Source organism: Puma concolor, chromosome B1 (genome assembly GCF_028749965.1).
Source record: "Puma concolor isolate L17-30 chromosome B1, mPumCon1.1.hap2, whole genome shotgun sequence".
NCBI classification, from domain to species: domain Eukaryota; kingdom Metazoa; phylum Chordata; class Mammalia; order Carnivora; family Felidae; genus Puma; species Puma concolor.
In genome coordinates, this window is record NC_141670.1 from 34,008,872 (window position 1) to 34,116,466 (window position 107,595).

Consider the following 107,595-nt stretch of genomic DNA (forward strand, 5'->3'; position numbering starts at 1 on the left):
CAGTTAACTACCACCCTATAAATTCAAACTGTGAACACAACAGTGAAGAGATTGTTTATTTGCTGCATCTGGAGGCAATGAGGAATGACATATATGTGTACCCTTATGAGTACAATATCCAAGGAATGACTAAACATAGGACTTACTCTATCATGATAAAACGAAGAAATCAGATCCACTTCCTGACCACAGAGAATTTTGTTCCCATAAAACTTACAACTCACAATCTGGAATTTTTCATAATAAAGCATATTTGATAATGGGAGGTGCGTGTTTAAACACTGTCTAACTAGAAATGAAAATAGAACAGTATCACGGATAAAAATTGCAAGAATCCCTTAAAAAGTCAGGATTTTCATACATATTACCTTATTTGGTCATCATAATAGATCTAAGTGGTCAGTTCAAAGATTTCAGATCCCATTTTACAGACGAGTCAAAGAGATTACGTGACTTACTTCAAATGATTTACAGAGTCTGCAATATATTTCCCAAGTCACGGAGGTAGAAGAGGGTTTGGTATGAGAACTGAAGTCATTCAAATATTTATTTTATTGTAGGAGAGATCTATGATGGTTTCAATGCCTCAGGAAGCCTATTGTGAAAATATGAGAGGGTAGGAATTAGTGGGCTGGGTAAAAATTTTGAGATGAGAAGAGAGAACTCAGAATAATTGCTGAGAACAATGGAAAGAGAGCCAAGGACGGGTGAAAAGATTGGTTAGTATTGATAAAATAACTAAGGTTACAAATCACAGGAAGGATTAGATGTATAGGAGCTTCACATTAGCGAATGTGTTAGGTTCTCTAGTTTTCAGAAATGGAAATAAAGTTTGTTACCGTTAGAGTGAAAGTTTTCCCAGGGTAAGGTCCAAGAACTATAATGCTCGTGTGCTTTTTGGTCTTAAAATCCTAAAAAGTTCTAGAATTATAGCAGAATTTATCAATATGGAGAAGTAGCGTGGTACATAACCAAAGGTAATTCTAAGGGTAGGGACACGTAAATTTCAAATCCCAGTGATTATACAGATTATAGTTTATTGAAAATCCAACCAGCAGCAAGGGGCTCTGCTCCACACAGTCGTTCAGAGACACAAGATGATGGGGGGAAGGGGGTGCCATTTCCCACATGTAACTTGCAATGTTACTATGGAAATAAATACCCAGCTGGAAGACGGGGAAAGAGAAAGAATAGAGCATTTACGAGGCTCCGCTGAAAATGATGACATCACATCCGTGGAACACCACTGGCCAGACTCAGTCGCATGCATGGTCCCACAGAGCAGTTAGAGAGGCTGGGACAACAGTCTAGCTATATGACTCAGAGGAAAAGAAAATGGTTTTTTGTTTTTTTTTTTTAATTTTTTTTTTTTTCCAACATTTATTTATTTTTGGGACAGAGAGAGACAGAGCATGAACGGGCGAGGGGCAGAGAGAGAGGGAGACACAGAATCGGAAACAGGCTCCAGGCTCTGAGCCATCAGCCCAGAGCCCGACGCGGGGCTCGAACTCACGGACCGCGAGATCGTGACCTGGCTGAAGTCGGACGCTTAACCGACTACGCCACCCAGGCGCCCCAAGAAAATGGGTTTGATGAAGAAATATGCCACACAGCTCTAATGTGTGTTTGTTAAATAAAAAGTTGTTAGGTACCACAGATGAGGAAGAACAGAAGGTGATACAGCTGAGCAATGTGAAACTCAAGAGAAATAGAAGTGAAAAAGCAAGTTTTAAAACCATCTGTAGCGAACTTGTAGTTTTCCCGCTTATGTGGGAAATAAGCAGAGTATGAGAAAAATATCCCTGAAAGGTAACAAGGTCTTTGCATGGAGAGTGAGATTTCAGGTCTTATGGATGGTAAAGGAATTGAAGATGAGGGGTAAGTTTGCAGTGAAGAAAGATCTCTAGATATTTCAGTAAAAGGAGTGAGAGAGGGTTCCGTAGGGTTTGCCCATTTAGTCAACAAGTGTGTAGAACTATTTATACTCCAGGTTTTGTGCAAGTGTTTTGGGGGACGTGAGATTGAAGAGTAGAATTTGGAGAAAATTACTCTGAACAGTAAGTGGAACAATGCAAAAGGGGAGAATATAAAGTTGGGGAAGAGGAGGTATTGTGGGTATCAATGAAGGAATGCTTCCAGCTCTGGTGGATGAACTTGAATCAGACCAGTCCCCCACAAGTGATATATATATATATGTATATGTATATATCATATATATACATATACATATATATCATATATACATATGTATATATGTATATATGATATATAATATATCATATATGCATATATATCATACATATATATCATATATATATATCATATATGATATACATTTATATATAAACTATTTTATAGATATACTATATATACTATACTATATATATTATATATACGACCATATATAAAATATATTATATACGATCGTATATAATATATAGTACATACGATCGTATATAATATATATTATATACGATCGTATACAATATATATTATATATACTATTTTATAGTTTATATATATAAACTATATATATATATAAACTATATATATAAACTATATATATAAACTATAGTATATTGTTTATAGCCAGGCACTTGGCAATTCATAGGTTTCAGCTAAGACATTAAGAAGCTGAGCAGAGTTCTCAGTGGTCTTATAAGTACTAAAAAAAGCAAAAATTGGAATTAGGTGTCCCCCAAGAAGGAGAGGAGTCTAATTAACTTCCCAGGATTAGTTGGGATCTCTGAAAGACTTCACCATGTTAGTAAAGGCAAACAAAAAATACTCCAGTCTTTACAAAGGTTGAAAACTAGCTTCTGGTCAATTTAGTTCCACGTTGTACTAAGAGTGATCTACATTGATACTAACCGCCTGCGAGAAGGAAAGGTACAGTTTGATATATCCACACAGTGAAATACCAGACAGCAATGAAAGTCTACCAAGTGCCACATGCAGAATCATGGATAAATATCACATACATGTTTTGAAAAAAAAGTCAGGCTCTATGATTCTACTGTAATGCATTCCCAACCTAGAAAAATCAGTTTTTAGATATCATATAATGGTTTCCTTTGGGAGAGAAGAACTATAGTGACTGCAAAGATATATGACTGAGTCTTCCAGGGCAATGTTAATGTTACATTTCTTTTTTCCATTTTCTTTTTAGAGAGAGAGAGACAGAGACAGAGACAGAGCGCACATGACTGGGGGAGAGGGACAGAGGGAGACAGAGAGAGAGAATCCTAGGCAAGCTCCATACTAAGTGCAGAACCCAATGCACTGCTTGATCCCAAGACAATGGGATCACGACCTGAGCCAAAATCAAGAGTCAGAGGTTCAGCTGACTATGCCACTGAGGCAGCTCTAATGTTACATTTCTTAAGGGAGGTGTTATTACAGGGGATATATGCCTTGTAAAAATTCATTGAGCTGCACCATTAGAAATTTTGTGTATTTTTCTAAATATTCATATGCATATCACCTCTATAAAATTTTTAACATTTGTATTTATGTATATATATTTGTCTTGAGTAGGATAGCAACAATTTAAAACAGTTGGTTTATTGGGTACTTTATTAAAATTTTTTTAAACTGTTATTGCTACAGGCTTATTTATGCAATAAAGAATGCATTTTAAAGAGGCTGTTATGAAATCTTCGTTCTTTAAAAAGAAAACATTTCTGTGAGCCTCTACACACTTTAGGCTGTTAGTATTAGGGCTTTCACTAAAGGAAATTACTATATCTTTTCAAATGTGTATACTTCATCCAGATTTATTCCTGGAAGGAACATAATGATTTAACCTATCCCTAAGATTAGCATGTCTGATAAAACAAATATTAATATCAAGAAAGAGTTATATTAAAATCTGCCAACATTCTCCATCTGTTGAAATTCCTATAATCATTCTGCAATTTCAGTCTAAGGAAGTTAAGTGTGCATTTTATTTTCCTTGGGAAAGCACTGTTAACTAATAAAAAGACCCTGAAAAAAGGTACTACAAGACAAAAAGAGTAAGAAAAAAAAAGACTCGAAATTCTACTAGGACCTAATAACATTCGACACTTGAAATTTTATACAACCTAATAAACTATTGTCATAGATAGTGATCAGTTTTTTTTAATTGGATATCATGGGATGAAAGTTGGATTAATTGCAACATTTGGTTTATAACACATTCTTATCAGTCTACACATAGCTCACTTAAAATAAAGATTAAGATTTCGTTTGTCAGTTATTCATTTTTAGTAATGTGTCAGTACTTGCAAAACCACCACCCAAAACCGAATCTACAACCTTTGACGATAACGTACCTCTCACCCCATCCATCAGGTTGACACATCTATTTGCCTGCTGCCCGATCTAAATTTAAGCGTTGTCTCGAATTCTGTGTTCATCACTCCTTTCCTTTCCTTTTTGCAATAATCTTACTGAATCTTCATATGGTTCTTCTTACCTATTGCTGTATAACAAACTATCTTAAAGCCTTCATGGCTTAAAACAAGAATTTATTATTATTGTTATTATTATTATTAATCATTAATTATTTCCCACTACTCTCTAGGTCAGGAATTTAGACAGGGTACAATTTGCCTCCATGCCATGATATCCCTGGGGTTTCTGCTGAACTAACCCAAATGGTTAGGGGCTGGCCAGAAGTAATCAGGTGATTACTGTCTGTCTCTGGTTAGTTTTGCCTTCTTCAGAGTATATGGGAGACTTAGAGTACACAGACTTCTGTCATGGTGGCTTAGAACTTCAGGAGGACCAAGCCAAAAGCTGTGAGTTCCCTTAAAGGCTAAGCCTACAAATGGCTTAACATCACTCGATTGGCCGGGCCACCAAAACACCGTGTAAGAAAACGGGAAATAGGCTCTGATTCTTGACGACAAGAGTGTAAAAAGTTATGCATCGTGTTTCCTCTGCCACACCTTTGCACACGCGTTTTAAAATCATTTTGAAATTAAAAAAAAAAAATTCTGGGAATTTTATTGAAATTTTACTGATCAATTTTTGGATAGTTGGTATATTTAAAATATTGTTTTCCTACCCCAGATCATGATCGATCTATTAATTTGTTTAGTAATGATTTTATCATATCTAAAAAAAACCATAGTTTTTTTTCTTGTAAACATTCTTCACGGCTTTCAGATTTATTGCTAGTTGTTTCGCACTATTGTAAAGTACCCTGTTTTATTTACTGTAGTTACTTTTCTCGATATTTCTTGCTTTGTGTTTACATGTATTTATGCAGTTGTCCTAGCAGCATTAAACGTATTTTTAAATATGTTTGGCTTTTGGATAGTAGTTACCTCTTTATTCATTACTTTTTCAGTGCTGCCCTCTCCTTACTTTCTGGGACTCAAATGGAATGGATGTTATTTTTTTGTTGTTGTTATAGCCTCACAGGGGTCTGAGGTTCTGTTTGTTAGTCTATTTTCTCAGTATTATTTTGTCTAAATAATTTCTATAGTTCTATCTTCAAATACACGGGCTCTTTCCTCTGTTTTCTTCATTCTCCTCTTCAATTCATCTTTTGAGGTTTTTGTTTAATTTAGGTGACCATATTTTTCAGTTCTAAAATTTCCATTTGACTCTTCTCTATGTCTTTTATTTCTTTACTGGGACTTTTTTTCTTGCCCTTGAGAAAGAGAGAGAGAGGCGGAGAACCTGGGTGGCTGAGTCAGTTAAGCATCCAACTTTGGCTCAAGTCGGGATCTCACAGTTCATGGGTTCAAGCCCCGCATTGAGCTCTGTGCTGATGGCTCAGAGCCTGGAGCCTGCTTCGGATTCTGTGTGTCTCTCTCTGTCTGCCCTTCCCCTACTCATGCTCTGTCTCTCAAAAATAAATAAATGTTAAAAAATAAAAGAGAGGGAGAGAGAGAGAGAGGGAGAGCATGTACTAATCAGGGAGGGGCAGAGGAGCAGGAGAGAGAGAGAGACTCTTAAGCACACTCCATGCTCAGCACAGAGCTGGATGTGGGACTTGATCCCACAACCCTGGGATCATAACCTGAGCCAAAATCAAGAGACTCTTAACTGACTGAGCCATCCAAGCACCTCAGCGGGGACGTTCTTTTAATCCTAAGAATCTCTATTATTTTCTTTTGCTTCAAGCATGTTAACAATTGCTTCTTTATGCATCTTTATAATGACTACTTTAAAACCTCCATCAGATCATTCTATAATCTCTGTCATCTCAATGTTGTCATAAATAACGTGGGTTTTATTTGGGGGGGGGGGATTTTTCGTTTTGTTTTGTTTTGTCTTAATTCAGCTTGAGATATCTAGGTGCTTCTTATTAAACTTGCACCCTGGGGATATTATGTTTTGAAACTCGATAGTACTTAGGCTTTGTTTTACTGGCTTGTTCTGACACCACCCTGACAGGAGAAGGGGGAAACTGCCACATTACCTCCTAGTACAGTTAGAAATCCACATTCTCTACTTGGGCTTCACGGACACCTAAGAGTGGGCGTGTTTCTCATTACTGTTGGGTAGGAATGGGGGTTCTAGCCTTCCACGAGGTCTCCACTGATACTTCCCTCTCTGGAGGGGTAGGATCACCTTGTTACTGGCCTCTGTCTGGCCTCCATGGACACCTTGATTCAAGAAGGTGGCCTTGTTACTCCTGGGAGGTGTTGAAATCCTTGACTGTCCACTGAGAGTCCTCTGACAACACCCCTGTGGTGAGTAGGGCGGGACCACCGCCTTCTTGCCACGTAGTAGAATCTAGGCTCTCTACTTCATTCCCACGGAGACCAAGGAGAGGCGGGGCCATCATGCTTATCACTGTCCGGTGAGAATGAAAGGCCCAGGCTTCCACTAAGCCCTGTCTCACCGCCGCCCCCCTCCCCCCTCCCCAGGATGGTGTTGGGAGGGCTGGAGGCAGCCTCGCAGGTGTTGTTCCTGGTCCTTTGGCTAAAGTAAAAAGACTTTCGTTGGGACTTTTCTTTTCTGTGTCCGTGGACACTTTCATTTTAATGGCTTCTACAGATCCAATCTGGGCGTAAAAGAAAACCCAGCGAACCCACTGCTATATCTTTTCTTGCATCCTGAGATCCTAGAAGTTCTGTTTCCTTTCCACCTTTTAGACCTTTATTATATTTATTATCTACACTCCATATAGGGTTTTTAGTTGTATTTAATAAGGGAAATGAGGAAAAAGTGCATCTACTCCGCTTTCCTGATTCAATGGCTTTTAAAGGATTTTTTCTCTTTAAAAAAATTTTTTTTTTCTGAACGTTTATTCATTATTGAGAGACAGAGAGACACAGAGCGTGAGCAGGGAAGGAGGAGAGAGAGAGACACACACACAGAATCTGAAGCAAGGATCCAGGCTCTGAGCTGTCAGCACAGAGCCCGACGCGGGGCTCGAACTCACGAACGTTGAGATCATGGCCTGAGCCGAAGTCGGTTGCCCAACCGACCGAGTCACCCAGGTACCCCTGGATTTTTTCTCTTTTATCTTAGCTGCTGAATTTTTTACAATAAAGTGTTCATGCCGCTTCACTGGTATCCTTTTAATAGCTAAAGGATCTAATTGTGATGTCATCTCCTTCATGCCTAATATTGGCAATTCCTACTTGCTCTTTATACTTGATGTGTTTTGGTAAACTTTTACCAATTTAGTTTTTCTTTTCAAATAATCAGATTACGGCTTTGTTAATTCCTTGATTGGCTTTCTGTGTGTCACTTCATTTTTCCTTATTTTTTACAACTTTACATTTAGTTTACTTTAATTTTTATTTAAATCATTAACTTTTGGGACACCTGGGTGGCTCAGTCGGTTAAGCATCTGACTTCGGCTCAGGTCACGATCTCACGGTTCATGGGTTTGAGCCCCACGTCGGGCTCTGTGCTGACAGTTCAGAGTCTGGAGCCTGCTTCGGATTCTGTGTCTCCCTCTCTCTCTCTCTCTGCCCCTCCCCACCCCCCCTCGTGCTCTGTCTCTCTCTCTCTCTCTCTCTCAAAAATAAACAGCAAAAATGTAAATCATTAATTTTTAATTATCCAGATAAATTATTGATTTCAAACTTCTAACATAAGCATTGGGAAGCATAAGCATCTATTCCCCAGCATTGTCCAATACATTTCTGTATCATATATTTATGTTTTCCAGTTAAAAATATCTCCAAATTTCAGGGTTTTTATTATTCATTCACGAGATTTCGAGGTGTGCTACTTAATTTCCAAATATTTGGAGCTTTCCAAGATATCACATTTTAATGGAATTCTAACATATTTCTGTGGTGTGCTGGGCAATACTTTGTAATATTTCAACCTCTTGAAATATACGAGACACATTGACCACATATTTTCTGTGGTCATGAACGTAGTATTCTTTATTGATTAGGCCCGACTAGCTGCCTTGTCAAGAGTGTTGTTCAAATCTTCTGTAACTGTACTGTTAACACTTTTTCCTGGTTATTCCATCAATGATTGTGGATTTACCTATGTCTCCTTTAATGTTTATTAGTCTTTGTTTCATGTATTTTGAAGTTTTATTACTAGGTGCACAACATTTGAGATGATTATGTCTTTGTGATGAAAATCCCTCTTTATTGGGCGCCTGGATGGCTTGGTCAGTTAAGTGTCCGACTTCGGCTCAGGTCATGATCTCACGGTTCGCGAGTTCGAGCCCCGCGTCGGCCTCTGTGCTGACAGCTCAGAGCCTGGAGCCTGTTTCAGATTCTGTGTCTCCCTCTCTGTCTGACCCTCCCCCGTTCATGCTCTGTCTCTCTCTGTCTCAAAAATAAATAAATGTTAAAAAAAAAATTGAAAATCCCTGTTTATGCCAGCTGTATTTCTTGTAAAAAAAAAATCTACTTTTCTCTAATATTTACACAGCCATACTAGCTTTTTTATGACTTTTCAGAAACTTTCTGGAAAAATGTCTACATTTTATCTTTGCAATTTACCAATTTATTTTTCTATTCGTTCTATTTTATTCTGCATGTGAACTTTCACATTTTTTACACCTAATATATATTTTTTTAATTTTTCCTGGTTCTGGTTTCATATTTGGAGTGTCTTCCCTTATACCTATTAATATGTTTATACCTATTAATAGTATGATGTTTGGCTCCTGTCTTCTAGCATTTCTGCTGAGGTTGGAATCTGTAATCCAATATATTGGCTTTGTTTGGAAATGTTTGTATTCTCTAATGTGCTGTTTTGGGGTTTCATTTTTACATGACGCCATTGCTGATTCTAATAAACAATGCATGTGGAGAGGGCAGCCTATATTGTCAGCTAGAAAAGGTTAGGGGGTGGGGAGTTGATGAATCTTCTACCGGGTTTCCGGGGAAACCTAAGGTATTAGAAAACCAGTCAATTACTCACCCACAGAGAGCTCTCGGGTCAGATCATCACATTTTGTCCCCAGAGAAGCTGCATGAGAAAAACTCCTTAGATGCTACTTCCCTTGTGGGTTTCAAGGGGATGGGGTGAGACAGCCACTGCCAGGGGCTGGTCTCATTTCCCCTGGCTTTCCACGGCACAGGGCTTCTCTCTTGCCCTGATTTCATTCCTGAGCCACCAGGCCTAGTCCCCCCACCCCGCTGCAAGATACAGACAACGCAGTGGGTTCAAGACAACGCTGGAAAGCAGCCGGAGAAGTAAAATAACGCTTTCTCCTCCACTTTCACCCTCTCAGAGCCTTACCAAACTGCCTCCTATCTTCCAAACTGCCTACAGTCCCACACAGAAGTGTGGGAACGAACCCACCCCCACTCCCACGTTCTCCGGAGGATCCTGCCAGTTCTCCAAAGTTCTTTCTGTGAAAAAGGGCGGCTGTGTCACATTAGTGAGTTGGCTTGAAGTGGCTGGATGTTGTTTTTATGCAAACAAGATATACAGGTAGTCTTTCCTTATTAAATTTACTTAGATCATTCCGTTGAGTGGATCTTTCAACACCTCTTTTTAATATAAGGCCTCTTTGTATCAGCCTAGCTTCCTTCCCTCCTCTTTGCTTTTCCATTTTGTGCTTTAAGAGGAAAGCGGAAGTCTAAACCCAAACCCCTCACGTGCTGTCAGCTGTGGGATACTGTTGCACGAAGCTGCTGGGGTTATCTGAGATCATTTGAGTTAGTAGGTGGGAAATTCACCACTTGAGATGAAAGGATTCAAGTGTAAGTTCTCTTGTGGCATTATCTCCAGTCGCAACAAAATAAAAGGGGGCTGGGTTGGGTTCAAAAGGCTGTGTCGGGCAAATAAGCACATAAAAAGTACTCATTAAGAATGAAGAGAATCAAGAATATCATTAAGAATTGCAAATTAAAACAGTGAGAAACTGTTACTACACCCCTATTAGAAGAGCCAGAACGCTGACAATACCAAATGTTGGCAAGGATGGGAAACTACGGGAACTCTCATTCATTACTGGTGGGAGGGCACAATGGCGAACTTTGGAAGAAGGTTTGACATAACACGCTCTTACCATACGAAGCACAAGCTGCATTCCTTAATATTTACCCAAAGGAATGAAACCTTACGTTGACACAAAAACATGAACGTGGATGTTTGTACCAGTGTTATTCACAATTACTAAAATTCAAACCAAGCTTTAGGGAGTGGATGGATAAATAAACTGTGGTACACCCAGAAAATGGAATTTTATTTAGTGCTAAAAAAGAGCTATCAAGTATGAAAAGACGAGGAAGAAACTTGAATGCATATTCCTAGGTGAAAAAAGCCTATTTGAGAAAGGTTACATGCTATAAGATTCCAACTATATGAATTCTGGAAAGGGAAAAACTTTGGACACAGTAAAAGATCAGTGATTGCCAAGGATTGGGGAGGAGGGTACTGAATCCACGGCGCAAAGAGGATTTTCAGGGCAGTGAAAATACACCATAGGGTACTATACTGGTGGATACATTCCATTATACATTTGTCCAACCTAGAGAATGTACAATACTACATTTGAACCCTAAGACAAACGATGGACTTTGAGTGATAATGATGTAAAATGTTAGGTTCATCAACTCTACAGATGCACCACTCTGGAGGGAGATGTCGATGGAGGGGGAGAGACCGTACATGTGAGGAGCAGGGAATCTATGGGAAATCTCTGTATCTTCCACTCAGTTTCTCTGTGAACCAAGAACTGCTATAGATATTAAATTATTAAAAAAGTTGTGTCTCCTCTGTTTGAACATGGGCACAAACCACAAAGGAACAAGGGAATGATGAGTGTGCATTACAGCTGACCAGATTACCCCAAAGTGCTTTGGCCTCCCCTACAATTGCATGCATATTCTTGTGTATGCTTGATATCCTTATACATTTTTTTTGTTTGCTAATCAACCACTAAGAGAGAAAAAGATAGCCTCAAGTCTAAATGTTGCTTATTCTTGATTATTTACAAGCTTATTTTTCAATATGGTCTGTAGCTTTAGTTTCTAATACTTAACCTTGTTTTCCTTCTATTCCAATTAAAGCCCTGGGGTTTTATCAAGAGAACCAATGAAATAGCCTATGTTTAGAATTGAATTACAATGCTTGGGATAAGAAGTCGAGATTACTGGAAAACAAATATTTTTAAGTGTTTTTAATCCAATTACTTTTGTCCCTCCTGCATTAACTTACCTGAATAATAAAGATCAACAATGGGGGGCGCCTGGGTGGCGCAGTCGGTTAAGCGTCCGACTTCAGCCAGGTCACGATCTCGCGGTCCGTGAGTTCGAGCCCCGCATCGGGCTCTGGGCTGATGGCTCAGAGTCTGGAGCCTGTTTCCGATTCTGTGTCTCCCTCTCTCTCTGCCCCTCCCCCGTTCATGCTCTGTCTCTCTCTGTCCCAAAAATAAATAAACGTTGAAAAAAAAAATTTAAAAAAAAAAAAAAAAAGATCAACAATGGGAATAAGATACAGGTAGCAAAGGATGGCTGAAATATTCCCATTAAGCCTTTGATTTTTAACCAGGAGTACCCAGGGGTATTTTTTAAAGTAAGATAGATGATTTCATTGCTCACTTTTGGTCAAGAATCATTATTACATGGAGTTGAGAAAACTGGACAGGTACATGCAAAAAAATGAAACTTGACCGCTTTGTTACAGCATACACATATGCATACACACACATACACAAACATGCACACTCAAATATATTAAAAATTTAAATGTAAGAGGTGAAACCATCAAAGTCCTGGAAAAAAAAGTAGGCAGTAAGCTCCTTGACATTGAACTTCTAACATTTTTTTGGATCTATCTCCTTGCAAAGTCCAAGAGTAGCAAAAATAAATCAATGGGAATATATTAAGCTAAAAAGCTTTTGCACAGTGAGGGAAACCATCAACACAATGAAAAGGCAGCCTCCTGAATAGGAGAAGATATTTGTCAACGATACAATGAAAGGGAGTAAATATCCAAAATATGTAAAGAATGTATACAATTCAACAAAAAACAAACAGCCCCATTAAAACATGGACAGAAGACATGTACAACATGTATTCAACGAAGACATCCACATGGCCAGCAGACACATGAAGAGATGCTCAACATCGCTAATCTTCAGGAAACTGCACATCAACATGCCAATGAGATAAAACCTCACAATTGTCAGAATGGCTATTATCCAAAAGACAAGAAATAACAAGTGTCTGTGAGGACGTAGAGAAGAGTAAACTATGGGTGGGAATGTAAATTGGTGCAGCCACTGTGGAGGCCAGGAGGAAGGTTCCTCAAAAACTTAAAAACAGAACTACCCTATGATCCAGCCATTCCCCTTTGGGCTTTTTATCTGACGAAAATGAAAACGCTGATTTGAAAAGATATGTATATCCCTCTGTTCTTGACAGCATTCTTTACCATAGCCAAGAAATGGAAGCAACATAAATGTCTACCCACTGAAGAATGGATAAAGAAGATATGGCATATATAAATATTATTCAGCCATTAAAAAAAAAAAAAAGAATGAAAACTTGCCATTTGTGACAACGTGGACGACCTAAACGGTATATGCTAAGTGAAATAAGTCAGACAAAGACAACGTGGACGACCTAAAGGGTATATGCTAAGTGAAATAAGTCAAAGACAATGTGGACGACCTAAAGGGTATATGCTAAGTGAAAGAAGTCAAAGACAATGTGGACGACCTAAAGGGTATATGCTAAGTGAAAGAAGTCAGACAAAGACAAATACTGTATGCTTTCACTTGCACGTGGAATCTAAAAAAACACAGCAGAAGGACACACAAAAGGAAACAGAAATGGACTCATAGATTCAGAGGACAAAGGGGCAGTTGCCACAGGGGAGAGTAAATTGGGGTTCAGGTGAAATAGGTGAAGGGGATTAAGAGGTACATACTCCTACTTATAAAATAAATAAGTCAAGGGATTTATGGACAGCATAGGGAATGATGTCAGTAATAATGACTTCGTATTGTGACAGATGGTAACTAGATCTATCAAGGTGATCATATCATAAAGTATAAACATTTGGAATCACTATGTTGGACACCTGAAACTAATATTTCATGTCAATTGTAATTCAATAAAAAATCATTATACATGAAAACCCCTCTCATTATTGATTTTTAGAAAATGAAAAATGTTATATATAACTTTGTTGTTATTTATTTTACTCCAAGCAGAATTCATGACAGATGCAATCATTACGGGGTAAGAGAGAAAATATTGTGATACTCTCTGTATATATTAGTGAACGTAAAAGATCAATTCAATGAGCCTAGGAGTGGTTCTGTAGAAAGTAAAATAGATTAAGGCTCTCACATAATTAAGATAGAAACATTTATAACTAATGTTTGTGCAGTGATAGAAAATATAAGCAATGTCACTTAGTGTAAAGCCATTGTTTTTTCAGGTATTAAATTCCCTCCGTGGAAAATTTACATATGTTATGATGTACACCTGAAAAAGATTCCTGGGGTGCCCGGTTAAGCGTCTGACTCTTGATTTTGGCTAAGGTCATGATCTCATGGTTCGTGAGTTTGAGCCCGGCATCCAGCTCTGCACTCACTGCGTGGAGCCTGCTTAGGATTCTTTGTCTCCCTCTCTCTCCCCAGCTTGCTATCTCTCCCTCTCAAAGTAATGAGATAAACATTAAAAAAAATTCCTTTAGGGGTGTCTGGCTGGCTCATTTGGAAGAGCATGCAACCGTTAATCTCAGGGTTGTGATTTTGAGCCCCACGTGGGGTATAGGAATTATTTAAATTAAACTTACAAAAATTCCCTTTAATACCTTAAAACAGATGAAAATGCCTATTTTATTTGCTCAAGGTTGATATGAGATCATAGCTTGAGAAGGCGCTATTACTGGGTTTCTCAATTCATGGTGTGCAGCTCAGTTAAAAATAATTACTCCATGGGGCGCCTGGGTGGCTCAGTCAGTTAAGCGTCACACTTCCACTCAGGTCATGATCTCATGGATCATGGGTTCGAGCCCCGCATGGGGCTCTGTGCTGACAGCTCAGACCCTGGACCCTGCTCGGATTCTGTGTCTCCCTCTCTCTGTGCCACTTCCCGACTCTCTCTCTCTCTCTCTCTCTCTCTCAAAATAAATAATAAAAATGATAAATAAGGGGCGCCTGGGTGGCTCAGTCGGTGGAGCGTCCGACTTCGGCTCAGGTCACGATCTCGCGGTCCGTGAGTTCGAGCCCCGCGTCGGGCTCTGGGCTGATGGCTCAGAGCCTGGAGCCTGCTTCCAATTCTGTGTCTCCCTCTCTCTCTGCCCCTCCCCCGTTCATGCTGTGTCTCTCTCTGTCTCAAAAATAAATAAACGTTAAAAAAAAAATTTTTTTTAAATGATACATAAAACCAAAAATAATTACTCCATTACCTTGACAAGTGGTAAAAGTCACTGACAAAAAGGTTGGGCCATGACCTAACTTGAGTGTATGCATTGTTCCCTGCTGGGGTACCTTTCTTACTGGGTGTGAACAGAAGGGGGCTTGGGGCAGGGAGCCAGGAGTCTGTATATACGAAATACCTAGGGCCTACATCAGTGTGAGAGCCCAGGGAAGAGACGTTCCCAGATTTGGTCACGAAAACTTCTTTCAGACTTCAGAGGCAGAAGAGCTGTACTCCTGAGCCACTGACTTTTATTTATTTGGTTGGTTGCTTTGGCTCTGTTTATGTGATTTTTCTTATGCTTCGTGAGTTCGACAATGTATGAAGTCATGATTCATCAGGTTTACTGAGGCTAGGCTGAAGAAAAATCGTTTTATTTATATTGAATGAGCCCCTTTTGTATGTTTTTTTTTTCCTTTTACAGTCTTGATAAACCACCTATGATTTCAGATTTAAATGGTACCTCCTTGGGGCGCCTGGGTGGCGCAGTCGGTTAAGCGTCCGACTTCAGCCAGGTCACGATCTCGCGGTCCGTGAGTTCAAGCCCCGCGTCGGGCTCTGGGCTGATGGCTCAGAGCCTGGAGCCTGTTTCCGATTCTGTGTCTCCCTCTCTCTCTGCCCCTCCCCCGTTCATGCTCTGTCTCTCTCTGTCCCAAAAATAAATAAACGTTGAAAAAAAATTAAAAAAAAAAAAAAAAAAAATAAATGGTACCTCCTTGAGAAACTTCTTGTGCCCTCTGTTGATGAACAGTTCCTCTGTGCTCCCTAGTGCTGGTGTTTTAACAACTTGCCTCTATTTTAGCAATTATTTTATTTATGCGTTTATTTATGTCAGTCTTTAAAAGCAGGCTTAGGGGGCGCCTGGGTGGCTCAGTCAGTTAGGTGTCCAACCCTTGGTTTTGGCTCAGGTCATGATCTTGAACTGCTTGGGATTCTCTCTCTCTCTCTCTCTCTCTCTCCTTCTCTCTCTGCCCCTCCCCTGCTCGTGCTCTCTCTCTCAAAATAAATAAATAACCTTAAAACAAAAAACAATAACAAAAGAGGTTGTGAATCCCTGGAAAGCAGGGAAAGAGTTTATTCTTCCCATTCCCAGTGGCAACATAGTGAATGAGGGTTTTGTAAATGTCTGAATTAAAGAACGACAAGAAAAAAACCCATCCAGGTAAGTGCATAACTGCACAATGCATAAATCCAGGATCCTGACGGAAGACCTTTGTAAAACAAAGACTTTTTTGAATACGTCCATTTTCTTAATTTTTTTTAAACGTTTATTCATGTTTTGAGAGACACAGCATGAGTGGGGGAGGGGCAGAGAGAGAGGGAGACACAGAATCTGAAGCAGGCGCCAGGCTCTGAACTGAAAGCACAGAGCAGGGCCTGGGGCTCCAACTCACGGACCATGAGACCATGAGATCATGACCTGACCCAAAATCAGACGCTTAACCAACTGGGCCACCCTGGCGCCCCTGATTACTTGCATTTTCATGGCTCTATGGTGATCACTAGTCAGGAGAATGGGGACAAAAATCAGAAGTGATTTTCAGAAGGAGTGGGCAGTCAGGGGGCCTAAGATTTGACTGCAACAAGAAATTGACAGCCATACTCAAATTAACAAACATAAAATGAAATTGTAATTGGAAATAAAGTGGAATTTCTATACTTAGTACAGTAATACTAAAGTGCCTTTTTGTGCAAAATAGTTTTGCTGCAAGCAGTGTGGTTGCGTAGAGGGAACTAAACACTTGGATTCAGAACAGTTGGGTTTGAATCCCTATTCCAACACTTACTAGCTGTGTGGAGTAGAGAAAAGTCACCTATCTTATCTTGGATTCTCATCTGTTAAATGACGACACATCAGTTTTCACACCAATTTGTTAAGAGGATGAAACACATACTGGTAGAAATCCTATCGCTTGCTACAAATGTAAACTTTTATGGTTACCCTATGATCGTCTCATTTAACAAATCATCACTGCTGTAATTTCATTGTTTCTAATGGCTTTGTGGACTCAGGTACATGTTGATGGCCCTGAATCATTAATTCGGGATCACTGCCCAGGCCAGCCTCAGATCTAGGACGTTAGAATCGTCAGAATCAAGGATCATTGCACAGGACAGCCTCAGATCTAGGACAGTGTTTGATCTACCCCAGAAGTTCTGCCTGAGATTTAGATTTAATGTAAGAAGGTGGAGACCGGCTGAGGGAAGGCCACCCCAACATGGGCCCCTGTGACATGAAGATTATTGTGCCGCAGGCAACTGAGACTCTATAAAGCTCATGAGAAACTTGTGCCCCTCTCTTAACTACCTAGGAAAATCTAAATTGGGGGTCTTTCCCAGAATAAGGATTGTTAGCAGAGATCAGTTTAATCTGAGTGACCCATCTGTGTGACAGTGCAAACATCTAGTTACCCAACATCTGCCCTTTTTCTTAATGCCCCGTGAAGTGCATTCCTGTCCTCTGAAGCCCCAGAACCCCTTCTCTTTATTTCAGAGTGGCATTTATACCTCATTTTGCTTGTCTTTGAAATTCCCGTCTGGGTGGATTCCCCGTAGTCACACTCTTAAATCTGATTTTCTCGTGTTAATCTGTCTCGTGTCAATTCGATTCTTAGTCCAGCTAGAAGGACCCTTGAAGGAATTCTTACTCCCTGACACACTTCAGAGGAAGAATAAAACATCAAGAGAAGTACAGGCTCACCAATGAACTATGTACAAGTAATAACTCATTTTGGCTGGGTTCCTGCTCAAAGCTGTTTGAAACAGTAGCCCACGCAGAGAGGGGCCTCATCTCTGACAAATCCAAGGACAGAGGCATACTTTTAGAATCTCTCTTCCTTTTTTAGTTTATATTAAAAAAAATTGTTTATAATGTTTATTTTTTTAAAGAGACAGAGACGGAGCACAAGCAGCGGTGGGGGGGGGGGGTGCAGAGAGAGAGGGAGACACAGAATCCGAAACAGTCTCCAGGCTCTGAGCCATCAGCACAGAGCCTGATGCGGGGCTCGAACTCGAACCGCGAGATCAGGACCTGAGCCGAAGTCGGACGCTTCACCGACTGAGCCACCCAGGCGCCCCATTTATCCATTTTATATTTTCATATGCCTTAACGTGTTTCTTAGAAAACCTTCTTTGGAAATTGGGAAGTCGTGAATTGTTCATTCCGTTTCATGGGTGAGGAAATTTAAAGATGCCCAAAGAGTTTAAATTATTGACTAGGTCTAAAAAAAGCCAGTTATTAGAAGAGCAAGGGGTCTGTCTCTGCTTTTAGCCCTGTTTTCAGCGGGAAAAAATTCTTATTTTCGCCTGTCCATTTCTACTGAATTTTCTCTTGACCTTCCTGGTTCCCCGTCTGATGCTTCAGCTCCCACGGGATCTGGTCGGCTCTGCCATTGGCAAAGACAACAAAAGAAGTCTCTGCCTGGAACTGACTCCTGTAGACTCCATTCCATTGATAGCTACAGCATGTCCCAAAAGACCCACACATCTCTGTGAGCTCTTTCACAGTAGTTAAAGAGTTTCGAAACCCGAATTGGTGGCACACATGGACTTACGGGGAAACGTGCTAGGCGCGAAGCCACAACAGTTGGCCTGTGAATCCGGGGTCTCCCTGTGAGAAATACAAGGATTTCTGCAGTTCCGAGGCTGAGACCATTTCTCCTCAGAAGTTACTCAGGAGGAGCCCACTATCTCTATCCATAGTGTCACCGCCCTGTTTTCTACCTAAGATAGATTTTCGAACTTCCTCGCTCCTTCTCCCATCAGGGTTGTACACGGTGCATTTCAACACTGAAATGATACAGATGGTTAATAAGACAGTTGAGGCAGATAAGTCTAAGAAAGCAATCTCAGACATGTTTTTGTTTGTTTGTTTGTTTGTTGCTAAGAAGAAGATAGAACTGATCCTGACTTATGGGGCGCCTGGGTGGCTCAGTGGGGTGAGCATCCGAATTCAGCTCAGGTCATGATCTCGCAGTTGGTGAGTTCAAGGCCCACTTCGGATCCTCTGTCCCGCTCTCTCTCTGCCCCTCCCCTGCTCAGAAGTCCAGATTAAAACAAAGTCGTAAAAGTCATTATTTGGCTAGAAAATAAGCAAGGATAAAGAGCAATCTTAATATGAATGCATATGTGGAGACCCAGAAATTATCCCCAGCTGCTTCAAACAGAAAAGGAGATATATTAAAATCATATTAGGCTCTTCAACCTTAAAAAGAATGAAATTCTGATACATTCTACAACACGGAGGAACCTTGAAAACAGTATGGTAAGTGAAACAAGCCAAAATATCGTATATTATCACTTCCGTCAAATGTGTAGAGTAGGCACATCTATATGGACAGAGGTAGAATAGAGGTTATCAGGGACTGGGGGAAAGAGTAAAGGGAAGATATTTACCGGGTAGGAAGATAAATAAGCTCTGAAAATGGATAGTAATGATAGTTATATAGCATTGTGAATGTATTTAATGCACTGAACTTTAAATTTGAAATGGTTAAGACAGTAGCTTTTTTGTTGTGTAGATGTTCAAAAAAATACCCCCCCAAATAACCAGATGTTAGCCTTAATTTCCATCATCTGATGAATGGATAAAGAAATTGTGGTTTATGTACACAATGGAATACTACGTGGCAGTGAGAAAGAATGAAATATGGCCTTTTGTAGCAACACGGAGGGAACTGGAGAGTGTGATGCTAAGTGAAATAAGTCATACAGAGAAGGACAGATACCATATGTTTTCACTCTTATGTGGATCCTGAGAAACTTAACAGAAGACCATGGGGGAGGGGAAGGAAAAGAGAAAAATAAAGGTTAGAGAGGGAGGGAGCCAAACCATAAGAGACTCCTAAAAACTGAGAACAAACTGAGGGTCTATGGGGGGTGGGACTGAGGGGTGGGTGGGTGATGGGTATTAAGGAGGGCACCTGTTGGGATGAGCACTGGGTGTTGTATGGAAACCAATTTGACAATAAATTTCATATTAAAAAATAAAATAAAATAAAATAAAATAAAATAAAATAAAATAAAATAAAAATAAAATAAAATAAAATAAAAATAAAAATAGGCAAAGGCGGGGCACCTGGGTGGCTCAGTCAGTTAAGTACCTGACTTTGGCTCAGGTCATGATGTCACAGTTTATGAGTTCGAGCCCCGCATCAGGCTCTGGGCTGACAGCACAGAGCCCACTTCAGATCCTCTGTCTCCCTCTCTCCCCATCCCTCCCCCTTGTCTCTCAAAAATAAATAAACTTAAAAAAAAAATAGGCAAAGGACCCGAACAGACATATTTTCCAAAGATGATATACAAATGACTAACAAGTATATGAAAAAGTGCTCAACTTCGCTAATCAGGGAAACACAAATCAAAACCACAATGAAATATCACTTTACACCTACTGGGTTGGTTATTATCAGAAGAGACCAGAGACAGCAATGGTTTGGGGAGGGTGTTGAGAAGGGAAACCCTTTTACACTGTTGGGTGGGATGTAAATTGGTGCAGCCCCCGTGGAAAACAGTACGGAAAATCCTCAAAAATTTAAAAATAGGACTTCCACATGACGCAGCAATTCCACTTCCGGATATTTATCCAAAATAATCGAAATCAGAATCTGGAAGAATTATCTGTAATCCCCATGTACATTGCAGCACTCTGTACAATACCAAAAATGTAGAAACAATGTAAACGTCCATCAATGGATGAATGGGTTTTTCAAAATGTGACGTATACGTATAATGGAGTACTATTCAACCTTAAAGAAGAGAGAAAATCCTGATATATGCAACAACGTGGGTGAACCTGAAAGACATTATGCTAAATGAAATCAGCCGGTCACAGCAGGATAAATATTACCTGAATTGATTTACATGAAGTATCTAATACACGCAAACTCATAGAAGCAAAGCAGCTAATCGACGGACATACAATTTCAATTGTGTAAGAAAAAGATGCTCTAGAGATTTGCTGCACAACATTGTGCTTATAGATAATAATGTTGTATTTATTGTACACTTAAAAATCTGTTAGAGGGTACATTTCATGTCAAGTGCTCTCACCATAATAATTTTTTTTAAATGGATTTAAAAAAAAGAGTTTGGACTTCAACACGAGGTGTGAGAGAGAGAAGAGTTAAATATCAACAAGGAGATGCCTTCATGTAAATTACATACCAAAATTTCCTTCTGCCTAAGGATTTAGCTTCTATAACAATTTTCCTGACTTAGCGTGATAATAATAGTGATAGTGTATTAGTGATGTCAGCATAGCAGACTGCCCGGGGCTAGTTGCTAAGCAATGTCTAAAGTTGTCACTGGCAAGGGAAGGTCTTTTTCTGGAAGCAACAGAAAAAACTGGGCAAATTCAAGAGCAGATACGCCAAGAAGGTTGCAGATTTTGTCGATGGAGGCATTCCCCTAATGAAGCAGGAAAGCCTGATGAGGTAGGTTTCAGTATCACCGACAAGGTCAGCCACTCCTGGTCTGGCCCTAGTAGATGGTTTTAGCTAAAAAGCAAAGAGAATCTGGGCCGAAGAGAATAAGGAAGATTTACTCATGGCCCAACCTATTTGCAGATTACACTCAGGATGTTAGCGTACTGAAGTTCTTTAGCTGAAGCGATTGATTCTTTTGACAAGGATATAAACTGCGAGAATATTACAGGTCAGGACAGAACTTTCGGGACATGAAGGGGAGCCAACTGGAAAGTGGCAGTGCCACATCTGTGAAAACAATCGTGTGTGTGGCATCCCGGCAGCGTAGTACTCAAGCGGCTGAAGAAGGACACACTCTTGAAAAATACTTTGAGAAGCACCAACAAGGTCTAAACAGAAGTTGCTTTGTCAACTGAATTTTAAAAGTAAAATTCTGGAAACCAAAGGCAAAACTAGGTCATTAGCAGGCTTTTACACGACTAACATAAGATGAGAAAGAAGAGACTGTTGTGGAGCAAATTTGAGAAACAACGATAAAATGCCGTAGAATTAGTAAAAAGGAGCACGGACAGTATAAACATAAAACCGGAAATTCGAAAGATCAACTTAAGGAATTCTTCAAAAATGCCAAGGAAACAGGCGAACAAATCTGAGAGAGAACATGATATATGAGAGGACTGGATAGCAGAGATCTCAAGCAGATCACCAATACTTTTTATTAAAAAAAAATGTAATGTTTATTATTTGAGGGAGAGAGAGAGAGAGAGAGTGCAAGCAGGGGAGGGGGCAAGAGAGAGGGAGACACAGAATTGGAAGCAGGCTTCAGGCTCTGAGCTGTCAGTACACAGCCCAGTGTGGGGCTCGAACTCACCAACCGTGAGATCATGACCTGAGCTGAAGTTGGGGGCTTAAGTGACTGAGCCACCCAGGCGCCCCAGATCATTGATACTCTTAAAAAAGAGAGAGAGAGAAGAATAAGTAAAAGAGAATATATAGAGAGAAAAAAATTGAGATTATGGAATTCCTATTAAAGATAGTGGTTAATTCTATCTAAACCTGTCTGGAATATTCAAAACATTTGATCTCTACACCTTTGCAGTAGTTAATCTATTGCTGAATAACAAATTTCCCCAAACCTGAGCACCCGGGTGGCTCAGTTGATTGGGTGTCCGACTCTTGATTTCAGCTCAGGTCGTGGTCTCACGGTTCGTGAGATCGAGCCCTGTGTCGGGCTCCGCGCTGACATTGCGGAGCCCGCTTGGGATTCTTTCTTTTCCTCTCTCTCTGCCTCTCTCTCTCTCTCTCTCTCTCTCTCAAAATAAATAAATAAACACAAAAAACTTTCCCCAAACCACAGCAGCTGAAAAGAACATGTATTTATTCTCTCAAAGTTTCTATTTTTGTAGAATCTGGGCAAACCGGAGCTGAGTCTTCTGCTTCTGTTTTTCTCATCAGATAGCAGCTGAGGTCTACCTGGGATGGGGGCTGTTCCTGAGCTCATCCCATGTTCATTGGCAGAATTAGCCCCTTCTGTGTTGTTGGCCTGACACGTGCAGCTCACGCTGTCTGTCGCTCAGAGGCCACCCTCAAGTCGTTACCGTATAAGTGGCATTATTACTCACTTAAGTAATAATACAGTTTCACCCTGTCCACAATTTCTGATTGCAGCTAAAAGGTGCGCTCTTTGTCACCTGTACCTCACACAACTTGGTCATTTCATGCGAAGTTAAAAACATTTTCAAAACTCATAAAAAGCAGTAACTTGGTGAGGTGCTAAGGAGTATTTAAAGAAACCACATGCTACACCAGCCATACAGTACCTGAAAAAGACCATAGTTTAATCTATCATCTTAAAGCAGAGAAAGTAAAAACAACCGATTATACAAGCAGGTTTGGTAGCATACTCGAGGTGGTTAAACGTCACATCGAGGGGCGCCTGGGTGGCTCAGTCGGATGAGCGGCCGACTTCGGCTCAGGTCACGATCTCGCGGTCTGTGAGTTCGAGCCCCGCGTCGGGCTCTGTGCTGACAGCTCAGAGCCTGGAGCCTGTTTCCGATTCTGTGTCTCCCTCTCTCTGACCCTCCCCCGTTCATGCTCTGTCTCTCTCTGTCTCAAAAATAAATAAACGTTAAAAATTTTTTAAACGTCACATCGAGGAATTCTCTTAAGGTTGGTTAAGTGGCAGATCTAATTTGGAAAACAGGACCGTGAAATCAAAGTCTTTGCTTTGAACTGTCTAAATTGTCCCACAGTTTAGCTCGGTAGGAAACTCGGCACGGCTTGGGTTCAAAGTCTTAGGATAAGAGAAGCATCTTACCATCATTGTCCTCGAGGTATCTGTCTTCATAAGGAGCTGTGAGGTCTCAGCATTAGACACCTACGGCCACCATTTCAGAATTTACAGAGAAGTTCAGATGCCTCCTCTTGAGAGTGGATGTTTGATTTTTAGCTTGGGTCATGCGGTAGCTAGTTGGGGATTCTTAAGTGAAGGATTTCTATTTTATCAGTATTAAAAAGAGTGAGATAGGGACAGGAATGAAAACAAAAACCGAAGAACAAACAAAGAAATAAAATAAACAATACAGGAAAGATCCATAGGCTTGTCGTAAGACTATGGCCTTATGGGAAATAGGGATTTCTTTCTGGGTTAGGGCAAGGTCTTCTGAAATTTCATCCTACAGATAAAGCTATACTTTTTAATGTGTTCTTTAGTATACTCCCACATGGAAGGAAAGGGTGCTATAATAGGAGTGATTTGACAGATGGATTCTGGGTTTGCTGGGGACTGAGTTTCACTTTTGAGGCCAGAATGAGCTTATATAGAAACTCACACTGCGAGAGGACACAAATTTCTGGTGGGTAAAGTCCCCCATGGAAAGGAAGGTGTATGGGACCAGATCCATGGTGGAAGTTGGTAAATGGGCCAAGTGTAACAAACAAACAAACAAAACGGTGAAGATTAAGTGGCCCTAATTTCCCACATGGAAAGCATGTGCCCTGATAATGGTAGCGGCTACTTTATTAGATAGGATGACTTCTGCAGCAATTAAGAAAATCTGTGGGGGGGGGGGGGGGGCACCTGGGCAGCTCAGTTAGTTAAGCCATCCAATTTTTTATTTCAGCTCAGGTCATGATTTCACGGTTCACGGGCTCAAGCCCCACATTGGGGGTCTGCACTGGGCATGGAGACTGCCTAAGATTCTCTCTCCACCTCTCCCTCTGCCCCTCCCCTGCTCACGTGCACATGCTCTGTCTCTTGAAGAGAAGAGAAGAGAAGAGAAGAGAAGAGAAGAGAAGAGAAGAGAAGAAAAGAAAAGAAAAAGAAAACCCAACTTGAAATGGCTTAAACAGCAAGCAAATTTTATTGATCACATAACAGGAAATCCCAATAAAGTACAGGGTAAATTTAGCAGTTATTAATCTACCAGTTCAATGACATCATCAAGAGACCAGGTTTTATTCTTTTTACCTTTCTGCTCTATCTTACTGAGTATATCAGCCTTGCCCTCATAATCGCAACATGGTTGCAACAATACCGGATAGGCTATCCAGATGCCCACAGCCAAGAGAATATATTTGGTAGAAATTTCCTAAGGTATCTTCTCTCTTGTCTCATCGGCAAAACAAAACAAAACAAAAAAGAGCGAAGTCATACACTTACCAAATCAAGCACTAGTAAAGGAAATACAATTATTATGACTGCTTTACAGTAATAGCAATTTATTCTGGAGATGATGTCTGGAGTGCCTTTTCTAAAACATGGGCAGCTGAATAAAACTGGTGTTCTGAAAGCAAGGAAGGCAACCAATAATGTTTATGCCAACACCAGTCAACTAGACTAATGGTTGCTGTGGGCAATGTGATTCCAGGGCTGCCAAATCATTTGATTACTTTTAAAAAGCTGGAACTCTGGATGTTTATGCAAGATCTCCCAATTTTTAAATATTGGCAATGCATTCAAAACATCTTAAAATACATTATGACCAAAATCATCCCATCCAAATAAAACAACTCTGTAGTCCAGATATGTCCTGCAAACTACCAGTTTAAAACCTCTGGTTTGTTATGAATTTATGTAACTAAAACTTTCTCCACTTAGAAAGCAAAGTTCACTTTAACCTTGCCAGTAACTGAATTATACAAATTTCTGGGAAAAAAAATTTAACTAATAAAGTTTTATTCACTTATAGTAAACTTCAAATGACATAGCTAATAAGGATTGCAATAAATGGTGTAGGAAAAAAGATGTTATATGAATCAGAGAATGTTTATATGATTTTGTTGTCAGCGTTCTAATTTGACAGGTTAATTGTCAAAACAATCAAGATGTTGCTAGTTATCTAATGATGAATATACAATGTTCTTCCATCCCTCTCAGTTTCCTGTAATTTACTCAGGGTTTTTATTTGTTTGCTGGCTTTAAGTAGAGGGTAAATTACTTCTTACTAAATGAGAAAATCAAGATACTCAAAATATTTGAGGAACTAGTAATCAATACAACAGTAAGAAGAGGGGGGTGTCTAGGAAAGTCATCTAATTAGACACGTCAGATTCATAGCTCTTTGTTTAGAATCATCTTCTTTCCCGTGAATATGGAGAATAGAAATCTTAAATTCATAAAAGATTCGCAAGAGTATGTCTCTCTAGAAAATTTTTGTTTCATCTCCTCAAAGTAGAACATGAATCAAGAAATGTTAACATACTCCCAGTCCCTCTCCCATCCAGAAACAAAAAGAAAGAAAGAAAGAAAGAAAGAAAGAAAGAAAGAAAGAAAGAAGAAAGAAAGAAAGAAAGAAAGAGAGAAAGAAGAAAGAAAGAAAGAAAGAAAGAAAGAAAGAAAGAAAGAAGAAAGAAAGAAAGAAAGAAAGGTTAACATCCTTGGGTATCAAGAGCAAATAATAAGGGGAAAGTAAGTACATTTCTCTTCCGTCCAGACTGTCCAGTCTTCTAAGTTGATTATTACCCACCACCTGCTTAGTTGCTGCTTCAGACCTTTGGGTTGGAACCCTGAAAAAGACAAGTTCTTAAATGATCAACTTATTCCAAAAAATTAGATATTATATAACTCTTGAACTCTTAAGAAATTAAAATAAATTCTGTGTAGTCACACATCCTATTTTATAGATTATTTGATATATCACAGTGAAGGGGTGGAAACATGGGAAGGTAGGGAAAGAAAGTGAGAAAAACCTCACACTGGGATCCAAATATCCATCTGACTAATTAGTATAATATGAAGAAGGTGAGGGATCAACAGAAAACTTATGAGACATCGGATGATTATTCTATGAGAAATGTCCTCTATCTCACTTCCCTGGGATATATTTCTGAGAAAATGACGAATATTAGGATCATCATCCCTTTCCAGATAAAACCCTTCCATCTTCCTCTTGGGTTTGACCAAACTTAGAAGAAAGACATCTTAGGGGCGCCTGGGTGGCTCAGTCGGTTGGGCGTCCGACTTCGGCTCAGGTCATGATCTCGCGGTCCATGAGTTCCAGCCCCGCGTCGGGCTCTGTGCTGACAGCTCAGAGCCTGGAGCCTGCTTCATATTCTGTCTCCCTCTCTCTGCCCCTCCCGCACTCATGCTTTGTCTCTCTCTCTCTCTCTCCCTGTCAAAAATAAATACACTTTAAAACAAACTCTTTTAAAAAATTTTTTAAAAAAGAAGGAAGACATCTTAGCTCCTATCCTATAATCATACAAACACTGTTCTTAGCGAACATCTTCCAGGAAGACATGGTTAGAACTTCTCTCCTTCATAGTAGGAGTGTGACAAGATTACAACAGTTTGGCTATTGATCTCTTACCTTAGGTGTTGACGTTGTTTTATCCTTAAAAACAGTAGAGGGAAGCACTTTTGTGGCATACTATATTAGGGACAAAAATAATAGTAGGTCATTAGAAATGCTATGCATTTCCAATCTTCGGTATATTTATTTCCTAATTTAAATCATTCCTTACCTCCCCATCACTCATTTAAATTCTACCCAACTTTCAGGGTCGAGCTCAAATTCTAACCACATAGTCAATGGATCTTTTTCTTACTTTAAATTAATCTGACCCCATTCATTGCCCTTTTGACCACATTCTTCTCGTTTGTATGACTTGCTTTGGTGCAAAAAAATACGCGAGGAATTAAGTGCTCTATATGTATATGACTAGTTTACACACTAAGCATGTAAACTTTTTGAAAAAAAAATTTAGTTCTTTCTCATTTACCCACAACAGAGTACCAAGTATGAAGAAACAATGTGCTCAGTAATTACTCAAGTGAATGAATCCTACTTTTTACTTCGTAGTGCCTGACTTTTATTGCAGGTTTGCCTACATATGGTCTGTTCTTTATTTTTTATTTTTTTATTATTTTTTATTATTTTTTTAACATTTATTTATTTTTGAGACAGAGAGAGACAGAGCATGAACAGGGGAGGGGCAGAGAGAGAGGGAGACACAGAATCCAAAACAGGCTCCAGGCTCTGAGCTGTCAGCCCAGAGCCTGATGCAGGGCTTGAACCCACAGACCGCGAGATCATGACCTGAGCCGAAGTCGGACGCTCAACCGACTGAGCCACCCAGGCGCCCCTGGTCTGTTTTTTAATATCTTATCTTCCACAGACAATTGTGGCTAATATAGGGCTTATTCTGTCTATATCATATTAAAAAGTAAAACATAATTTATAATAAAATTTTATATTCTCCAAAGTAAGCATCTAGAAACTATCCTTTGAAGGACACTGTTTACCTCCTATAGCAGAACTAGTCATCATTTCTTGATGATTATGTAACAGTAAAATTATTTTTAACGTATGGGGGGTGGGAGGGAGGGGAGGGGAGGGGATGGGCATTGAAGAGGGCATCTTTTGGGATGAGCACTGGGTGTTGCATGGAAACTAATTTGACAATAAATTTCATATAATAAAAAAAAATTTTTAAATAAAATAAAAGAATTATTTTTAACAACAAAAAATTAATACCCATACTAATTTATAGATAGTAAGTAGGCCTTGCTTTCTCAGATATACCTGTGTGCTACAATACCTCAGGTTGACCTAGGGAGCACATATCCTGAGAAAGAATCTATAGATTTACAGACGCCATTCACATCCAGCCCAGATGACATTTAAGGAGTCACTAGTGACTACCTGATACTTACAAGGAAAGAGGAAGTGGACACGGTTGTAGGTATTGGGGGCGGTGGAAAATCTGGCTTCGTAATTAGCTAGTGAAAAGGTAAAAGAAATAAAATAAAATAAAAAATAATGCAAAGATGGGGCCTTGAAAAGAGATGTGCTGAATGGAAAGGCTTCAATCATTTCTAGACATGGTGAACTCATGATCCTGCCCATGAAAATCGTCTAAAGCTGTAAGTTCAAGTGCTTTCATTTAGGTATGCACGTGCGATTCAGAAATAAGCTCAGCGCCAGTAGACAGACGACGAAGACAGCACTCTATACAGCAGATTTCTACTCTTCTCGTGTTATTAAGTTACCAACTTTTCCTGCCGCCATAATTCAGGTTCAGAGGTTAAACGTAGGAATGTAGTGGAAAAGCCCACCTTCTCACATTTTGCATTTTCAAAAAGTTTTGCAGGAAAATCTAGCTTTCATATAAATATTCGCACAGATTTTCACATTCTTCTGAGGAAACAATGGGCTATTGTGGGTTATGTCTCTTGCTAGTGTTTCCCTGCGATTAGATTGGAAGCGATATTTAAGAGAGATTGCTAACTCACGAAAGAAGCTGGAGGCTCAGTGCCCTCTACTGGCAGATCAGGTGTATGGAGCTTCATCCGAGTCATCTAAAAATAATAATAATAATAATATCTTAAAATGAAATGATCGGTTTCCTAAGTTCAACTTCCAAATAAGCAGTCCTCTCAAGACACGGGAGATCAGAAACTGAGATGACACAAGAGACCAGACAGGAAATCACAGTGGCCCCGCTGCTGCATTCTGCTGTAACCAGAGCTGTTAGAGATAGGTAAGTTTCCATTAAACATCACGGCCAATGGCATTGCCATTAACCAACCTCTGCCCGAACTTCTAAACTTGCAAGACACAGCCAGGGCTTTAAGGGTTATACATATTATATATGCTGTCATGGAACTATACATATCGTTGTCTTTATTGGGACATTTGCAAAAGGGAAAGGGTCCACCTACAGTCAGTGTGTGTGGGTGGGGGGGAGAGAGAGAGAGAGAGAGAGAGAGAGAGAGAGAGAGGGATCTGGAGTCTGCCTTCCTTGTTCTCTTTACTACTTTGCATTTGTGAACTTCAGCAAGGAGCCTCTGCATTTTGGGAAGACTCTTTGGGATTTAAAACAAAGGCAAAGGAGAAATTTCTGAATGTGTAGTTACGGAGCCCCAAATTCTTACTATATACTAACTGGTGGACTGGATTTGTAAAACGCCGCTGAGTAGGAACGATAGAAGAGACAATGAGAGAATCATGAACCGGGGCCCAAGGCAAACACAGTACCAACTATGGTTCACCTCTTGGGGTCGTACAGCCTTCACCGTCTGTGGGTTCTTCTTCTGTTTGCGAGGCCTGGTGCCAGTGGTAGATGCTGGCCTGTATATGAAAGCATATCATATACATTGACTTAGCAGTTCCTTCACCATGATGAGGACATTCAAGAGAAGTTTGCCAATTTCCTTTGCCTGTTGCATCATCTTTGGTCATTGACTGGCCTTTCTTCTGTTCTCTAGGACATTCTTAAGGTTTCCTTGTCCTGGAATTCATAATCACCACCACGAATTTTCTTTGTGATTCTCTACAGAGCCCTGAATTCCTAATAACGATGGCACTGAATCAACGGTTGTAAAAATTATGTTATTTCATTAATGATTTATTCACTCAATATTTAGGAAAACCCATTACATGTGAGTAAGTCAGTGTTTTAAAAGTGCTAGAAAGACGCTACAGTGTCAAGACCGTGTTTGAAAGACGAGGCAATCTAGGTGGAAATCCAGATTCCACCGATTTACTTTGTAAAACTTTGAACATATTTTTAGCCTCTCTGAAAGTTTGCTTCCACTTTAGGACAAGTGTAAAGTGCCTGGCTTTGCAAGAGTGTTGTAAGAATTAATATACAATACCTTTTCATCTATAAAATGGCATTAACAGTTAGCACTTCACAACCTTCTTGTGAAGATTAGAGATAATGAATGCAAAAAGACTTAGCACAGCAAGTGTCATAAGCTAGCGACCGATAATTGTTACATATTTTGTTCCTACAATGGGTGTAAAATCCTTAATGATGAGAGTTAGACTAACTCTATTAATTATATTATTAATTATATTTATTAATTATAAATAAATAGAATAGATAAATAAAATAAATAGAATAACTATTAATTATATTATTAATTGTATTTATTAATTATAAATACAGTGATCAACACAAAAACACATGTCTTACTGTGCAGGATTTCCCAGTAAAACTGACACCCAGCATCTGGTCCAAGAAAAAATGCATCTGGACTCGTTTCAGAGTATTTGAAGGGAACCCTAATTAACTTTGAGAATTTGGGTCAGCTCCTTAAATTTAAAATAAATTAGAGGCCAAAAAGTCCCCAAAGCAAGATAGAAGGCTACCTCTGGACTTTCTTCTGCTTTCGTCTGGGGCTTTGGTGCCAGATTACTATAGCAACCACCACAAATATGACAGCCACAGGGAACAGCACCCCGACCACAATGGAGAAGTCTGCAACAAAGAGAAGCAGAGCTGGTGAGGGCATGAGAAATTCACAAATATGCATCACTCTAGTCCTTATTTCTTTTCTCATCACAAATTCCACCTCCCGTTTCCCCCCCCCATCCAAAACACGCATTCCCTGGAAAATCTCTAATAGTCAATAAAATAAAAATGCATTTTGATCTTGAGTGTTGTAATGTTATGCAGATAGAGAAAGTAAAGGGGAAATCCATATTGTACTAAACATTGCATATGAGGGAAGTCAGGCATCATGCTGCTGAGAATTCTTAGAAGGCACGACGTCTATAACCTCTGGAAAGTGTAGGGCTGGGAGAGGAGAGGAAATACGAAGTCAGGAGATGGAAGAAAAGGAGTGGCACACTTTTCACACTCAGCCTTGGAATCAGAGAAAAAGAAACGGAAGGCTTGAGATCATATTCCTGTCGGTAGCAAATAAGGAGTGAAGACACGAAGACCAGAATTGAGAGCGACACAAGCGAGTGTCTTACTGATGTTGGCTCCAGAGCAGAATGATTACAGACAGAAAAGAGATTATGTGACCCAGTGAACTGCGGCATGATTTGAACACATTTCCTGGATCTAGATGGTGTTTCCTCTGTTTTAATTCCTGATCTAAGTAATGAAGGCAACTTCAATCTTTTGCTACCGCAGACATTAATTTCTCTTATAATAGTCAGAAGCTTCAGAGACCAGGAGGTACAAGTGTGAGGGGGCAGTGCAAACAACTACTGCTTTCTTATTAGAGCTAGCAGAGCAATAATAAAATTAAATTTTGCAGAAATGTGAGAAAAACTCCCAAGTGTGAACACACATACATGCAGACGGAGGCAAATATGTCAGAAGCAGAATTTTAAGATAATGACAAACATCTAATATTTTCCACCTTGCATAACAATTCCGATCCAAAAGGCCAAAGGAAATAAAATTCTGAAGGGTTTGTGTTGAATATGGTATAGATATATTCAGAATAAAAAAAAAAAAAGGACTGGCACTAACATTAAAATTGTAACTATTTTCGGAAGACTAACATGGCACCAGAAGAAATAAAGAGGAAATTGACTGCTTCACAAACACCCCTAATTTGAAAGGACAAGGTCTGCAGAGAAAGCTGGGGTATAAGACAGATGAGAAGTATCGTAATTGGAAGTAGGTATGCATTTGAAGATGGAAATAATTGAAGAGAAAATACACTCTTCTGTTTCTGGTAATGGCGGTCTGGGAAATTCAGACTAACTCTCCCACTAAGAGCAACTAAGACATTTTTCCAAAAAAAAAAAAAAAAACACAAAAGTTGTCAAAGTTATGCAATATTTGAAAAAAAAATTGGGGAACGGGCATCTCACTGGCTCAGTTGGTTAAGTGTCCAACTCTGGTTCAGGTCATGATCTTGCAGTTCGTGAGTTCGAGCCCCGCGTCGGGTTCTGGGCTGACAGCTCAGAGCCTGGAGCCTGCTTCAGATTCTGTGTCTCCCTTTCTCTCTGCCCCTCCCTGTCTCGTGCTTTTCCTCTCTCTCAAAAATAAACAAACATTGGGGCGCCTGGGTGGCGCAGTCGGTTAAGCGTCCGACTTCAGCCAGGTCACGATCTCGCGGTCCGTGAGTTCGAGCCCCGCGTCAGGCTCTGGGCTGATGGCTCGGAGCCTGGAGCCTGTTTCCGATTCTGTGTCTCCCTCTCTCTCTGCCCCTCCCCCATTCATGCTCTGTCTCTCTCTGTCCCAAAAATAAATAAACGTTGAAAAAAAAAATTAAAAAAAATAAAATAAAATAAAAGAAATAGCAAACAAAATGTAAAAAAAGGAAAACAAATAATAAAAAAATAATAACAATTGAAAATTTGTATTTGGATGATATTTCAAAAGAGAAAACGATTCTACAGATTACACTGATAGAAAGAAAAGTGAGGGGGAGCCTGGGTGGCTCAGTCGGTTAAACATCCAACTCGCTTTTGGCTCAGGTCATGATCTCATGGTTCGTGGGTCCAACTCCACATTGGGCTCTTTGCTGACAGTGTGGAGCCTTCTTGAGATTCTTTCTCTCCCCCTCTCTCTGCCCTTCCCCTGCTCACACTTGCTCATGCCCTCTCTGTCTCAAAATGAATAAATAAACTTAAAAAGAGTAAATGTGATGGCCAAATTAAATTTAGATAAAGCAGAGAAAATGTGTAGGAAACCATAATATAACAAAGTTTATATATGAAAAAATTAAAAGCCTGAAGGGTTTTATAACTACTAAAGAAATCGGCTCTTCTATTCTTATACAAGGTATTCCAGAGAATATAAAAAATGAATACTTTCTAATTCATTTTCTATGCATAACATACCATAACGACACCCACACTGAGCAAGTACAGTATAAAGAAATTACAGGTCAGTATCACTCACGGACATAAAATAGCAAACATCATCCATCAATACTGTTTCTATGTTGAGTTCAGCCAAAGATTGCAAAGTTAAATACATGTTCACATATCAATCAATTTACTTTGAAATACTAGCTGTATAAAGGGGTAAGAAATCTCACCCAGTAAAGAAAGAAAATGTCTTTGATTTAATTCTCAGCAAAGTAGGAATAGAAGTGAATTTTCCTAATCTGAAGAAGATCTAAATATGTACAGAATACCTTCAGATACCGGGGCAAAATATTGCAAGTCTTGGAGATCGGGAGAAAAACAAAGAAACTTTTTATCACTATTTCTATTCTGCATTGTACAGGAGGCTCTATTCAGTGAAGGAAAACAAATACAAGAAATTAAAATTGTAAAGATTAGAGAGATACGAACAAAGCTGTCATTTTCTGAAATAATATGATTATGTAGGAAATCTGCTAAAATTTACAGATAAATTACTAGAATTATTAAGAGAGGTAGTATAGGTGCTTGGCACAAAAATGAATATACAAAAATTAGTTGAATTTCTATATTCTAGTAATAGCTGAAAAATATTTTTCTTTTTTTTTTTTTTAATTTTTTTTTTTCAACGTTTATTTATTTTTGGGACGGAGAGAGACAGAGCATGAACGGGGGAGGGGCAGAGAGAGAGGGAGACACAGAATCGGAAACAGGCTCCAGGCTCTGAGCCATCAGCCCAGAGCCTGATGCGGGGCTCGAACTCACAGACCGCGAGATCGTGACCTGGCTGAAGTCGGACGCTTAACCGACTGCGCCACCCAGGCGCCCCTGAAAAATATTTTTCAAAAGAGCCCATTTAAAATATACAGTAAATGTTAAAAACTGAGAACAAACTGAGAGTTGATGGGGGGTGGGAGGGAGGGGAGGGTGGGTGATGGGTATTGAGGAGGGCACCTTTTGGGATGAGCACTGGGTGTTGTATGGAAACCAATTTGTCAATAAATTTCATATATTGAAAAAAATATATACAGTAAAACTTAAATTCCTAGAAACAAACCTAATAAAATATATGCAAAATTGTTGTGGTGAAGCTATCAAGTATTAGCTGGCAAAATTAAGAAAAACTAAATAAACGGATAGACATTTTGTCAATAGATTCGGAATTCAACAGCTTATATGTGCTCATTGTTCCCATAGAGACCACAGATGTGGTCTATGTTAAATGAAAATCCCAACAGAAATTGTGTGTGTAACTTGAGAATATATGTGAAAGTACAAAAAACTACTAACCAAATCATTCATAAAGAACAGAGTTAAAGGACCACCTAGATCAAAATTATTTCAAAGATTCTTTTACTCTGGTAAAAAAATGCCAGAGTACACAGATAAATAGGACCACCAGAAAAGAACAGATATCCCAGAAAGACACATATATGAACACTTGCTTTATTAGGTAAGTGTCCCTGTGGAGCCTTAGGGAAGGATGATCATATGAATGATGATGTGACAATCGGGCATCCATCTGGGACAAAAATGAAATTAAACATTTGCATCATACACAAAACAATTTCAGATAGAGACTTAAATTTGAAAAGAGAATAAAATAATGCTTTTTAGAAGACAATACACAGATATATAATCACAATTTCAGAGTAGGGAAAATTTCCTTTAAAAAGGACACACACACACACACACACACACAACTAACAATAAGGAAATGATGAAAAAATTGACTGTACTGCATTAAAAACTTCTGATAATCACATAACACCCCAAAAAGCATAAGAAAACTCAGAAGGAGGGAAGTTACTTTTAACATATATAACTGAAAATAGTTTATATGAAAAATATAATATTAAAACATACACAAGTGAATAAAAAGGTGGGGAGAGACAACTCACTAGAAATACAAAAAGGCTTAAACAAATACTTCACAGAAAATATAATCCAAATGGCCAAAAGATAAGGAAATGTTCTTTTATTATTCAGAGTGGTAGTAGTTACAGAAAGCAAAATTAAAAACCCAACATGCCGTCACAAAAACTTAGCCAAAAGGGCTAAAATTTGCTATCTGCCAATGGCAAATGGCTTAAAGGTCGTAGAACAATAGGAACTTATACTCACTGCTGCTGGGAGTGTTAATTTGTACAACCACCCCGGAAACAATTTGGTATGATATAGTTAAGATAAATAGATTTGAATGTGGGGTGCCTGGGTGGCGCAGCCAGTTAAGCCTCCGACCTTGGATTTCGGCTCCAGTCATCATCTCAAGGTTCATGAATTCGAGCTCCACATGGGCTCTGTGCTGATAACGCAGAGCCTGCTTGTGATTCTCTGTCTCTCTCTCTCTCTCTCTGCCCCTCCCCGACTTATCCTCGCTCAAAAATAAATAAACATTTAAAAAACTGGACTTGAATGATAACATTTATGGAAATTTTTTTCAACATAGCCTTGAAGTATCCGTAAAAGCAGTAAGAAAGGAAATTGTCATATATATATATGTATATATATATGTTATAGTATAAATGTATATAAATAACATATGGAATGTATCTATTTATATGTTTTCTGTATAAATTTTACTGAAAAATGGCTTTAATTAAGTAAGCTTGAAAGCCCATGGTTATATATGGCCATACTATAGAGCAGGGATCTTAACCTTTTATGTGCCACAGATCATTTTGGAAATCTGATAAAACCTGTAAGCCCTTTCCCTGAATGTTTTTAAATTCATTAATAAAATGTAGAGCACTAAAAAGGAAGCCAATGATGTTGGAATACACTTGTCAAAATATTATAAAACAATCTGTGATATAGTTAAATATTTGCTTCTTTTTAAGCCCTAAATTATAAGATCTAATGGTAGATTAATAACCACCATAATTTCAAACTAGAGATACATATATGTGATACTTAAAGATTCATGTAGCCATCAGCCCTCAACAGTTACAAAAAGATCGAGATCATACCATGCATATTTTCAGATCACAACGCTATGAAACTTGAAATCAACCACAAGAAAAAGTTTGGAAAGCCCTCAAATACATGAAGGTTGAAGAATATTCTCCTAAAGAATGAATGGGTTAACCAGGAGACTAAAGAAGAAATAAAAAATACATGGAAGCAAATGAAAATGAAAATATGACAGTCCAAACCCTTTGGGATGCAGCAAAGACAATCCTAAGAAGAAAATACGTTGCAATTCAGGTCTATCTCAAGAAGCAAGAAAGGTCCCAAATATACAGTCTAACTTTACATCCAAAGGAGATAGAAAAGCAAACAAACCTAAAGCCAGCAGAAGAAGGGGAATAATAAAGATTAGAGCAGAAATAAATGATATAGAAACAAACAAACAGACAAAATACAGAACAGATCAATGAAACTAAGAGCTGGTTTTTTGAAAGAAGAAACAAAATTGGTAAACCCCCTAGCCAGACTTATCAAAAAAGAGAGAGAGAAAGAGAGAGAGAGAGAGAGAGAGAAAACCCAAACAGATAAAATAAAAAATGAAAGAAGAGAGATCACAACCAACACCACAGAAATACAAACAATTTTAAGAGAACACTATGAAAAATTATACACCAACAAACTGGGCAATCTGGAACAAATGGACCAATTCTTAGGGACCCATGCACTACCAAAACTGAAACAGGAAGAAATAGAAAATTTGAAAAGACACATAACCAGCAAAGAAATTGAATAAGTTATCAAAAATCTCTCAACAAACAAAGGTCCTGGGCCAGATGGCTTCCCACGGGAATTCTACCAGACATTTAAAGCAGAGTTAATACCTATTCTTTTCAAACTGACCCCCAAAAATAGAAATGGAAAGAAAGCTTCCCACCTCATTCTATGAAGCCAACATTACCTTGATTTTAAAACTAAACAAAGACCCCCCTGAAAAGGAAAATTACAGGCCAATATTCCTGGCAAAACTGGATGCAAAAATTCTCCACAAGATACTAGCAAATTGAATTCAACAGTGCATTGAAAGAATGATTGACCACAATCAAGTGGAATTTGTTCCTGGGCTGCAGGTCTGGTTCAGTATTCACAAATCAACCAATGTGACATACCACATTGTAAAAAGAAAGGATAAAAAGTATATGAGCCTCTCAATGGATGCAGAAAAAGCATTTGACAAAATACAGCCTCCTTTCTTGATAAAAAACCTCAAGAAAGTAGGGATAGAAGGAACATAATTCAAAATCATAAAGGCCATATACAAAAGACTCACAGATAATATGATCCTCAATGGGGAAAAACGAAGAGCTTCTCCTCTAAGGTCAGGAACACAACAGTGATGTTCACTGTCACCACTGTTATTCAGCATAGTGTTGGAAGTCCTAGCTTCATCAATCAGAAAACAAAAAGAAATAAAAGGCATCCAAATCGGCAAGGAGGAAGTCAAATTTTCACTTTTCATAGATGACATGACACTCTATGTGGAAAACCCAAAAGGCAGAATGAGAAATCAAGAAATCGATCCTATTTATAATTGTACCATAACCCATAAAATATCTAGGAATAAACCTAACCAAAGAGGTAAAAGATCTGTACACTGAACACTCGAGAAAGCTTCTGAAAGAAATTGAAGAAGACGCACACAAAAAAGGAAAAACATTCCATGCTTATGGGTTAGAAGACCAAATATTACTAAAATGTCTATACTACCCAAAACAATCTACACATGCAGTGCAATCCCTATCCAAATAACACCGGCATTTTTCATAGAGTTAGAACAAACAATTCTAAAATTTGTATGGAACCAGAAAAGACTCCAAATAGCTAAAGTAACATTGAAAAAGAAAATCAAAGCTAGAGGCATAAAAATTCTGGACTTCAAGCTATATTACAAAGCTGTAATCTTAAGATAGTATGGTACTGGCACAAAAACGGACAGAAATCAATGGAACATAATAGAGAACCCAGAAACGGACCCATAAATGCATGGCCAATTCATCTTCAACAAAACAGGAAAGAATACCCAATGGAAAAAAGACAATCTCTTCAGCAAATGGTATTAGGAAAACTGGGCAGTGACATGCAGAAGAATGAACCTGGACCAACTTTCTCATACCATACACAAAAATAAATTCAAAATGGATGGAAAACCTAAATGTGAGACAGGAAGCCATCAAAATACTACAGGAGAATGTAGGCAGCAACCCCTTTGACCACAGCAACTTCTTACTAGACAAGTCTCCGCAGGCAAGGGAAACAAAAGCAAAAATGAACTATTGGGACCTCCTCAAGATAAAAGGCTTCTGCACAGCTAAGGAAACAATCAACAAAACCGAAAGGCAACCGACAGAACGGGAGAAGCTATTTGCAAATGACATATTGGATAAAGGATTAGTATCCAAGATCTATAAAAAAACTTATCCAACTCAACACCCAAAAAACAAATAACCCAGTGAAGAAATGGGCAGAAGACATGAACAGACACATCTCCAAAGAAGACATCCAGATGGCTAACAGACACATGCTCAACATCACTCATCATCAGGGAAATCCCGATGTTTATAGCTGCACTGTCAGCTATAGACAAATTATGGATAGAGCCCAAATGTCCATCACCTGATGAATGTATAAAGAAAATGTGATATATATATATGTGTGTGTGTATGTATATATATATATATATATATATATATATATATGCATACATATACACAACAGAATATTGCTTGGTGATCAAAAAATAATGAAATAACACGGATGGAACTAGAGTGTATTATGCTAAGCGAAATAAATCAGTCAGAGAAAGACAAATATCATATGATTTCACTCATATGTGAAATTTAAGGAACACAACAGATGAACATAAGGGAAGGAAAGGGAAAAATAAGATAAAAACAGAGAGGGAGGCAAACCATAAGAGACTCTTAACAATAGAGCACAAGTTGAGGGTTGCTGGAGGGAGGTGGTGGGGGGGGATGGGCTAGATGGGTGATGGGCGTTAAGGAGGGCACTTGTTGGGATGAGCCCTGGGTGTTATATGTAAGTGATGAATCACTGGGTTCTACTCCTGAAACCAACACTATACTGTATGTTAACTAACTTCAATTTAAATAAATAAATTTTTAAAAAATAAAGATTTATGCAGCAACCACAATGTGAGATAAAAATATATATGATTTGTATGGGTGACAAAGCCATGGGAACTACTAATACCATGGTGGTTTGTTGCCTTACATCCTGAATTCTGAATTCTAGAAAATTCTGAATTCTAGTTAGAATTTAATAAAAATAGAAATGTAATTTTTCTCATTCAGGTTTAGATGCGAAGCCTGGATATCATGAAAACTATCCGCTGAGGTCTGTCCTTTTGGAGACAGGACACTTTCCTGAATTAGAGGACTTTCACCAGTCTGGTGGAGGCTTTCCTTGACGGTTGGGTCAGAGGTAGTACCAGAAATGGAAACAAAAACAAAACAAAAAGAAAACCTAACGGATGAAGTTGAATCTTGACACAGTGGTGTTAACAAGGAGCATAAGTGATTTGGAGAAAAACGTCCCCAATTGTATCATGAACCACTCCAGCTGCCTCCTTGATTCCCTTAAGATATAAATTTGATGTAGTATAAAGTATCTTTGCATCACCAGTCCTTGGATTTAAAGTTTTCAAGAAATACTTTAACAATGTGTGTTGGAGTTTATTCTCCTTTATTGGATGATATGCAATTGAGGGGAAAAAAGCATAAAAATATAAAAAAAGATTAGGTTTAAAATAATATGCAGAGGTAGAATACATATAGAATCTATGCTTTCAGAAATAAAAGCTATAAAGAGTCAAAGTAAATTTAGGGTGGCATCTGCTTGGTCTTCTGAACAAAATGACAACAGATTATAAAAAAAGAAGACATGAAATGAGAAGATAATAGAATGATATGAAAGTGGTTTAAGGAGGGGTGCCTGGGTGGCTCAGTCTGTTGAGCATCTGACTAAGGCTCAGGTCATGATCTCACGGTTCGTGAGTTTGAGTCCCATGTTGGGCTCTGTGCTGACAGCTCAGAGCCTGGAGCCTGCTTTGGATTCTGTGTCTCCCTCTCTCTCTCTGTTCCTCCTCTGCTGTGCTCTCTTTCACTTTCTCTCTCAAAAATAAATAAAGATCTTTAAAAAAAAGTGCTTTAAGGAAACTCAAAAATGTCACTGAATATTTTAAAATGTCACTATAACTAAAAAAATAAAATATAATAAAATGTCATGATAACTAATAAATAGGAGTCTTAACATTGCCAAAAATTCACCGTATTTTACAGAAAATAATTTTGAAAGACTTTCCCAAAAATAACAGGCAATAGACAATGCCAAAAAAAAAAAAGATAATAAGGCCACCTAGTCAAGATACTTGATACAAATAATTTATATTTCTGAATTAGAAACCAAAGAAGTGGAACAGAATCCATTTTAAAATCTGTAATAATAGACACATTCCTGGAACTGAAGAATCAAATCCTCACTTTGAAAGACCTCACTGTCAAACAATCGAAATAATAAAAAGAAAACATTACCCAGGCATAACATGATGACTGGTTTTCATTAAGTAGCAATTCTAAAAACATTTAAGAGAAAAGAAACATTATTGTTAAGGGGTTATTTAACGACACCAACAAACAAAATAAGGGTAGCCTCAGGTTTTGAACTTTGAATATCAGTATTTACTTCTCAAGAGTCATGAAGTTAAAACTGTGAGTTAAAAAATCTAATCCAATCCTATCCGCTATTCATGTTTTCTACTTAGCAACAGAGTTAAATCCTTAAAAATGTTAAGTTTCATGTAAAAAGAAAGAAGAAATTACTAATGGAAGTGATTTAGCCAATGAAGAGAAGAAACAAAGTTCAACATGAGGGAAGTCATAGTTTAAAAGGATTTTTAGGGGATTTAGGTGGACAGAAACAAAGTAAATTATAGCTCAGAAGCATCAGAATTATATATATATGTATTAAAGCATATATATAATTAAGCATCAGAAGTAAATGCTATTCTTTCTTGAGAAGTCTAGCAAAGAGCCAATAATTGTTTTAAAATTTTTTTTAATTTTACATTTATTTAATTTTGAAAGACAGAGTGAGACAGGACACAAGTGGTGGACAGGCAGAGAGAGAAGGAGACACAGAATCTGAAGCAGGCTCCAGGCTCTGAGCAAGCATTCAGCACAGAGCCCGATGCGGGGCTTGAACCCATGAACCATGAGATCATGACCTGAGCCACAGTCAGACACTTAACCAACTGAGCCACCCAGGCACCCCAGAACCAACAAATTTTTTTAAAAATAGCCCAAACGTCAGAAGTAGATGCCATTTTTTTCTTGGGAAGCCAACAGAGAATCTGACCTTGGGACAGATGGTTTGGTCAGGCCCGTCCCCATCAGCACCCCCATCCCTTGTGTATGCAGAATAATAGTGGGCTATGCCTCTGGGCAAAGACCCAAGAACTGCTCTCTAGAAGCAATGGGGGATTCAAGAGCCTGAGGAACAGAATGGAGGCTAACTGCAGATGCCCACAGTAGATGAGACAGAAAAGGGAGGATCAAGGAAAGAGCGTGGAGGAAAAGCAGCTCTCTCGGGAAGTAAATGCAATGAAGAGCTCTCTCCTGGGCCAAGTACTCTTCACCATGGCGACTGGAGGTGAGGATTCCCCACCCTGGCTGCTTACCACTCCGAAGTCCTAGAGGGAGGTCTCTCTATCTACCGATAGAGCTCACATCCAGATGTCCCATCCAGAGAGGTATCAGGAGGTACAACAAACACAAAAACATACAAAGAAAACCCATGCAAGCTAATTCGAGTCAGCCTAATCCCACATTCAACAAGGGTCCCATATTCTGAAGAAAAAAAAAACAGCACAGTGAAATAAGAGACAGGGTGAAAGACAAATCAATCAAACTCAAAAGAAATAGAGATGATTCAAGGGACAGCAGTGAACCTACAAAAATAACCGAAGCCAGATTCTTAGAGAGTTTTATGAGGATTCTATATCTACACATTAAGCCAAGCCCGCTATGAAAATAGAATAATCATAAAGCGAGAAAATGGGGGAAATTAAAATAAGATTGCAACTCTAAAATTTGAGGAGATCTTTTCGTATGTCGAGCAGGAGCATAAGGACTAGAAAATATGATTGAAAAGTTGTTAGAAACCTTGAAGATTAATATTTTAGATTCAATATTTATGGAACAAGAATCCCAAGAGGAGAGAAAAAAAGGCGACGAAATCTAATGTACTACGAACTACAAGCTTGGAAGAGGAGAGCAAGACGCGTAATGTTACCTACGGAAGACCACTGTGGAGTCATCACAGTCAGGAGGGGCCCATCCTTCTTTGCACTGACACTGGAGCTCATGGTCACACACCTAGACAAGCAGTGATCCTGTCAGTTTCCACACTAGGCTGACCACCAACCCAAGGAGCCTGTTCATCCGTTCAGAAGAAGGACTAACCCCTGCTCTGCACCCTTGCAACTACCTCCGTAGTGTATGGATCCATCATGGGAATTTCAATACCAGATGCTTGGAAGAAAATTTTTTTCATCGAACCAAACTATTGAGTGGTTAGGCAGACTTCGTATCACTCAGAGCTGAAACGGTACTTTAGCATCGTCAGGACTGACCCGAACTTCCAAAAGATTCGGCGAGCTTGGGGAAACGTTTTCAAAACTTACGGCATGCCCTCTGCACTTGGAGGAGCAGTTGGTCGATTTGTAGGCTCTTTCGATATCCACACATTCTGCATTAATGCAAACCTGAAAGCGATGTGAAAAAAACACTGAGTTCACATCAATCCCCGATGGCTTCATTTCTGCAAATTGCTCAGCCTTTGGAATTTAGTCTTATATTATTAGCCACTACTATTGTTATCAAACTTACCTTTTTAAAAATTTTTTAAAATTATTATTTTTTTTTATTTTGAGAGAGAGAGAGAGAGAGCACAAGCGGGGGAGGGACAGAGAGAGAGGGAGACCCAGAATCCCAAGCAGGCTCCAGGCTCCGAGCTGTCAGTGCAGAACCCAATGCGGGGATCGAACCCACAAGCCGTGAGATCATGACCTAGGCCAAAGTTGAATGCTTAACCGACTCAGCTACCCAGGTGCCCCCAAACTGACCTTTTTATTAGGGAAATCACAACATTCTTTTGCAAATAAGAATATGGGATCTAGATAATATTTATTTTAAATATTTAGAAAGTTCTCTAGAGAATATTTCCTTATTTGACTTCATTCCTCATGGGTCATTCTGTTCATCTACCCCTTCAGTCCACTCCTGAGACAAATATTTAGCACTGAGCTAAGCATTGCACATGATACAAGGCACCCATTCCAAACAAAAACATTATGGAAAGCGTGTTAATATCATGTCATCTGGAATATTCAAACAATTTTCATTTATCTAAAAATGAGTAGTATTTTTATTATTCTCTTTATTGTTATCAGAATGGCTTATAATTTATTGAGACCCTACTGATTTGGGGGCAATAAAATTTACCTAGGTTTAATAACCTAGTACTAAGCACATAATAGTTGCTTGTTAAATAGTATTGACGGGGTGAATGTAGGCATGCATAAAAGAATGGCGTAAGTATTGCTTTGAAAACTGTCCTCCGTGGAACAGAAGGAGGCCTTGAGTAGCAAACATCAAGACAAAAAAACAAGACCAAAGAACATTTTGATTAAAAGCTACACTTTCAACTTACCTTCCTGTGTCCACACTTAGTTCCATTAGCTACCATGCCTATATCTGGACTGCTGTCGTCAGGATCGAACATTTTACAGGTCAGGAAAGTTACTATATGTCCTCTCCAGGGCAAATTATCTGACCCACCTTGGCAGAACAACTTCCCACACAGGGCATCACTGAGGAAAAGCCAAAATTTGCTGCGGTTAAAATACCAGGATCCACATTACAGTTTTCCCCAAATGTAACACAGTTCCCTATCGGTATTTAATTAATGGCATGTCTCCCTAGAGTAGAGATTCCTAGTTCTCCTTTGTATCAAAGTTCCCCTTGTTCTTCGGTAATAGAACTAGTGAATAGTAACAAGAAACACTGCTACTCAAAAACAAAAAAACAAAACACAACAAAATCCTGATTTCCCAGGTTCTCGGGCAGCTAATTTTTGGCCAAGTGCCTAACTAAGTTCCGGCCAACTGCAAGAAAGCAGGATCTTGCGTGCAAATTCTTGCAGGTGACCTTACGTGAAAGAATATGTCTTATTCCTCATTTTTCCTCATTTTGGCTTATTGGAATGCAGTGGCTGGAGCTGGAGAAGCCATGACAGACCAAAAGAAACACTTGGGAATAAAGGTCATTTTCAAGATAAAGGAGAATGGACTTGTAACATCATGAAGGGCACACAGGGAGTCTGTTTCTATTTTGTTTCAGCTAAGGTACTTTTTTTTTTTTACTTAATTTATTTGGAGAGAGACAGAGACAGTGTAAATGGGGGAGGGGCAGAGAGAGAGGGAGAGAGAGAGAGAGAGAGAGAGAGAATCCCAAACAGGCTCCGTGCTGGCAGCACCGAGCCTGATGCGGGGCTCGAACCCACGAATCGAGAGATCATGACCTGAGCGGAAACCAAGAATCGGACGCTTAACCAACTGAGCCAACCAGGTGCCCTAAGGTTACTTCTTATTTTCATGAATTGCACTGAGGAATTCTCCCCACTGTAACTGTGTCTATCTACGGCTGAGTCTTGGGTGGCATGCAAGGCATCGTGTGTGGTTACTGGAAGAACTATCTCCCTGCAAATAAAGATGAAACAGCTCAGCACTCAGTAAAGCCATCCACTTACTGCCAAGGTGAGTAAAGTCGATGCCAATAAAATTGGACTCAATTGCTTCAGGCAGAATTCAGAGGAGGGCTCGGAAAAACTATTCTGAGAGTGACAGAATCAGATTCTTCTGATGCTTCTGGTAGCTGTGAGGAAATGTGACTGCGGAGTGGAGAAAGGCATACATTCTCTCCAAAACGGAGAAGGTGTTTTTCTGGAGTCACTTTATACAGAAGGCTCTAGAGCACAGAGAATTCCAGGCGTAGTCTCCACTACAGCCAATGACTACTCAGAAGTGACTAGGAGGTCGGGCCGCGGAAAGAATGATACGTTTGTGCCGCTAGTTGCGGAAATGACCCAGTGCTCATACAAACGGTTATACAGGACAATAGCGTGCGCACATGCTCATAGGGAAACGGAGCTACTCTGCTCTCTTTCGCACTCGCTACCTCACAAACCACACGTTGGTCCCCCCAAAACACATACACATTTCTTTTTACATAATTGTCTTCCCTTTTAAATCTGTCCCGATTTCTTATAAAGGAGAGACCACCCGGACCCCCAAGAGATGATACTAGTCCAAAATACAGTTTGGTAATATTTATCATCTAGAACAATTATTGTTTAATAGAAAAGCGTTGAGAAATGTTAACCTTCTTCAGTCTCTTGCTATGCAGTACTTAGTGTGTGTAAAATCTGGAGCAGGTACTAAGTTTAATCTGTGATAATTTGAATTTTAAAAGTCATCTTAAAACTGTGGAATTAAAAAAAGATCTTATACAAAAATCTGAAGTCCTGGGGCACCTGGGTGGTTTAGCCAATTAAATGTCTGACTCTTGATCGCGGCTGAGGTCATGATCTCACAGCTTGTGAGTTTGAGCCTCACGTTGGGTCTGCACTGATAGCATGGAGCCTGCTTGTAAATCTCTCTCTCCCTCCTTTTCTGCCCCTCCCCCACTCACTCTCTTGCTCTTTCTTTCCAAATAAATAAATAAACATCAAGAGAAATTTCAAGCCCATTGCTTGTGATATGCTAGAATTTTTCCCACCAGAATATCAATACAAAAAGTAAAACAAATTCTCCAGATGAACTGTCGATCTTTTCTTACTGTATTTTTTTTCTTTCTGTAATACCATGGCAAGTTTTTTTTTCAATATATGAAATTTATTGTCAGATTGGTTTCCATACAACACCCAGTGCTCATCCCAAAAGGTGCCCTCCTCAATGCCCATCACCCACCCCCCCCCATCAACCCTCAGTTTGTTCTCAGTTTTTAAGAGACTCTTATGCTTTACCATGGCAAGTTTAAATAAAACTATATAAGCATTATATTGGTTATTCTTCTGAGTAGATAAATATCTCTACTCCTTGAATCATAATGAAAGACTTAGGTGGAAAAGCACCTAAGGAATATTATTAAATCCACCCACGTATAGATTTCCAGCCAGGCCCATTCACTGCTGCATGTTTCATCCAAACATCCACTCTATTTAACAACGACTGTACTCAATGTCATCTGAAACACCGGCCATGAGGGACTGGAAAAAAGAGATCATTTCTTATTTGTCTTTTTAACTCAGTCGGTAGCCTGAAACCCTAGCACATAATAGTCACCTAATGGATGCTTTCCAAATTCACTTTCTGTTTAACTGGAATGAATCAGAATGTGTGTCTGGGAGAGAGTGAGTCCCCTAGTCTGTGGAGCAGGAAGGTTCAAACAACAAGGCCACTTACTTTGTTTTGCAGGGAATACGTGTGTCATCCACTTTGCGACAGTACCCATACCTCGACCCACCTTCATTCCTGCTGTAACACGATTTATCTGCAACGCTGGTCCCTGGAACCAGGCATGGTCAGCAGGGACATATTAGAAAAGAAAAGAGATAAGGCGTTCGATGCCACAGAGGGTTCATGAAACGTCAAATTAATGAAATACATAGCATGAGAAGCACTGTTAGGGCATAATCCCATTGACCCTTGTCAGAAATACAGGCTGCAATAATTTGTTACTAAGAAAGCTGGTTAGAATTTAAAATAATGTTTTAAATATTTATTTTTTGAACAATGGATAGCTACACATTTGGAAATATGGCTGACATGCTTAAGATTAAGAAAACTCCATCTAAATGTAAAGACTTAATTGGAGAGCCACAATCATTGCATTAACAACCCACAGGCAGACATTGGAATGCTCTCCTGGTAATACTTGCCAGGAGAAATACCATTTCTTACAATGTTTAGCCAAACTGCTTTGTGCACGCGCAACAATAAGCATCACGTATTTCATTTCTCATGTAATCTTTCTTAGAGCCCCATCGGATGAGCAATAGAATACAGGGGTTCAGGGTTCAGGAGCTAAATCGCAGCTGTGTGACCTTGGCCAAGTGCCTTAACCTCTGGGTTTATCTGTAACTCAACTCACTGTCCATGCCCTTCCTGAACAATGTCCAAGATGATAAAATGAGTTTTATTACCGTATTTTCTTAGTTGTTTGGTCTCAGTAACATTTACAGGCTCCTTGTTATTTAATAAAATAAAATACCTACACTGAGAAAAGTGAATAACTAGGCCTGGATAATAAGGAAAAGCAGATTCCTAATCCCAAGCTTCAGAGGTCTTGGTGCTAATGTTGTGGAAGGGATCATTCATACTCCCGGTACACGCTGCTTCCCAATTAACAATACACTTGTCCTTTCCCCAATGACTGCATATTCTGCAGAATCATAGCTATAAAAATTGCATTGCATAAATATTATATAATTTATTTTCACTCATGCTTACTCTTGGACTTTGAGATGTTTCCCAATTACCCATTATAATTTTTTTAAAGAGTGCTGGCTGAAAAATCCTTTGTAAACCAATATTCCTGAACACGATTCCCGGGGAAAGGCGTGCATTTTCTTTTTAGATTCCACATACATTTTTCCAATTCTTCCTGGAAAGATTGTGCTAACTCATGTTCTTACCAGACTATAAAACTGGGTGTTGTGTCACAGCTTCACTGAAACTGAGCCTTAACTGTAGAAAAGCTTTGCCAATTTGACAAACGTGGAAGGAATCAACTTTTCGTTCCTGTTTCTTACTATATTTATGTCTCCTGACTCATTAATGTGTCAGTACTTCTACTTCTCGCTGGTGAGTTAAGATGATTTTAATGTTCTTTAGATGATTGTACTTCTTTATGACAAATTGCCTATTAATGCCTGGGCCACATTTCTAATATTTGGAACGGCAACTGACTTACAGAAATGATTTGATATTGAATAGTGATCTCGAGACCTCCTTATATATATGCTATAGACTTTTCAAACTTTGAAAATTAATTTGAAATAAATTTGTGAGCCCTTATGAACGACAAAATTTGGAATTTCATTGCGGCACATCTGCTTCTCTGGTCTTTTATAAGGGCTGCCTTTGAATGTATGATTTAAAAGATCTCTCCTATTCTAATATCAGATAAATATGTTCCACATTGATTCAATAATTTTGAACGTTTACTAAAGTCAGGCAATGTGTTAGGACCCCCTGGGAACACAGTTGTGAACAAAATACATAGTGTCTAGGTGCTGGGAAATTTACAGATTCGCAGGTGAGGCAGATAGTGAAGGGTCGGGCAAAAGGACCATGTAAAAGCATTTACTGCAGGGTTTTGTCCCCAGATACTAAAGGGGAAGCTCAGAGCCTCACCTCTGTGCTCAAGTTTTCTTTCCCCAGGTTTCTGCTATATACTGACGTCAGCCAAGGAAGCCGTGTTTCTTTAACCCGCAAACCCATACTTGTTTCCACCTGTAATTTCGCATTCGTGTCCGCCTGACCTGTGATCGGGAGGTTTGCTGAGGCCGGAATCCAGGGGTCAGCGCACTTCCTGAGGCACCAGGGGTATCCAGCGTTCTCGTCAAACTGTGTCTCAGCCCACCCTTGCCTGATCCAAAGGGTTTTATTCAGGAATTTTTTTCTAAGTTCTAGTGCATGTATTTCTCAGGTTTCTTTCGTTTTCTTTTTCTCTTTGACCGGGTGTGTTGTAAATCAGCGATCGATGTTGCTTTCCTTTCTCTTGTTTTATGTATATTTTCAGGGATTATGAAAAGTTCCTGGCATGTGGTAGCCCTCGTCAAGTATTTTTAGGAAGACGTATTTCCCCTGTTTAAAAAATTCCTTCAGCCACTTAGGTAAGAATCTGGAAGTGTTGCAGAGGAGGGTATGAAAATTAAATATACATGCACACTGGATATCCTATGCAGAAAGTCCGGAGAACTGATATTTTTAAAATTGCCTTTCTGATCAATCTGTTGAGCACAATGGAAGTTTCAGTTTATAGTTTTGGAGATTAAGTTATGCTTTTATTTTTAATTTATTTTTATGGCGTAATCAGAGAATATGTCTTCTAAAATTCCAGTATGACGGACAAAACGGACATTCAAGAGATTTGGTTTTCCCAGATTGCTCCTCTGCATTCCCACAGCCCTTCTTCTCTTTTCTTCCTCTTTCCTTGTACTCTGCCCATCTCCCGGCACACCGCTCCCCCCACCTCCACAGACTTCCAGGGGTGTACTCATCTGAGAAGGATCTTGATCAGGGTTTCCAGATAAAGCACAGGATACCCAGTGAAATTTATTTTTCTTTTAAGTTTTTATTTAAATTCGAGCTAGTTAACATAGTTGCAATGTTAGTTTCAGGTGTACAATATAGCGAATCAACGCTTTCATACGTCACCCAGTGCTCGTCACAAGTGCCCTCCTTAATCTCTATCACCTCTATTACTCATGCCCCCCAACCCCCTCTGGGAATCATCAGTTTGCTCTCTTTAGCTACGAGTCTGTTTCTTGGTTCACCTCCCTCTTTTTTTTCCCTCTTTGTTTTGTTTCTTAAATTGCACATGTGAGTGTGCTTGCTGGAGCAGCACACATACTAATATTGTAACGATACAGAGATTCACATGGTCCCTGTGCAAAGAACACATGAATTCCACATGAGTGAAATCATATGGTATTTGTCGTTCTCTGACTTCTTTCACTTAGCATTATACTCTCTAGCTCCACTCATGTCATTGCAAATGCCAAGACCGCATTCTTTTTGATGGCTGAGTAAAATTCCATTGTGCGTATGGGGGGGTGTGTATATATATATATTAACTGGGCTATATATATATATATATACACCCTCCACACACACACCATATATACATACATATATATCATATATATATATATACACCATATATATATATACACCATATATATACCACATCTTATATGTATATACCACATATATATGTGTGTGTGTATATATATATATATATATACCACATCTATAAGTATATACGTATATACTTATATGTATATACATCACATATGTGTGTGTGTGTGTATATATCTGTGTATGCACACACATATATATACACACACACCACATCTTATCCATTCATTATTTGAGAGACATTTGGACTGCTTCCATATCTTGGCTCTTGTAGATAATGCTGCTATAAACATCAGGGTACACGATCCCTTTGAATTCGTCTCTTTGTATTCATTGGGTAAATACCTAGTAGTGCAATTGCTGGATCATAGGGTAATTTGATTTTTAACTCTCTAAGGAACCTCCATACTGATTTCCAGAGTGGCTATACCAGTTTGCATTCCCACCAATAAGGCAAGAGTGTTCCCGTCTCTCCGTATCCTTTCCAGCACCTGTTGCTTCTTGTGTTGTTGATTTTAGCCATCCTGACAGGTGTGAGGTGATATCTTATTATAAACTTTGATTTGTATTTCCCCGGTGATGAGTGATGTTGAGCATCTTTTCATGTCTCTGTTGTCATCTGGATGTCTTCTTTGGAAAAAAGTCTATTCATGTCTTCTACCCGTGTTTTAATTGAATTATTCATTTTTTCGGTGTTGAGTTTTGTAAGTTCTTTATGCATTTGAGATACTAACCCATTACCAGATATGTCATTTACAAATATCTTCTCCCATTCCAGTGGTTGCCTTTTAGTTTTGTTGACTGTTTCCTTCTCTGGGCAGAAACGTTTTATTTTGATGAAGTCCCAATAGTTTATTTTTGCTTTTGTTTCTCTTGCCTCCAGAGACATATCTAGAAAGAAGCTGCTACAGCCAATGTCAAAGAGGTTGGTTCCTTTGTTCTCCTCTAGGATTTTTATGGTTTCAAGTCTCACATTTAGATTTTTAATTCATTTTGAATTTACTTTTGTGTATGGTGTAAGAAAGTGGTCCAGTTTCATTCTTTTGCATGTTGCTGTCCAGTTCTCCCAACAACATTTGTTGAAGAGACTGTCTTTTTCCCATTGGCTATTCTTTCCTGCTTTACTCATTAAATCTGAATTTCAGATAAACCAAGTTTTCTTAGTATAAGTCTACTTCAAATATTTCATGAGACATACTGATACTAAAAAACATTGTTAATCTGAAATTAAAATTTAACTGGGCCATCCTTATTTTTGTTTGCTGAATCTAGCAGTCCCCAAATTGACCATATGTCTTAAAAATGCACTTATCCCGGATTCTGAGCGGATGCACCATTTCTAAGAAAGAAGACTGGGACAGAAGACTACTTTGGCCATAATTAAACACTGTTGCCCGTTATAATACGATTTTTCCTTGCGTGCGCAGAGAGAGAGGCAGGAATGCCCGCAACACGGGGGTCTGCCCTCCTACCTGGTCCCCACAGCTCGGTGCACTGCTCCTGAAGAGTGGGGCACATCCCCATCAAACAGTAGCCCTTCCCATTTTGACAAGGGAAGCCGTTGATTCGGTATCTATCATCAGGGCAAATACCAGATTTGCCATCACACATTTCTGACAGGTCACACTCATCTTTTGCTGGTCTGCACACTGCACCAGGCTTTTTAAGCTGCAGGGGAATAAAAGTGAAGAGAAGTTGTGTTGTTGTTTTTTTTCCCCACCTGACTTACCCTAATATCTCAAATTGATGCGCATAATCTTTTCCTTTTGGCCTTTTTTTGGGGGGAAAGGAGTTGCCTTTCAGTAAGATAGAATGATGCTTACATTTGCATTGTATAAACTAAAGACATCTATCGTATCACTTCTATTGACTGTGCCCAATGGCCGGAGTCCTTAAGTAATCAACATTTCCGAATTTATAATGCAAGCACTATAGAAATATCAATGAGAAAAATACACAAGAAAACCAAGCCTCATCTTAAATGCAAAGAAGGGATTTATCTTTTCCTTTACCGAATGCATCTTTGTCAAGATTTTCAAGATTTAAATGTGCAACTTCAGAGATGTATTGGTGAAGTGAACCTTCTGGATTAAAGAAAATAAGTTTTTACAAGCACCAGATCAGCATGCTCTGAGACTTTCCCAGGCGTCATGTTTCCTAATCCTTAATTCCTCTCATTGTATGCTCAAATATTTCTTTTCAACTCACTTCTTCCTATGAAATGACTTATTGTGGAGAAGAAATAACCGGATGCACATTTTTTTTTCAATGTTTATTTATTTTTGGGACAGAGAGAGACAGGGCATGAACGGGGGAGGGACAGAGAGAGAGGGAGACACAGAATCGGAAACAGGCTCCAGGCTCTGAGCCATCAGCCCAGAGCCTGACGCGGGGCTCGAACTCACGGACCGCGAGATCGTGACCTGGCTGAAGTCGGACGCTTAACCGACTGCGCCACCCAGGCGCCCCTAACCGGATGCACATTTGATGTGTTAACTGCATCGCCATCTATTATTGCAAACCTTGGTCTTACTTCCTCAGAGAAATCATAGTCAAACCAATTCTGCCATTTATGCAAATCTGAGGAAGGCTGTGAGGACACTCGAGGCATCTCTTTCCCTAGGTGAGGTGAGCAGGCATGCTCCCCTATCATCAGAAAACTTTCAAAATCTTTACAGTGATGATAGAATGGAATCCAAAATTTAATAAGAGCATACGAGACCCTCCAAATTCAACCCCCACTGCTCCAGCCAGACTCACTTTCTTACCAGCTGTCCCCTGAGCCACACTTATACCTCCTGTTCTATCTTTATTCTTTCCCTCAGTCTCCTCTTTTGGGGATTTTTTTTTTCTTTCTGTCTGCTATCTAAAATCTACACATTACTTTAAGACTAGCGACAGCCTCATTTTCCATGAAGCCCCCTCTGTCTTCTTCAGTGCACAACGCAGTCCTTCCTTTCTACGCAGGGTGGGAAGAACTTTAAATTTGGATTTGGAAGATACGGGTTTGAATCTTGGTTCTGCCAGGGGCTAGGTGCTGAAAATGGACTTCATCACTCTGAAAACCCAATTCCCTTTCTAATACTGCCTTTACAGAGCCATTATGAAAATTAAGTGAAAAGCTACACAAAGGGCATGTATCTTTATAACGTCTACCTGGGCATTTAATCATGCACGGTATTTTCATATGTTTCAGGTATGTATGTCATTACCCTAAAGAAACAGCATGTTCTTTGAAGTCAAAGACTACTTTTTTTTTTTTTTTAATTTCCCACAATCTCTAACAAATAGCCCTTATTCAACGCTTGTTGAAAACTACTTATGTTCTCAAGTTTTCTTCCTTTTGGTCTCTTTTCTTTCTTTCTTCTCCCTCTGATATTAAAAGAAACCAATCTCTCCCAAATACTACCCACAATCTGGTACGTTATAACTCTACACATTCCTTCTAAGAACAGTTTTTGAGCATTTAAAATGCATGAAACTCTGTGCTAGGCGAGGATGAATCAGCCCCCTGCTCTTTGGAGTCAATCTAACTAAGGAAAGAGACACATAAACAAATAATCATAATAGAGAATCCTATGCAACAATGGAATGTAAAATTCTAAACTTGAACCTGAAAGGAAAGTCAATGAGCCCCACAGAGAAAAGGACACAGAATCCTTTATATCTGTTTTCCAAGAATTTCACCCTGAAGTGACTTCTAAGTGTCAAGATAGGGGAGACTCCACAAGATTTAAAATAAAAGCTTTTCCACCAAAAGAAATATGCAACCAATTATGAGGTTTGGTGCCAGAAGGCCCTTCATCAGAAGCAGTGGCAGGTAGGAGTCCCCAGCTTTGGCTTTGGAACTGATAGTTTGGAGTTTGCCAATTCAGTGGCGCTATTATCTTACACGTTCTCTATTCTGAACCTCTATTCCCTCAAAAGCAAAATGAGATGATAATATCTAACTCAAAAGGTTGTTGGAGAATCGAATAGCCTGTATTTGTAAAGCACTCATATATAAATGGTAAGCAGCGTTACTTTATAGACAGAAAACTAGCGCTCTGCTATTTTATTCAACGTAATCTCAGAGATTTTTAATATAGAAAAATACGCAGTATTTAATTATTAAAAGAGAATAAAGTAATAATCTTACCTGGCACTTTTCACAGCATTCTCCTGATGCACATTGAAAACTTGCTTTGATTTTACAAGTTTTAGCATCACAGCAAATGTTGGTACATTCCTAAGAAATACCGGAAATAAATACAAATGCTGGTTTGGGCCTCAAATTTTGCTCTCATTTCATATTAAAAAAAATTTTTTAATGTTTATTTATGTCTGAGACAGAGAGACACAGAGCATGAGTAGGGGAGGGGCAGAAAGAGAGGGAGACACAGAATCTGAAGCAGGCTCCATCCAGGCTCCAAGCTGTCAGCACAGAGCCCGACGCGGGGCTCGAACTCACCACGAGATCATGACCCGAGCTGAAGTCGGACGCTTAACCAACTGAGCCACCCAGGCGCCCCTATTTTCATATTAATTCAAAATATTATTTGTTCATCACATAAACTCTACTTTGGTACAGTCTGAATATAATTTTCATGAAAATAAAAGAACAAAATTTAACATTAAAAAAACAGATTTTGGAGCCACTGGTGATTTGTCATGACCTGAATGCTACTGACACCTTCTTTCTTTAATTTGAATATCTCTTCTAGTTTGCTCAGCCTCCCATTATAGTACTGCAAGTGATCTATTTTTAGTAAAATATGAATGAAAACAAAAGGAAAAAGAACAATCTTTTAAAATAAAATTTATCGGGGTGCCTGGGTGGCTCAGTTGGTTAAGCGTCCAACTTCGGCTCAGGTCACGATCTCACAGTTTGTGGGTTAGAGCCCTGCGTCGGGCTCTGTGCTGATGGCTCGGAGCCTGGAGCCTGCTTCGGATTCTGTGTCTCCCTCTCTCTCTGCCCCTCCCCTGCTCGTGCTCTGTCTCTCTCTGTCTCAAAAATAAATAAAACATTTAAAAAAATAATAAAATAAAATTTATCTAAATAATTAAAAACATAATTAGTTGAACTCATGAACCTACCCAGCAGTAAGTTTAATCTCCAGGGCAGACACTAAAAAGCTAAAAGTATAGTTCTTTATCTAAGTTTGACACTTAATCCAACTCTGTGTTAAGCAATAGACTTTGTCTTGTTCTCCCCACCTTGCTTCTAGGAAATCAGATACCTGCATAAGGTTTTGGGGAAATTCCTACCTCAGAAAGTTCCTCTTATAGCTGCTTAGTATCCCTAAGATATATTTAGAGTTACAACTTATTAGGGTTAAAACTCTCACCCTTCTTTCTTTCTTTTTTTTTTTTTTAACGTTTATTTATTTTTGAGACAGAGAGAGATAGAGCATGAACGGGGGAGGGTCAGAGAAAGAGGGAGACCCAGAATCCGAAGCAGGCTCCAGGCTCTGAGCTGTCAGCACAGAGCCCGATGCGGGGCTCAAACCCACGAACTGCGAGATCGTGACCTGAGCCGAAGTCGGACGCTTAGCCTCCTGAGCCACCCAGGCGCCTCTACCCTTATTTCAAATATACACATCATCTTGGAAAGATTCTGCTTTCTCACAGAATGAATAAATTTATGGTCATATTTTGAAGTTACTGAAAAGCTGACCCCTCGAGGGCTTGACATGCTACTCATGTTAAGTTTCACAAAATGGGGGCAAAGGTCCCATTCAGAACCCTAGCTGCCAAGTCAATAGGGTGGGATCAAGCCAGGACTCCTAACGATAAAAACTCTTCAGTCCCAAAGGGAAGAACTCAATCCCAGGGCAGGGTGGTTCTGGAATTGCTGACACAAACACCTGGGTCCACGTCTCGGCTCCTCCCTTCACCAGCTCTGTGACCTTGGCCAAGCTATTTGCACTCTGAGCACTATCACGGTGCTGTGCCTCAAGTAACCGCTCAAGAGGTCGTAGGCACATAGGAGCCATTAAGTATGTCTGCCAGATGGGAGGGAAGAGAGTACAAAACTCAATTGTTGATTGTTCTTAAAAAAAAAAAAAAAAAGAAAAAGAAATGGGGAAGGAACCCCAAGATGGAAAGTAGGAGGTCTTTTAAGCAATGCATCATTCATTGTTAGAAAAGCCGGCCTGAACATATGCAAAATTATAGAAACACACAATTTCAGAGTGAGCCTGCGTAATACAGGTTTACGGTTTATCTTCTTAGCAATTGACAAACACATTCGATCATTTTAGAACGTACTTGGTTGGGGGCGCCTGGGTGGCTCAGTCAGATAAGTGTCTGACTCTTGACTTTGGCTCAGGTCTCACGAACTGTGAGATCGAGCCCCATTTCGGGCTCCTCACTGACAGGGCAGACAGAGCCTGCTTGGGATTCTCTCTATCCCTCTCTCTCTCCCCCTCCCCTGCTCACGCTCTTTCTCTCAAAATAAATAAATAAATAAACAAACATTATTTTAAAAAACCACAGAGAGTACTTGGTGGTACCTCGGGAGTCCCACAATCACAGTCTTCTCCGATTTCTACCAACTGGTTCCCACAGATTGGGGTGGATATGATATCTGTAGGCAATGGAACATTGAGGACGCAATTTGATAATTTATCTTCAAAGAACTTATCATAGCTGACACGGCTGCAGGAACTGAAGTCTGTAGGAATATAGAAGCTGTGAAGGCAAGGAAGAAGAGAATGAAACACAGTCATGCTGAGCATGAAGGGAGCAATGTCACACATTGGGGATGATATACCCCAAACCTTCCCCAAGAGATGAAATCCAATCCAGTGCCCAATGGCTAAATCATGAGCTCATTTCTGTGCCTAAATTAGCCCTTCCGGATGGACACAAATACCTCCAACTTTTTTAAAAAAAATTTTTAATGTTTATTTTTGAGATTGAGAGAGACAGAGCACGAGCGGGGGAGAGGCAGAGAGTGGGGGAGACACAGAATCTGAAGCAGGCTCCAGGCTCTGAGCTGTCAGCACAGAGCCTGACGCGGGGCTCGAACCCACAAACCACGAGATTTTGACTTGAGCCTAAACAAGAGTTGCACACTTAACCAACTAAGCCATACGCGCACCCCGGATGCATTACTTTTGATAGAATTTCTTCTTTTCACAAATAAAGATGAGGTTTAAAAATGCAGTAGTATCTGAGAGAGATAACATAAGATATGTAGCTGGCATGCTGCCATAATACAATTTTGTGGAACCCTAGGTTGAGTGAGCTGGGAAAGGGAAATACAAGAGGGGAAATATATATATGAAAGGGACTATGGGATTTTTAAGGATAAAATTCCACGGTAAGTTTACTTAGGCAAGGCAGGAATGTATAATGTCTTTATCCTTCTGGGAGAACGTTCTTCTTTTTGTTTTTAATTTTTTTTTTAATCTTTATTTATTTTTGGGAGAGAGACAGAGTGTGCACAGGGGAGGAGCAGAGAGAGAGGAAGACACAGAATCTGAAGCAGGCTCCAGGCTCTGAGCTGTCAGCACAAAGCCTGATGCGGGGCTCAAACTCACAAACCGTCAGATCATGACCTGAGCCGAAGTTGGACGCTGAACCGATGAGCCACCCAGGCTCCTCGAGAACGTTCTTCTTTGATTAGATTTTTCTCCCAGAACTTTCTCCCTACCACTACCCAATCTGAATTTATTGAAAATGTGATAAATACCAATTATTTTCCGAAACCAGATCTGGTGTAGATAATCTGAAGTTAAAAATGTCAAGTCACCCCAACAGCAAAGACACAATATGTTTCAATGATGTCTTTAGTTAATGAAAAAAAAATGCACATAGATGAGGGGGAAGGCGGTTTGGTGTAGATATTCATTCATGATTATGCTATTTGATATTTAAAAGCTTGGATGTGTTGCCAAAGATGACATAAAAGAACAGCACAGTCCAGAGTGAACCAAAAACAGGGATATGAACGCATCTTTCCAAGAAAGCCTCACCTTAGTGCTCTGTCCATCACACATATTGTAGAAGGGCACTTGCAAACATGGGAGTCATGAAACATTCCAAAGTTATGGCCCATTTCATGGGCCATCGTTCCTGCTACTCTAAGCACATTTTCACTGTGGTCCTAAGGGCAAGAACAGGGAAAACAGGTTTTTAAAATAAATTATCACTCAGGGTATAATTAAATAGTTCCACTAAGTGGGGTAGATCGAATGGTTTCAGCTTCAGATTTTTCACTAATCACCATCTCTCTTTCTCTCCCCACCTTTTCCTCTCCCCTCCTGCCTCTGTCTCTATTTCTGTTTGTTTCTCTCTCTCTCTCTCTCTCTCACACACACACACACACACACACACACACACAACTTTGGTACTGAATGCCCATTACAGGGCACACTGCTTTCTCCTTATTCTTGTAAATGGGGAATATTTTTAATGAGAAACATTTTTGTGGTTTCCTGCCATGAGAGACAGTAGCAAAAGGTCTTCAAAAATGATAAGGAATCAGAATTGCTTAAACCTGATCTACCTCCTTCCCCTTGGCTTCTTTTTCAATGCCTTCTAATTGACTGAAGGTCTTGGATGTGTTTAGCTAATAGGGATCCAAAAGTGTTTGTTAACCTAGGACTTTAGTACCGTTGGTATCTCTCTCAGTTCTGTTACTGCCAAGCTAGACCTCAGTCAGTTCTAGACTTGCCCCATGGCATGAAGTCCAGCCCATAGGCAACTTCATTACCAGATTTCTGGTTAGAAGTGTTGGACTGGGGGCTCCAGGTTTTTCAAGAGCAATAACACAACACTAGAGAATCACTGAAGGTTGTAATTTCCCACAGGGGAGACAGGAATCTGCCAATGACACCCACGCACAGACTCCTGATTTCCTTATCTACTTCATGTCAAAGAACCAAATAAAGAAATCCAGAAGGCACGGTACAAGGCTGGCAAATAAGGAACACCTGTGTAAGATGGGAAGTCCATATTTACAATTCACGATATTGTATCATCCTGTCAAGAAGAACCAGTAAAGCTTGCTATTTTAATAAGATGGAGTTACTCAAATGGGGACAAAAACAAACCAAAAAAAAAATTGGAAAAAATGTAAATGTGTTTAGACTTTCCAGATTGCCTTATTTGAGGTCCCTTTAAATGCGTGGTGTCTTCCTTTAATTCATTATTCTCTTAACTGAAATGTTTCTTTCCTTTGGAATGACCTCTATTCTCTCTTCCCCCTATCCACCCTTTGAAGTTTATTTTCAAGCAACTTTTCCTGACCACGTGAATCTTCATCAGTAACTCTCTCCTCTGGATTCCTACTGCAGTTTTCAATTCTATTATCATATATTTTAAGTATTGCTTTAAGTAGTCCGATTCCGCTTCCGACTTTATGGTAAACTCTTTCAGGTTAGAAAGTACATATTTTATTTCCTCTGTTCATCTTACAAAGCTTGTCACACACCCAGACTTATAAGATATATTACACACACACACACACACACACACACACACACATATATAATATATATATATTCCACTTCCACCTAGGATGTACAAAGCTGGAAAAAGCATTATTCTTGTACTAACAACAAGGACTAGCCAGATAATGATAATTTTCCTTGACTCTATCCGTCAGTTGTGGTTGCAGAACATCCACAGAACCTGAAAACTAAAAATAGGCCCTCCCAAGGACAGACGGAACTGGCTTGTCTCTAGCAAAGTGTAGAGGAGGAGATGCCAGGGATCCTACAAGTGGGGAAGTTAATTCACTTAACTTCTTAAGTGAATTGTTAAAGGCCTGGGACAGGCCAGTGCCGGAGTATAGAATCCGCGGGACCTCAGAAACAAGGGTGCTTTGCATACACTTAGAGACTCTTCTCCAAGGACCTCCTCTAGGAGCTCAGGGCACACTTTGGGAGCCAGGTAGTAGAACAGAAAGAACTTGTCTTGGTGGAGTAGTCCAGAAGGAGTAAAGTAGCAACTGCTGCAAGAAAAGAGCCTAAAGCCATATCCAGAACCTTCTCCTTTAAGGAATAGAAACCTAAAGCCACTGGGGAAAAAAATAGTAATCTCTGACAACCTAGGGTAGAACGGAAGACCCAACATGGTTAAGGGATGGGTTTAAACACACACACACACACACACACACACACACACACACACACACACACATCTTCTACTGCTGAAACAAAAAGACAAAAATCTTGAGCCCAGGATCCTATAGTAATATTCATCGAGATTTTCTCCTACTGAGGGATGGTCAGAAAACTCTTCCTCAAAAGATCTGCAAAAAATAGAAAGCAGAATTTTGCTGCTGTGGGAAGGATGGAAAGAATCCCTAAGAAAGCTTTGCTTCTGACACCCAGGACCTGCCTAAGACCAAAACCAGACAAAGGCAAAGGAGAACCCCCCCCCCCACCTCTGTTCCTTACCACCACATCGTAGAAGTCTGGGGAGAGCATCACTTCGAAACTTACAATCAATAAAAACACTGGACCATCAATTCACAATTTTCTAGAACTCACCCAGAGCTGAGGTCACAAGGCAACAAACAAAATGAAATCTAAGGAAAGGTAGGCTGGCAGCTACAGGGAAAGTCGGGACATGAATATTTGTTTACCTGGAACAGACCAGGTTCCAGCAATAACTCGTATAAAATAATCTTAAAACCCATATAGTTAGAGTGTGTGTGGTACAGCAAGAAAATACACCAAACGTGGGAGCTTCAGACATGGGGGAATTCTCACCTACTCATGGGTTTTTCTCCACACAGACCTCACCACGTGAAAGCTCTGAGAAAGCCTCCCTCATAGTGTGGGCCTGGGGGAGGGGAACAGGAGCATGAAAAGGCATGAAATCACTCGAAGATCATTCTCCTCTCTCTGCTATGGCACAAACGTGACAAGGTCCAGGGTGAAAGGAGCGTGTCACTCGCCTCATTCTAATTCTAGCCCTAAACCACGGGCTTAAGCTTCTGAGAGAAAGAGCAACAAATCCTGCCACCCAGGGCCCTGGTAAAGTCTCAATACAACGATAAAAAAGGAACAGAAAGGAAAATAAAACACGTGGAAAGCTTCTACCCCTGGAAGGAAGGAGAAGGAAGGGCAAGAATACATCCTGGGCTATGTCCATTAGAGGTCGCTACCTCTGGCAGTGGAGCAGGAGCACTAAAAGGACCTACCCCCGACACTATAGGACACAGGACTTACCAAAGACTGAGGTTTAGTAAAGCGAAAGAAAATGCCCTCTGCCCACCAAAATTCTAACAATCATCCAGTAACAAGTAACAACCACCTACCAAAGGGAGAGAGTCTGCAGCATAAAGAAACTCTCTGGGGGATCCAGTAAAGACCTAAAAATGAGTATGAAGCACACACTGAGAAAAACCCTCTGGAAAACCAGCCTTCACCCTCAACATAAAATAATGTGAGAGGAATTTAAAGCCTGTGATGGACTGAGGCTAGTCATAGCAACAACAACAAAAGCCCCAATCCAACTCAACTCCTGCTAGATTGATTCAAACCTTACTCAAGAGGCCTAGAGGAAGGAAAGAAGTGATGATTTCCAGGCAAGGAAAAAATACACATGCACACACACACACACACCCCTCAGATAATGCCTTTCACAGGATGCCTGACTTTCAACAAAAAATAATAAGGCATCCAAAAAAAAAAAAAACAAAAAAGAAAAAAATAAAGAAAAAGGCCTACCTTGCCAATGAACATATCCAGACTCATATCTGACACAGATGTTAGAACTATCAGATGATACTTTAGAATAACTATGGTAAAAGCTCCAGTGGAAAAGATGAATAGCACACAAGTCTGGATGACAAATTTCAACAGACCTGGACACCATAAGAAAGAATCAAATGGAAATGCTAGAAATGAAAAAGACAGTAACTGAAACGAACAATATCTTCAACAGGCTTAACAGTAGATTTGGAATAGTTGAGAAAATAATCACTTGACCTAACAGTTCAACAAAAATTACCCAAATGAAAACACATAGTGCAAAAAAGGATAAAAAAGAAAACAAACAGAAAAACTGAGCATATAAGTTTTCAGGGGCAATATAGAATGGTCATAGATGTAGGAATTTGTATCCCTGGAAGAAAAAAGGAGGAGAATAAAATAGAAGAAATATTTGATGAAGTAACGGCCCAGAATTTTCCATAATTAATCACAGATACAGCCCCAGGCCCAAGAAGTTCAAGGAACACTAAATGTGATATATTACCCATTTCTCCCAAAGTCCACTTAGTTATATCATAATTGTAATCGAACTAAAGAAAATTAAAAAGAAAGGGAAAATCTTGAAGTAGAAAACAAAAAGATACATTTCAGAGCAACAAAGATAAAGTTTACAGCCGACTTCTCATCAGGAACTCTGTAATCCAGCAGACAGTGAAGTGAAATTATTAGAAGTACTGAAAGAAAAAACATTATTAAGCCAGGATTATAAACTCAATGAAAATGTATACAAAAAAGAAAGAGAGATAAAGTCATCTGAAAGCAACTAAAAAATTCATCCACACCACACCTGTGTTATAGGAAATATTTTCAAAAAATCTTTGGGAAGAAATAAAAAATATTATACCAGATAGAAACTCTGCAAAGAAATGGAGAGGGTTGAGAATGAAATAAAGGTGAGTGTAGATAAAGCTAAGATAAACATAATACTCTTTTTATTTTCTTTTATTATGTTTAAATGTTTATTTATTTATTTTGAGAGAGAGAGGTCAGAGAGGGGCCAGAAAGAGAGGGAAAGAGAGAATCCCAAGCAGGCTCCATGCTGTCAACACAGAGCCCAACACAGGGTTCAACTTACAAACCATAAGGACATGACTTGAGCCTGAATCAAGAGTTGGGTTCTTAACCAACTGAGTCACATAGATGCCTCAATTTTTTTCTTACTTTAAACTGTGTTGAAAGATGACTGTCTAAGAAAAATTAGTAACAATATATTGTGTATTTATAGTGTATGTAAAGTTAAACAAATGATAAAAATAGCACAAAACTGGAAGGGAGTAATTAGAGGTGTACTCTTATAACATTCTTATATTACAAGTGATGCAGCTCAGTATTATTTCAACGTAAAACAAACAGAGGTATATAATAAACCAGGGCAACCATTAAAAACAAACAAACAAAGGTAACAGTGAAAAGCTAATAATGGAGATAAAAGAAATTATTTTTTAAAAATCCTCAATCCTAAAGAAGGCATAAAAAATAGACTAGATGGAATATAAAACATCTAGAAAAAAAATTGAAGCTTTTAGTTCAATATCAATAATTATATTACATATAAGTGATTTAAATATAGGAAATAAAAGACAGAGATTGCAAAGTAATACTCCATTGTATTACTATTATACATTATATTATATAATGTATTACATTAATACATTAATACATTTATATATTGTATTACATTATATATGTGTATATATATATTTATATATATATATATACACACACCACATTTTCTTTATCCATTCATGCATCGATGGACATTTGGGCTCTTTCCATACTTTGGCTATTGTTGATAGTGGATGTAAATTTTAAAAAATAAAAAATAAAATTAAAAAAAAAAGACAGAGATTGTCAGGTTAGATAAAAAGTAAAACTCAACTATATGCCAGAAACTTTTATATGTAGAGAAAAATACATGCTAAAAGTAAAAGTAAGGAAAAAGTTGCATCAAGCAAACTTTAGCCACAAAATGTTGGAGTAACTCTAATGATACCAGACAAAGTAGACTTCAGAACAGGAATATGTCAGGAAAAAGAGAGGAACATGAAACAATAATGGATTAATTCTCCAAAAAGACATGACAACTGTTTTTGTGTATTTGCTTAACCATAGAGCTTCAGAATACATGAAGTGAAAATTTGTAGAATTGAAAGAAGAAATAGACAAATCTACAATTATATTTGGATACTTAACCACTCTCTATAAACTATTCAAAAGAACTGAACACTGTAAGTTAACTTGACATGGTTGCCAGTTATAGAATGCTCCATTCAATAACAGCAGAAGGTAATCTTTTTCAAGTTCATATGCAGTACTGACCAAGAACAAACCTCAAAAAATTTTAAAATATTAACATTCTACGAGGTATGTTCCAGATTATTAGGAACTGAATTGTGCCCACCCCCCCCACTCCAATTCGTATATCGAAATCTTAACCCCCAACATGACCGTATTTGGAGATAGGGCCTCTAAGGTTAAATGAGAATATAAGTTAGGATGGGGCCCTAATCCAACATGACTGAAGAGGAAGGGATGTGTGCAAAGAGGAAAGGTCATGTGAGGGCACAGCAAGAAGGTAGTCATCTGCAAACCAAAGCAGGAGACCTCAGGAGAAACCAAAGTTACCAATACCTGGATATTGGATTTTTAGCCTCCAGAACTCTGAGAAAATACATTTCTGTTGTTTCAGCCATACAGTCTGGGGTATTTTGTTATGGAAGCCCTAGCAAATGAATACTCAGATCATAATATAATGAAACTAAAAGAAAATCATAATAGAAATCATTATAGTATACTTCTAAACAATACATTAGTCAAAAAGGAGATCCAAAAAGGAATTAGAAAATATTTTTAACTGAATGAAAATAAAAACACACATATCCAAATATCACAGATGCAGTCAAGCAGTGCATGGTAGGGAATTTATGCAGTAAATGTTTATATCTGAAAAAGAGAGAAGCCTCAAATGAATAATCTAAAAATGTTCCTTAAGTAATAGAAAAGAATAGCAAATTAATGCAGAGAAAGCAAAAGAAATTCAATAATCAAGAGCAGAAATCGATGAAACTGAAGGGAAGAAAACCGTAGAGAACGTCGATAAAGCAAAAGCTCTTTCTCTGAAATCAATAAAATTAATAAGTCCTCAGTAAGATCATAAGAAAAAGACATAAGTTGCTAATATCATCTGAGAAAAGATAAATAACCTGAATACTTCTGTTATCTATGGAAGAAATTGTATTCATAGTTAAAAACAGAAAGAAATGCCAGACCCATATAGTTTTACTGATGAATTGTACCAAACATTTTAGGAAGGAGTAATACCAATTTTACTAAAACATTCCATAAAATTGAAACGTTGGGAACACATCATTTTATGTGGCCAGATTTACCCGATATTTGTTCTAATAACACAACATGAAAAACACATAACAGGAAAAGACAACTACAGACTAGTATCCCTCAGGATTAAACAGAATATAGAAATCCTCAAGATATGTTAGTGTGTTGAATCCAGCAATATATAAAAAAGATAATACGTTATGGCAATGATGTGTTTATATTTGATATGCAAGACTGTTTCAACATTTGAAGTTCAATCCATGTTATTTGCCATAGCAACAAAAAAACCCTACATGATTCAGAAAAAAAGAGCATTTGACAGACTTGAACTGCAGAAACAACTATTTATCTTCAAACAAACCTGAACAATGCCAACAGAATGATAAGGAGAGCACATTGTAGACATGAAGGCAAGGCCCACGGTTGTTCCAGAAAGTTCTGTTGCTCTGAAAGAAAGAAAATAATTGATATAACAACTTATGATTCTAAATGATATTTTCTATAGACAACTCATCCAGGACTCTAAATGGTTAACAGAGAAACTCACATCGTAAATAATAACTCTTAAATATTTCCTTCAGTTTTTGAATTTGCATTAGGCATTTATTTTAATGTGCAATGGTTGTTATATCAACTAAATATAAGCACCCGGATATAATCACCGGATATAATCATTTTTAATATTTTATATCTCTCATTCATTATTTTATATTTTTTGTTGTGGAATTCATCTCTTGCCAGGAAGTAAATAAACAGGAATGTTTTTGTCCATATATATATATATATATATATATATATATATATATGTAATTTGAATATTAATATTTTCACATATGCTTTGTTTTAATTTATATTTTCTCTCATATATTTTTATATCATTTACTTTTGTTTACTTTAGCACTGTTTTAAGCTATAGTGGGATTTGGAATTTGGGCCCACTGAATGTATTTGCGTTACGAAGCATTTATGTTATTGAAATATTTGTTAAAAGGAATTTGAGCCACTTACATTTATTTGCATAGACTATTGGTTTGGTTTTAGTAATGTTAATTTCTTTTTTTAGTCTTCTTCATTTTTTTTCTTTCCATTTGCAATGATTCTATGTGCTGCCTTTGTTATTATCTGTGATCTGATCAAGATCCTGACCCTGGGTTGCCTCTAGTAATTTTCAAAGAATGCATTACTTAAAAAATGCCCTTAGTAGATGCATTTACATAAAAAGTTGAACTTATATTTTCCCACTTATCATAATCAAAAATGGAGAGTACTGATTTTGCCATGCAAAATAAGGAAAATTAGAGAACTTCGTCCCACTTTATACTTTCTTTGGACAATTTTCAGATATCTATTATTTTGAAATGATATTTTACATTATACCTGATATTTTAAAGATTTGCAGTATTTATATCCTCTTTAAAAATTATGTTATAAAATTACTTATACTTCACTGGGTGTTGTATGGAAACCAATTTGACAATAAATTTCATATTAAAAAAATTACTTATACTTAAGTCTGCATTTGTGTGGGTTCAATTCTCACTACCAGCTCATTTTTTTTTTCAACTTTTTTTTTTTTTTTTTTTTTTTTTTAATTTTTGGGGCAGAGAGAGACAGAGCATGAACGGGGAAGGGGCAGAGAGAGAGGGAGACACAGAATGGGAAGCAGGCTCCAGGCTCTGAGCCATCAGCCCAGAGCCCGACGCGGGGCTCGAACTCACGGACCGCGAGATCGTGACCTGGCTGAAGTCGGACGCTTAACCGACTGCGCCACCCAGGCGCCCCTCCAGCTCATTTATAATAAATAAATCTTCCCCCGTTATGGAGTTAGCTATTTACTCTTTTTAGTGGATAGATTATAGCTGTACCACAAAGTTCTTACCTTGTTATGCCTAGGTATAGACACAACCTTTTGTTAATTTATTAGGTAATTTTTTTTTCTTTTAAAAAAAATTTTTTTTAATGTTTATTCATTTTTGAAAGACAGAGAAAGACAGAGCACAAGCAGGGGTGGGGCAGAGAGAGGGGGAGGACACAGAATCTGAAACAGGCTCCAGGCTCTGAGCGGTCAGCACAGAGACCGATGCGGGGGTTGAACCCACAAACCGCGAGATCATGATCTGAGCCGAAGTGGGACGCTTAACCCACTGAGCCACCCAGGCACCCCGATTTGGTAAATTTTTGAATGAAAGTGCAATTATTTCTTTCCACCATATCTTTTTAGTACTTTTATCCTGTTTATTCCAGTCTAGTCAGGAAATCTACTCTTCCCGTTGGCTTGTCATTTTTTATCTATGCATTTGTCATCTTGTCTGTGATTTTTATCTCTCTACCCTATTGGTTCAAAGTATGGGAATTTACTATAATTTGAGCATGGCCCTGGAGGCAGTCTGGTAAGAGTTGAATTACCTTACTACTTATGAGTCCTTGAAAAAAAATACTAACTTTCTCCAAACAAAATGAGCTCACCCTGCGGTGAACCCTTGAAAATTTAAGGAACTCACCTTTCAAAATTAAGGAACTATGGCAGCTATTCTTCAGATATAACCCCCAATGAGCTAGGCTTGCAGTATTCCTATCCTGTGTAGTACCTTCCCTTGAATATGGGTAGATCTACAACTTGCTCTTGGCCAACAGAATATACCAGAAGTGACGCTGTAATTTCTGAGGTTTGCTCATGAAAAGACTTGAGGCTTTCTCTTGGTCCTCTTACAATGCTTCTTCTGGGTGAAAACTAATCACCTTGTAAGATGTCCAGACCCCTGAGGCTGCCATGCTGGAGGCAGTCCAAGTTAGCCACTTGAAAGTTATATAGACAGAGATGACCAACCAGCCCCTTTGCTCCAGCCCTACCAGGCAAGGAACCAGACATGCAAGTCAAGAAGACTTATTTTAAGTCAGGGAGTTGTGGGTTGATGTGTCGTGTGTAGAAAATAACCAATTCAGAATATTAATTAATTCTGACAGGACCTAGTCCTCTTATGTGCTATGACACCTACTGTTTTCTTAGGAAGTAACTCTTGAATAATTTTCAATTATTCATTGCTGTTTCCTTCTATCTGATTCCAGCTGCAAACTATTCCAGGCATCTTCATATGCCTCAAAAGAAAGTTCTCGATTTCTTTTGAGGCATATGCTCAGCAGTTTTGTGTTAATTTATAGTCACTAGATTTATTTCTCCTCCTTGCCCCTGTTTTTGATTAGTCACTTCAGCAGTATGGTAGAAAGGTGTGGGATTAGAATATGATACGCAGTTTTCTTTATATCTTAGAAGTTTGTCCTCACTAATACTTAAAGCTAGTCAGGACTTTTAAAACACTGAATTGAAACTTCTCTTGCCATTATCTAAACCTGTCTTTCCTTTCTGTATACCCAATCAAAACAGACTTCTGATGAATCATTTTTAAATTGTTAGCTTTTCTTTAAAAAAGAAAAAAAGAAACACTTATAACAGAAGTTAGGGCATATTCCACATAAGATTCGATCTAATACTTTTTAAACTTTTATCCCCTTTGTGTAAGCCACTTCCTCTTACCCTCTACCCCAAGAAACCACCTGCTTTGCCCAGGCTTTGGAAACTTTCTACGCTAAATACCATTTAACACACAAAAGGGAAAAACTCTACATACGTGATTAACTGAGCGATATCATGACGTTTTCTTCTTGGGAGGACACTTCCCCTCCATTTAGAAAAGTTTTCCAAGGTGAAGCTTGCATTTGGGGTTATCTTTATTTTATCCTTGTCATTCCAGATTTCCATACCGACTAAGGCCACATGAGTATTTAGCTTTTTATAAAGCTGTCCAAAGAGAATACATGTCAAAGGAATGACATAGGTGGTAATGTTATCTTTCAATATTTTCAATGTTTTCAATATTTTCAATATTTTCAATATTTTCAAACCTATTTCTCCCAGCACGGTAAAAACTTTCTTTCCAAACATACTTGTGAAATGGAAGTTACCACCTCTTTTCACGGATGCTAGCACCCCCATACTCAGGCAAGGCAGACACCCTTAGGTATTTCAGGTCTGGAGACTGCTGTTTTTCAGAGCAAAAGTCCTATTAAAATAAACTTCTCTTGCTTGCCACCTTAAGGCAGATTGTAATTTTCAGTTAGTAGTTCACTACTATGACTTCAGTGTAAGTGTAATGACTCAAATGCTTTGCATTGTTCCCTGAGTCAGAACATTCCAGAATTAGCAAGGTTGACTCAGTGCTGGTTTGGACATTGGAAAAAGAGCGTGCTATATGAAAAAGTTCTGCACCCGTGAGTCGCAATGAAGTGGTCCTCTGATTCTTAAACCTGGAATGAGCCAAATAACCAATGATGCATACAGGGTAACTTTTAGAAATAATCAATTAACCTTATAAGACAATATGCTGACTCTCAAAAGTTTAAGTTGCTACTATAGCTGATGTAACTGCACAGTGTTGGTAAGAGTACAAACTTCCAGTTATAAGATGAACATGCTCTGGAGATCTAACGTACAGCTTGGTACTTATAGTTAATAATACCATATTATATACTTTAACATTGGTGACAGTAATTCGTAAATGTTCTCACCGCAGAAAAGCAATGGTAATTATATGACGCTAACCTATGGTGGAAATCATGTTGCAGTGTTATGAGTATATCAAACCAACATACTGAACAGCTAAACCCACACAATGTGCTATGCCAATTATATCTCAATAAAGCTGGGGGAGAAAAAAAAAAAACCCATGGTGACAGGCTTCCTCATGGGTCAACTTTGTGCTGAGAAACCTGAAGAAATGTTTTTAAGTCGTTTGGAAAATAATAAAAGCATTGAGGAATGCAGTAACCATCAAAAGAAAAGTCAAAATCTGGGGTGCCTGGGTGGCTCAGTTGGTGAAACTTCCGACTTCGGCTCAGGTCATGATCTCGAGGTTCATGGGTTCGAGCCCCGTGTCAGGCTTTGCTGACAGCTCAGAGCCTGGAGCCCGCTTCGGATTCTGTGTCTCCCTGTCTCTCCGTCCCTCCCTTCTTGCGCTCTGCCTTCCTCTCAAAAAGGAATAAACATTAACAAAATTGTTTTTTAAGTATTGAAACCTCACTTTGAGCAGATGCCCTTGCTTCCAAACTCAGAGTAAAGAGGCAATCAGAAGAGAACTTTGACTGGCTCCCACCACTGTCTACCTACTGAGCTAAACCTCTTCCAACAACCTGTGCTCACCTTCTTTACTCTACAGAGGAATGCTCGTGTGAGCCGAAGGCCAGCTTCTCTACTCATGCGCTAGGCCTCCAATCCCTCCCCAGATCAAGGAGATGATTCCACAATTCTTCCAACCTCCTTGCATTGTCTCTGCTTAGCCTTCCACGGACCCGTTCCCATCAGCATAAAAAGAATGACCCATCACAGTGGGGAGGATCTCTTTACGACCCTTCCCCCCTGTCACTTACGCACCATTTCTCTGCTTCTATTTATAGCGAAATTTTTGAAGAGAATTTTCTGTATCTGCTGTCTCTAATTCCACTTCCTAATCTGTTGGGCTCACTCTAATCGTGCCCGTACTCTAACGCTCCACAGAATTGTGCTTCATCCAGGCGACTGGTAACTTCTACGCTATTAAATCCGATGGCCAATCCTCAGTCCTCAGAAGCATCTAACGTCATTGATCATTTCTTCCTTTGATGGGTTTTTGTCTCAAGCGGCTTCCAGAACAACACTGTCCCCTGGTTTTCCTTGAAGCTCTTTGTCTCCTCTTTCCTGGTCTCTATCGGTTTCTCCTGTACTCTGACCTCTCCTCAAAGAAGCACTTCAAGGACCTGTTCTTAGGTCTCTTTTCTACTTATCTACACCATTCCTTTGGTTATCTTACACCAAGGTTGGCAAGCTTATTCCTTAAAGGTCCGGATAGAGACTGCTTCAGGCTTTGAAGCTGCGTGGTCTCTGTTGTAACTCTTCCTCACCACTGGCACTGTGGAAGGAAAGCAGCCACAGATAACGCATAAACAAATGGTGTGGCCATGTTTCAATAAAACTGTTTTATAAAAAGGCAGCATGCCAGATATGGCCCACAGGCTACAGTTCGCTGACCCACGTCTTATGCCATTCTGAGCATTGAGGGGCACCTGGGTGGCTCAGTCATTTCAGTGTCCGACTCTTGATTTTGGCTCAGGTCATATCCTCACGGTTCATGAGTTCAAGCCCTGCATCAGGCTCTTCACTGACCGTACGGAGCCTGCTTGGGATTCTCTCTCTCTCCCTCTTTCTCTGCCCCTCCCCTGCTCATGCAAGTTCTCTCTCTCTCTCTCTCTCTCTCAAAATAAATAAATAAACTTGAAAAAAAAGACTTTTGGATTTATCTCTCCACCCAGACTTCAAAACTTCAAACAATCTTGTATTTCTAGCATTTTTACCTGGATATCTTTTTTTCTTTTTTCACCCACGAATCTTCTCTTTAATCCTTAATGATCCATTGGCACATACATACAATGATATAATGTGGCACCTAGTAGGTTCTAGACACGTGGGAGTCATTGTCAATATGGACATGTCTACCCCTGATCTCAGGGAAATTTCCTAGCATTTTCTCCGATTTTTGAAATGTAGGGTCTCCAATATTTTCATTTTTAAATATAAAAATGTAACACGAAACATGAACGTATTTTTAAAAAGTACTCAGTCATAGAACAGTTAATAAAAAGTGGCAACCCACTGCCCATTGTCACCTCCGCTAAGAAACAATAATATTTTTGCCAATCCAACTGACCTATGACATTATATTTATTTTAGGTATACAGCACAATGATGTCCCCCTGGAAATCTTTATACAAAAAGATATCTCAAAATGAATGTGTACAAAATGGAAATGCTAATCGTTCCTCTGAGTCACTATTGCCAATACGTTACCCATTCTTCAAATTGCTCAGGTCAAGATCCTCGATGTCACCTCATCTTTTCCTTTTCTTACACGTCTCATCTCTCATCTACCTCATATACTCTGTTGACTGTATTCAGAGACCAGCTAGTCTCAATAGATCCACCATCACTGCTTTTTCTCAAACCACCATCATCTCTTGCCTTGAATTAGGGAACAATCCCCTATCGGGTCTTATTTCTGCCAATTGCTTTCCTTCAGTTCATTTTCAATGCGGTGGCCAAGGTGATTTTTTTAAGGACACACATCAGAACATGTCACACCTCAGCTCAGTCCCCCAATGTCTTCCTCACCCATGCAGCATAGCAAAGTCCTTACATAGGTCTACAAGGACCTGCAGTTTCCAGCCACCGCTGCCTGTCATGTGTCATCTGCTCCCACCCTTTCCATGGCTTACCGCATACAGCCACAATGGCCCTCCCACTGTTCCTCAAATAGGACAATCTGGGTTCTGTCCTCAGAACCTCACTCTGCCTTGCACACCCTCCCTTAGGGTCAGATGCTTCTCTCCTTTCCTTTCCATACTCAAATGTCACCTTGGACATCTTGGACTTAGGCTTCCCTATTTAACACAGCACCCAAGAGGAACCTGCCTCTCTCTCTCTCTCTCTCTCTCTCTCTCTCTCTCTCTCTATCTCTCTCTTTTTTTTATCCTGCTTTACTTTTTTATAGCATTTATAATCACTATCCTACCTACTCTTTATTTGGTATTTTTATGCTTGTCTTGGACAAGAATGTAAACTCCCTTGAAGGGAGGGATATTTGTCAGTTTTGTTCCCCACTTTATTTCTGTCATCAAAAAGTTCCTGTCACAAAGGAGATGCTCAGTGGGGCGCCGGGGTGGCTCAGTCGGTTGAGCGACCGACTTCGGCTCAGGTCACGATCTCGCGGTTCGTGAGTTCGAGCCCCGCGTCGGGTTCTGTGCTGACAGCTCAGAGCCTGAAGCCTGCCTCGGATTCTGTGTCTCTCCGTCTCTCGGCCCCTTCCCTGCTCATGCTCTGTGTCTCTCTGTCTCTCAATAACAGATAAATGTTTAAAAACAAATTTACAAAGGAGATGCTCAGTAAATATGGCCAATTCTTGGGGTTCTTTGGGAGAAGTCTTTGTGGTGAGAAGACGAGACCCAGATGATGTTGGTCATTGAATCCACTTTCATTTTTTCCTCTATCCTTAGAGAACTTGCAGGCTGCCACAAAGTGACTCACCCATCTAAGGAGGCAGACTAACTAGATGTTTAACTAACAAGACGCTAACAATTAAGATTTAAACAGAAGGGATACAGAAATCATTTTTTAAAGATTTTGTGGATTAGATGATAAAATCATGTTTACAGACCAAGATCAACATCTTTCCAATCGAAATGGACTCGGAAATCCAACCAATCTAAGTTCAAATCTTATGTCTACCATTTCCTAACTTTGTGATTTTAGGCAAGCTCCTTTGCTTCCCAGGATTTAATTCTTTAGCTATAATATTAAGGCTTAGAAATATCTCAGAGTTGTGTTGAGGATTAAATGAAATAACTCTGTGCCAGCGTTCAGCTGATTTTGTTTGTTTTTCCATGTTCTTCCATAGATTTGGATTTCTGCTGGGATTTGCTGGTCAGTGATGTCTCCCCAGGCTTTAGAAAAACAAAAACAATTCAAACAAAATCATCTCTTATAGGTTCTTCAACCTGAGAACAGTGTGGCAAGTAGGTGAGAAATATCTCTATCATGTAATATTAATATTCAATTAAGTAGCAAAAGTTCAAGAGCCAATCAAGCATTGTTAGTCAGGAGTGGTGACTTTCTTTCCCTGCTTCAAGAGCATTCGTAGAAAAACCCAATGGCACCGCCTCACAAATTGTTGAAATTGCACTTAATAAAATATACCGTACCATATTGACATAATTGGCCATTTCAAACACCCTCTTTCTTATTTCCTCTGGATCTTGATTGTGCTTTTTAAACTACAAACAAGAAATGAGACAAGATATGGGCATTGATAGAAATGAATATCATTGGAAGTGAAAAAAGACAACTTCAGGTTATTTTGCTTATCAGTGGTTATAATGAACAAACAGTTATGAAAGTTAACAGTTAAAAGATGAAAAATGCTTCCTTACTGCTTTAGCTAAATTAAAGCACTTTTGGAGTAGAGATGATGTTTTACGCCTTCAGTAGGAGCTCAGTATAAGTCTCTATGGAATTATCCCAAATGTATTTCCACTTAAATACCATGGTTTCATAAGCTGTGCAGATTCAGTGCAAGGAATATGTTATTCATTAAAAATATATATATGAATGGTAAATGGTAAATGAATTTAGTAGAATTAGAGGCCAAGCTTTATGACTTAAACAAATTAACTTAGATTATCATAGCATAAAACTTCTCCTTGTGGGAGCATACATGTGAACCTTAGATTTCCAATATATGAAAATGAATTCTTGCAAAAGAATATGAACAATGAATATTACCCCCCAAAAGTGCCTTTTTTCAGAAGATTCCATTCATGAGTCCTATGCATTTACCACTTTCTGATGAGCATATATTCTAACTTGCCAATGATTTAACCGCTTAATGAAAGACAAAATAACAAAGGAACTTAATTGGAAGCTCAGTTTGGAGACAAAAAGAAAGGATAAAGTGCAAAAAATTCACTTTATACATATCATATCAGGTGTACCTTCCTGAAAAGGAGAAGTCATTAACACTCTAATTAAATGTCAAATTTCCTAGGGTCAGAACAATTCAAAAAAAGGAATAGCTCATATTCATGATTTTTGAAAACTGATCCATATATTTAATATTTCACACAATAAATTGATATAGGAGATTTGAAAAGACATAGGTATCTGGTATAATTACCTCACCATTATCCAGGACCAAATAAAACTCTATGTATTTCTTACGTTCCCGACCCTTCCGGTCTTTTGATTTCTATAATAAATATAAAAAGGAAAATTACTGAGACAACATCATTCTCCGCAAAAGTCATTCTTTTCTTTGAAATGTGTAATTTTCTAAGAGATGGGTTGGTATCTGTCAAGAAAGCCAACATTATCATTTGAACTCTAACCAACCAGAATTAACTATGATGAGAGGCTCAGAATACCAGAACTAGCAGGGATATCGGTGATATTCTAGTCTGACCCCTTCATTTTGTCAGAATTTAAATGATTGCACAACTAACTAATAAGTGCGCTGGAACTAAAACCAAAGTCTTTGGATTTTTTTGAACCATGGACTCTTACCACTCTCCTGCCCTGAAATAGAGAGACTCTGACTTCCGCAACCTCCCAGTGTTTTCTTCTTGTAGTTTTTGTTTTTAAGTAGCCTTTCATTCCTCTCCCAGTGAATACCTCCTTCCTTAGCAATGGTGCAATGTCCAGAGCTACCATGGCACCTAGTCTGCTCTTTTATTTTTATTCTTTAAATGTTTATTTTTGAGAGAGAGAGAGAGAGAGAGAGGAGGGGCGGGGCGGGGGGGAGCGGGGGAACAAAATCTGAAGCAGGCTCCAGGCTCTGAGCTGTCAGCACAGAGCCTGATGCAGGGCGGGGCTTGAACTCCTGAATCAGGAGATCATGATCTGAGCAGAAATTGGACGCTCAACCAACTGAGCCACCCAGGTGCCCCTCTGCTTGTTTCTCCTTAGGCAGGACTAGATCTCTTTCCCACATTCCAAGCTTCCCTATTTTCTGTTCCCTTTTCTCCACTAAACCACGACAGCAAAAGACACATTTCATAGTGGATTGTGCCACTGACAAGTAGCAGATACATTATTCGTACTAACTGATAAACTATCAAAGTTTATCATGTTGCATTTCAGGAAGTGCTTGTCTTTTAACAGGTAAATAAACTTCCATGAGCAAGACTTCTAGGGGTCATCTAGTGAGCTATGCACTTCCCTCCCACCCTCCACAGGAGCAGCACATTCATTTAGCACCTAACCCCACCACCAGTGCTGGGGGCACCATGCATAAGGCAGTGAACCAGACATGGCCCATGGGCTTAGGGAGCTCCAGGTAGACAAACAGGCATAGGGCTATCAGGTGGTGACCTTAGCATTACTCGAAGGAATAAATGGAGTGATGGAATATTGAGTGACAAAGGAGTTATTTCAGAATATATGGTTAGTTCTGAAGACTTAGTCATGCAGCAGACATTATTAATGAAAATGAGAAACCAGGAAAGGGAAGACACATTGGAAGATAATTCCAGCTGAGGAAAAAAAAAAAGTGAACAAGACTCTAAAGTGAATTGATATTGGCATGTTGAAAGCACAGAGAAAACAGGTTGTGTTTGTCAGAACATAATGGGGGAGGTCATCGGTGGGTGGGGAGCAGACGGTAGGTGAGGTTACGGAGGGTAGCGGGTCCCTAACCATTTGGGGTTTGTAACTCCTGTAACCCTCTCCTCTGTTTGACCACTAAGTATTAGAGGCTGTCATTAAAGCTCAACCCTTTGCTTTATCCAGGCAATCTTCCTAGGGAATCACAATGTTATACTATATTCTACTGCCATGAGCTTGAAATTATGTGGCATCGGTAGCTTTTTATGTGTTCTGCCTTATTTAAATAGGAACCCTGCACTAATTACTATCAAACGTATATCTCCAGTCTTGGCCTCTTCTCTAAAGGCCAGACTCTTATAATTAACTGCTTACTTCATGCATCCATTGAAATGTCCGATACCACAAACTTAGCGTGGTCAAAATTACAACCACCGATTCCCAAACTGCAAACAAAACCTGCTTCTCCCTCATTCTCCCACCTCAGTTAACAGTACTCCCATTCATCATTTGCTCAGGCCAAAACCTGGAAATAATCCTTGAGTCTTCGTCTCTAGGAGTGGTTCCTCTGGGTTCCTAGATACCATATCACGGGTAGAATTTAAACCCACAGCAAAGTGAACTCAAATCAAACCCAGCGGATTGAGATTTTCTTTTATTCAGACCACCTCTGCCCCGTGCTTAATGGATTCTGGAAACAGAAGAAATGATTAGATACAGTGTCTCCGGAAGGAAAGGAGAGTAATTATGGCAATGACCTTTTAGATCCACCTGTGGCTTCAAACAAGCCATATTCACTTTTCTTCTGTGACCGGAAGATGAATTCATGTATGTAAGAATTCATGTATGTAATTCTAAATTCCTCTGGACACATCCTGTGTTTATTTTTGCTCACTGCTACATCCCCAGCACCCATGGCAGCACTCCAAGAAAGAAATCTGTTCAATGAGTTCATTCATGAAGACGGCAGGATATTTAACATCAAAGTAATGCTTTAGACCTTTGTCGTGTGTTGTAGCATCGGCGAAGTTGCCTTTTTCTAGAGGGCAAGCATCATATTTACACTTCATTTTAACCTTACGCATCGATAGGTTTTAACCTTACGCATTTTAACCTTGCGCATAATAGTCGATCCGTAAATACTTATTAAATAAATCATCAATGTACAACAAGATGTTAGTGTCTCTAGAGACTACCATAGGGCTACTAGTTCGACAATGACTATCGAGTTTCCATTAATCGCAACTACTGAGACCGGAAGACGGGGCAACCAGGACGAGATACATGCGAGCGCTGCAAATAAAAAATAAAAGTATGCATACCACCAGACTGGTGGCGGGTGGAACCACATTCTGCCGAGATCCGTGTACCCACAATATGTCATCCGTCCCGCAGGTGCTGTTAGCCTTCTTTTCCTCAGGATCATACTTGAAGAGTGCATGCTCCTGTGCATCCTGATTTGTGGGGCTTAAAGGTTCAATGAAGTACCTTTGATCTCCCTGACTGAAGTAGCCCCTGGAAGACATGAGAACCCAGGCTTCTTAAAAAATATTCCTGCGTTTGAAAGCCCTGCAGACGTAGAGATCTCAAAAAGTTACCAGTGCCGTATAATTTCAAGCTCACGGCCACGGAAAATAGGGTAACACTGCAGCTGAAGGTACACTTAAGACCTCGACTTATTTTTTCTATGAGGAAATGGGGCCCGTTGGAGAGAAGCGACTACTGTGATGTCACATAGCTCACCTGTTGTGTCAGGGCTGACACTAGAATGGAAATTTCCTGATTCTCACCCAGTGTTCTTCCAATTCTCAAGCCTTGTCTGCATTAAAGGTGCCTGCAAAGGAAGACTTTGGAGTCCTAGAAATAAGGATTAAAAATCTGGGTCTATAACTTTTTAGCTCTGATTCCATGGGAAAAGTACCTAGACCCACACAGCCTCAGTTTCTCCTTTTATAAAATGAGAATAGTACCTACCTATTAGAATGATTGTAAGGATTGAAGGACATAATATATAAAGCACTTGAACAACAAATATTATCAATCTCTTATCAATTATCCCTGCTGGAGCCCCAAGCTAAGATTCATTTCACCAATATTTAGGGCTTTCCCATTATTCATTAGTCATTGGATTAAGGGCAGACAGTAAGAAAGAAAAGAGTTGTGGTTTCTCCTCCTGTGGAGCTTATAGTCAAACAAGGAAGATGGATGTGGATCAAAGAGTCACATGTAACCCACAAGTACATATATTATATGTAATATTCATAATTACAGATAATTGCTATGAAGAAAAACCATAAGAATATATAGCAAGAGACTGGATTAAGTGTACATTGAATTAGGAGACAAGACTGGATGTGAAGAGAGAAGTAGATGGTTTGTTGCAATGATCTGCATAAAGGATCATGCTACCTTGGACTAGGATGTGGCAGTGAGTGAGAATGTATTGAATAATCTCAGTGAACATTTAGAACATATAATCAATGGGGCTTGATAATGGATTGAAAGTGGGTAGTTGAGAGGCAAGAAATCATCAAGGAACCTAGGTTTCTGGATTGGGCAAGAAGTTGGTTGATTATACCATTCACTGGCATAGGGACCACTGGAAAAACACCAGATTTGGGAGGAAATCGTTAGTTTGATTTGGGGTTCATCAGGATTGAGATTTCATTAAGCTATCCAGATATGGAAGAGAGGTGGAGATATGGAAGACAAAATTAGATAATCAAGTCTGGGCATCAGAAGAAATATCTCACTGTAGACAGATGCCTACAGAAGGAAATGATGTCATAGGCTTGGATAGGACAAGCTGAAGAGGGAATTTAGAGTAAAGAGAGAAGGTGGAGAGGAACTCCTGTTTCCTAAAGATTCGAGCTCAAAAAAAAAAAAAAAAAAAAAACCCTGTATTTTGAAAAAAGCAGACAAACACACTTCTGCAAGTAATTCAAATGTGTAATTTACACACCACTATCAAGAGACCTGTTTCCAAACTGAGGGTTGATGGGGGGTGGGAGGGAGGGGAGGGGGGGTGACGGGTATTGAGGAGGGCACCTTTTGGGATGAGCACTGGGTGTTGCATGGAAACCAGTTTGACAATAAATTTCATATATTGAAAAAATAAATAAATAAAAATTTAAAAAAAGAGACCTGTTTCCTTCAAATTTCAAAATTCTTGAGCCCTTAGGATTCATACTTAACTATAATATAATTCATTATATTTGAGATTCTTCAGCTTTATTAAAACACACACACTCACCCATCACCGCAGATATACGCAAACCATTCTTGAAGCCTTACCTTAGGCCCCTACACGTGCTGATGCTAGCATCAGAAACTTTTTCATTAATGACATGTCCTTGGTAATAACAGTCATCCTAAACAAGAAAAAAAAAGAGTTTTGTAAAGGAAAGTGTGTGTGTTCTTAGATCCACTCCTAAATCTGAATTTGAAATCTGGCAACAAGATCTATAACATTTTCAAGTCCTTTTATGCTGAACAGCAGTCAACTTAGAGATACAAAAAAAAAAAAAATGGTTAAGAAGCTTTTTATGGTTAAAACCTTTAATATTTAGTTAATTAGCCCAATGCTTAAGGAACATTTGTTAAATGTTGGTGTAAATATGAGTCTTGCAGAAAAAAGGGTAAGAGGGGTGAATTCAGTCTGGAAGAAACAACATGCAGATGAAAATTGAAAACCCAAGTCCCCAAAACATCAATATTCTTTCCCTGGGCTGATTGCTCATTAATTATTTTTTCTGACACCTACAAGCTCTTTCCAATGAATAGGTTTTCCAGATCATGTTGTCGTTTCTTGATGCAATCAAAAAGTTTCAGCAGATTAACTGGATTAGTATGACATCTCTGCTTCCATTTGGAGAAAAATGCCCAACTGTAGCACTTTTTCCATATGGATGTAATTTAATCAAGCACACCTTTCTGCTTTGGGACCGATGAGTATTGACCCACATAAATGTCTGTGCCATCACTATGAGGAGAATGAGTGAAAGCCTTCCAAAAGTAAAATGGAGCTCAGAAAAGATGGAAACGATAAAATACCCCTCACACTACTTAACACAGTTGCCTTCTCTAAATAGGAGTTAAGAGTAAAAAAAGTATTTACAAAAAACCAGAATTCTACAATTCTGTCATTGAGGAAATAGTCTTGAGATCAAGAGACTATACAATCCAGTGAGGTGATTGGCATTGACTAAAATCATGAGATGTAGGGGCGCCTGCGTACCTCAGTTGGTCGAGTGTCAGACTCTTGATTTTGGCTCAGGCCATGATCCCAGGGTTGTGGGATCAAGCCCTATGTTGGGCTCGGCACTGAGTATGGAGCCTGCTTGGGATTCCCTTTCTCTCCCTCTGCCCCTACCCCCTGCTTTCTCTCTCTCTCTCTCAAAAGAAAGAAAGAAAGAAAGAAAGAAAGAAAGAAAGAAAGAAAAGAAAAGAAATGGAAAAAAAAAAAGACACAAGACGTATTCAATTTTTCACTCTTCTAATGAAGATGAGCAACTCCTGCCTACTCTCCTAGAGAGAGCCCCTGAAGGCTGGAAAGGGTTACCATGGGTCTTGACCATGGGTCAAGAAATGCGTTTGTTCTTGTCAAACTGTACGAATATTGGAGGATCAATTAAGAAATTACTACTGGGGCGCCTGTGTGGCGCAGTCGGTTAAGCGTCCGACTTCAGCCAGGTCACGATCTCGCGGTCCGTGAGTTCGAGCCCCGCGTCAGGCTCTGGGCTGATGGCTCAGAGCCTGGAGCCTGTTTCCGATTCTGTGTCTCCCTCTCTCTCTGCCCCTCCCCCGTTCATGCTCTGTCTCTCTCTGTCCCAAAAATAAATAAAAACGTGGAAAAAAAAAATTAAAAAAAAAAAAAAAGAAATTACTACTGCTGGAAAATGCACCAATGTCGTAAATGCTTTCACTTTCCCTGTTTGTATGGCAAACAGGCAATGACAATGCCTTTGGGTGTGTGAGTCATACCCTGATTGACAATGAATCTAGGATATTCTATTTTACCATGATCTGTGGGCTGGTGGTGACCTCCCCTCCAGTGGAATTATAATGTGTTTCCGTGTAACCTGGTGCAAGGAGACCCCTGAAGAAAAAAAGAAAAACAAATACATGGTTACTCACGCTAATTGAAAAGTCCAGTGATCAGGGGTGCCTGGGTGGCTCAGTCTGTTGAGTGTCCAACTTCAGCTCAGGTCATGATCTCGCGGTTCATGGGTTCGAGCCCCATGTCGGGCTGTGTGCTGACAGCTCAGAGCATGGAGCCTGCTTTGGATTCTGAGTCTCCCTTTCTCTCTGCCCCTCCCCTGCTCACCTCTCTCTCTCTCTCTCTCTCTCTCTCTCTCTCTCTCTCTCTCGCAAAAATAAACATTTAAAAAAATTTTTTAAAAAAGTCCAGTTATCAAAATGAAAGCTTTCACTGGATGCGCAGGAATGTTCTAGCTCCTGAGCTCATCCTCCTAACTCCTCAAGACTAATACAAGCATGAAGACTGAGAGGGCCAGAGATATGCCTGACTAGCATGGAACAGTATCTGCTTTTTCATCAGACTTTTATACTTATTTAGGGGAGATAAATTTCCATTTCCAAATGGAAGTGAGAAGGGTAGAGTTGATAAAAATGACTAAAAAGGGCAGCGTCCCTCACCAGTTTACGATAACTATATTTTCACCAGTCCTTTTCAGTTCCCAGCGACTGCTAACAACCGTAGCAGTGAAAGTCTATTGGGAACTGACATGCATTTGGTAGGTAGGGCCCTTCCAGAGTTTTCACCGAGCTTTTTTGAGTTCTTTCAATGACCCACCAGCACATAAGAGTCTGGATATACCTTTTATTAATTTTTTTTTCAACGTTTATTTATTTTTGGGACAGAGAGAGACAGAGCATGAACGGAGGAGGAGCAGAGAGAGAGGGAGACACAGAATCGGAAACAGGCTCCAGGCTCTGAGCCATCAGCCCAGAGCCCGACACGGGGCTCGAACTCACGGACCTCGAGATCGTGACCTGGCTGAAGTCGGACGCTTAACCGACTGCGCCACCCAGGCGCCCCTGGCTATACCTTTTAAAGAGGCGGGGTGGGGAGAAAAGGAAGAAACTAGTAAGTGTAAAATGCCACCTGAGTTACACACTTTACATGGATCATTCATTTCATCCTTTCTGAAGTCTTACATGGTAAATATGACTCACATTATTTTCCAGATGAGATTATGATAGGGAAAAATCTGTTACAAGGTGGCCGACAGGACTGATAGGGAAATTCCAGTCCCTGCCCAAAGACTCCCCTTCCCGGTTCCTCTTCCTACCCCTCTTGCCACACTGGCCAAATTACTACTAATGCGGAATGCGGAAGTCACAGACTATAAATTGTTCCCTCTGCTTACGAACTCAGACCTCTGGAGAGTGACCTTCTCTGAGCCCGCCTGTGTGAAATAAACCTCCTGCCTTCCGAGATCCCTGAGTGCCGCTTGGTTCTTCGGCTGGGTGGATCCAGGCCAGGTTCCATAACAATTACACAGTTCCAGTGGCAAAGGATCATATCTAGGTCTGCTTCAAGTCCACACCTGTACTATTTCCACCCTGCCACGTGATTTCCAAACTCCAGGCTGTTGTGAAGTTTTGCAAAAGGCAGAGTCTATTTGAATGAAAAAAAAAATCTTGCTGTACTATATAGGATAATTAAAGGATTGAAAGAGCTTGAAAGCACAGAATTCGGTGGGGAAACTACGTTTGAAATAGTCAAGATGTAGGATGAGCAAGATCTGGGCAAGAGCAGAGGCCATGAAATTTGCAAGAAATGTTGCCTGTGGCCAACGTGAACAAAGAGAATGAGGGAACAGGAGGACAATGTAATTGCATGAGAAAGTGGGCAGGTTAGTGTGTAACTGGGTGGGAAAGAGCACTGGCATTGGAATCAGGAGAGCCCAATTGGTCCTAGGGGTTATTTAACTTAGATATATCTTTTTTTTTTCCTGATGGAAATGATTGAGAATCGTTTTAAAACCTAATCCTTCAGGGGGCACCTGGGTGGCTCAGTTGGTTAAGTGTCAGACTCTCGATTTCAGCTCAAGTCATGATCTTGAGGTTCATGGGATCAAGCCTCACTGTCAACGCAGAGTCTGCTTAGGATTCTCTCTCTCTCTCCCTCTCTCTCATCCCCTCCTCAGCCCATGTGCTCTCTCTGTCTGTCTCTCTCTCAATAAATAAACAAATCTAATCTTTCAGTACTAGTAAATAAAATACAATAATGCCATATAATTTCACTCATATGTGGAATTTAAGAAACACAACAGATGAACACAGGGGAAGGAGAGGAAAAATAAGTTACAAAGAGAGAGGGAGGCAAACTGTAAGAGACTCTTAAATACAGAGAACAAACTGAGGGATGCTGGAGGGGTGGTGGGCGGGGGGTGGGCTAAATGGATGATGGGCATTAAGGAGGGCACTTGTTGAGATGAGCACTGTGGATTATATGCACGTGGTAAGTCACTGGGTTCTATTCCCGAAACCCATACTACACTGTACGTTAACTAACTTGAATTTGAATAAATAAATTTAAAATTAAAATATTAAAATAACAAAATAATGTAGGGGAAGGTCTAGAAATCTGCCTTTTCCTTGAACTTGATAAAATGTATATCTGCTTGTACCTCATTCACTGTGTTTTATTACTAGAAGAATTGAAACACTAATAAACTATTGTTTTGCTCAACGTAAACCACTTCAGTAGGAACATATATTCACCCAACCCCGTGGGCCAGTCGAGAGAAAAAGCTTATTAGCCGAGGTTTTTGAGAGCCTGAGGCAGAAACAGACTCATTCAGCACAGTTTCCACCTGCTAACGTTTTGTTGGTGAGGGTAATGTGAGAAGTAAAAACACTTACTTGCTTTTTTTCAAGTAAAGCACTGCAATTTTCCCATTAACTGTCATTTCGTACTTCAATTCAGTTTCAAATTTTTCCTGCAAAAATGCACAAACATTCGCTGGTAGTTATAAATACACAAATAATTGATTTGGCTGCGTTCATCTTTTAATCATCAGTAAACAATGCCTGCTTTCTTTAGCAGTAGTCTATATAATAGCAAATGTCTGCTTCTGGCCTCTTTTAATAAATCACACAACTCTGCCACCTGAATGGACAAATTACCTGAGACCTGTATATCCATCCATCTATCCATCCATCCACCCATCCACCCATGCATTTTACAAATATTATTTCAGTTATAGGCATGATATATACAAATATTATTTGAGTTATAAGCATGACTCTATTTGGTTCCGGAAATTCAACGCTAAGCAAGAAAAAATTGATGCCAACTGTCAGGAAGCTTAAAATCTTGTGCAAATACAGATAATAAAAATGATTTATATGATAAGGGACATAAATATGAATGCAGTGTAGAGTGTCTAACATCTTAAGGTCAGAAAAGGCTTTCCTGAGGAAGTAACATGTAAGCGGAGACATGAATTAGCCAGGTGAAGCAGGGTGGGGAAGTTATTTGAGAAGAAGGAATAGTAAGCACACAGACCCAGAGACCTCAAAGACTCTTACGGATGATTTTTGGTCTGGAGGTCTTCTCAAGGCTAAATGGAAGCTAGAATATGGACAAAACAACAGAAATATGTATTTGAAAGCAGAACGAAGTCATCAGGAAGAAAATAAGTCTTAGGAGTTCAGAATGGGAAAGTATTACCTCAAATAAACCTCATGGAGAAAAGGAGAATGGTTGGAAATTGAGATTTTTTTTTTATATCCAAGAGGAGATAGGACTGTACAGAAGTGTGTTAAAGAAGATGTTATTGTGTGCTGAATGTTGATTCTGTTCTATAAAACAGTGAATCTAAAAACTCACTGAGGAGTGCCAGGACATTGTTATTAAAGAGATCTAAATATGTCAGACCAAATATGACTGAGTGCGGTTTTCTCTGCTTTTCTTCTCTCCTCCGTCTCCTGGCCAGAGCAATACCTGAGCTCAGCAAGGGACAATAGTGAATTTGGGCCTCCAGATCAGGAGGATTGTGCCGGGGTTTGCCACCTCCAAAGTCAACCATTATGGCCCACATTCCCTTTAAATGATCAATTATTGGAGTCTTTTCTGAAGTCGAAAACTCCTAAGTACAATGTGTGGATCTAGATGAAGAGAGGCTGCTGCAATTCACTTCATGTTTATAAACATCAGGAGCTGGGGGGAAAAAAAGCCTGAAGGTTGAAAATAAAAATTATAGGGAATCATTGTAACCACTTATTATTCAGGTTTAGGAAAGGCCAGATGGAACTAAAATATTTGGAGGATAGTAAATATAATCTTCTACCCAGAAGAGGCTTCCAGATATGCATTTCCTGTCAGCAATGGATTTTTGTAGATTTTCACCTAAAATTTATTTGGTGGTGGTTTTAGAAAAGATTGTTGCTTTTGGACTGGAAGTTTTAGCCAACACTAGCATAGAGATTATAGACGAAAGGAAACAGCAAGGAAGAAAACAAGTCTTTGTGAAAGAGGGTGCTCTAGGTGATGTTATAACTGTACTTTCCAAGTAGAAGTCCATGGTGGAAAGCAATGCCTGCTAATAAAAAGCGTATCCTACTTGTATACAACCTGGGTCCTGAACTATGGGTTAGGAGAGGAAAGATGCACCTTGATTTGGACAGTGTCCACTAGATGGAAATTATTTGGAGCCCAATGAATAAGGTTAGCTGGCCATAAGGACATATAAATAAACACTTCCTCCAGGAGAAACACCATCCATGGGTAAGGTTTAGTGGGTGGATTGAGAAGGCCACCATCCTGGACGTTCCTGGGAGGGGAGCAAGAGGATGAAGTCAAGATGATGCCCATGCACACAGAAAATAAATAGCCAAGGAAGCCCTCGAAGTCCCAGGGAGGTGTGGTTCCAGTAATACAACTGTTGCCATAACATACAGTAGTCTGAGGCCTCCAGAAACTCTGGTGGACCCAGCTAAGACCTGAAATTGTTCCCAACATAAGGAAGGTACTGTGCTGCCAGATGTTTTATTTTGTGACATGAGCCAACAGCCTGGCAGTTTTGGCCTCAAAGGAAGTGTGTGGGCTCTATAGGCAGAATCCTGGGAAGATAGGAATTACCTTTGAATATTAAGTTCCCAACACCCGGGACCTTAATTAAGTACTTACTGAATACATTTCTATGCAGATATATGGGTAATATATTCCAGTTACACTAATTCATGGATGTGCCCATTTGTTCATTTGTTTATTATCCATTTGCTCATTTATTCAACAAATAGTTATTCAGTTTTCCTTATGCCATGCATACGCAGCATAACCAAAAATACGATAATGAAAAAAACATGCAAGTTTCTACTCAGCCCCTGAGTATTCCCTCCAGAAAATTTTTTCAGAGGACTATTTCATGATGCCAGGCATGATGAAGTCAGAAGGATGGGGCCATGCTCTTGGCACAGCTGAAGGTAAAGCCAGTGCCTCTGTTCTCTACACCAGTAGAGGGCACAGTTGATTAATAGTACGTATGTTGTTGATAGCGCTGCTATTAAACATGGCGGTATATGTGCCCCTATGAATCAGCACCCCTGTATCCTTTGGATAAATCAACAATAACCAAATTATAGAAAGAGCCCAAATGTCCATCAACTGATGAGTGGGTAAAGAAGGTACAGATAGATAGATAGATAGATACAAATATAGATACACACACACACACACACACACACACACACACACACACACACAATGGAAAACCTCTCAGCGATGAAAAAGAATGAAATCTTGCCATTTGCAACAACATGGATGGAACTGGAGGGTATTATGCTAAGTGAAATAAGCCAGGCAGAAAAAGACAGATATATCTTTGTATTCGTATGTGGAATTTGAGAAACTTAACAGAAGACCATAGGGGAAGGGAAGAAAAAATAAGTTACAAACAGAGAGGGAGACAAACCATAAAAGACTCTTAAATACAAAGAACAAACTGAGGGTTGATAGGGGTGGGAGGTGGGGTAGGAGGGCAGGGAAATGGGTGATGGGCATTGAAGAGGGCACTTCTTGGGATGAGCACTGGGTGTTGTATGGAAGTGATGAATCACGGGAATCTACTCCCAAAGCCAAGACTACACTGTATACACTGTATGTTAGCTAATGTGACAATAAATTATTTAAAAAAAATTAAAAAATATTTAAAAAATAATAATAAGTATACAAGTCCTCATCTTCCCTACTTTGAGAAGTGATTAATTTCACTGAGAATGTATATAACATCTTCAGGATGTAGAGATCCCTCCCGTCACATGCATTCCAAATTCTAGTTATTTTGAATAATTGCTAATCAATTCTTTGCACAAGGAGGACCAATAGTCTCAATGCAGAAGCCACAAAGAGAGCTTCTTTTTTTTTTCAATATATGAAATTTATTGTCAAACGGGTTTCCATACAACACCCAGTGCTCATCCCACAAGGTGCCCTCCTCAATCCCCATCACCCACTCTCCCCGCCCTCTCACCCCCCATCAACCCTCAGTTTGTTCTCAGTTTTTTTTAATTTTTTTTTTCAACGTTTATTTATTTTTGGGACAGAGTGAGACAGAGCATGAACGGGGGAGGGGCAGAGAGAGAGGGAGACACAGAATCGGAAACAGGCTCCAGGCTCTGAGCGGTCAGCACAGAGCCCGACGCGGGGCTCGAACTCCCGGACCGCGAGATCGTGACCTGGCTGAAGTCGGACGCTCAACCGACTGTGCCACCCAGGCGCCCCGAAAGTTTCAAATCATCAAAAGCCCCATGGTATGATCGCCACCTAGAATACAGGGCATTGTTAAATCTGAATTCCAGATAAAGTGAATAATTTTTAAATACAAGCATGACCCACATGATATTGGAGATGACGTATACAAAAAAAAAAAAAAAGCTTTCATTGTTTATCTGACATCCAAATTTAACCGGGTGTCCTGTATTTTTATTTGCTGGAATCTGGTGATTCTATACACAGTAGTCCAGGAACTGTAAGAATGAGAGCTAGACATCTGTGATGAGGGAAAGGAGGTGAGATTCTGAAATATCAGAGGATGAAAACAGTGACTGGGAAAAGCAGATCAATGCCTTTGGAATGTTTCTTCAGCCAGGAATTTTTAGTGGTTTTTAATGGTTTGATCACATTCTTGCTGGCCGGTACTTCAAAGGCATCAACCAGCACCTGAGAACATCAATGCTAGTTGAATAATACTAAAAGGCAAACATGACTGAGTTACATGTATTTGTGAGATGGTCGGGAGCATTCAGTCCTCGCCCTGTCACATTCTCCATGGCTAATAACATGTTACCTCCTACTGTCGACAACTGAAGGCAGCAAGGAGACTCTTGCAAACATACTCCACAAAACGGCAGAAATAAAAATAAAATGCACCCTATAAAGAACCATTAAAGGCCTCCAATCGTTTAGGCACATTTCCCTTTGGTTGCCTATGGAATTTGGTGTAATGTTTTTATTTCCTCCAAAAGGTAAGATGGATGTGTTCTGTGGGGATTTCCTTGAATCGATGAACATTTATGGAATACCTTCCATAGGACAGGTTGAGAGGTGAGGGTAAGGAGGACCAGAGGCATGTTAAAGGTACAAAAAAAAACCACTTTTTTTTAATTGACGTGGGCAGTTTCAACCCAGATAAGAAGATTAAACTTATTCTCACAGTCACCTGGACACACACACACACGATAATGATAGTGAAATCAATATTAAGAGAAAATCAAGAGCCAAATGGTGTAACACTGGCCCTTCCTGAAGCATGACTCCAGGAAAAGGATCTATCAGTACATACACAGATATTCCACGTTTACTTTACAAGAATAGAATATGAACTGGGTGTTACATAGGGGGAGAACATGCTAAATAGGAAAAAAAAACTCCATAAGAAGGGCTGAGTGGTAGAAATAAACATATTGCCAAGAAAGGCTTTGAGATTACCAAAGCTGACTAAAAAGGAGGTTGTGTTGAGAAGCAGAAAGATAACAAAACGGCTTAATAAACCATTATATTAAGCAAAAGAGCCATGACAGTTAGTCAGAAGTAGAAGGTGGTGAGTTATACAAGACAGTGCCATAGCATAATCATGAGCAGGGGGTTAATAATTGCATCCTGCTTTGCTTTGCACGTAAGTTTTCTCCAAATAGCCATATAAAGTAAGCATTCCTATCATTATCTCAATTTTAAGATGAAAAAAATTGAAGCTCATCAGTGTCTAACAGAGAAAATTAACAAAGCTAAGATGTGAATATAAACAAGCCTTCTGAATTCGGATCCTTTACACTTTTACTATGAATCAAGAAAACATAAGGCTTATACAATCAGTGAATCGAGTTGTGGACTAGAAAAATAATGTATTGGCAATAAATATCAAGCACATTGTATCAACTGCATCCATCCACTCAATTCTTCCAAAACTTAAGATTGATCATCTAATAGGTGTCAGTAATTATTCTAGAGTTTTTCAACAAAATAAATTGTTCAAAAGCTTAAATTTGTTTTATGAGGGATTCACTTTATAACACTGGACGTGTATTAACTTTCCTCAAAATATGCAGTGACAAAAGGTATCTGGCGTTTTTAAGAGAATACTGGAAAGCATTTGAAGAGGGCCATACTGATGAGGAACCCCGTGCATACAGGCCCCATTTAAATTTACCAGAAACAAAAAAAAAAATTAAAAAAAAAAAAAAGGGGGGGCGCCTGGGTGGCACAGTCGGTTAAGCGTCCGACTTCAGCCAGGTCACGATCTCGCGGTCCGTGAGTTCGAGCCCCACGTCGGGCTCTGGGCTGATGGCTCAGAGCCTGGAGCCTGTTTCCGATTCTGTGTCTCCCTCTCTCTCTGCCCCTCCCCCGTTCATGCTCTGTCTCTCTCTGTCCCAAAAATAAATAAAAACGTTGAAAAAAAAATTTTTTTTAAATAAATTTACCAGAAACATTTTGTTGAGAGAGAATAATTTCAATAAACAGGGTCTCCTATGGGTTCTGCTATTATAAACATGTTTGCTTTAGAAGAAATCATCTGTGGGGAAACTTATCCAGTGGGGGGGATATGTACTCCCAGTGAGTTTCATCTTACAATATTTCTACAAGTTATTATTTATGTCTCATTTATCTGTATTTTTCCTGTCTCCCAGCAAAAGACTCCTGAGTGCAGATAATGAGAAAACTGTTGAATGGATCATCATGTTTTAGCTTTTAGCTTTTGACTAAGACTGTGTTGTTTCATTAAGTAGTAAGAATTCTACAAACTTTAATAACTTTCTCTTTAGGAAAGACAAAAATAAATTTCATGTTTAATTACAGTAATTCATCTTAACTTAATATGCATATATATATTAATTGATTCACAATATTTTATTTTCTACTTCAGTTTTAATGTTCATGGTTTTGTTTGTACGTGTGTACATAGATATGCAGATGATCGATAAGTAGATAATAGACAGATAAAATAAACTGTATCTAATTTCTTTGGAAGTACACAGAATTAGAAATTACCATAAAAGTATTAAGGTTTACTCTCTGTGTGACCTTGGACAGTTTATTTCAACCGTCAGAACCTTAATCTGCAAAAAAATGAGGCTCAAAATACAACATTGGGTTATTGTGACGATTAATAAAAATAATATAGGTCAAATAACAAATGAAAATGTCTCTATATAAATATGTGTATATATTTATATATTAGAGTTATATATCTATATGTATACCACCTGTAAATATATGCATTTTTTTTTCAAGACTCTTCGTTAAGTCAAAAGAATTACCTGTTGTTCTGGCTCCTTGACCTCTCTTTTATGTAGTGAATGAAGTCTTCTGGGATAAACCACTTCATAGTTCTTCCCTCCAGAGAGTTCTTTTAACGCGTTTACTGAGGAGGGAAAAAAGGGTAAGAGCAGATTGAGTGAAGCAGAAGAAATAAACAAGCCGGTTGGTAATAATCAGCCGTATTGCGTTTCGGCAATAATGCCACATACAGAGGCTTAACTGAGTTTTATGCCAGAGTAATTTAAGAGTAGAGAGACAAAATCAGAAACCCACTCTTCCTCTCAGATCTTTAGCCTAGACCTTCACATACATCCTCACTGAAAGCTTGCAAGTGTATCTCTATTTGGTGAAAGTATTTCTTTTGGATTTTTCCATTTCTCTTTGCTACCTTGAATCTTCTGCCGAGGAACGTAGCAAGCAATACAGGCCAGCACAGGAAGGCAGAAACCAAACTAATCTTCTAAGACAACTTCTATCAGTGTCAGCATAATTGAGTAGAAGCACTCTGAAAACTACACAGTGTTACAAAAATGAAATCAATGATGTATGCCATTTCTGATTCTAATATTTTTTCGTATTGTCCAATAGCAATATTTTACATTAACGATGAAAACTATGATGCAGTAATAAAGCTCCAATGCCAGCTCCATAGAATGCTTGGCTTTTGCAATACAGGTAAATTTATTTTTGCATACAAAGCATGAAAAGAATAAAAATTAGAGAAGCAAACAATTAGAGCACTATTCCTGGTCCGGAAGGGAACTTTGAGCCTGGAGCCATATGGAAAGACAATTGAACAGTTATCTCATCCAACCTTCTATCTACATTTTGAATTCTCATCTCAGCATTGTTTCTACAAGTTATTTTTGAGATGAATTCAGTTTTCCGAAAACTAACACTGAATTTTCTGTTTTCTTTTTTATTTTCCCACTTGATGGAGTCCTTCCTCCGTGTAGAATAGTGTCTAAGTAAATGTCAATAGGTCAGCTCTTTGGCTTCTGAAGGGGCTACTGGTCTACCCAGAATATAGATGCAGTAGAAACCAAAAATCAAAGTATGGGCCCAGGCTGGCCATTTACTAACACTGTGGTCTGGAAGCGATTTAGTTCTCTGGGTAATGACTAGAGTGCTTTCTAAAGATAATCCCAACTTATTAAAGCACTCAAACCTAAATTCTATGGTAATATAAATTTATATTATTTTTTGATCTTTTAACAAATAACATTGAGTATTTTTTGTCAGTCATCTTGGGTGACTTGTACGCTTATCCCAAAGATGTCCCAGAGAATATTTTTTTAAATGTTGTTTAGAAACTAAAGCAGAAGCTTTAATTTTTTTTTAATGCTTATTTATTTTTGAGACAGAGAAAGACAGAGTACCAGCGGAGGAGGAACAGAGAGCGAGAGGGGGACATGGAATCCAAAGCAGGCTCCAGGCTTTGACGTGGGGCTTAAACTCACAGACCGCAAGATCATGACCTGAGCCGAAGTTGGATGCTCAACTGACTGAGACACCCAGGCGACCCTAAAGCAGAAACTTTAAAAAATTCCTAGTTATGTCCATTTTCTTTTATCATTTTAGGATGGCTAAATGCACTTGACCATTTAAGAGCCATTGGCTAAATCTCATTAGGTAAAAACCAGGCCATTAAAGGGATATGCAATAGCTTTTCTTTCAATGAGATTTACTTGAGATTTACTCTTAAAAACATTTTGAAAACATTTAAAATCATGGAATCAACCCTAGGATACTGGAACTTTGGGTTTGGTTCTAATTTTTTAATTGGTTAAAAAGACAGAAGATTAAATGACCTTTAAGGACAGTTCATGTAGTCTATGGTTTTCTGCAAACAAATACTGAATTCTCTGTAATCTCTTTGAAGAGATGAGGATCATTTGGACAAAGTTTTAATTGGTTTTGACAAAATAAGTATCATTACATAGACAAGACTTCAAGAACTAGATAAGATACCTCAAGACCTTCTTGCTGTTGTAGAGATAATCACTGGGCATTTTTATTTCTATTTAATTTATTTTTTGTAAAGACCTTCTTGCTGTTGCAGAGATAATCACTGGGCATTTTTATTTCTATTTAATTTATTTTTTGTAAAGGAAAACAATAATATTATTTATCAAAAAATTTTATAACAGAAATTAAAAAGCCTAAAGGAACATTAAATCGATCATTTTAGCATTGAGTTAAAATTTTCCTAATTATCATAATTATGTCAAAATAATAAGATGCCAAGAGGTTCAGAAAATTACTCTTGCCACAAATTAACTGACGGTATTGACACAATTCCCTGAAGCTTCTTGCAAACCTGTAATACCAAACAAGCACACCATAAGGCAACCACATGCTGTCTTGTGGGTTATGTCCAATCAGTGCAATTAGTCCCATTAATATGGAGTTCATGAAGCCATATAGTCACCAATGTGCAGCCAAAGTAACTCTTCTGACAATGCTGTTTGAAAATTGGTTTTCATCCATGATACACTATTCCAAGAGTAAATATCAGCCCAAGTTGCCCTTGGGTCATAAAATAATAACTATCCGGTGAATTCTTTTTATCAAAGCAAAAAATGATAGCCCACACACATTCCCCTTTCAGAAGGGGTGAGGGAAACAGGCCATCCGGCCAATGCAAGTTTTCTTGACATATACACGCATCTCCATGCTTCTACTTAGTATCTAAATCTTAACATTTCATGAAATCGGAAACTACCAATTGACTTCAATATGAAGTCAAATATGTACATTAGCGAAGAAATTTACTTCCAGCTCTTTGATGGCTGCACACTTCCAAATGGCAAATAAAATCTATCAACAAAGAAACCAGAATTGGGGCGCCTGGGTGGCGCAGTCGGTTAAGCGTCCGACTTCAGCCAGGTCACGATCTCGCGGTGCGTGAGTTCGAGCCCCGCGTCAGGCTCTGGGCTGATGGCTCAGAGCCTGGAGCCTGTTTCCGATTCTGTGTCTCCCTCTCTCTCTGCCCCTCCCCCGTTCATGCTCTGTCTCTCTCTGTCCCAAAAATAAATAAACGTTGAAAAAAAAAAAAAAAAGAAACCAGAATACTTTTTTAAAAAGCCTCTGGCAACCTCTCACTATCTTCAGTGTGCAAGCAACAGATTTTCTGCGCTCTTGCAACATAGTACATTCTCTACAGGAAACAGACTTTCTCTTAATGGCTCTTATTTTTGTGGGACCAAGAAGGCCCCTGAAAGAATGAGATTCAAATGATCACAGATGACCCAAGTTAGAGATACACAGCAGACCGAAATATCGTTTGGCTCAATCATCCTTCAGGTTGATGGAAATGACGCAGCCTCCTCCCAGCTGAATAAAATCAGGCTAATTACTTGGAAGCCTGTGGAACAAACACAACTAACTGCCATCCTGGGATTACACAAATCCGAGATGTAACACAATATGTTTCTACTAATTCATTTTAGTACTCGCTTTCTCTCTCTCCCACAGAACTCACACGTTGGATTACTTCTGGCCGGCAACACTAGATCGAGAAAAAACAAAACTATTATTTTGGATTGCCTGAGATAATGATTTTACTGTATATTGGTTTTAGAAAAGCGAATACTCATTGGCAAGATTAATATCACAGGCACTGGTCTGGATTGCCACGTTCTGTTTTAATGTGTTTGGGGGCAATTTTGGAGTTTAGCACATTTGTGTATAATATTTGGCATTTTCATTTTTGATCAAATCTGTTCCAAATCGTTTAAAGAATATCTTTCCAAACTAAACACATGACATTAAGCCCGGGATCAGAGTTTATTCAATATTGACTTCAGATCTGGGCTACGCTGCACCCCCTCAAACTCTGGCGATTGGAAGCTTAGTGTAGTAAAAGTGACGACAAACATCGAGGAAAAATGCATCCTCATTAAATCTATCATTTTGGCTATGAAGATTAAATTATAAATGCTCTTGAGGCTCATCCAGTCATTTTATGAAGATAAGAAAGAATTGTTAATTTGAAACAAAATGATTTTAAAAAGTACTGTACCCTCTGGATATCCTGTTGAAATATATTAAAGAACTTTCTCTTTTGTCAGTGCACGTACATCTCACCCCCAAACAACTGTTACATCCTTTTAAATATTTGGGTTTTTTCCTATGATGAAATCCTAGGAGTTATTTTTCTCAGGGGATGGTGAAGTGTGTACAAACAGCTGGCCTAATTATACTTCATTCTTTTATTTCATGTCTATGGAAACTGGGCACAAGACGTGGTCCGAGGCACGTATTTTTTCTTTGGATGGTGGGGGCAGATCAACAAAAAGGAAGAGATGAGAAAATGAGAATTGCTTTATTTTTTTACATTCTGGCTGGGAAAGAAATCCATGTAGGAATAATATCAGTGGGAATAATACTCACTGCCAAGGAGACAGTCTTGAAAATAAAAAATGGAAGGTAAAGTGGGAGGGGGGACTCTCTGTTCAAGATAGAAGATGAGGGGGTAACTGTCGGTCACCCTGTTCTCACAAGAGATACTGCAAACCCTCTGTCCCCACCACCAAATACTTGAAGACATCACAGTTTTAGGCATGGTTTCTAAGGAAGCTGTCTCTTGGTGCCACGTTGTGAATGCAAAGATGAGAGAACAGAATCAGCTAGTATGCCCAATGTGGTGAAAAGCCTGTCATGTGGGTGGACTCCAGGGTTAGCTGTTAATGGATCCTGCTTGATCTTTATGCTGTTCAATAAAGCTAGTTCCCAAGCAATTCTCAGGGGCCAACCAAGTGAGGGATCCCAAAGAATTTTTATAGAGATAGCACTTTTGGAGACATGTAGGGAAAGAAGGTTTCTATTAAGGTTGACTCCCAAAGTAGCAATTGAAGTCAATAACTTAAATGCCCAGTACAGTTCTATAGTTAATGATGTGAAGTAAAACTCTCACAAGCCTGGAAAAGAAATCAGAAACAGTGGGGAGGAGGTGGGGAGAATTACTTTTAGTGACCAAGCAGGGAGAGTGCGAGAGAGAAGAGAATCTTTCCCTCCCTAACCCTATACTTCTTGTTGATGATCTGTTCCCATTCCTACGTCTCCGCAAGCACTCTAAAACCCAAGAAAAGATTGAATGGGAAGGATTTTCACGCACCGAAGCTACTGTGGTGACTGAAATAAGCTCTGGAAATAGAAATAAGTTAAGGAAATGTGTTACCCAATTAAATTGAACCAACATCTAATTGGTGAATTTCTCAGAAATGGAGGGACATGCCAGAAGTCACTTATTATGGAGAAGTAAAATTTCTCTCCTTTTGAAGTCTTACGTGTTTGATAACCAGCAAAATAGAAATAAATGATCCATTTAAGCTTAACGATAACCTTGTTTTGATCAGGTAATAGCACAATGCTTTAGAAATATCAAGCTGGTCACCTGTTTATTCCTAATTAGTCATACTTATTATCACCAGTAATGGCGGGACCAAACATAAAAACGTGCACTCAAAAGGAACACGACGAGCCAAACTGGTCCCTATAATTACAGCGGATACTTTCTGAAAGCCTTGTGCACAGCGGTAGCTAGTCAAATCCTCTGCATCTTTACTGCTCTGAAAAGGACAAGCGGGATTTGACGAATTCCGCTTTGTGACACGAAGATCATATTCTCTGCTTCAATTAAGCTGTATGAAGTTTTCCCTTTGATGGCTATGTATTCCCATATCAGACATAGGAAAATGGATTCAAGTCGTCTCCTTCCCTCTCCTTTACATTGAGGGTTTACAGCAGTCACAGCCCCCCCCCCCCAAACAGCAGACTAAAACCAGCCCAACTGGTGAGTAAAATTGGTTTAAAAAAAAAAAAGCTATTGAGAGAAGGTGAAAAGCAAGCAGTTCACTGGCGTATCTAACAGAACCCGAAAAGGAATTAAACACCGACCTGGAACTGGAGAAAGGAGGAACGTGACCGTGACCGTCAGAAGAAGCCCCTGCAGCATGCTGGATGAGCCCAGGGGCAGAGTGCCTGCCCTTCTCGCTCAGGGTGCACTGCTTGATCTGTTCCTGACTCCTCTCAAGTGAGACAGAATGAAACTCCCGGGTTCATTCTTGTCTCTGCTTCAGGAAGTGTTTACTAAAGGTGTTGCACAACCCTGAAGCTGTTGTCCTGCAACAATGGCCCTGCAGGAGGAAGTTCTGGCTGCCTCCTGGCTCTAAGGCTCCTTTACCATAAGCTATTGTTTCTCTTTCTTTCGTGCTTCCCGCATTCCCCACTCTGGAGTAGTACATTTCCAGTATATGACTATAGCCCACGAAGCTACCTTGGGCTAACTGGCTTGGATGGACCCTGGTAAGTGTGCACATTTATTATGTATGTTATAAATGTATGCAAATGTTTATATATGTATTTGCTATGTATTATATATGTATTGCTAAATATATGCTATGTTTACAGATGTATTTGCTATAAATGTATTTGCGAATGGCATTCTTCCCGCACATAGAGATGCGGTTCAGTGAAGCAATTTCTAATCCACTCCAATTATTAGATAAAATTCTCTTTTCCAGTTACCTTGTATTCTATTCTCACACAATTGTGCTCTCAGGGAGCTTGAGCCATCCTGAAATAAGAATGTAGGACAATACAAGCTCAAGGTTGTTCAGATCTCCAAGGGCATCTTCAGTACCATCACTAACAACCAGGAGTGGGAAAAAGCCTTATTAGACCCAAAGGACGTAATTTCCAGAAAAAACCTTGAGGGGCTGTCATTGGTGGTAGTGAGGCTGAGCAGGCATGTCCAGATAGCACAGTGTATGACTCACTAAATGGCTCGTGGTGAGCTCCCTTACTAAGTTCCAGGTCCTTGATATTACGATCATATTAATTCTTACGACACTTCTGTATGATAAATGCCATCTTACCCCTATTTTGTTGATAAAAACCTGGGATTTAAAAAGATAAAAGATTCAGGGGCACCTGGGTGGCTCAGTCAGTTGAGAGTCCAACTCGTGACTTCAGCTCAGGTCATGATCTCACGGTTCATGGGTTCGAGCCCCACGTTGGGCTCTGCCCGAATGGTGTGGAGCCTGCTTGGGATTCTCTCTTTCTCCCTGCCCCTCCCCACCTTTCAAAATAAATAAACTTTAAAAAAAAAAGCCTCTTCAAAATAAAAAGATAAAAGATTCAAAAGATTGAGACTCAGCTGTCCTCCTTTATATAGTAAATAAGAATAAGAAGTTTGCCCAGGGGTGCCCGGGGGGCTCAGTCGACTAAGCGTCCCACTATTGATTTCGGTTCAGGTCATGATATCAGGGTTCCCTGGTTTGAGCCCCAAGTAGGGCTTGGGATTCTCTCTCTCCCTCTCTGTCCCTCCCCTGCACTCCCTCTCTCTCTCACACACACACACAAAAAATAAACAAAAAAAAAGTTTGCCCAAAGTCATTTTATCTAGTAAGTAGCAGAAGTGGAATTTGAACTTAGTATTGTTTGAGCTCTTAGTCACACATTCTAACAGGTAATTTATACACTCAGTCTTATTTCTGTTGAGAAATTACGTATGTATATATATATATATATATACATATATATATACATATATATATATATATATATTCCTATAAAATACACATTCCATGAGTTAATCCTGAGGTTATTACTATTAAATCCATTCTTAATCCACTAAAATTAGGCATTATTCTATGGATTCTGAAGCGCATTTTTGTAATAGAGCGATTTCAATGAAAAGGGATTTCTCAAAATGTCATATAGGCATCAGCCAACAACCACAAGGGAATTTTTGTATCTACTTACTGAGCATTTCAGCTGTAGGATTAGGAATCTCCCGGGTTTCTTTTCTCTCAATCCAAGTTCTACTGCTTTGTCTTTTTCAGGGAACAGAAAGTTTATACCCACTTTTGGGGCGCCTGGGTGGCTCAGTCAGTTGAGCATCCGACTTCGGCTCACATCATGATCTCATGGCTCGTGAGTTCGAGTCCCGGGTCGGGCTCTGTGCTGACAGCTCGGAGCCTGGAGCCTGCTTCAGATTCTGTGTCTCCCTCTCTCTCTGCCCCTAACCCACTCACATTCTGTCTCTGTCTCTCTCAAAAATAAATAAACATTAAAAAATGTTTTTTTTAAGTTTATACCCACTTTTTAATTATTACATGATTTCCCCCATTAATTCCATGCACATTCATTAGTACCTATAAGGTGAAAGACCCTGAGATCACAGTTGAAAATGTAGTCATTCCCTTTGAGATGCTTACAGCCTGGCGAGGGAGATAGGCAAGGACATGTCCCACAAAGATGTGCTAAGTGAGTGCTGCCTATACATTATGATACACTGTGCTTTAGGCTAGGAAAGATGCAGGCATGGGGATCAGAGGCGACCCTTAGCAGGGCAAGGAAGACTTCCTGGAGGCAGGAACAATGAGGTCAATGAAAAATTAACTTTGAGAAAAAATGAGGATGTAATGTCATTCTCGTTTACGGTAATACTTTAGCATCGTTGGAGCAGAGTACCTGGAAGAATGGGAAGAGATCCTACTAAACAGAACAAGTTCATTTCTGGCTTTGTCCCTGTAGGGAATGGGCACCACTGACAGGTTCTAATCAATGTGGCAACTTGCACACTTGCCCATTTCAGTGGGCGGTGCATTGGAAATGAAGAATGATCTCGGTCTGTGTAGGGATGCATACGACATTTTTAAACTGACGATCGTCCTTCAGTTCTCTTTAAATCTGTAATTATATCATGCCTTTCCAGCTGTCATTCTCAGAAGTTTTGGTCACTCTGCATAGCCTAGAATTATATTTATAATACCCTCTAACGTCAAATAATTTAAACCAATCTCTAAATGAATTTTATTCTCTATTTTCCTCATTATTTCTTAGAAGATGTATGGAGCAAACATAAAAATTGAATTTTTTTTTAGTTTATTTATTTTGAGAAAGAGAGAGAGAGAGAATGTGTGCAAGGATGGGGGGGTGGGTAGGGGAGGGGCAAAGCAAGAATCTCAAGCAAGCTCTGTACTCTCAGAGCCAGGTGCGGGGCTCGATCTCACAAACTGTGAGATCGTGACCTGAGCTGAACCCACGAGTCAGACGCTTGACAGACGGAGCCACCCACGTCCCCCAAAAGTTGAATTCTGACATTTAGTTTAATTTTCCCCTTTGTTTCTTGTGATAGATGCGACGTTACCGCTTACATCTTTCATCGTTATTGGTCAAACTCTTTGCCGGAGCAGAAAATAAATGACAGAAAGAATAGCTAAATGAGTGAGCCACATACATTTCATAATATGCTTCGCTCAGAGTACTGCGGTACAGTGTGAAAAAGCACAAGTTAGGGGCGCCTGGGTGGCGCAGTCGGTTAAGCGTCCGACTTCAGCCAGGTCACGATCTCGCGGTCCGTGAGTTCGAGCCCCGCGTCAGGCTCTGGGCTGATGGCTCAGAGCCTGGAGCCTGTTTCCGATTCTGTGTCTCCCTCTCTCTCTGCCCCTCCCCCGTTCATGCTCTGTCTCTCTCTGTCCTAAAAATAAATAAACGTTGAAAAAAAAAAATTAAAAAAAAAAAAAAAAAAAAAGAAAAAGCACAAGTTAGCACTCAGAGACTGTGATAAACTATAGTGATCAATGGCCATACATATTTATATATATATGATACATATTGTTATGCCCAGAATTCATGATCCCCAAAGACCACTAGGGAGCCGAGTCCGATGCAAAAGCAAAGAGCCTTTATTCGAGCTAGCTCGAGCTCAATCCCCTACCTGCACCGACGCAGCGGTGAGATACCAGGGAAAGAGAGCGAAGTTTCAAAAGGACAAAGGTTTTATTGGGGCCTGGGGGCAGTTGGTGAGGTAATGGCTATGGCCTCAGCCAATTGGCTGGGGAAGGGTCCTGGGGAAGGGTCGAGTCCTGTTAGGCAGGTGAGGGGGGTTACTCAAGGGGAGGAGGTGTGGTCAAGGTGAAGGACACAGAACAAGATGGAGTCGGCTGGCGTAGGCCCGCCCTTTCATTCCCCCCTTGTCATGTAGCTTAGGGACCCAATCATGGGACCGGCTGCATTTATGGTGACAAGGGGAACAGAGTTTGGAGGTTTATGCAAAGTTCTGGGAACCAAGTGTCCCTGGGGTGGCTCTGGGACGTCTGATTAAGTATTGTCCCCAAGCTGGTGTCTATGATCTGCCAGGTGATGTTTTGGGGGGCATGGGGACTCCTGGCAGCATGAGCAATGACAAGCAGTTAACAGAGTTACCAATATTAGGTAGGTCAAATGCGCTGTAGCTTGAGGTTGAGCGGGCTGTGTTGGTCCCGACTGATGGCCCATCGCGTGACAACGTCCTTCCGGATCGAGGAGGGGTCCACTGGCTGAGCGTGGGTGTGATGGACCCAGGTCACGATGCCGTCTACCTTGAGAGCGGTGGGGGTTGTCAACACCACGATGTAGGGTCCCTTCCAGCGCGGCTCGAGAGTCTCTCGGTGGTGCCTCTTGACGTAGACCCAGTCTCCCGGCCTGTACTGATGAGGTGTCGCGATCGGGCCAGCCTCGTAGATGGCACGGAGGTGCAGCCAAATGTCCTCGTGCGCCCTCTGGAGCCCGCTCAAGGAAAGAAAAAGTTCTTGATCTTTAAACTCAGCAATAAGTTCAGCTCGAAGGCTGGGAATAACAGGGGGTGGCCTGCCAAACATGATCTCGTAGGGAGTAAAACCCAGAGTGTAAGGAGTGTTTCTAACCCGGTAAAGGGCGTACGGTAGGAGAGTCACCCAGTCCCCGCCAGTCTCCATGGTTAATTTGGTAAGGGTCTCTTTTAGGGTTCTATTCATTCTTTCTACCTGTCCTGAGCTCTGGGGCCTATAAGCACAATGTAATTTCCAGTTTGCCCCCACCGCCTTGGCTACTGCCTGTGTTACCTGCGAGATAAAAGCTGGTCCATTGTCTGATCCTACCATGGCAGGAAAACCATACCTGGGTAAGATGTCTTCTAGTAGCTTCTTAGCCACCGTCTGAGCCGTTTCATGCTTGGTTGGGTATGCCTCCACCCAGCCAGAGAAGGTGTCTGTAAATACCAGGTCCTCGTGTAGTGCCTCGTCGAAGATGGTGGGTGAATTTTTGAATCCCTGAGGTAGCCGTGTCCAGGTGAGTTGCCCATTGTAGCCCTCCTCCGGATCATGCCACTCGAAGGCGAACAAGGGTTGGCTCTGGGGTGCCAACGGCAGACTGAAAAAGGCGTCCTTTAAATCTAGTACAGTATACCAGACCCTGGAGGGCGCTAAGGAGCTCAAGAGAGTATATGGGTTGGGAACAGTTGGGTGTATGTCCGCGACCCTCTTATTTACTTCCCGGAGGTCTTGTACCGGTCGGTAGTCATTTGTGTGAGGCTTTTTGACCGGCAGTAAGGGGGTGTTCCAGGCAGACTGGCAAGGAACTAGTACCCCTAGGCTTCGTAGTCTCCGGATGTGTGGCTGGATCCCCTTCCGGGCCTCCTGAGACATGGGGTATTGTTTGATCCTTACCGGACTCTCTCCTGGCTTGAGCTCTACCAGGACTGGGGTCCTGTGAGCGGCTAGTCCCATCCCCCCTGTCTCTGCCCAAACCGAGGGGAATTCTCGTAGCCATCTGTCTATATTATCCTCTCTCGGGAGCGCCTCCTGGTGGAGGAGGTATTCATCCTCCAGTTTCATGGTCACGACCTGGATGGGGTGGCCCTTGCCATCGGTGACCTGAGGCCCCCCTTGTCTGAAAGTTATCTGAGCTCCAATCTTGTTCAGTAAGTCCTGTCCTAACAGCGGGTAGGGGCATTCTGGTATTACCATAAAGGAGTGGGATACCCGTCCCGTCCCCAAATCTACCGTTCTTCGGGTAATCCATGAATACTGGCTCATACCAGTTGCCCCTTGTACCCAGGACTTCTTGCTGGCTAGTTTTCCTTGTGGGGTGCGGAGGACCGAATGTTGTGCTCCGGTGTCGACAAGGAAGTCAATAGGGGTCCCCTCCACTTTAAGAGTTACCCTGGGTTCGGGGAGAGGGTCCGAACCCCGACTCCCCTAATCACTTAGTTCATCTAGCTCTAGGACTTTTACTCGATCAGTCTTGCTTCCCTTCCCGCCGGCCCTTTTTGGACAATCTCGGGCCCAATGCCCTATCTCCTTGCAGTATGCACACTGATCCTTCTGCAGCCTCTGGTTCCCCCCCTTGGTGGTTCCTTTACCTTTTCTTGCGTCGTCTGCCAGCTGCCGGAGACGGCGGTCTCGTTCCTCGGGGAAGTCAGCAGTGGTAGCTAGTAGTATTCTGGCCAGGTCTCGAGTCTGCTTACTGCTGGCAGCCGCCATGGCGCGAGCCTGCTTGTCCTCAGGAGGCTCCCGGTTATTATATACCTTTTTGGCTACCACCAGTAAGTCCTGCAGACTTTTTTCTCCTAGTCTATCTATTTTCTGTAATTTTCTCCTAATGTCTTTGGCCGATTGGTTTACAAAGGCCATGATAACAGCTGCCTTGCTTTCCGGAGCCTCTGGATCCATGGGGGTATAGGTACGGAATGCCTCCATGATCCATTCTAAAAAGGCAGCCGGAGATTCATCTTTTCCCTGTTGTACATTTCCTACCTTGGCCAAATTGGTTGGCTTTCTAGCAGCCATTCGGAGACCCCCCATTAGAGTCTGGCGGTAGACCCGGAGCCTCTCCTTACCTTCTGCCATGTTGAAATCCCACTGGGGCCGAGTTAAGGGGAAGGAGGCATCTATCTGAGCCTGGTTGGTGGTGGGATTCCCGTCTGCGCCTGGAACTAGTTTCCGGGCCCCACTGAGGATTCTTTCTCTTTCTTCAGTCGTGAACAGGACCTGCAAAAGCTGCTGGCAATCATCCCACGTGGGCTGATGGGTAAAAAGAACAGAGTCTAATAAATCAATAAGCCCTGCCGGTTTCTCGGAAAACTTAGGATTCTGAGCCTTCCAATTGTAGAGGTCACTAGTGGCGAAAGGCCAATAGTGATGGGGCTGATTCCCCTCCGCGTCTGGGGGTCCGGTGGCTCGCAGGGGCAGAATAGTGGAGTCGGCGGCGGAGGCGGATTGCCCCCTCTGAGCCCTTTGTCTGGTAAAGGGCGGGCTTCCCCCTGGAGCGTTTTCGCCTCCCGCTCTTGGAACAGCGTCTGCCTCCCCCGGAGGGGGAGGATGGTGTTCTTCCGGCATCCTAGAGGGGTTATACGGGGGAGGAAAAATTAATTCTTCTTCAGTACCCCCCTGTAGGACAGGGAAGAGGGGTGCTGAAGGCTAGGTATGACTTTTCCTCTTCTCTGTCTCCTGCAAAGCAAGAATGGGTTTTGGCTCCGGAGGGAGCAGGGTTAGGAAGGGCTTAAGCCAAGAGGGTGGGTCTTCTACAAGGTCCTGCCAAGTGATAATGTAAGGGAGCTGATCAAGATGGCCCGCCTTAGGCTGAGAGATGATACTCCTGGCTCGGTGGATGGTAGGGAGGTCGAAGGTCCCCTCTGGTGGCCATCCGACATTGAAAGTTGGCCACTCGCTAGAACAAAAAAACTGCAACCGACCCTTTCGGACTTCCACACTGAGGTTGTTAGCTCTTCCCCTCACATCCTTAAAGTGATCAATCATAATACTTAGAGGAGTAGTCTGAGTCTGTCCCATAACGTCCGTCCAGTAAGTCCACAGAACAAAACAGAGAAACACAAAAACAGACAAACAGAGGGCCCCTAGAAAGTCTTCCAACTCCATGGAAGCAAAACTGCAAGCTAGCTTAGACCTTTGAGGGGATTCCACGTCCCTCCAAAACCGATGAGGGGATTCCACGTCCCTCCAAAGACGACGGCCTCACGCCGACCAGCGGGAGCGACCCACCTTGTCTCAGACCTTTGAGGGGATTCCACGTCCCTCCAGAAGGGAGAATCGGAACATCTTCCGAAACTCCCGGCCCGTGGTCCTCCAGTGCGTCCACTTAGACCGCGTCGGGCACTACCAGAATTCCAGAAATGAGCTCACACAGAAAAGACAGAACAAACAGACACTAACCGTGGCCAGTCAGGCTCTCCGGGTCGGGGGTCCCTCGGGGTTCTTGGGGATCCCGGGCCGAGCCCCCAAATGTTATGCCCAGAATTCATGATCCCCAAAGACCACTAGGGAGCCGAGTCCGATGCAAAAGCAAAGAGCCTTTATTCGAGCTAGCTCGAGCTCAATCCCCTACCTGCACCGACGCAGCGGTGAGATACCAGGGAAAGAGAGCGAGTTTCAAAAGGACAAAGGTTTTATTGGGGCCTGGGGGCAGTTGGTGAGGTAATGGCTATGGCCTCAGCCAATTGGCTGGGGAAGGGTCCTGGGGAAGGGTCGAGTCCTGTTAGGCAGGTGAGGGGGGGTTACTCAAGGGGAGGAGGTGTGGTCAAGGTGAAGGACACAGAACAAGATGGAGTCGGCTGGCGTAGGCCCGCCCTTTCAATATGATATAGGTATATGTCTTATACACACACTTGTACTATTCCCTGAGAGAGTGGATTCATGCAGTAAAGCAGGTAAGAAGAAAAATACCAGTTTGGGATGTGTCACATGGAGACAGGATGTCCAGTTGCTAATTAAAAAATAAACAAATAGATAGGTCTGGAACCAAGCTAGAGATCTATTTCGAAGAATGATAGATTCCACGTATTGAGTTTTTATATGTGAGTTAACGTATTTTTATCCTCACAACTTTCTTGTGAACTAAGTGATACTTTTATTAGCATTTTTTTTTTTAAAGGAATGCACTAAGGTAAAAAGATGTGAGGCAAAACCATGCAGTTGTTCTGCAAAAGAAGCAAGCTTTAGACCCAAGCAGCATGCCGTAAGGGTCAGACCTGTACATGGCCATCTACAGGGCCTCTTGAATTCTCTGGCCTGTCACAATCTCTAATAAGTTTCTGTGGATGAATAAACTTCTATGCTATCTCAAATTATTATTTTATTCGTAAAAAAAAGAGCCTCTTTACTTAGATTTCAAAATAGGGGTTAAAAAGCATGTCACGGTCTTTGCTGTCGATCCCCACAATCTTGTGCATCCCAAATCCTTAAAGAATTTTTATTAATCTATTTTTAAAAATTTTTTAATTTCAATTTTAGCCACCATACAGTGCAGTATTGGTTTCAGGAGTAGAATTCAGTGATGCATCACTTACACACAACACCCAGTGTTCATCACAAGTGCCCTCCTTAGTGCCCATCACCCATCTAGCCCATCCCCCCACCCACCTCCCTCCATCAACCCTGTTTGTTTTTTATCATTAAGAGGCTTTTGTGGTTTGTTTCCCTCTCTTCACTCCCCCCGCTTCCCATATGTTCATCTGTTTTGTTTCTTAAATTCCACATATACGTGAAACCATATGATATTTTTCTTTCTCTGATTGACTTGTTTCACTTAGCCTAATACATTCTAGCTCCATCCACGTCATTGCAAATGGCAAGATGTCATTCTTTTTGGTGGCCAAGTAATATTCCAGTGTGTGTGTGTGTGTGTGTGTGTGTGTGTGTGTGTGTATCACATTTTCTTTATCCATTCATCAGTCAGTGGACATTTGGGCTCTTTCCACAGTTTCATAGTTTGGTTACTGTCGATAATGCTCTTATAAACACTGGGGTGCGTGTGCCTCTTAGAATCTGTATTTTTGTATCATTTGGGTAAATACCTAATAGTGCCATTGCTAGATTATAGGGTAGTTTCTATTCTTAATTTCTTGAGGAACCTCCACACTTTTCTCCAGAGTGGCTGCACCAGTTTGCATTCCCACCAACGGTGCAAGAGGGTTCCCCTTTCTCCGTATCCTCACCAACACCTGTTGTTTCTTGTGTCGTTAATTTTAGCCATTGTGACAGGTATGATGTAACATCTCATTGTGGGTTTTATTTATATTAATTCGTTTTGCAAAAAGTTCTTTCATTACAACTACCACAGGGACCATGAATATCACACGACATGTGGTTTGGGGACATGGTCCCCTACTCCTATTGAGTGAAACACATGTCACATTATCCCCATGTCCAGGAGAGAACTCCTCCTGTGCTACTCCTGCTCCATGCACACTAATTTATAACAATGCTATGGACTGAGCTTACAGTCACCTTGCAAGGGATTCCCGATTATTAATCCACAGAAATAACTTCTTTCTAATAGCGCGATTGGGTATTTTTGTTCAGAAAAAAATTAGGTTTTCCAAATTCATACTGCAAGACATTATCAGAATAGAGATTTAGATGACTACCCTAAAAACAAAATAATGATGGTAAGAGCTAATTCTTTCAACACTTACTAAGTGCCAGAAACCTGGCTAATGCTTTGAAGATGCGATCTCCCTGATTTCTCACCGAAATCT

General features: G+C 39.9%; 1 protein-coding gene and 1 non-coding gene across 4 annotated transcripts; one reads left to right on the forward strand and one right to left on the reverse strand.

Moving 5' to 3' along the window:
* Positions 1–25,880: 25,880 nt before the first annotated feature.
* On the reverse strand, positions 25,881–97,343 carry ADAM28 (ADAM metallopeptidase domain 28). 3 transcript variants are annotated; one of them, XM_086703432.1, is made up of 24 exons: positions 97,191–97,342; positions 91,289–91,392; positions 84,395–84,471; positions 81,521–81,599; positions 79,796–79,872; positions 77,824–78,016; positions 75,078–75,149; positions 74,107–74,178; positions 68,952–69,121; positions 65,687–65,771; positions 58,234–58,364; positions 56,767–56,944; positions 54,411–54,500; positions 51,745–51,940; positions 46,811–46,913; positions 43,999–44,158; positions 42,971–43,051; positions 42,584–42,662; positions 30,838–30,946; positions 29,733–29,811; positions 28,974–29,039; positions 28,395–28,460; positions 27,049–27,108; positions 25,881–26,245 (listed from the first exon to the last, which is right to left on the reverse strand). In XM_086703432.1, exons 1-24 carry the CDS (start codon positions 97,246–97,248, stop codon positions 26,225–26,227), a joined length of 2,406 nt encoding a protein of 801 aa, XP_086559558.1. In that variant the 5' UTR covers positions 97,249–97,342; the 3' UTR covers positions 25,881–26,224. The 3 variants fall into 3 exon arrangements, 2 of the variants coding, with proteins under 2 accessions (XP_086559558.1, XP_086559559.1); XR_015250032.1 differs by lacking the exon at positions 25,881–26,245 and having other exon boundaries at positions 27,055–27,108; positions 42,580–42,662; positions 97,191–97,343; XM_086703433.1 differs by lacking the exons at positions 25,881–26,245; positions 27,049–27,108; positions 28,395–28,460; positions 28,974–29,039; positions 42,584–42,662 and having other exon boundaries at positions 29,729–29,811; positions 97,191–97,343.
* Positions 49,961–50,065, forward strand: LOC112870082 (U6 spliceosomal RNA). The gene has a single exon (XR_003224471.1). It is a non-coding gene; the product is annotated as a U6 spliceosomal RNA (small nuclear RNA).
* Positions 97,344–107,595: the final 10,252 nt, after the last annotated feature.

Excerpts from the sequence above, each read along its gene's own strand:
- ADAM28 (XM_086703432.1), bottom strand. The coding sequence starts at position 97,248 with ATGCTGCAGGGGCTTCTTCTGACGGTCACGGTCACGTTCCTCCTTTCT. Across the intron at positions 79,873-81,520 it reads CCACCAGCCCACAGATCATG|GATGACTGTTATTACCAAGG; the intron begins GTAAAATAGAAT and ends TTTCTTGTTTAG. Across the intron at positions 51,941-54,410 it reads AATGCTGTGAAAAGTGCCAG|CTTAAAAAGCCTGGTGCAGT; the intron begins GTAAGATTATTA and ends ATTCCCCTGCAG.